This window comes from Thamnophis sirtalis, unplaced genomic scaffold, assembly GCF_051295495.1.
Source record: "Thamnophis sirtalis isolate CommonGarterSnake01/CBP01778 unplaced genomic scaffold, rThaSir2_p1.2 scaffold_6, whole genome shotgun sequence".
NCBI classification, from domain to species: domain Eukaryota; kingdom Metazoa; phylum Chordata; class Lepidosauria; order Squamata; family Natricidae; genus Thamnophis; species Thamnophis sirtalis.
Genome location: NW_028261386.1, coordinates 100,736,127 through 100,880,305, shown reverse-complemented (window position 1 = coordinate 100,880,305; position 144,179 = coordinate 100,736,127). Strand labels below are relative to the sequence as shown.

Below are 144,179 nucleotides of genomic sequence, written 5' to 3'. Positions count from 1 at the left end.
CCGGTTGGTCGGCGAACCCGGAAGTAAGTAACTTCCGGGAATGGCGAAGGGCCCACCCGCCCGCCTGCATTCCTTACCCGGTTTTGACGAGTTCTGCGCTTCCACGCATGCGCAGGACGCATACAGCGCCTGTGCGATCCTCCAGGAGCAGCTGGAGCATCGCACAGACACTAGTACGCATGCATGCGCTGCGCGCGTGCACGAGGACACCGCCGGCCCTGTTCCAACCGAACCGGTTGGAACGGGGCGAGAAACCCACCCCTGGCTTGCATCTAGAAGTTGTGGTTGCTCCATTAATGGAGGTTTTTAAGAAGAGATTGGACAGCCATTTGTCTGGAATGGTATAGCCTGCTTGAGCAAAGGGTTGGACTAGAAGACCTCTAAAGTGCCTTCCAACACTGTTATTCTGTACTGTTACCATAAAAAGATGATTGACTGACGGAACCCTAGAATTATATTCATATCTTCAGAGAAATGAGACATATATTTACAGACAAGAAAGAATGAATACAAAGTGGTAAATGAGAATAGAAAAACAGTAGAAAATTGTATCGATTTTTATTTCAGATTTTTTTTTTTGATAAATAACAGTATTCTTTTCCAGGAAAACATTTAAAAACCCTCTTATCTAGACCACGGCAACTGAAATATTCATATACAGGTAGTCCTCGACTTACAACAGTTCATTTAATGACTGTTTAAAGTTACAATGGTACTGAAAAAGTGACTTATGACTGTTTTTCACACTTAGGACTGTTGCAACATCCCCACAGTCAGGTAACCAACATTTGGATGCTTGGCAACTGGTTCATATATATCAGTTGCAGTGTCCCAGGGTCATATCATAGTTACTAACTGAACAACTGCAACAATTCACTTAACTGTGGCAAGAAAAGTCGTAAAATGGGACAAAACTCACTTAACTAATGTCTCATTTAGCAACCTACATTTTGGGCTCAATTGTGGTCATAAGTCAAGGAGTACCTGTATTGTATAAAGAAAATTAGAATAGAATTATGAACATTTAAATACATGAAAAGACATGCAAATGATCCAGGAGAAGTGATACCGAAATGATAAAAGCATTAAATCTATTACTTCAGAGATGAAACTATTAGTAAACAAATACATTTCTACTGTAATATTTCACTGGGTAGTTAAAAAGTATTCTTTTAAACTTGCAAATTATTCTGAATTCAAAATTCCTTTCACATACTTAATCTATTCCCTCTTCTAATCTTTCCTTGTCATTTTGAAAGCATATTCTTTAAAAAGTATATTTCTTTCCATACACAGTGTCTGCACGCAAGAAGATAAAAAATGGAATAAGCTATAAGTTGATTTGACGTAACTGTTCGAAGTAACTGTCAGTTGATACAGTTATAAAAGATTGTATTCAGAGTCTCAGCTCAAGACTTCATTGTACTGAAACAGGAAACATCATTACTTGTCAAATCAATTAAAGAGAGGGATTTTTTTTAAAATACTGTAGATCCATCTGACATTTTAATATCTGTCAATTATTTTTGTCTCAGTGCTGAAAGATTTCTGAAATACTGCTGGTGGGGCAAAGGTATTTCTTCATTGCACGAAATGAGCACTGTTATTGCTGAAAAAAAAAAGCAACCCATCTCAACAAATGTTATAGCAATTGCTACCAAAATAAGGTCTTTGCTAGCTAAGTGTCTCTAGGGCAGTAAGTACCATGTTTCCCTGAAAATAAGACAAGGTCTTATTTTCTTTTGACCCCTGAAATAAGTGTTTGGCCTTATTTTTGTGGAAGTCTTATTATTTTTGAGGTGTAGGAGATGGCGAGCATGGTCACCCCATGCCTGCTGCTGTGTCGCAATATTTGGGGGGGGGTATTTTCAGGGGAGGTCTTATTTTAGCGCATGCACTCAAAAGCCCGATTGGACTTATTATCCAGGGAGGTTTTATTTTCAGGGAAATGGAATTAAATTGGGGCACAACAGGAACTTTTCTCTCTCTCCTGTTCTGTCTGCAATAAAGTCATTTATTTATCCATGTATCCATTCCAAATTCTTAAATTTCTGCTATAAGCTACTTAACAGAATATGTAATAACGTTTCTGGAGAGCTGAGATTTATTGCTGTGCCCTGAAGAATAGTATGATAGCAAGTGTTCTCTTGTGGCAACATAAAGAGTAATAATTTTTAGCCCTCAGCACCATTGGTTTGAATGCTAGAAAAGCAATGCAATCAAGTAAAATAGTTGGACATTATATATATAAAAGCATATTGAAACAGGGCAAGATTTAAAATGCTACATGAACTCAGCTGTTCTATAAGTAGCCTGAAAACTTGGTAGGCCAAATCTTTAATGAATACATTAAGCAAAAAGACCTGGAAGTGATCAGGATTTTTAAGATGTCATTTTTAGGTGTCTTCAAGGAGGCTGTAGATCAGTTTATATTTCTGCAAAGATCCTGTTTTTTCAATGCTACATTAGCCATTTAATTTTGGAAATGTTGTGAAACAAATATTCCTATGAAGTGCAATGAATGACTTGGTTTAAGGATTCTGGTAATTTGTGAGTATTTGCTGCCCCCTGCAGATTAAAGTGATTATTAAACCATTAACCCATTGAAATACACTTTTCTCATAGCAGCTTGACAACCAGCTTGTAAAAAGTAAGTAGACTTTCAGTTAATCTACCAGCCTAGATGAAAGCCAACCGCTTCTTGATAAAGTAATAGCCATGGAACGAAGGAAACTGAATGGAACGAAGGACACTGCATAGGAATATAAGCACAATGAATTAGAAAAGGTTCTCAAATGGGCTGTAAATGCTTTCCCTATATTGATAAAGATGGGTGCTGCATTCAGGTGATGCAGGAAATGTCAGCCAGCCATGGATTGTTAGTTGCATTCAGTACTATCTGATATTCTGGGCACCCTTGCTGTAACTACTTGATTGACACTTCCTTTTACCTTTGTGTTCTGCAAGGGTCTAATAAACAGCCTTTACATATGGAGTGAGAAGAGTTAAGTTTTTTCATACTACCTAATTCCCCCATTTCACTCACTGAAGGGGTAGAGGGTATATATAAGAGACTTCTGCCTCTGAAGTAGAACTCAGGAGGGGGAACTTAATCATAGGTTATCATCACTCCATCAGAAGAAACATTAATCCATGTTTCATATAAGATGACTATTAACAAACCATAAGTGTTCTCGAGTTTGGGTACCATGTTTGGCTTAACCTACCTTGGTTCCCGCCAGTTTTTTTTTTTAAAAAACCTAGGCCTCTGAATCTCCTCTGAGTGTACTGCTAAATGGTGAGATTTGGCCATTTTGAGATGAGAAATACAATACTAGATATAAACTTCACTAAACAAAAGTAACAAAAACAGCAACAAAAAAAGCCTTCCACTAAGGAGACATAAAAATGATAACAAATTACTGGATCTATCCCAGTGGTGGGTTGCGGTTGGTACGCCCCGGTATGGGCGTACCGGAGTCTGCCTGGAACACTGGGTATCGTTCTGATACGGTGCTCTGGAGGGCCCCACCCACCCACCCAAGCTTCTTACCTGTCTTTTAAAGCCTTTGGTGCTTCTGTGCACACGCATGGTGCATACAGTGCCTGCACAATGCTCTGACGAGCAGCTGGAGCGTCGCTGGCAGCTACAATGCATGTGTGCGCCGTGCGCTTGTGTGTGCACTACTGATCTATCCATATATACACCCACCCCTTACTACCATACTCTATAACTACTGTAGTGTTTTGTTAGTTAGCAATTCCTGATAGCACGTTCATTTAAGTTGGTTGCTTCCATAACATTTGAATCTTAATTATATGCCACAGAAGCATCTCACATTCGTTTTGCAGCTCTTGTGAAACTTTGATGATTCTGAAAGTTAGTTTCATTAAACATTCATATTTTAATAGGATTGCTTTCTGGATTTACAATAAAACAAAGATTCTAAGAGCATCCAAGACTGGAGTCTATATGTTCACTGAGGTAACAGTCTGAACAATGGTTAGTTATATTTGAACATACTTCATTCGCTATTTTGATACATAAATCTGTAGTTCTAAATGCAAATCTAGTAAGACTGTTTACCACATTATACTGAGAATAGTAACCAAAATTAACCCTACTGCATACAGACCAAAGGAGTGAATCTCCTATATCTTACTGAGATTTGGAGCACTGCTATGACAGCTTCTATATGACATTTATTCCTGGGATATCTGAACTCATCAGAAAGCTCATATAAAAGCACAGGTTAGGAGTGAGAAGGACATTCTTTAAAGAAAGAGTCATCTCTTTGTACTCCAGTAACCTTATGGTTCTATTATGAGAGTGAACTGATGAAAGATTCATCCAATTCCAGCCTAAGGGAAAGACAACCTTTTTCGTCATTCTTCCCTTGGAGAATTGTTCTGTTTTTGATATATGACAAGAGTCACACAGTCTGCCAAAAAAGCTTCACAGCAGAGAAAAAGAGAATCTAAAACAGAAAATCTTTTAGACTTTACCATATTTTTCAGTTCAGATCATCTGGTTCTGCCAAGGGGTTAATTGCAGTTTTGAAAAGTCATAATAACTAACTACCCTGCTTTCCTGTTTAAATGAAAATGCTTAAGATGGGTTAGAACAAACTAGTTTATTTAAAAATTGTCTTCAGCTTTGGTAAATTAGGTGACAAATGTGCTCATCCTAGTTCCTTGAGCAAACAAAGTGAAACTGAATCTGCTAAGAACTAGGAAGGGAGACCATCAGGCAGGGGTGGGTTTCAACCGATTCGCGGCGGTCCCTGCAAACCGGTTGGTCACCGAACCTGGAAGTAAGTAACTTCCGGGAACGGCGAAGGCCCCCCCCCACGCCCGCGCCCGCCCCTTACCCGGTTTTGATGAATTCTGCGCTTCCACGCATGCGCAGGACGCATACAGCGCCTGCGCGATCCTCCAGGAGCAGCTGGAGCATCGCACAGATGCTAGTACGCATGCGTGCGCCGTGCGTGTGCACGTGCATGCCGCACGCGTGCGTGAGGACGCTGCACGCGTGCGCGAGGACGCTGCCGGCCTCGTTCCAACCGAACCGGTTGGAACGGGGCGAGAAACCCACCCCTGCCATCAGGGAACACTATGGTTGTAGGCCAGGCTGAAAAGTTATAAACATCCCTGTAGTGAAAAGCCACTTCCATGTTTTTGTTATGAAAACTATGCAAATGGATCCAGTCTGCATCCAGTCTGATTGGGTTTTTCCCTCCCCCCCTTCTTATATCCCAGTGAATCAGAGGAGAGTCTCTTCCTAATGCACTGCTACCTTCTTATCCAGAGTTCAAGGAATGCTTCTATCCTTTAGGTGACAGCTTCTGCATGTTTCCCTCAAGGCCATCCCCATGGCACTCTGCTCATGCTGAAGTTTTTTTCTTCAATTTGAGGAAAGGGTACCTTCTGGCCACTCAATAAATCTCTAATTGGTTAATATCCATGAAAAATACACTAACATGTATTGAATATACGCCAAATAAAATTAAAGTGTTTTGAAGTTTTCTACATTTTCCATTGCAGGATCAATAATGAATAAGGCTCTTATTCCTTTTTTTAGAAGACTTTCATAAGTACTCTTGAATCTCTCTGGCAGGGGCACACCCTGCATGTGAATTATCTACTAATCCTAACACTGTAGTGACATTCAATGTATGAACCTCATAGATGACTAAGACATATCCCTTTTTTTTTTTGAAAAACAACATGACTACTGAAAAGAAACACTAGGGCTTGAATTGTTTTGTTTCACATTCAGAATAAACTGTAAATGTCAAATACTTCAGCCTGGTTAGAAGAAAAGGCTAAATAAAGCAGCCTACTACCTGAGTTATTGTCCTTTCTCAAAACCTCTAGGGAGGCTTTGAAGAGCATCACAGGTGTCCTTGTGGCATTTGACCTTTCTAGAAATGTAGTAGATTTATCAACAGGTAAATGAGGGCAACATGATGAAACAACTTAAGACAGGATGAACATAAGGAAGCCAGACTGCCGCCAAGAGCAAGACAAAACAAGATTTCTATAAACAATTCAGTTTGGAGAACAACGACTGGAGCAAGTCATCCAGATATGTGGCCTCAGGTGAAATCTGAATGAGGCATGTATTAACTCCAGAGACCTGGAAGCATAATCTTTAAGTAATTAAAGGAGAAGCCCAGTGACACTTCTGGGATTTGCTGTGGGAGAATGGACAGGCAGAATCCTTGCTTCCTAAGGGTTCTTTTCAGGAATACAATTTCCCCTACTAATAACCAAGAGAAATATTAATCCTGGTGAGGATTACTGGAGAAGAGATGCTGTAACTCCCCATTCCATGATCCCAATCTAGATAACTTTCCTTAAGATTCAGGAGAAAGGACCAGGTTGAAATATCACTTCAGCAAGCAATTCAGAAGTAGTCAAAGATTAGCAATAGCACTTAGACTTTTATATACTGTTTCCTAGTGGCTTACAGCCCTCTCTATGGGGTTTACAGGTTCAGGACATTGCCCCCAAAGATCTGGGTCATCATTTTACCCACCTTGGAAAGATGGAAGGCTGAGTCAATCTTGAACCGGTGAGAATTGAACTACTGGCAATTGACAGAATTAGCTTGCAGTACTGCATTCTAACCACTGCCCCATCATGACTCTTACTAATTTACGACTATTACTATCAGTTGATTACTGATCCCTCAGACTCACACTGGTGGCCATTTTGATATAGAGAAACAATTCATCCCTACTTTGTGCAAGTAAAACTTAGCACATAGCTACTATGAGAAGGACCTTTTAAATAATAGCACAGAGTTCATGGAAAACCTGTCAACTTCCAAATGTACCTTCTTTTAGATACCATGAAAATATATATTCCTTTCCAAACAGCACCAATGTTCAATAGTGCTTATTGTTGATTGATAATGGGAAGAGTTTTGTCATTACGATCTTTGTTGTGGCTGCTTTTATTTCCTATATTTTATCTCCTTCTTAAAGCATATACAAATTTATGTCCTTATAGTTAGAAGAATGCTGACTCTGGATGATAATCTAAGCAACAAAACAGTTACTTTTACAAATGTAATCTCATTTGCACACAACAACACTGGATTCCAATGGAAGCACATTGCCATTTAGAAGGAAAAACCTGTTTCTGGTTAGACAAAAAATAAACATTTTCTATTCCTCTACAATTTTATTTTTGTTTTAAAAAATCATCTCTGCTAAATGCATATTTTGGTGTCTAGATTTAGCATACATTTGGGTAAATTATATATATTTTAAAATTGAATATTCAGGGTAATTGCATATTTAAAGAAATATACGATATATGTTTTTTTAAAAAAACTTATGTTAGAGAAATTTGCATCTAAAATTCTATATATTAAAAAAGGCTACATAGCAAACTCTATACATTGCAAACAATAACAAATGCCAATTTTCTAAAAGTTTTGTTTACAAAGGAAGAAACAGAATACTATTTAAAAATATATACCACTATCAACTACTAGTAGATTATCTTCATAGAGTTCCTGTAAACACTCCTTGGTGATAGATTTTTTTTAAGTATCACTTTCTTATATTCACACTGACTGCCTTTGAGAACAAATACGTAAGGAATGGAATGGGCTTTGGAAAGATTCTAGCCCAACTCCCTATTTAGTACAGGAATCCATTACTAGTGTATCCTTGACAGATGGCCATCTGACTTCTCTAAATATCTCCAAGAAAGAAGAGTTCTCCACTTCCAAGGATGGTGTTTGGAATCTAAATGACACAAAGCACTTCTTGATAAACTTTATTTGTACGTAACCAGAGCTATAAACAAGCAGCAAAAAGCAATATTTGTCAGGCTTACAAGGAGAATCAGACCCAGAAGATGACTGCACAGGAAGATTAGAGCTGTACCAGAGGTGGCTTACTAATTTTTTTACTACCGGTTTGGGCATGGTCCTGCGTGCGACGCTTCTGTGCATGTGCAGAAGCGTCTGAGCGGGTGGGCGGAGCTTCCCACTGCCACTACTACCAATTCGTCCGATCCGGGCCGAACCGGCAGCAACCCACCTCTTAGCTGTATTATATTGAGAAAATCTATAGCAGAATCTTATAAACTTGGCTGAGCTTTACCCCTCTTTCCTTTCATAGCCAGTGCATCAGGGAGGAACATGCCTGAATCTATTCTAAACATTATCTTGCTTCCCATTAAGAAATGTTTCAACTTTTATATACTGATTCTTGTCTATTTCCCTTACATCATCCCCCTGTTTCATTGCTTGAGAGTTTTAGAACTTATTCAGATTGGACAATAGAGGAGAAGTTTTAGCCATGGTTATGCTAGAGATAGAGAATTGGAATCGAGCAAACTACAATGTCCATAAGCTACAGGCCAATTTTTAGACCTACATAGAACTCTTAGATAAAACTCTTTGGTGTTTTTGATAGATTCATTGTTCTGCATTTTATGACTAACAACTAAATGTTTGAAGAGGAAAAAAGCATCATATCTAGGAAAGAGGATATTTCTGTCACTGGATTTCATCTGAAATCCGTTCTGTGCAAATCTCCACATCATGTTCTAATCAGCCATCAAGTGAGATATGCGCAAAGCACTTCCAATGAACAGCTAAGTACTTGGAGCTAATCCAGTTTAAAATTTATTCACAATGGCGCAACTCCAAGGGGCTTACTTCATTAAGCGACTTGAAGGAAAGAAAACGTTCAGCGGTAAGAATGATTGGTAACAACATCTGGAAAACTGCAAAAATATTGTGTTTCTAAGGAGCTGAGTGTTGCTGTGCTCCTGAAACTTTATGTATAGCTAGCAATTTTGTGTGATGGTGGAAGGGGCTGCTAGAGAGATTTTTTCTACCAAATTTCAAAGGTATTAAAGTGTTCCTTGCATCTTAAAAAAATATTGTGCAGTACAGTATCTGGAATTTCACAAAAATATAGTTTGCAGTTGGTGCTCTGGTATCCCATGTGTCCTGTAATTTTTATACCACTGCAGGTAGTCCTCAATTTACAACCATTTGTTTAGTGACCATTTGAAATTCCAGCAGCACCAAAATACGTGGCTTATGATTATGATTTGTGTTTAATGATGGTGAAGGAGAAAGGCTGTAAAATCAGGCACAACTGTGTCAGAATGGTCACACAATTGGCATCTCCAAATCCCAACTAACAAATGCTCTGTCCTACACATTGGCAATAAAAATCAGAAGACCAAATACAAGTTGGGTGCAAACAACCTCGTAGATGACCCTTGCTCTGTAAAGGACCTAGGACAGTGATGGCTAACCTTTTTGTAAAGGTGTACCAAAATTGTGTGTGCATGTGCTATCGTGTGCGCACACATGCCCACCCACATGCGTATGCATGCATAACCCCCCCTACATGTGCTTGACCCCCCCACATGGGGGGAGTTTTTGCCCTCCCCAGGTTTCGGAGGCTTTCCTGAAGCCTGGCGAGGGCAAAAATGGCCTCCCCCTGCCTTCCGGAAGGCCGAAAATCAGCCGAGGGCTGCCGTCCCAACAAATATGGCTCCTCGTGCCACCTGTGACACACATGCCATAGGTTTGCCATCACGGACCTAGGAGTACTCATCCCAAACTATCTAAGCCCCAGAGCTCACTGTAACAGCATTGCCAAAAAGGCACTAAAAGTTGTTAACTTAATTTTGCGAAGCTTGTTGTCCAATAACATTGTACTGCTAACTAGGGCATACAAAACCTTTACCAGACCAATTCTTGAATACAGCTTGTCTGCCTGGAATCCACACTGTATATTGGTCATTAATACGATTGAGTGGGTCCAGAGGTATTTCACAAGAAGAGCACTCCAGTCCTCTGCTCACAATAGAATCCCTTATGCCACCAGGCTCGAAATTCTGGGCTTGGACAATCTGGAACTGCGCTGCCGTACTATACCTAAGCATAGTATGCAAAATTGTCTGCTACAACGTCCTACCTGTCAATGGCTACTTCAGCTTCAACCACAATAATACACAGGCACACAATTGATACGAACTCAAGGTAAACCGCTCCAAACTCGATTGCAGAAAATACGACTTCAGCAACAGAGTGGTCAATGCCTGGAATGCTCTACCCAATTCTGTTGTTACATCCTCAAACCCTCACAGCTTCAACCTTAAACTGTCTACCGTGGACCTCATCCCATTCCTAAGAGGTCCTTAAAGAGGGTGGGCATAAGCGTACCAGCTAGCCTACTGTCCTCATTTATTTGTATTCATTTCCTCTGTTCATGTCCATGTTCATACTTATACCTGCTATCCTGTACATGTACGACAAACTAATAAATAAATAAATAAACTAACAACTGTATGGCTTAATAATGGAAGTTCTAGTCCCAATTGCAGACATATGGTAAGTGGAAGATTCCCTGTGCTCCTTGATGGGTTTAAATACAAAGAAAAATAGATTTTTTGTCTGATTTTGTCAAATTAACACTTTTACATTCTTCTATGTTAGTGAACGTTTGCCTTTGAATCATATAAAAATGCATAGGGCTATACTTGTGGATGCTCTCAGATAAAGATAAGAGTTTTTCTCAATAGGATTTTGGGGAGAGGGCTTTGGGTGGTAGGGATTCAGTGTAATTTTGTAAGAGATACTAAGTTTTACTATGATTCTCACAGATGAAAATTCTTTGGGTTAGAGACATTTTTGTTTCATTGTCATAATGATTTGGTGACAATTAGAACAAAAAACTCTCTTTTTTAAAAAAAATGCTGTCCTGGTAAAATGTAAAAGAACCTAATTGCTCAGCAAAATTATGTAAAGCCAGCCACGTTCAGGTTAGAACTAAAAAGTGCAGATAAAATTACAGGCTGACAATCTCTATCTCATGTACAAGAAACGACAAAGGCATTCATGAATTTTCCATCAAATTGCTAACAAGATGAAACAGTTTGAAGACGATACTTACTATATTTAATCACCTCCAGTAATCTCAGATGAAATTGTGTTAATCTAGTTGCCAGGGGAAGCAAGATTTTATTTAAGAGGCTGCTTATTAGCCACTAAATGACGTTTTTTTTGAATATGCAAAATAAAATTACTAGTCATTAGTCATCATTTCCTGCTGGTTCTGTCATCTTTTCGGGAGGCAGTCTTTTAACTTTAAAAGCATTGACAAATGGCCTGTTACTAATAGGGAGGTCTCCTTGAATGGCTAACTCCTCTCGAGGCGCAGTAAACAGACAAATTATGAGGTTAAAGTTCAGATCTGTTTTTTGTGATGAGAAATTTAAATGATTTCCTCTAAAAATAATTGCTGCCACCATCTGACACTTCTTTTGCCAAATGTTCTCATACACAAGCTGTATGCTATACATACTGTACATGTTAGATTTAATAAATCACATTCTCAAAGAATCTGTATTTCAAATATATTTTTTAAACAAATATCTTTAATGGAATTTGGTGAGCCACAAACAAGGAGAACAAAAAAAAAACACCCAGTTTTTTATTTCCTTGGCTCTTGTTTTTTTTGTGGGTTCTAACAAACCTTGTCCTATATCAAAATTGATACATTTCATATTTGAACCTGGTGAAAAATTAATATTTGCTATTCCATGCAGCAAGCCAGTTTGGTCTGTGGTGACCCCTCTGCCAGCGAAAATGGGCTCCTGAGCTCTGTTTCAACTGCGACTCCTTCCTGCAACCCTCTGTCAACAAAAACAGAGTTTGGGAGAGCTGCCCATGGCCCTCACAAGCTCTGTTTTCGGCTGCGACAGCCTTCTGCAACCCTTTACCAGTGAAAATGGAGCTCAGGTGGGCCGCAGCCTTCCCGAGCTCTGCTTTCGCTGGCAGAAGCACTGCAGGCCAGTCCTTCATTGTTTGCAGGGCAGATCTAAGCACCTGAACCAACTGGCTCATAATGATGATGGTTGCAGTATCTTGGAGTCGTCTTTTGTGAACTTTTGACAAGCAAAGTCAACAAGGAAGCCAGATTCATTTAACAACCGTGTTACTAACTTAACAACTGCAGAGATTCATTTAACAACTGTGGCAAGAAAGGTTGTAGCATGGGGCAAAACTCAACACTTGTCTTGCTTAGCAACAGAAATTTTGGATTTGTAGGAAGAAATGTCCATCTTATCAGGCTTGGAAGCCATCGGGGGATAGGGCCTCAAGCCTGCCACATATTCAAACATAGTTACTATGGGAAACTGGGAAGGGGGATGGTATGGAGTTTGGGAGATGTGTAGTCATAATAACATCCCTTCTCAGAAAGTGAAGGTCACATTATCTCTGCACCTGAATGGATGTGGGTGGGAGGAATCTTCATCCACGGCAGTAACTGATTGGACCATTTGATGGACTTGTGAGTATTGGGACAGAGTCTTAAACTTTCAACTGGGAAGGGAAAACCTGGAAGCTTTCAGATTTGTATTTTCCCAGATGTGCCAACATGGCTCTTCTAATAAATTGGTGTTTTGAGGAACTTCCTGCCTTGAGCTATTATTTCATAGAGGATGCTATTTGGAACCTTGACACATCTGGGTTCAGTTCCAAGTGGAGAGAAAGACACTGGAAACATGAAGGTTGCTTTGAAAGCTGGTTTAATGGAGTAGAACCATTAAGCACATGGTCCTGGTGCAGCTGAACACATGGAGTGGAGAGTGAATGTTATTTATACCCTCCCTTGGGCTTTGAACTTGAGCTTTCTGTTCCTGTGAAAAGGGCAGGTATTCTATTGGTTTCTGTAGGGGTCATGTGCAAATCCTGGGAGTTTGTCTGAGATAAGTCTGGTTGAACTGTGCTGGGTGATGTAGTGAAGGGGCTTGGTTGTGCCATGTGGTGACTTCTGTTGCTAAATGAGTAGAGGGCTACTCCTATTATGTCTTAAGGGTCATGTCTTAATTCCATTAGCTTGGAGCTGAGGTCTTTTGTTTTGTACATAGGCTGGCCCAGTCTTAATGTGCACCAAATATCTGCTGGGAGCATGGAGCTGCTCTTTGTCTTTAAAAACCCGTTTCTCCTTTTCTCATCCAGGGAAATATAATATTCTGCCTTTTTAAATATTTCCTAAAATATTTCATTCTTCTAGGAGGAGTGGGTGCTAACTTTCTTCAGGTTCATGGGAGGTTGTAAGTCAAGGACTATCTATATTTCAATTCCTCCCTCTTTCTCTCTCCCACCAGCTCTCTCTATAGTGCAGCCTGAACTTGTGATTTTGAAAACAGGCATGTGATCTATCATTCTTGTGAAGTTGTAAGCCTCTCTTGTTCCATTAACATCAGCAGATCTAAAGCCACAGACACACATTATTTAATAAAGAGAAAGTATCTGCTGAGATTCTCAGAACAAGGCTAAAAGGCTGAAACGTTGTAATAAACCATAAACTCTGATAACTGTACTTCTCTCCTTTAAAGTATAGAATATTCATCTCATAAATCAATTTACCATAATATTCTTTTTTCTTTAGACATTCTAATTTCTTCATTTCTCTAGAATGTTGGTGTGAATTATGTCAGGCAAATGTTAGTGAAATCAAAGAACAGAGTCTGGGCTTGCCTTTTTGCTGCCTGCTTGTAACTTGCTGCAGAACATCAGTGATCATTAATGCTAAAATTTATCTGTTTGGAAACAATGGCAGGCTGTTTCCTATGCAATTTACCTGGGATGAAGTTCAGGTGGGCTTATTCCAGCTAAATATTCCAGGTCCCCTCTTTGACTGAGATGGGCAGTTTAGAAATATGAAATCTAAATACATAGGTACTGTATATGATACAACTTTTTGCCCTATGGTGCTTGGAGTTGATTTCCCCTTAGAGTTTTCTTAGCAGGTTCTCTTTCAGCTTCTATAGAATTTAGTTTACAACATCCTGTTGGTAAATCTTCCATTAGCTCAAAGGTGTGATTTCCCTCTATGGGATCTTCCATAATAAACACCAAATCATCTGCAAATGCTTGTAGCTTATATTCTTCTTTCTTAACCCTCATCCCTTTTACCGTGGTCCTGTCCACCATTAAAAAACCTTCTTTCTAAATAGCCATCATGTTTCCAGTGTCTTCTTCCCCACTTTGAGCTGAACCCAGAAGGACATTTCTTCCAACAGTAGAATGCCAACTGCAAAGAGCTTGAGAGAGAAATGCTTTCTCCCTTTATTTCTTGCTTCCTCACAAGTAGTCCTTCAGTGAGTCAGGCAAAGGAGAAGCAAGTCTCTGATTTACTGGTCTCAATACCCCCGTTTGTCCTTTTTTTTCTATCTCTGGTCTTAATTGCTGCATCTAAAATTTGTTTTCAACAACTCTGAGCTGGTTCTCTGCTTAATTCCAGAACCAGATCCCCGCTCCCCTACCTCCATTATTTTCTGTCATCTCATTCCTGACATTTAGGGGGTAATTAAACTGTAATCTGTGTTTATCACATTCTTTAACAGCAAAGACAATCTGTTTCTCTTTCATGTACCCTGCAATCTTATTAGCCTTACGTTCTAAAAATTTCCTAGCATGCAACCACTGGGTTGCACAACAATACTATACACACCAGTGGTGGGATTCATTTTTTTTTTACTACCGGTTCTGTGGCCGTGGCTTGGTGGGCATGGCAGGGGAAGGATACTATAAAATCTCCATTCCCTCCTAGTCAGCTAGGACTCGGGAGGCAGAGAATAGATGGGGGCAAGGCCAGTCAGAGGTGGTATTTACTGGTTCTCTGAACTACTCAAAATTTCCACTACCGGTTCTCCAGAACAGTTCAGAACCTGCTGAATATCACCTTTGATACACACCAGCATCTTGCTGTCCATTGACAGCGGTAGCTGTGGTGCACTAGGTCAGGTTGAAGATTATGACCCACAGTGAGGTATGCTGGGAACTGTAGTTCAACAACAGCTGAAAGACCCCAGAGGCTTCTTGCTTCTGCATCGTGCTTTGTTTTAGTTACAGAGCTTGAGGAATGATCCTCTTTTAAAGCGTCTTTCAGTTTAGAGTTGAAGAGAATTTTGTATTAACCTGTTGTGGGAACCTGTGGCCTACTTATTAACTCTCCAGCCCTGTGAAGGGAGAGCTGGCATTTAACAGTCCCCTCACTATTTCCTTCCACTTCTGCGAGGTTTTCGTCTCCCGCACCAGACACTTTGGCAAAATGAGTCATTTAATACTTACAGCAATTTTCTGCTGAGAGCTGAATGAGTACAAGAGGCCACATTAGTCTTACAAATATCATAAGGTAAGGTAAAATGCTCCGTGAAAACCAGGCAAATTAAAACCAAGATTGAAGATAAAATCAGATCACAACTGAGGAGAGTAAGTAAAATTAAAGACAAACACATTTTGGATGACTTGCAAGACTCTCTTGATGCCGTTTATTACTGAAATGTGTTTTTAAATGATGCTTTATGAAACTGCTCTTAAGGTATGTGTGCTGGTGACATAATGAAACATTCTATTGCTTTGACTCATGTAGCCTGAATCATTTCCAAACACATTTCCTGCTCCTCTGTAGGAAAGGCCTAACATCCTGAAAGCTCATGAAAAAACCCTCCATTTGGTTTTTTTGATGTCTTCATTGTTTTTCTGCATAAATATGTGGAGGAAAAGAACAAAAAAAAGATACAAACTCCTCTATTTTGTACTACAGGTAGTCCTTGACTTGCAACAGTTTCCAGTTACGATACTGAAGAAAATAGCTTATGACCTTTTTCACACTTTTGACTATTGTGGCATCCTCATGGTCATGTGATCAAAATTCAGATGATCAACAACTGACTCATATTGATGATAGTCTTGGGACCATGTGATCCCTTTTTTCCATGGGTGACATCAACTTACCTTTGCTACTGGTTCGGTAGCAATGTGAGCACACGCACTTGTGCACGTGCTTGCTCGCTTTGCTCGTGTGCACCACCTCTTCACATGCACAGGACCAGATTCTGCGCATGCGCAGAGCATCAAGAACGGATGTGATGACGTCTGGGCAGATGGACAGAGCCTATTACCAAGCGCACCTGCAAAGGTAAGTGAACAGCAAGGGGGGCGGAATCTGCTGTGCCAGGTGATTTAGATTAGCTAGAAAGCAGAAAATCCTGCTTTCTAGCTAATATAAATCACGTGTCACAGCTGATCATCAGAAATACCAGTTCGGGTGGACCGGAAGCATTTTTTTTATTACCGGTTCGGGTGAACCAGTAGCATATTTTACTACCGGTTTGGGCGAACTGGTCCACACCGGTAGCATTTCACCCCTGCTTTTTTGCATCATTCTGACAAGCAAAATGAATGGGGAAGCCAGATTCACTTAACAACCATGTTACTAACTTAACAACTGCAATGATTCACAACTGTGGCAAGAAATGTCATAAAGTGAGTCAAAACTCACTTAACAAATGTGTCACTGTGGAACATAAATTTTGGGCTCAGTTGTGGTCGTACGTTGAGGACTACCTGTATTAGTCTTTTGCTGCCTTCCGTGGCAAAGGAAGTCACTGCAGCTTTCTAAAGCTCAAAAGTTAAATACATGTGGTTAGATCTCTGTATTAAACAGCCTGGCACATAGTTTCATTAACTGGATTGCATTAATAAAATAGCCTTTGTTTTGGAAAGAGGGGCAGCATTGGTGCCCCATAGGTTTTGGCACCCTAGGCCAATGCCTACTCAGCCTTAGCCTAAAGCCAGCTCCACTCTCAACAGAGAAAAGAGAATCATGATCTGTTAAAAAAGTCCCAATCAAGAATTAATTGTAATTTCAGTCAGACCTCTATGTTAATGTTCATTCCAACATAACACATTATTTCAGAGAAATCCCAAGCAACTGATTTCATAAGAATGGACTTTCCCAAATTGAAATGAGTAAGTAGAGATTGATTACGCAGATGAATAAAATGACATGATTAGGAAAATAAAAACAAAGTATGAAAATCATTAATTATTTGTATTCAATGGGTCCAAAATAGCAGCTGTTGAGAAGGAGGTACGTTGGCATGAGCTAATTCATCACTCAAACGAAGAAGGAAACCTCCAAAAGAAGATAGTTTTGTAGGCTACAAGAATTATAATCACATAGACCTCATGACTCTAATATTATAATCCTTCCCCCTCATCTGCCTTTTGAATCATCTGGTTTGCTGAGACATCTTAAAATCTTACACTTTTGATGATCTCTGCAGAGGCTTCATCAAGATGTTCTAACATGGATACTGAAAGTATTTTACAGTATTTTATAGAATAAAAGCCTTGAATAACTTCACAAAGTCAGATGATGGCAGCAAAGTGCTACCCATTTCAATAATTTAGTGAATTCTAAACTACAAGAAAATGTGTGTGGTTATTCATTCCTCCACCCTTTTCTAGTGATGTAGGCATGACTCAAAAGGGAAATGTATCCATTTCAGTTTTTTATTTTTCTTATCTTCAGTTTGACGGTTTCAGTTTCCACATTAATGAGCAGTTTGTGAGAATGTGTGGAGGTAAGTCTATATGAAAATATGTACCCTGTTTTCCCGAAAATAAGCCCTCCCCCCAAAAAATTGCAACACAGCAGCAGCCATGAGGTGACTACGCTTGCTACCTCCTGCACCTCAAAAATAATAAGACCTCCCTGAAAATAAGGCCAAATGATTATTTTGGGAGGCAAAAGAAAATAAGACCCTGTCTTATTTTCTGGGAAACACGGTATACATGTTCATCTTTTAGTACATACATTTCCCAAACTGCCAGCAACTTTGCCCAATATGCTACTTTCACCAATATATATGCAGTATTGTGAGCAATTTTGGGGGGAAAACAGCATAATTATATTTGGAGAAGGGCACATTTAAAAGATAACTATTGTTTCAGTTTTGCTTGGTTTAAAACTGTACAATTGGGTAGGTTGCAGTAAAAAATGCAAACTGAATAAAAAATGTCCCTTATTCTCATCAATGTCCATTTATTTCTCAACCAAAGAAATCCCAGTTTTCTGATTTAATTTTGATGATCACATCACTACCAACTATAATGAAAAGCAGAGGTTTTCCAACTCTATGGTGCCATGACATAGTCTTCTGTTTCTTGAGGAAAATAATGCCTCATGACCATATCAAATATGCTCAAGCTGTCTAGAATTGGTAGCCATGCTCAGCATCAGGATCTGCCATGGTGACTTTCAAGGAAAAAGCCTCATTGAAAAATTTGTTTTTAAATTTTTATGGGTATGGTTTAGAACAAGAAAAGCAGTTTTAGTAAGAGAGAGAGAAGTCAAGCCTATTGTCTGATGATAATTGGAAATATAGACTGCTATTAGAGCGGTGGCTATTAGAGTTGTGGATGATGAAATTAGATGAAGAGTTATTCTTGAAAGAGGGAGAAAGATGACAGAAGCCAAGAATGACATGATCCTGGCTGGTGCCTTGGGTGACAGTGCAAAGAGGAAACATGCCAGCAGTTTGGGGAGTCGCTTCAAGCTAGCCACACCCACCCAGTCAGCCATGCCCCCCAGCCCTCCCCCCGAGATCAACCACAGCTCTGATACAGCCCTCAATGAAATTGAGTTTGATGCCCCTGCCTATTGTGTCTTACATTTGGAAAATTGATGATGCATGGAGTGAGTCACCCTAGTAAATCTGGACAAATACTTGAATTGGCCAACTATCTTCCTTCACATCTGGTTCCTTGATAAGATAAATATATCACTTTAAATGGTAGTTGGGTGAGAAATCATTTCATAGCAATGCTTTTGTTAAACGTTTAACTGCATCCAACCCAATAACGCAAGAACCTTACATCATTTCATTTACATATTTCTTGTGACTATACATATACTCCATTGGAGCTTGAACCACACAGTACCACTGTCAGTGGCATCAGTGGGTGCCAGCTAGCTTGTCTGCTTGTATCTGAGCCCTGATTAAGCTGGTTGGGTGGGGAACCGTGTAGGCTACGCCCACTGCCATGTGATCAGGCTTTTGGTCCTATGTAAAAGAGTTGTTGCACTGAGGAGACAGGCTTTGATCTGCCAGCTGTCTACCCACTTGTGTATACATTTGCATGCATTAAATATTCATTTTCATTATAGAGTCATTTCACACAACTATGTCTGACTTTTGTGCATGCTGCTAGCAGAAGCCTCTGATATGGATTGTTTTTAGCCCCCAATCAGGGTTAATCAGATCCCTCCAGGTTTATATACAATATTTTGCGTATCTCCATTCTTTTCAGTGTCAACATTTTCAACATACTGATTTTTAACCACAACATAAATCAAGTCTTATGTAACACATCTCTTAATGTTTTGGCTTCTTACAGAATATTGCTGCTTTTTTTTTTTTTTTAACCAAATGGGCTAACCTAGGATTTTGCTGCTTCTACTGTAAATTAGATATTTCTTGAGATAACTCTCTGTTGTGACTCAGCAGAAGCTTGCTGTGAATTGCGTCGGGATGCAGGAATAATGAGCGGCTGTTGTTCGTTAGGGTCGTCTTCTGCAGATAAAAGACGGATGGTGCCATGCCTTTGTGGCAGAAGTCAAAGTCTTTCGTTGTGTGTGTTTCATCGTTTCGAGATTCAAAGAGGCACTTAGATAAGTGATTTGCTTTCTGTAAACCTGGTTTTCTGTAGGAGCTTTTTGTTTTCGCTTTTGCTGTGTAACTTTTTGCCAGAGACTTTATCTACGTTTATTTTGGGCTCGCAGCCAGCTTGAGCCAGGACTGATAAAGATATTTCCTTTGAAGTTCTGTCTGACTGTCATTTGTGAACGAGCGAAGAGGGGGGGTCTGAACAACTCTCTATAACTAAATAAAAGAAACATCATTAAGGCTAAGTCAGGTCAGTTCTCTTAACCCTCAAAATTTTGGAGGAAAATCTTCTATTATACAGTAACAATAGTGATGAATATTATTACTACCCCAAAGAAACTGAACTGTTTAAATTCTTTTTGGGGTTTGAAACAAAAACTCAATAGTTATTTCATGTTTCAGTTAATTCTTGGAAACTAGATTGGATCAATATTTTCCTCCAGTTGTTGGGAAATCTGCTTCATTGAAAATACTCATTTTTTTTTTTTAAAAAAAGAAATTTGGTTAAAGGTAAAAGATCTGTTCTTTTAAAAGAAAAATAGCGATTTTGTTTTAGGCAATAGTCTACCTATAGGAATGGCTGGTCTTCTAAAGATGAAGCTTTACTGTATGAGAAGCATTAAGTTTAGGTAATGGGATTTGTTCATTTGTGTGTGAGGACATGTTAGGCCCATTGACCTCTGGGTCTGGCAAGAAATGTCACACTGACAGCTGAGAAACCAAAGCAGTAAAAATAGCCAAATTATTAATAACTTAGCACATGGAGAAAAGCTTAGATTTCTGCACAAATTGTTCATTGCGTATTTTATATCTATTTTTTGGGCGGGCTAATATTCTAGCTCAGATATCCAGGTCAATATTTTCCTTACCTTTTACATCTGGGCTACAAAAATCTTTCAAAAGTTCTTGTATTTCTTTGCTGGTACTTAATAAGTCCTCCAGATATTTGAAGCTCAAATTTGGTAACCCTACTTTACACCTTATACAAACCTTTGGAGAAATGTCACAGTATGCATCACTCAGTGGTATTAAAAATATCAAGGGTTAAGCATGATATTGGCTCTGTCCAAACAAACTTATCTTAATTTAATAAACTAATATGGACAAACTGATTGGATAATGATTGTGTTTAATATCTAGCCTTCTTCCTAGGTTGCTACCCATAGATTCTTAATTTCTCAATACTCATTAATTTCTATATTTTCACAAAAGCTGTTATTTGGGGAAATGCTTATTTATACCCTGGTATATTAAAATGATACAGTATTTTATTTGATTGAAATAAGTATAAAAAGAAAGATGAATTTCTTCATATATCAGAAGATAGTGGGAAAGGGAAAATAATTGTTTTAACTTTACACAAGAGTGGTGGCCGGGGGTGGGGCTTGACGTTGCAATAACATGACATGCAATCTTGGGGCTTCAGGATTGCTGTCAAATTTCTGTCACAAAGTCCCTGACGGATCCAGGAGAAAGCTCTTTTTGCCGGCTACAAGAGAAACAGTCAAAATGGCTGCAGAAGGTTGGGACAAGGCCCTGAAACAGAAGCAGTGCAGGAGAGACAGTGTGTTGAAATGGTGAGAAAATTTTTTATTATTAGAGAAGAGAAAACCCAAAAGACTTGAAGTTAAAATAAAATTGAAGACAGAATAAAGTAAGTGGCGAATTAGTCCTGGTTTAAAGCTATTGTTTTATCTTTTCTTCTCTAATTTTGTTTGTTTTCTATGGATAATCTTTTTACAAATGCCTCTTACTTTTAAACTGGACTGGTCTTTTTTTTCCCCCTCTATACTTTTCCCATTTTTTGTATTCATGGATTAAAAATTTCTTTCCTCGTAAGGCTCGGCCAGATTGTAATTTTTAAACATTTTTTTTCCTTCTCTTCCGGAGTTTGAAGTTTACACAGAGAGGCAAAAACAGAGGGAAAAGGTGTAACACTGCTATCTAGAGGCTTGGCAACATCTGATATTACAAAGTTTAGGCTTTGTTTTCTGAAAGGGTTAGTGGAAAATGCTTTGTTTATACAGGTGTTCCTTTGAAGGAAGGAGAAAGCTTTGATCTGAAAAATTCCACTGAATTTGTTTGAAACCTAGCAAAAGCCTTGGATGTTTGGCAGTGTTTATAACCTGGAAAAATGGCGCGGTATGAAGAAGAAAAGGAAGTAACTTTGCAAAGAATTTTATTAGAAATTCAAAAAGTTTTAATAATCACACAGAGAATTGAAAAGAGACTTGAAGTTATATATCAAAATACAGAAAGTACGGAGACAATGAAGAAGTTTGAGGAGAGAGCTCAAAAAACCACAGAGACATATGAAAGTGGTAAGAAAATTGTTGACACTGATAGCAAACTGAGAGTGGAGGGAAATGTAAGTGAGAAATATGGAAAGGAGAGAGCGATGAACTGGAACTTTATTTCAGTTATCAAAACATAGATGAAGAAAGGGGAGAACATTTGGCAGAAATAATGAGAGTAATCTCAGCAGAAGCACTAATGAAACAAAAGTTAAGCTGATAAAAGAAGCAAATGGAGAGTTTCAAATCCTTATAATACATGCAATGAACAACAAGTTCTTAAGAGAAGTCTACATAAGACTTACCAAGAAAACATTTAGAATACAGACTTTACAAATGGCAAGAGATATTGGACTACACTATTTCTGGAAGGATACAGGATGATGAAAAGAAATGTCACAATAAAATTTAGTTAAATGTAGTTAAATTTTGAGTACTATGTACAAAGTAATAATAGCTATAGTTAAACAAATGATTAATAATGATAATAAAGCATTTATATATACTAGATTGATAATATGAAATTTTATACAAACTGTAAGTGAGGATTATGGAGATGATGTTGAAAAGCCTTTTTATAAAAGATAAATAATTCTATATAGAATAGAATATAAAGATGTAATATCATTGGATGATTTCAGGATGATGTAATGAAATGCCATAATGTAAACTTACTTCAAATTTAATATGCTTTATGTTCAAAGACTGTAACAATAGCTATACTCAATGGATGTTTAATAATTATAACAATTTGTATACATGTATAGTAGTTTAATGATACTAATAATGGAAAAAAACATGGAATTGAAAATTACTATAGAATGTTATCAATGCTAAAATAATAGAATGATTTAGAATAGGATATTAAAAATTATTTATTGTTGGATATATTGAAGATGATATAATACATCACTATAATATAAATGGTTATATATTTAGAATACCTTGTTTAAAATGGAGAAACAATAGTGATAGGGGGTTGGACTAGATGACCTGCAAGATCCCTTCCAACTCTGTTAATCTGTTACTGTGTCTTGGGGCCTGATCTTCATAGTTATTTCTTCTACCATAACTGCAGCAAAATTAAGATTAGAAGTAGAAAAAAAAGTTAAATCTATGTCTCTTGACAGAACTACAGTGGTTATTCTGTATCAGGTTGAGAAAAAAATATTTCCATTTTCTCCTTTATCCAAATAATTGCTATAAACCAGTTGGCTGATCAGATGTAGGAGAATCCATAAACAGTGCTCCATTGTGTTAATATGAAGCACCACATCAACACCCTCCTGCATTCTTCTTCCAGAAAAACTCCAGCCCCACAAAATGAACAATTCAATAACCCTCTTCTGGTCAGATGTTCAACTTTGTGAAGTGTTGAAGCACACTACTAGGATTGATAGGGCCTGGGCTGTAATTGTTTTAGTTCTTCCAGATCTTGTGCAGGAACTGGCAAGCTGTCACTTTTTCTTTTTTTAAAATTAAAGCACCAATCCCCTCTCCCCCAATCAATGGTTGTGCAGTTGAAGCCCCAAGTAGAGAACTTTTAGAGAGGAATGTTAATAAAACTAAAGGTTCCCCCGCACATGCGTGCTAGTCGTTTCCGGCTCTAGGGGCGGTGCTCATCTCAGTTTCTAAGCTGAAGAGCCAGCGCTGTCTGAAGATGTCATCGTGGTCATGTGGCCAGCATGACTCAATTCCGAAGGTGCAGTGATGCTGTTACCTTCCCACCAAAGTGATCCCTGTTTTTCTACTTGCATTTTTTACATGCTTTAGAACTGCTGGGTTGGCAGAAGCCGGGACAAGTAACAGGAGCTCACCCCGTTACATGGTGCTAGGGATTTGAATTGCTGAACTGCCAAACCTCTGATCGACAGACTCAGGGTCTTAGCCACTGAGTTACTCATATCTTAATTCCCAGTGTTTTTCTTTTCGCAGACAGTTTGCATGATCACAGGACAGATGGAAACTAGTGAACCCTCATGGCTGATGTGTAGTAGTTTAACCCTATGTATGCTTTGGTCTGTTTATCTAACCTCCTGAGGGTACAATGATTGAATTAATTGACCTTTTTGTGGTCTCATTTCCTCCCCGATTGACCTAGTTTATTGTGTTCTGAAAACTCTCTTTCTTTCTAGTTTAGCTTCTTTGAACTAGAAAGCACTGTTTCTTAAGATTAAACTGAATTTCCACCAAAAAAGAGGAAGGGCTATATTAAAAATGTAAGTCTTCTCATTGTGCATTATCCGTGTATCGTCTCTAACCGCAGCATTGCTCAGTACATAAATTTTGTGTTATATAAACAAAATTGCCTTTGAAACTAAATGTTTGGAGATATAACCTAAAATGGAGCTCTAACTCCCGTCCCATCTGCTCCTCTATTTGCTCCATTTACATTTTCCAATTAATTCCTTATTCTTGTAAAGCCCCATTCTTCCCTTCTGTCCTGCCAGCATCTGTCCTCCTGACACCTTTGTTGATTCCATGTACAGAAATATAAAAGCAACCTTGAGGACCGGCTGGTGGGAGAGAATTTAGAGATTACCAAAAAGAGCTTTGTTCTTTTTCCTGACAGCCCCCGTGAGCAATGTGATTTTGAAATGTTGAGTCTATCCTGCAATTTGTTCCAAATTCTTGATTAAGTTCAGCCTTTTTGGGCAATAGCTGAAAGGGACCTCATCCTTTATATTTTCTTTAATTCATTCTAGGCCAGGAAATGTAAAATCAAAGTTTGCCAAGTCAACATCCCCTTGGGAGAACTTAAGCTTTTGAGTGCTCAGTGATGTGAAAGCAATGATGGGATTGTAGTTGTTTTTAGAAATCAGTAACAGTTGTCTAAAGGTTAAGACTTTCAAAGAGTGGGATTTAATACAGGGAAATGACAAGTAAAAGGATATCAATATCCAAAATGACTGATGAAAGTGGGATTGATGCAATCGTCCGAGCTGCTGTTATTTCGGCATTTTTTTTTAAAAAAAATCCTATCTTTAGTGCATTTTTTTTCAAAGCAGTTCTTTTGTCTCTTTAACATCTGTGTAAAATGGAATAAAATGAAAAATGGTGACTGGCCCAAGTTCATCTGCAGAGTTTCATGGGTGAGGATTTCATCCCAGCCATAGCCACACATTCATATAGCATAGGAGCTAATAGGAGCTATGGTGATGGAGTGCTTAGAATGCAGTATTGCAGGCTAATGCACTATGGAGCATTATATGTCTAAGTGCTATTGCTATTGCTATAATACAAATCCTAGAAACCAGGAGTCCCCTTTCACAAAAAAAGGAAAAAGGGATATGGGAACCATGCCTTGCTAGGGAGTTTACTATGTGTGTCTGTGGCTATAGCTTTCAAAATATTGCATATAATGTATCTATATTTTGGAAAAGATTTGGAAAGGAGTTTTATGATAGCATTCACATGTACAGACCTCTTATTATTTATTCATGCTTTATGTGGAGATCCATTTCCATCCATATAAAAAAAAGATGAAAGTTTCCCCTATCCAGTCATGTCTGTCTCTGGGGGATGGTGCTCATCTCCATTCCCTAGCCAAGGGAACCAGCATTGTCTGAAGATGCTTCTGTAATCATGTGGCTGGTATGATTATACATTGAGATCCACAGAATACTGTTATCTTCCCACTGAAGTGGGAATTATCCAGGGGTGAAATGCCACTGATTCAGACAGGTTCACCTGAACCAGTAGTAAAAAAAAGCTACCAGTTTGCTCGAACCAGTAGTAAAAAAAATGCTATTTTTTAACCTGTATTTCCGATGAACAATTGTGACGTGTGATTTATATTAGCTACAAAGCATGATAAATTGTGTGGCACAGCAGATTCGTTCCCCTTGCTCTTCTACTTACCTTTGCAGGTGCACTCGTTAGCAGGCTCCACCCTCCCACCCGGACATCACCATGTCCGTTTTTTATACTCCGTGCATGCGCGGCAGGTCTTGAGCATGCACAGAGGGGGTACACTCACATTAGTGAACCAGTAGTGAAGGTAAGTAGATTGCACCCCTGGAATTATCTACTTGTAATTTGAATGCTTTCAGACTGCTAGATTAGCAGGAGTTGGGCATTAATGGAAACTCACCACATCATATGGGACCTGGGTCTCAAACTGCCTACCTTCTTCTAGACAATCCCAGTGTCTTAACCGCTAGGCCACTGCATCCCCTACATCCAACCAATTCCATGGGTCATGAACAAGTCTTGAACATTTAGATCTGCATCACAGTTTGTAAAGGGCTCTTTTTATTTGAAGTTAATCTTATTGCTTTTGAATTTAATAAGCAGTTCTCTACTGAAGCAAGCTTGTTGAAATAGCTGGCAGGCTTGTAAATAGCACTCTCATATTTGTAATGATTTTATGGGTCAGAGAAAATGTTGACTGATTTATGTTAATTAGTAACCTAGCTTATGACTTTACTCGGTGATTTGGGAGAGCAGTTGTCTTGGCTAGAATATTTGAGTGCTGCATTTATCAAACAGGCAGATTTTAATTGTTTCATTTTATTACTAATTATGATAATGATCATTCTTTTTTCAGCTTTTTTGGAAGGTAAATCTATTGGCTGATATTATTTAACACAGAAATGCAAAATGTAAGGCTGCAAGGCCACATACGGCCCCCACCCTCACATTACAATTTTTTTTAATTGAATAGCAGGGGACAATGATTAAACATGCATAACTAGTCATATTAACTGTGTTTAATTGCAGTTACATTTCATTTAAATGAAATGAGACAAAACTGAATTTTGATTCCACCCCCTCCCCTTCCCTGGCTTTATTTACAGCTTCCCTGTATGCCACAGGCCAAGCTTCACCATTAACGAGGGAGAAATTGCACATTTCTGACTTCTATTAATGCATCTGCAAGAGGTGGAGGAAAGTTGTGAATTTTGTTATATGTTGGAGGTTCACAATCTTTCTTATCTTAAGTTCCACTAATCACTATGTTGAAGGCCACTACATGCTAGAAACAAAACTTTACTTTTCTCAAGGATTTTAATATTACAGTATTGTATTCATCATTTATAATGAAGACATTAACTTTCAGTGATTGATTTTTAGCTACTTAGATTGGCTACTACTCAGCTCCATCCATTAGTATATGACCTGTAAAGATAGTATGACATTGTCCCTTCTTTACTAAAAAATCCTTCTGTAATCTCTGCTTAAGATTTTAGGCAAAACACTTTTCAGTATAGGACTTCCTGATAAGTCAAGACCTTCAAATATCTGAGGATTGTCTTCCAAGCTACAGGTAAATGCAAATATGTTGACTACCTCACTCTATATGCAATGCATCCTTACAATCCTTTTACTTCTCCAATGGGTGTTCAGCATATACCTGCAGCAATTAAAGTCTTCTCAACTAAGACTCGAGTCCAGCTCCTTTTTGAAGCTCAGTTGGGCCCCTTCAAGTCATTTCTTCTCTTGGAAAGACTTCAGTCCAAATTTCTGAGAACTAGTTTTCAACTACATCCCTGTGTTTGAGCACAGACCTTTGCTGTGAAGTTGGCCTTCTTAAAATTGAAACGTCTGCCTGGATTCACATCTCCCATTGGCTTAACATCCGTTTCTTTCCAGTTAATCTGATCTTTCTAATGATGGCTGACAGCTTCCTGTGCTCCTGGAGCCAGGCAATATAATTTAAACTGCAACTCTATGGCTATTCATAGCCAACAATCACCTTGATGATCTATGAACATGCTCTAACTAATTTCAGACAGTGGGGCCACTGATTTAGAGCTGCAAGTTGACTTCTTAAGTCTTCCCAGAAATACCTTCTTAAGCCACTCTGCACATTCTCTCCAACCAGCCAGATATTTCAGTTGCATGATGATTCCAAAATTCAGAAATGCCCTTTCTTTAGTCAGATTTGATGCTTTCCAACAGCTATTACCAAAGGAAGATACAAAAAAAAATCCCCTCCAAAAAAGGCTATGCCCGTGCGATGGGAAAATTATTGAACCAATGGAACATGTTATGTTCTATTGTCCCTTCTACACAGGAGCACACCAAGAGCTATTATTTCTACTTTTTATTAAATATCATGGTCTTTCCAGTTTATCTTAAAATGCTATTATCTGATCAATCTAACTCCATCTTTCTGTAGTACTGCTCAGTAGTCTGCATTCTACACAATAGGATTAACTCTAACCCCTCTTACATATTTTAGGTAAAAATGTATTGGTCACCCATCTTACCATATGGTAACTCTGGGTGGCTTATAGTTTACATGTTCAGGTAAAACATAAAAAGTTAATTAAAACTTAATTTGTGTTTCTACAATCTGATTATTGGAAATAAATATATTGAAGAAGCTTTCTGAACTTCAAGAATGTCACTATTAAGTGAATTTCTAAGTTGCAAATACTTTGCTTCAGCAGCTCACTTCCTTCCCTACTAGAAGTAATGAAGATAGCTTTCTGTCTCCTACAAAAACCAACAAGAGTGACTGTTAATTTTGTTTGTGTACTGATGAAGGAACAAATTTTTCTACTTTTGGAACAGAGGCCTAATGTGGTGAGGAGAGAAGGTAAGTTATGTTTGGCACAGCTCACTCTTCCACTACTTTACCATATTTAATGGTAGAACTGATTCTGGGTCTGAGATAAGCAAATAACTACTTGCAAGTACTTGATTTGATGGGAGGAAAAATTAATGTAGGAACACTTTAAAAATTGGTATATATTATGTTGGTATTTATTTCCCATAGCTTCAGAATTTTTGAGAAAATAAATCTGATTCCTGTCTGCAACATTTTTCAAATTCCTTTTCATTTCCACGGTTAATTCCACAGAACCATCACAAATATTTAAACAACAAACAAAGCATCAGCTAATAAATGTACAATTGTTGGAAACAGAATGCTGGATTGTCACTCTATACTGAACAACCCAATGGACTTGTTGCATGGAGCATCTTCAGGAGGCCTCCATCTTTTGGCTCTTTTAATTATATATTTACTTTAAATATTTCAAGTAAACACACACACACCCAAGCTAGTAGGCTGAAAATCAAAGCAGCTTTGCCAAGCACCATATTAGATTAGCATCTTTGAGCCAGAGCAAAAAACATCCATTGGGGTAGAGGGATAATACCTACGCACCAATATTTATTGTGCCAATTCTATGATTTACGTAGTTGAACCACACAAATATATAGTTTGTGTGCAGATATTTTGGAGTCATTGAGCTGTGTTGTGGATTCTGTTGTCTAGCGGGGTTATTAGAAAAATTAAAAAGCAAATGGCTCCACCATTGTTTTGTTTAGAAACAATGCCCCCAAAAAAGGAGGTGGAGAAGAAAAAGAAAATTGAGGTGCTTGGATAGCTAGATGTGAATGTCATGAATTTACCTTCTGGTAGTTTTCATTATAATAATCATAATTTCCATTCCATTTTGTGAACGCATCCATAGCTTGTTCACAAAATTTTAAATGTCACTGAACCAAGTCATCCGTCATAAGCAATATAAGGCAATTTAATCCCAGAGCGATTAAATAGTTCAACAATACAATATATATTCTGGATGTAAATTGTGAAATGAAATTTTTCAGGTAGTATACTTGAGAAAACCTATTCTTAGATTCTGGACGAATGCAGTGAAATATATTTATTTACATTATTTATTGTACATTGTGGACTGCCTGACATGGATTAGGAAGTTTATATGTTCATTTTTATGTGTTCTAGTAAAACAATCAACCAGCAAACCTAGTTTTGGGTAGGAGCAGTGGGGTGGAGTCAAACGAGGAATCAGCCTAGCCTCTCTATGTAACCACAAAACTAAGTCCAACCTCTCTTGAATTCACTAGATCCTTATCTAGTGCCAAAATAGATCTTTCATACCAGGCATATTATCTTCCATGTAATCAGCTCAAATCTTCCTCCATTTATTGCAGATTTGTTATTTGTGCCTCTTCAATAACCATACATACATGAACACACTTTGCCAAACAAAAGCATTTACTAAAAGACTTTATTCACAATTGATTTTTTTTACAAATATAGTTCTTAAAAATTAAGCATTTTGATCTCTTGTAACCAGATATTTCTATAAAGGTGGAAAAAGACTAAGTGGAATATGCACAAACAAAAACATTATAACAAAATGACTGCATGATCAGTTCACTTTACCAACAGTGTCATTTGGGATTATAAAGCTGTCATACAACACACATGGCACTTAAATTAAGAATTTCCAGGGTTTTGTAAATTAAGTATTTGAATAGCCACATTGTGCATATCAATGTGGTTGATTTAGCTTTTTTGCTAAAAAGCAATGGAAATTTAAATGCTATCTACTTTGGAAAAGACACTTAAAAAAAATAGAGTTACTTTATTGTTAAACTATATACACAGTGATCAGCATTAATTCAGTCATTTCTGGAAGGATAAAAGGGAATCCCAAAGTTGCTTATGTGACGTTGCTAGTAAATTCTAAAAAAGATAATCTGAAGGTATTCACACCATTGTAAATAATTTCAGGGTTTTAGCAATAATTTTTAAAATGGCAATCAATCTGAAACTTTATACTTTGGCAGTTTTCTGTAAAACTCGACTTTGCCGCTTTAAAGATATAAAACAATGTTTCTTTTATACTTAGCAATTCTAAGGGATATACAATCTTCTTGTCTACTTACATCACTTTACAAAAAAGATACATTAGTGCAGCTTGTACATACAACCTGATTACCTCTAAGTTATAGAACTATAGAAACGTTGTGCTCTTTTAAATAATAACCCCCATGAGAAAATTACAACTCTCTTTAAAAAAAATGAAATTGATAAAAATGAGTCACTGCGTTTGAGGAGATTATACACAATTAATTGCCTCTAAAGGATGGAAAGGGGTGGGCATAATTTTTTAAATGTTCATTTTTCATTCAATTTATAGAAGCAGACAAAGATGACTATAGGAAAATATTAACTTCACAGACATTAAATTAAGCCATGGATCACTGGCCTATGATTTATTAAATAAATCACAATGGTTAAGTACACACAATATGGGAACTCAAAATTAGACTATTATAGCTTAAGGTTACATGTGAGCAGCTCAGAGTCCAATTTACCCCAAATGGCACCTTGATGCAGTATACACTGGAGGGCTGGCAGTGAAAAGAGGAGGGGAAATGCCACATATGAGCCCATATAAGCTTCACAAACTAAATATAATGATTAGAAAGAATAAGTGAAATAATTCCCTTGTATTTTTTTTAAAGACTGGCACATTTTTGGGAACAAGCTGGTATATTATTGAAATTGGATTGCTGAATGCCCAACACAGCATTTCTGGAAAGGATATTTGAGCCCAATGACATACAGTCTTGGAATACTTGTTATATTAACCAAAAAAAAACCACAAAAAACCCCCAAACACAAAACAAAAGAACAACAACAAAAAAAGCACACCCTTTTAAAGCAAACAAATTATTTGCTATTCCAAATATCTTCATGTAAACATAATAGTGAGAAAATGATTCATGGTATGTTCATGATATACTGTATGTGGAAGATATAAGGTGGGCTGGGACAATAAAGGACTGATAGTCCTACCAAACAACTGACAAAACAAACAAATATGAAGTACTGCATTAGAGATAGTCATACCAGGTAACCACTTTTAGTTTTATGAGTTTACTCTTAGGAAATTAAAAAGTTTCACAAAATGCACTCTTCAAAAGGTCTTGAACAGGGCTAAGAATTTAACTATCATCTGTTGGATGATGCAAGGCAAGTCATGGCAGTGCACAGCGTCATAAAGAGGAATAATAACTTACAGTGTGTTTTGGGAAAGGATTTCAGGGTTAGATGACATTACAGACTTTTACCATCAATGGTGGCTCCCAAAAAAAGTAAAAATGGCACTTTAGTTGGAACAATAAAGCTTAAGAAGTGGAAATCAACTGTACGTTTTTACATTAAAACTGCTACATATTTTTTAAAAAAAATAATGTGATGGCTTTGAACCGATAATATTGCACATTATTATCCACACAAATGATTGCTGCCCTATTACACTTACTTTCAGAAAGTGCATTGACTTTAAAAGTATTTTGGTCAATCAATACCAGTAGATTTGTAACAGGATGAATAATATTAATAATAAATCCTGTACAGCAGTATATAGTTTGATTCTCACACTACATAATTATATACCGCATATATGTCTTACTAGTTAACATGCTGAGCAGCTACAGAAGCTATCTTTCTTTGCTGATTAAAGAGGTTAATGTTATTTGGTAATTAATTTTATGTTATATCTGCATTATAATACTTACTGCAACTGAAAAGAAACTTTACTACTTATTCCATTATTATGGCAAGAAAATCAACTGTCCCTATGTAAAATTGGGCTGTGATATAATTTTTAATATTTTTTTCCCCAAGTCACACCTATTGGCATTAAATATGGAAATAAAGTAGAAATTAATTTCCCTCAATGTTCCATGATAGAAATTGTATTTGCTTTTCTGTAAATCAGAATTTGAAAAACTTAATGTGAAGGTACTTCAGGATGCAAAGAACCAAACAGAAAATACATGAGCCCAACAAATGAGAAGCATTTTTTTCAGTTTGATACTCAAAGTTATATGCATGTTAGTCTTCTATGTAATCAAGAAATGACATCATTTGTACAAAAATGTCTTAATATAATAAATTGCTAGCTGCAACAGTCCTGTTCCAAATATACATGAATGTCCTTGTTCCTCCAATAATTTTACTTGCTGATTTTTCAGTTGCCATGTTTAATTTTCAGAATAGTTTTTAAGTCTTGGAGGGTGTGTGAAACTTAATATGCAAACTGGCAGAGAGAGTCAGAGAAAAAGATTCAGGTAAAATTGGGAGGGTAGGGGCATGAAAGGGAATTATTGCTTGTGGTTCTCCCTAGTCAGACTACCAGATCATCATTATGGCCAAACCTAAAACCTAAAACCCAGCACAATATGATCATCCATAGGGTTCACAAATAGAGTTGTGATGTTGCAGCAGCACTGTAGCATGACTAAGCCATGGTGCAGAGGAAACTAATTGCATTGAGGTGTAGCAAGTTTTGAAAAGCCTCACATCAGTGCAGATACTCACAACATTATGTATCATCAGGTTGTCTGGGGAACAGGGAGTAAGTTTATGCAATTTTTATAATTAGTCCTCTTACTTTGGCTCAAAACGTAGATAGCTAAATTTGCAGTAACAGTGTAAACTGATTTGAGTGTCCAGGTAGGGGGATGTATCACTGTATAGTAAATACAATATTAGGACTGCAGTGAAACTTTTAGGACTAGAGGTTAGCCAAAATTCAGTTTTAAAAGCTACATAATGAATGAAGGCTACCACAACAGGTTCCCTTCTCTTGTACATCAATCCCCAGGTTTTTTTTCAACAAAAATTTGCTTTGTTACATGAAAACATGACGTATCATATAAAATCCATCCCTACTCACATTGTTTAATGTTGCTTATTAAAACTATAATATTTACAGAAGCATCCCAAATGTAAACAGGAAAAAGAACCATTCCGTAACAAAACTAAAAAAAAAAGTCAGTCAACATTTGATAAAGTAGGGAACAGTTTAGGTTCCCCTCCCCCCTGCAGTAAAGCATTAAAGTACTGTGGTCAATTCTTTCAAAAGAGAATTAGAACCACAGTGTGAACTTCTAAAACATGGTACCTCTGAGGTATATTATCCCCCCCCCCCTTTCCACATTATTGTGCCCAATATCTGTCAAGTGGAAGAAGAAGCTAATGGAATGTTGGAAATAATAACTAGAGACTTATAGAATTGGACTAACCAATCTCTAAATAGGATAAATTTCAAAGCACAAAAAGGATATCGCACATTAGATTAGTTCATTTTGCATAACAACTAAAGTTTTACAGGAAACAGATTTTTCCTTTCAGTGAAAATACTGCTGAACTTCTATTTTCACCAAGACAGGCTTTGAGAACTGTGCAGTCTCAAAGGGTATCTGTGAAGCCATGTCCAAATGTCAACCCAATTTCACAGTTGTTTATGAAACAAATTCAGAGATAAAGAAATAGATGGGCACCAAAGTTATCTGTGGTTAGGCTTGATATGTAAATATGTGAAAAAGATTTCATAATCCAGGCTTCTAAGACAAGCCACAGTTCAATGTAATTGTATATACAGATAAGATAAAACTATATCTGGTTAATATGAATAGTACATCTTTCTAAGTATTCTGATTACCAATTAATGATAGACCCGCATAAGAAGAGGCTGTCACAGTTAGATTTGTCTCCACTGATCAGACAAATCCCACTGGAGCAGATTTAAAAAGAAAAAAGCTCTTCGTACTTAATTCTTTATGGCTTTTTGCAACACAGCAAAGTATTACAGCTTAAAGCAGACATCTCCTCACAGAGGAGGAAACAATTTTGCAGTCTAAACATAAAGTAAAAAGTAAGTAACATGATGAATTCTGTATTCTGTTTGACCAAGTACTCATTATACTGATGGTACAAAAACTAGAGATGACACGTTCTGGGAAAACATAAAAATTAATAATTAAAATTAATAATATTAGGTTCCTTGAGAAAAATTGCCAGGTTGATAGCAGACTGCAAAAACAAACAAAGAAACGAAACAAGAAAGAAACAAAACATGAAACAGAACCTGGTTTAAAACTAAAAAATGCCAACTAGAACATTAACAGCCATATAATATGCCCAAATAAAATTCAAAACAGCTTTATTTGCTGTCTTTTTCCTCTTTTCCTCTTTTAATAATTGGGAAAGGATGTGCCTCCGTGTTAAAGACCCAATGTTCAAATGGAAGAATATCATCTTCAGAGAATAATAAATATAAGTACCTAGTAAAGAACAATAAAATGCATTATTAATACATTACAAAACTATAAATATATGTACGTAGCAAATTTATTTTATTTATAATGAAAATGTATTATATTAAGAATTTGCTTAGTATTTCATTGTGAAATATCAAACTTCCACTAGAAATATATCAGCTATTCCACTTAAAAACAATCTGGTTATATTTCATAAATTGTATTCTTACATATTGAATTTGTTCAGTAACATAGTCTTCGACTTGTGATTGCAATTGGGGCCAAAATTTCAGTAATAATTCATAACAGTTGTAATTTGAGGCACCCATATGATAGGACCTAATTTAAATTTTTTAAGGCGGGTGTTAAGTGAATCATGCAGCCATAAGTCTGAATCATATGGTCATTAAGCAAATCACATAGTGTAAGTCTGAGTCCATTCTCCTGAATGGGTGTTTTTTTTTTGCTGGAAACTGGCAAAAAGTACCAGCACATAGAAAAAATATATATTGTAAATTGCAAACATGTGACTGAAGGATGCTGTAATCAGATTTAAATGGGAGCCAAGTGTTTGAAACATAGTCATTTAACTGCAGGGTATGTGTGCAACATTTTATGTAGCTGGAAGTGCTCTATGGGTTGTAAAGCACCTTTCCAAGGTTGTTGTAATTTCGAATGGTCACTAAACAACTAGTCATAAATCAGGGATTATCTATTTGTTCTTATATTTTCCTATTTCCCCCCAAGAGACAGTATTATAATTCAAAAAGACAAGCTTTTGAAAGTTATTAAAACATTTGTGGCTGAAAAGGCAGATCTCATTTCTTCTCAATTACACCAACATCTGACATCTGCTCAGATTAGACATGGGTAATAGTGCTTAAGACATTTTCTTGCTTCCAGGACCACAGAGCTTATCTGCTGTCCTGCTTCTTTCTCTTAGTTTAGGATTTGATGGCTGTTTCTCCTGATTCCCCAGTCCCCATCTCCAACTCTTCAATATTCTCTTTGTTTCTGGGGATAGTTTCAGATACATCTTCTGTAGCTTCAAACAGGTCTTCAGGTCAAATATTTTCCAGGCTGGGTAGCTTAAAAAAACACCACAGATAATCCAAAACCACCTAGTCTAGAAGCAATTCAGGTAGTGCTAGGCAAGAAGGTTGGCAGAAGCTTCCTGCCACAGCACTGGTTGCCCAGTGATTCAAGATAATCTGACATATTTCTCATCAAGGAGATTCAGCTGACCTCTGCTGCTTTGAAGTAAATCAGATTCCCTCTTCAACCTACCTTACTTTGTTAAAGCAAATGTATGTTTGCTTTCCACAGGGCTAGTTTCAGCTACTTATTGCTTCAATCCAGTAAAATATTAATTCATAACTCATTTAAAAATCCGTTCAATTGCTTACTTGAGCGTTTCTGAAAGGAAGAAACTTTGTTGCACATCATCATGGCTTTTACGACTGCTGTAAACATCCCTAAGGCCAGAATAACCACCATCTACTCTGCAATATTTTTCCAATGCCTGAATTAAAAAAAGAAAAAGAAAAATAGGATATTTTATAAGTATCTTTCTCAAAGCAAAACATTGTAGGGTAATTTGCACTATAATACCACTTTATAATTTTAAATCTAAAGCAATTATCAGAACAATAGTATATTCTGCATGAAACACAGTCATGCTGAACTGAAAATTGGAGTCAAATTAATTTAAGAATCATATTACAACTTGCATTATTTTTATTGCAACAAAAGATTTGCAGGATCTTTTGCAAGAGGGGTCTTTCCCGCAACCATTGAAGGAAGCAGTGGTAAGACCCCTCCTCAAGAAGCCTTCCCTGGACCCAGCTATCCTGAAAAACTACCATCCTGTCTCCAACATTCCTTTTCTGGGGAAGGTTGTTGAGAAGGTGGTGGCGCTTCAACTCCGACGGACCTTGAATGAAGAGGATTATCTAGACTCCTTTCAGTCTGGTTTCAGGCCTGGGTACAGCACGGAAACTGCTTTGGTCGCACTGATCGATGATCTCTGGGGGGCTAGGGATAGAGGACATTCCTCTATCCTGGTGCTTCTTGACCTCTCAGCGGCCTTTGATACCATCGACCATGGTATCCTTCTGTGACACCTGGAGGAGGTGGGAGTGAGAGGCACCGTTTTACGGTGGTTCTCCTCTTACCTCTCTGACAGGTCGCAGTCGGTGTTGGTCGGGGGCAAAGGTCGACCCTTGGCACCTCGAATGTGGTGCGCCACAGGGTTCGGTCTTGTCCCCCCTCCTATTTAACATCCAGATGAAGCCGCTGGGTGAGATCATACGACAGCACGGGATAAAGTACCATCAATATGCAGATGATACACAACTGTATCTATCTGCCCCGTGCCAGCTCAGTGTAGCGGCGGACGTGATGTGCCGAGGCCTGGAAGCTGTCAGGATCTGGATGGGGATGAACAAACTTGTACTCAATCCCGATAAGACTGAGTGGCTTTGGATGCTGCCCCCGACGGACAGCCTAGACAATCCGTCCTTAATCCTGGAGGGCGAACATTTATACCCCTCAGAGAGGGGCCGCAATTTGGGGGTCCTCCTGGATTTGCAGCTGACACTGGAACACCATCTGTCGGCCTTAACCGGGGGTCCTTTACCCAGGTTTGCCTGGTGCACCAATTGCGGCCCTATTTGGATCGGGAGGCACTTCAAACGGTTACTCACGCCCTTGTCACCTCAAGTCTGGATTATTGCAACGCGCTCTACATGGGGCTACGCTTGAAAAGCGTTCGGAGACTGCAGCTAGTCCAGAATGCGGCCATGCGAGCGATATTGGGTGTACCAAGGTACCCATGTTACACCTGTCCTCCGTGAGCTGCACTGGCTACCAATTGGTTCCGGACGCAATTCAAGGTGTTGGTTATTACCTTTAAAGCCCTACATGGCTTAGGGCCAACGTACCTGCGAGACCGCCTACTGCCACATACCTCCCAGCGGCCGGTAAGATCCCACAGATTGGGCCTCCTTCAGATGCCTTCAGCCAGACAGTGTCGGCTGGCGGGCCCCCGGAGGAGAGCCTTCTCTGTGGCTGCTCCAACCCTTTGGAATGAGCTACCCCCAGAGATCCGGACCTTACCTACTCTCATGGCCTTCAGGAAAGCTGTTAAAACCTGGCTATTCCGGCAGGCCTGGGGCTGTTCACCTCATTGTTGAGGTCCAGCCCCGATTAGAACGAATGTGATTTTAAATTCTGTCCTTTTCTTATTTTTTTCTTCCTCTTCTTCTTTTTTGTAAGCCACCCGGAGTCCTTCGGGATTGGGCAGCATATAAAATTTAATAATAAATAAATAAATAATAAATCTGTTTTATCCTTTTAAATTGGTAATTTTATTCCATTTTTGACCAAGCATACATTTTAGTAGAACAAGTTGTAGCATTAATTTAAGTGAAAATACAAACATACATAAATAATTAAGGTAATAATGGGTACAATTCTAACTGGAATTGGAATGAGCAAACTGACAGATGGCTAGGAGGAGCTATTTTTTCATAGCACACTCCATTGCAACAACTGGAAAAAGAAATTATAGCCCCAAATCCCACACTGATGCTGATCAAGAAAGTGACCATAATCTCTCTTGGGGAACTGTGAAGTTTTAAATCCTGGTTATATTTCAAGATGAAAAAGGTTTCTGATAATAGAAAAGGGTTAAGATTCATTTGATATTTTAATTCTGTTAGATATGAAGGATTCTGTAAAGTTTTCTTGATCATCGTGTCTAGACATCTTATATCAATAATAATTGAAACTGTTTGGAGTATTGAAATGTCTCCAGATTACAACTACTAAGGGGGAAACCATTGCATTAATCAAATGTTTCTTTTCCTATCTTGTTCCTTTGAATTTATTGGATTTTAAAGATAAAAACAGAAAAAATGAAATTAAAAATGAAAATTTTATTAACTATGACTAATTATGTTTTAAATATAATAAATTAAGTATCATTTTCTTTCTTTTTTCTTAAACATTAGATATAAAAAATGGAAATGGTTGAAATCTCTCAAATGACTTTATCTGCATGAGATAAATCGCAGCCTACCAATTTCCAGTCCATTTAAACAGTACATTGCTCTATGCACTAAATTCAAATAATTCTTTTAAATGGCAAACATATAAATTATAAGATACCTCAAAGAAATAATTTAAATGTCTCACCTCTACAGCTTCCCAACCCCACTGCCGGTACTTGGGGTCATGAGTGAATCGCCACATATACATATAAGTTTCTATAACTTCAGGTCTTAAGATGTAATATTTTTCATTTTGTCTGGTAGCAATTGCCTCAACTCCGCCATCAAATCGAAAAGCTTCTGGCCCCAATTTCATGCCTACACACAATATTAAAATATTCAGTGCTAGAATGAAGCCCTTTTAAAAGTTTTAGTAAAGAACCATGATCTTAATATATGTGAATTACTTTATTACATATAACATGTTGTATAACATGTTATAATTTTGAACTCCACATTGTAAGGATTCTCCTGCTGTATAAGGAGGTTGGTAAACATTTGTTTGCCACTCAACAGTGTTGGAATCTGAAGGACCACAGCAGGCAGAAAAATGATGAAAAGTGGGTAGAATGGTTCTACTTAGTTTGAAGAGGAAGAACCCTGTTAAGTGTTACATTATGCAGTAGCTTTAATGGATTCTTGCCTCAATATGATAGGAAATTGTGTGATGTTTGTGCACATAATGGCACTTTGATAGCTGAGAAATATCCAAATATATATATATAAAATAATGCCTGAAGCGATCTTGAATACTTTTTCTAGTGGTAGAGTTTTATCCAGCAAAATGTTTACCTGGAAAAACTTCACAAAATTGTGTAAGAGTGTCTAAAGCCATGAGGTGTTCCTAAATATTGTCTTATTGTATTCAAAACATATTTTGTTGAATCAACTTCTTTTAAGTTTTACACAACTATTCAAACAAAAATGAGGAAAATTAAACTCAAATATAAAAACATAACCAAAAGTTCTGGGGAATACATTGCATTACTTCTGGGGAATACATTGCATTACTTTATTTTTTTTAAAAAAAGAAAGTATTTGACAGCTGTAGGGCCGGAGCTGGTAATATGTAATTTATAACAACTCAACATGGCATTTGCAGACCCCCAAATTAAACAAATCAAAATGCTTAAATATGTGGAATTGAAATATATCATGCATGCCTATTGTCATGAATGTTTGCATGTTCATGCACATGGACTTGGAGATGTGTTTATTTTAATGATGATTGTGAAATTGCCTAACATCTGTTATATTTCAACAGTGGCAAACTTAGGTTTCATATTGCACATGTTTTAGCATTTCAGAATGAGTGAAGGAACTTGATAGCTTTTCCCTTACTTCTGAAATTAGTTTATGCAATCAGTGTATTGAAGCTATTATTAAGTTTGCTATTATTACTTAAAATTCTGGTTGGAAAAGATTAGGAAGATATGGGTATGTTGCACCATTGATGGAGAACAGCTTTGTGACAATACATACAATAAAGTAGTTGGGTTCACCTTGATAGCTTTTTCCTTACTTCTGAAATTAGTTTATGCAATCAGTATATTGAAGCTATTGTTAAGTTTGCTATTATTACTTACATTAAGTTCTATGGACTGATATCTAAACTGGCAGATGTCTGGTGATAGGCCCCCAAATTCTTAATCTGATATTTTCTTGCCCATTAATTCCCATGGAAGAAGAACTTAAAAAGAAAAACAATCAGAATGGGAAGGGCAAAAAAATTCCTCCACCTCTTACTCTGGCTATTCTGACCTACCAAGATTCTTATATTCTGTTGAGTGTCTCCCCTTAAATTTCAATGTATAGGATTAGCTATTTAAGAAAATTATTCCATTTTCCTGCTGCATAGTATTACTCTCTTTCTGAATATATTAACGAAGTATTTCTAGGCAGAATCCTGGAAGATCTTTTAATATTAATTTTTACATCAGACTGTTAATGCCAAAGGCAAACACTGTTAAAGGCAAGAGAGGATAACATTTGGATGTCTAGATGTTATCCAATTAAAGCTCTCTCAACATTGCTCATGCTAGCTGAGATTACTGGAGCTGTAACTCAGCAAATCTATAGGGCCATATATTTTCATTTCTGTTATAAGCAATCCAACTACTTCCCCTACAAACATAAACTATGTTACAGTTGGAAAACTGTCTACAGACATTTCTAACTCTATAATATGTAGAGGTAGAAACTACATGTAATAAAAATGTCTTATACAATTGATATCAGTTTGATTGGAAAAAGCCCCAAATGCATTGCCCTACATTCAAGTACAAAGCAATAAGCAACATTTTAAAGTCAGACCAAGAGCACTCAACAATTTATAATTACCTGTACGATCATAAGATTCATGACATGTGCGGGCAATTTCAGCTCCAAGTTCAATGTGATGTCCAGTTTGATCATCTGGTGCTCCATCTGCACCCAAAACAAACATCCCTCCAGCAAAACAAGTGAGATGACCCATTTTGTGTTCAAGGAGGCCACCTTTCCACTCAGCAATGTACATTAAACCATTGCTGGATTTCCTGATTAGATGGGTTTCTATGGACTAGAATTGTTAAAAAAAACTGTTATTAATCTACCATAAATAATTTCAATAATATAGGTATCTAAATATTTTTCACATACTTAAAAGCATTGAATATAACAATACCGTGTTTCCCCAAAGAGCCAGGCACAGCCTCATGGGCAAATGGCTGTGTTGCACTGTCGCAGCAGTGCAGCACAGCAGCCATGAAGTGACCACACACATGCACAGCCACCCGGCAAACCCCCTTTCCAGCTGGGCACAGTGCCATTCACTGACCTAGGGGTATCGCCAAGCCGTGTGAGCGCCTGTTCGCCACCACCTGGCTCCTGCACCTTGGCCCCTTCGAAATGGCAGTAAATGGTGCTCTGCACGGCTGGAGGGGGGTTGCGCGAGTGGCTGTTCCGCTCTCACTCACGCGCCTGTCAGCCTCTCTGCAGAGCCAGGGCACCTCCGCCGCTGCATGGCTTTTTTTGCAGCTTCCAAACCGAGTCTTCTGGGAGTGGCCGCTCTGGGCGTACACTCTATGGTTGTAGGCCAGCTGCTGGCAGAGCTGGAGGACTTATATTTTTGCCCACCAGAAAAATGTGGCATGGCCTTATTATCAGGACATGTCATAATTTTGGGGAAATATGGTATTCAAAATGAGTTGAGGGGTTGACCATTTTGTTATAAGCTGCTCAGTTTATCTCTACTCCAGCCAAAGTATGGAAAAATACAGAATGCAATTGTTGTTGTAGAAGAATTAATACAACTTGGACAAAGGGAATCAGTGTCTCAAAAACCTTTGACTTAACTTTGTATGCATTAACAAGTATTTAGACAGGGAAGGTTTGGTAGGTAATAGTTTAGTCATACATTATAGTAAGCCATGATGTGGCCTGCTTGGCATAGTGGTGTGAATTTATTCAATTATAATTCATTCAAGGAATATGGCTAAAATAACATGGCGTTCTATGATATGTGAACCCAGTCAAGGAAATTTGAACTTTCAAAACTTTACCTACCCAAACCAGCCCAAAATGTATGACAAAGCCCTTAAGCAAAGGTTTCTGAGTAAATTTAGTTGTGAAATAGGAAAACAGATCTCATGGATTTCTCAATTATAGATTTACTTAAAAAAAGCAAACAGAATCAGTGGGCTTTGTTGAAGTTGAAGTTTTCAAGGAAGTGTTTGATCTTATTAGTTGAACAAGGAACTTGTTAAACAAATGATTTGGAGTACAGAATGATGCAAATAGAATGGCAAATAAAAGGAAATGTGTGGTAAATGTAAACTATTGGCACATTAGGACAAAAAAAAATATCCCAATTCATTTTCACTGCATAATGGGTGATCAAGAAACCCTCTTCTCACACCTCCCCTTCCTCATTTCTAAAGCCTGAGACACCACACTAGATTGAATGGAGTAGCAGCCACAGTAAAGGAAGATTGATCAGAACTGCTTTGTCAACACACTATTCCTTTGGAGACTGGCTTTAGGTGATTTGATTCAACTCTTTAATAAGCAATAGCCCAACTGATTAAATTGATTTATTTAAAGATATGAACTAAACCTAAATATCTTCCAACAACCCACAACTATCTTCACTATAAAAATAAAATTGTTTTAATTTGCTTGCTATTTGTTTTTACAGTTACATATAATAATGTCTCAAGTTCTGTATAATATTTACCTGAACAGCATTATAATACATTTCCCTGGCTTCTTCATCTGTTTTATCAGACATCAACCATGCTTTCAGCAAATATTCATAAAAACTATCCCCAAGTCCTCCAACGGAGACATGATCTGGGTGAGGGGGAGAGCAATCTGGTGATGTTATGTACACACAATCCCAAAGGCAAAAAAATAATGGCAAAATACTATAGAAAAGCCACATTAACCCACTTTCAGCATGGTGCTTTATTCAAGCTATATCTTCTTTGATATATTGTATCTATCCCATTAGACTACGCTATTTTAAAACATGATGCTCTGTAGGCATAACAAGGGTTTAAATATGTAGCCCAATTCCCCCCATGTTGAAACAAGCAACTCTTAATCCCCAACAAACCTATTTTGCTTGGATCCATTCTTTTTCTACTTGTGAATAATTTAAGCTTCTGGTGTAGTGGGGTGTTTTCTTCCTTTTCTGCATCCCCCTTTTTTAAATAACAAGTTGACTTGTTAAGAATTCTGGAAAACTCAAACACTTACTTTTATGCTACTTTAGTGAGCCCTAAAAATGGTATGATTCAAAACTGAATATATATATATATGCCAACTGAATATAGCTTTGAATTAAAAAGAATTATATGCATGCTATTGAGGAGAGGGGAGAAAGAACAACTTACATTAGAAGTTCTCAAATTGTGGCCATTAAAAATGAAGACAAATAGGTTGTTTTATAAAAAAAGGTTAAGAAACCAGACATGCAGAGAATTTGTTTTCCTTATTAAAAGTTTCCTCTTTAAAGAAAGTTTTCTTGTCTATCAGCCTGTGACTTGGCATTTTGTTTTTAAAAACGCTACTTTTGCTTTCCCTCCCAAAGAAACTTTATGTGATAAGAAGATAGAAGTATGAAGAGTGGTTTTTCCATTATAAAGAACATTTCATGAATTCCATTAATAGAAAAATGAGAGCTCCAATAAACAAATAATAAAAAAATTCATTTTTTCTGGGGCAGGGGGAAGGGTGATCTCTGAATAGCACCATATAAAAGACCTTTACAGTTTCCTAAATGAATTACCTCTGAAAATCCTGACATTTGCAAATTAAATAGCATACACAGAGACTCATCAATAATAAGTCCTGTTATTATAGCCATTGTTGCTTGAAACAAATCTAATTGACCTGTGGTGCTGCAAATCACTTTCAATTTACTTCTAAAGTGAAAAAGAAAGCCAAGCTCAAAAGACAGAAAAAATAACAATAAAACCAGAAGAGACTCTCAAAGATATAGCTTGCTGGTTTCACAATAACATGCTCCTAAAGGCCTCATTAAATATGTTTCTCTCTCCTAGTTCAATATTTATAAGTTGCTGTGATGATGTTTGGAGATTTTAATAATTCTCAAAATGTTCTATCAAAGCTGGTGCAAAATGCAGCAACATGGCTAGTAAATGATGCCAGTTATTTTGTGGGTAAAACACCATTATTCCATGGTACAATTCTGGGTACAATTCAAGGTGCTGGTTGACACCTTCAAACTCCTTCCTGACCTAGAACGGGGCTACCCGAGGGCTCATCCAGTCAGGCAGGATGGGTGTACTTCAGATTCTGCTAGCTAAAGAATATGTGTCTTTTCTGCTTGTGGAACATTCTCTGTCCAGAGATCAGGATGGTCCTGACCTCGCTGGCCTTTCTTATGGCCCTGAAAACCTGATTCTCTGCTAGGTTATGCAAGTGTTTGTGGTTGATGTTACTTGGTTGCTGTGCATTTTAACTTTTGTAAAGTTTATAATTGTTTTTATTGTATTTTAATTCTATTCATTGTCCAGAGCCATTAGTTGTTATAGGCAACCATATGACTTGAATAAATAAAAATAAACAAAAAGGAAAACTTTGTTTTAGAAAGGTTTTATTTATTAGTGCGGAGAGTTTCAATAAGAACTTGAGTTTAAAAATGTGAATCAATAAAAAAGCATATTTACTCATACTAATATAGTATATACCAGTGATAGCGAAACTTTTAGACACCGAGTGCCAAAACTGCGTGAGCACTCATGCCCAAACTGAAAGGCACACGTGGACATGCACAAATGTGCACATCCGTGGACATGCACATGCATGCACATGTGCACATGCATGCACATGTGCACACGCATGCACAGACATGCACGTGCACATGTGCAGACATGCACACATGCACAGCAGAGACCCGAAGACCAGCTGGCCAGTGGGAGGCGGGGCATCCCAACACAGACAGCGCAGCAAGAGGTAAGATCTTTTTCTTTCGTGAGCTTCTGCTTCAACGTTTGCAGGGAAACATAAGCTCACAAAAGAAACGCTACAGAGATCTGACCTAGGGCGATGGTGTGATTGCCAGCAGAGAGGGCTGTGTGTGTCACCTCTGTCATGCGTGCCATAGGTTCGCCATCACTGGTATACACTAACACAGTATTATTACACTTATACCATAGTACATCTCCTTTATGGTATCTCTTATGTATCATTTTTTAAGAATGGTAATTTTTACTACTGTGCCAATCTGTACCTGTTACTGACTAACTGGCTATAAAGTTCACACCGCCAAGAAAGCATTCTGCGGTATCTCCTTAACTCTCTTCCTGCAGTAAAGTACCGTACAACTTGCTAGAATAACAAGAGAATTGCTACAACTCTTGTAACAAATCAATTATTTCCTTTCAAAGAAGTTATATGTAGTTTCCATACCATGAAGAATAAAGTACCCATGTCTTCTTTTCTGTTACCTTGTATCCTTATGAGTTACACAATAATTCTTTCTCAACTGGGGTTTCTTATTAATGCATATGCATGCACAAGCTGTTGTTGATCAACATTTTATACAAAACTGATGTAATTCTGTAGCCTTTGCTCTTAGATCTTCAGGGTATAACAGATCAATGATTCATTGCAATCTGCTAGCTTAATGAAATAAACAATAATTTGGAATCCTCTTCAATTGGCTTTATTGGGCAAGTTTTTTACCACAATTAGCACAAGAAAATGCATAACTTTAAGATGCTACGATACCCAATATAATGTACAAACAATAAATACCTCATGTTCAGAAAACAAAATACTAAGCTCGGTGGCAATCATTCAAGGAGAAATACCCAAACTGACTGCATAATTCAACTAACTTAGAAAAGATATTTTTCTTTTGTGCATACTATATTAAACAGAAGTACTTACGCTGTCCCCATTGACCACTGTTGGGGTTTAAATAATTAGGATAGAGTCCTTCTGGTTTATCTAATCTGTTTAATACTTTTCGAATGTTCATAACCTATTTCAAAACAAAAATATGTTTTTTTACATAAATATATCTATATAATACATTTACATAAAATGCATTGGTCATAATATTATTCTAACTTTAAAGTAAATATTCATTTAAGGTACTAAAGGTACTAATTAACAACTCAAACAACAGCTTCCTTCATGATACATGTTCTACAGAAATGGATCTAAAGCACATGTGCAATGAATCTTTATCAACAATATTTTTTAAAGGAAACCTATCCCCCATGGATGGAAACGTAAAATACTGAACACATAGCTTAGTTCCATTTGGGGAAGTAATCTAATTTTACTGTCTTTTATTGAGGCTGATGGCTCATCAGCCACATCTATGATCATATACAGAGTATATTTAAAGTGATAATACAGTTTGATTTGATAAACACAAATGTTAGAAAGTATCCTTCTGGCTCAGTGATTGGAATAGATGAGACTATTGTTCATAACAAGGATTCTGAAAGCAAAAACAAGATGCTACTTATGAATATAAAGTTCTAATGTATAAATGTGGAATGAGCCTAAGAGAAACCTTGGCTGCCTTTTATCTTTTTCCAGTGCTTTCTAATGCCATAGGATAGCCTTTTGTAGAGCAAGATTTGAGCATCTATATACTAGGGTCAAATATGGATGATTCTCTCAAGTGCCATGTCTTGAGAACATGTGTTTGTGGAGTGTCAGAAATAGAAGCTATTGCACATGTTCTATTCAATTGCAGCAACAGTCCTACACTTGCATACATTATTTGACTGAACCATACACTGTGACTTTTGTTAAATATTATCTTATTTCCTTCAGGGCATAAACATATATGTAGTCACTATTACGTGTACAAACTATTACATTTATAATCAGAACTTTCCATCAAAGAACATGGTTTATAGGACACATTGGAGTTGCGTACAAATGTAATGAATTCACTTAACCACACACTGTTTTTGAACTTTAGGAGTCATTTTATATCTCTGAATTCTATTTTACTTTATACTATTTCAATATTATTTTACCTTATTTTTTATTTTAATTTTATCGACTATATTTTAATATATTTTATCCTATTATAGGCTATTTTATCACATTTCATTGTATTTTATCTTATCTCATTTAACTGTGTCTTATTGTGGTTGATGGCTATGGGCAATTGACTAATCAATATATTATACTGTACTATACCCTACCCTACGCTATCATACCAAACTTTACTATTCCTGTGCTTTCTTTTCATGTAGCTAATAGGACAGCTCTTGATTTAGTTTCATTCTCAACAAACATTCAAACCAACCAACTGAACACACCACCCCCCTCAAATTCTTTTTCTGATTTATTTTATTTTAGTACTATTTATTTACTTCCACTATGAAATAAGATGAAGGACAGCTAAAAATAAAACATATAATAGAAAAACATATTTCTATGCTTGAAACATAAAGGCAAGTAAATAAAACATCAATTGATGTGTGATGAATCAATGAAATTATTGTACTAAACTTTTTATTTAGCTAATCAATATTTGAATTAAACTAGTCTCTTGCTGAATAAGAGGATCTCCAAGAAAGGCAAAGAGTTATTCTTTTAGTTGTATGGGTAGAAGAGAGAAATATGAGAATCTGAGATTTTATTTTAATGCTAAATCTTGTTTTAGTGTTACATGAATACTTTCTCAAAGTTTCATTTGTTAGCAGTACAAGGTCACTATAGGTAATTTCAAGAAAGTTCTTGAACCTCATTGAAAGTGACAAGAAAGGTTTTTGCACTTTGAATCTAATATGTCCAGAGGATTTATAATTAAATTTAAAATGTATAATTGATCAGCAATTGATAGGCCATTTAAAGTAGAAATCTAACCTTTTCAGCAAACAGCGGATTTCCAGATAAGTAGCTTAAATGTATGAACTCCAAATGGAGTGTTCCAAATTCTGCCAAAATACTGCTTCCACCTGAAGCCCAGGGCCAGTTGTGACCAATGCCACTAAAAAAGAAAGGTAGGGTAAAATTAACTGAGCTGGAGAAATAGAACAATTTGATTTAAAGTAATGTGAAATTGAACAGTCTAATTTCTCCTGACTTAGAACTCCCAGCTCTCTTCATCCTCAAATCAAATGAGATTGAAGGAAACCAGAGTCCAACATTTATGTGTCACTATTTGCTGAAACAAGATATCTGTCAGGAGCTCAAAAGCACAAGATATGCTAGGAATGTCTCTTTTGAACATTTCAGCAATATCTTTTAAGCATACACATTTTACTTTTCCCTCCCTATCAGAGTTGTTAGGGATACTGATCATTAGAAATGATCATTACTTAAGAATCTAGTTTCATCAATACTCTCAGGGCAGCCTTACTGTTACATCATTTTTGTGATGAATACGCTCATAAATGAAATCCCTATATAAAAATAGAATAAAACAAAGAATTTTGATAACAATAACCATCCTGCCATCTTCACCACTCCTTGCACAGCCTTCCTGTCTGAAACACTAATACTTCCAAACCACACAATATGGCAGGATGCTTTCAGTCATCCCTCTAAAGAAAGTTGTACGGGCAGGGGATGAAGATGTGCTCTTCTCATACCATGTAGAGAATACAAGTGCTGTTTTGCCCACTGTTAGTATCTCACTGTTGAGCAACTAACCTAATCTGCTCGTCAGCTGTACACCCAGAAACTTTGCACTGCTAACCACCTCCACAGCTGAATCATTAATAGACAGAGGTGTATAGCTGAGGCTGCTTTTTCTGAAATAGACAATGATCTCTCTTGTTTTTCCTACATTTAAAACCAGGCTGTTTTTATTACACCAGTTCATCAAACCCTCAACCTCCTTCCGGTAATCACCCCCATTATCATCCTGAAGAAGGCCCACTATTGTTAGATCATCTGCATATTTAGGAAATTAGGGAGCCAGAAATATTTGGGTTTTTTGCTTCAAGGCCACACACTTCTGATGAGATTTCCATGAATGTTATTTTGAAAAATAACTCTATATTTAAGAAATTTAACATCCAATTAATGGAAGAAAGGTGCACAGGCTATTAAATGTATGAATGCTACCAACCAAAACTGACACATCAATTAAACATTTCAGAATTAAGAAATATAGGTGCAAACTCATATAATAAAATTTGAGAAGATAGTTAAAATCAGAGTATGCCAAGAAATTGTATAGAAATAGTCAATCCAACGAAGAGTAAGGAAGGAGTGAATCCTCTTCTCTTAGTAAGGAGCTGTATAATTAGACAGCTATTTTGAAAGGGGTAGTCTTATGAATCCATCAATTCAAAACCTCTGAATGATCTCCCAAAGTTGCATAGGAACTCTACCAAAACTATAGGGAGTTGTGCAGGAAATACTATCACACACCATGCAGCTCCTATTCCAGGCCTCGTTTACTAATTACTGTATGTAGGTTACAAAAACTCTCCACATTAATTAAGAAAGCAACATCTTTCTCATTTTAATTCACATTATTTGATGTGAAAAAATTGTATATGTTGACTTTTTAAAACTTTCTTGATGTGACTTGTTTTTTCTGTGGTAGTTAATATACCTGAGTTATAGAGCAAAGTGCTGATTTTAGTATTTTGTTAATTGAACTACATTGATTCTGAGAAAATATAGCTGATCGGTATGAAAAAAATGGTTGACTCAAAATTTTAAGTAAGAAGGTTTAGAAGCAGCTTTTATTTGAGATGATTCTGCAATTATGAGTTATGTTTCGGGAACAGTGATTTGGAAAAGAAAAGGTCCCAGTTCATATACTTAATTGTGACCTTTACAGCACATGTTCATGGTTTGTTTTCAGAACCAAAAGCTATTAATGCTTCCAGTCCTACATCTTAACTTCAGTGTGGCAACAAGACCTGGGTCAGAAATTGACCACTTAGTATCATGGACGACTGGGATACCTACCGTTGCTTTCAATTCACCATTACAATCACGGATTCAGACATATGCAAGATTTTCTAACTATTTATCTCATTGATTCCTGATTTCAAAGCAAGAAACACTAAGCTTAATAGTTTGACTGAAAAATGATCAAGTCCCCAGGTTAAACCTGATTTTGCTAGCAATGGAAAACCTCTGCCTTGCTCCCTGCTGCTCCTATGTCTTGTACTGAAAATTAGCTATGTTTGCAATCTGCAACAAAAACACAGGAGAAATGACTACCTGGTAGCAATTCAAGGGATCAAAGAATTTAACTGGCAAGGAATACAGGAAAGTTGGTCTGCTTTTACCTTTTGATATTTAATAATGCCCAAGGAATTCCTGTGGGGGTATTAAAAGCTGGAAGCAACTTCTCCCCTAGTTCTACTGCTTTTTTTCGGAATATCTAAAAATGGAAATAAGCAAGGGTTAGGCAATACAGGAGAAAATGAAAAGAAGGTTTCTATATTTTAACCTGAAATTTCAGATAAAATTCAGAATATTTTTCCCAAACTCTTTAGAAATATTTGGCAATTTGACTAAATCAAATTCTGTTAATACAAAGAGTATTAATTACAGTTTTAAAAAAATGATAGGAATAAGGATGAACATGAGATGACGCTTCAAATTGTTATGAATTAAACCTGTCAGCTGCCTGCCTGCCAGCTAACAGAAGGCCAACTCAAAACACAGAGAAAAACAGGATTATTGTAACAAAACAGAAGAAACAAGAGTTGAGGCAAGAAATTGGGAGATTGTGAGTTCCAGTCCTGCCTTAGGCACAAAGTCAGCTGGGCAACCTTGGAACACTCACTCTTTTTCAGCCATAGGAACAAGGCAAGAACAAATCTAGGGGCAAAAAACCTAAAGGGACTAATCCAGGCAAATGCCAGGAGTCAACACTGATGCAAAGGCACCGCACAAACAAACAAATGCCACATCCAATATTACCTCTTCTCCAGAAAGATAGTATGCTGAAAGTAATCCCCCAACAAAACGGATGTTTACTTCAAAAACTGAGATTTCTGCATTCTGGAAATATAAATATATTTTAAGCTATACATTAATTTGAACACAAGAAATGTAATAACTTTCTCCTATTATTCTTAATACTGTTAGTATCTGTATTTTGCATAATGCTGAGGGAAATTATGCTTCATTCCTCTAATGTCTTGTTCCATAAATAAGTTCAAACTTATTTATGGAATACTAGTCTATGATAATAAGATTAAAAGAATATTTCATCTAAAGGGAATTCAATCAAGTAATTTGAGATTTACTGCTATGTGTGTTTATAGTTTCCTGCACCAGAGTTATTCTCTCACGTCTCTCCTACTTACTTCCAGTTCTATATATTATAGTATGTGCATCTGAGTTTGAACCAAAGACTATTACGACCCACCTATACTGACCCACCTTATGATCTCCTTCCCCTACCTTTCTGAGCTTGTGCTGCACTGCAGCACAAACACACAACCCCCACTCATGTGTGGCCTGTGGTCCCAGGGCTTCCCCCATCCCCTGTGGCACCCATACATTCTTTACCTAGGACTTCCTCTGTCTCCTGCTTAATGACCCATGTGTCTTGGGTTGATGATAATAACTGGGATTGCCTGGATTGCTATCCCTAAGAGTTGTGGTCATGTGACACTGCACTCTGTGGCCACTTTTTTTTAGTGATGGCAATCCTGGTCCCAGTTGCAATAATAACTCAAAGATTATCTGAACTCTTTTTTTAAAAAAAAGAAAGACAAAGCAGACCTATGCAAAAAGAGGCTATGTGGAGTCTTGATTTAGAAACTTTTAGTTTACCAATTAGGCACCAGTAACCAGTGGTGGGAGTTAAATCATTTTATTACCGGTTCTATGGGCATGGCTTAGTGGGCATGGCATGGTGGGCATGGCAGGGGAAGGATACTGCAAAATCCCCATTTCCTCCCAATCAGCAGGCAGAGAATAGATGGGGGTGGGGCCAGTCAGAATTGGTCTTTACCGGTTCTCTGAACTACTCAAAATTAGTGTAACTTCAAAACTGATAAGAAGGAAAGATAGCACATGAATCCAGGAATTATAACAGAGTAACTAAAAAGTTGGATTATGTTGCTTGAAATATTTTACCTTTCCCCTTTTGCCAACTCTCCTTCAAATACTGACAAATACCCACACACATATTGACAATCCACTGTTGCAAATAAGATACAGAATTTTCTTTCTATTTTTGGCAACCCACATATTCAAGATGTTCAGTACATATTCTTGATATAATTGGGGTTCACCATCTGTTGCTCCAAGAATCCTACCATAGACTATCAGCTGTAAGATTATCAGTGGAAAACTGTCAGCTGTGCCCTTTGCTCCTATTCTCCTTCCCGTATTCTCATATGCCTTATTTTCCTTTAAAAAGAGAAACCACATTAAGATAACTTTTAAAATAATGTTTAATGTTTAATGTAAAATGTTAATTTTATAGGATCGCCAACATGATTGCCAGTGTCCGATAACGGATATGGCACAAGAAGAAGAAGAATATAAAATGTATAATTGTCCCATATTATTGGCTTCCAGAAGCACCCATACTTTTTACAAGATGGATTATCAATTACTCTTCCTCTCAGGAATCACTTCTGGTGAGGAATGACAAATTGTCGTTCATTGGATCATGGGAGAAATTGTGGCCAAAAAAGCTGCTGAATATAACATCCAGGCTAGGTCAAAAATTCTGGGTCAAGAAGACGTCCTAAGCTTACACTTACATACCCTGTGCATCTATTTTGTTTTGTTTTGTGAGTAGACAGCAGAAACTGATGTTTTTGCAGTCTCTTGCTATCAGTTAGGCATCATAGGAATTCATCATGCTGAAAGCTATTAATATAGCCTTTCATGGACTCAAAGTTCTCTCACACCTTATCTTTTTAATAACTTTGAAGGGGTTTTTTTTCAGAACTGCAACTCTAGAATTCGCTGGGTAGTTTCTCTTCAATCCATTTAGAAGAAAATTATGTCCTTCAAGTTTTATAAGAATTGTTTTCTTTGCAATTTACCACAGCAAAAGGTAAATAGTAAACAGTAACAGAGTTGGAAGGGACCTTGGAAGTCATCTAGTCCCACCCCCTGCTCACGCAAGAGACCTGTGCTAGGGATTCGATCCACCAAACTGTCAACTTTTCTGATCGACAAGCTCAGTGTCTTAGCCACTGCGCCACCTAGTCAGGTAAAGGTAATTACAGTGCTGATTTCAAAAAGTTTTAAAATTGATTAAAGGTTCAGATGAATTTGAATTAAAGAAGGACTTTGAAGTTAATTAAAAGAATTATCTCTTGTGGGAAGAGCTCTTTTGTTTATATTTTGAACTGACAAGATAACTTTGAAAGGTGGACAGTGGAGGGCACCAGATGGCTACCTTAAAGAAAATGTTTGATGTTTGGGTCCAAGAGGTTTTGAGTTATTTAACTCTAAAAAGAAATCAAAAGGTATTATTGAAGAGGAACAAATCCCATTGAATAAAACTGAAATGGATTTTAGGGTGGATTCAAAATGTAAACATTACAAGAAAGAAATGGAAATATTAAATTAACAAATGGAATTGGATGATTTAAAAATTAAAAAAAGATCTACAAATAAAAAAAACTCAATATGGATTATTTTTTTATATTGGAATATTTTATACACTTAATTGTGGTTAAAATAATGGGTTGCTATCTCTGGTGATATATATACATATATATATAAACACACACATACATACATACACACACATATTAATTGGGACTGGAAATGATGGTTACTTTAGGTAATGTTTAATTTGTTGCTGTGGATTTATTTATAATATGTTATTTTTGTACATAAATAATGATTTACTATTTCATGATGTTTAATGCTGTTTTGATTGGGACTGGATGTTTGTTGTGTTTGTTTTTAATTAGGACTGGACTTTACCTATTTGCAGAGAGGGATTAGGGAGAATTTGCTTAAATGGAAATTGAGATATAAATATTTGTTATTTCTGATAATCCTTGCTTTTCTTGACTAATAATGAGAGCTGAATATGTAGAGACGGGCTTATAGAAAAAGGGGTGAAGTATAGAAATATTTGGTTATATTTTAAGGGACGGTGAAATTGTTAACGTTGATTATTCTTGCTGATAATTTGTTCTGTTTGTCTCCTTTACTTCTTTTGTTTTGATTTTTCTCTGCACTTTGAAAATGTTTATATACTATATAATTTAATATAATCCTCAAGAAAATTATGGAAAAAAATTCCTCCTCCTGTAAAAGTTAATTAGATGTTTCTACTCTTTATCATCAGTTAAATGATTATGAGTATTGAAATGAATTACAGAACCATGTGAAGATACTACCATTTTAAATTTTACTTCCAAATCAACATTTTAGCAGATTTCCTGAAGCTAATAATAATTGTACAAATCTCAACTCTGGCACAATATATTCTACAGTTTGCTGAAACCTATAGAAAAAAGACAGCATCCAGCATCTGATATGAAAACTTTTGTCTTTAGCAGTGTTAAAGAGCCAAGGTGGCGCAGTGGTTAAATGCAGCACTGCAGGCTACTGCTAGATCAGCAGGTCAGCGGTTCAAATCTCACCGGCTCAGGGTTGACTCAGCCTTCCATCCTTCCGAGGTGGGTAAAATGAGGACCCAGATTGTTGGGGGCAATATGCTGACTCTCTGTAAACCGCTTAGAGAGGCCTGAAAGGCCTATGAAGCGGTATATAAGTCTACTGCTATTGCTGCTATTGTTATCCTAAAACTCATCAGAAGGGCCATGGGAAATAATGTGGATGAAAAAAATGTTTTAGACTGAGGTGGCTGTCAAAGAGAAGAGGGCAGCACATGCCACATGGGCTTGTCCAACATCCGAAGAAGGAACAGGAGGTGAGGATTCGGCTGTTGCACAAGCCGATGGGTGCATGCTGCTCTCTTCTCTGACAGCCACCTCGTTTCCAATTGGGGGGGGGATCCATGCAGAGGGAGGAAAAACATGGATTTCTCCCCCCATTGGAAACTCATGGCTTATTCAAACAGCCAAACTCCCTTCCTGTTCCTTCTTCGCCTGTTTGAAGAAGCCACACGGGGAGGGCTCCCTTCTTTTGACAGCAGCCTCATTTCCAAATGGGGATGGGGGAAAGAAATCTATGTTTTTCCTCCCTCTGCATGGATCTCCTCCAATTAGAAACGAGGTGGCTGTCAAAGAGAAGGAGCGCACGTCACATGGACTTCTCCCAATCCTCTGATCCGACAAAGTAACTGGGTAGGCGGGACAAGCCTGGTGTGGGCAGGCGGGGTGAGCAAGCTAGCGGTGACTGGGCAGGCAGGGGGAGTGAGCAAGGGGGCAGGCCATGGGAGGGAGTGTTCTGGTACACGGCCTCCAGAGGAACAGGTATGGGAAAACACGCTAAATTTCATGAACAGGTATGGGCGTACCGGTGTGTACCTGCTGAAACCCACCCCTGATGTATATATAAAAATCATGATATAAAACTTTAGGTAATAGAATTTAATATTAATTGTGATAAAATAATTGTGTTCACTGCCAGCTCCCTATTCTTGATTCCAGGATAACATATGAGCACACAGTCTCTGTACTTAAAGCAACTCCAGAAGCGGGAGTGTCCAGAGTACCACTCTTTTCTGTTTTATTGCAAGAGTCTCAATTGTTGAGGTGAAGTGCCTGAAATTCCACCAGGTACTCAATCCTTGCCCTCTCATCTTATTTAATTTAATAAGGGGGGGGGGTTGTTGGGTGAGCGCCAAAATGTTATAAATGCCTCAGCAAAGCAGGAAGTAGTTGCAGCCTCTTCAAAAGAGGAAATTCTCAGGCCATTTCTGAAGAAACTAAATGTGGTCCTAGAGGATGAAAACAACTCTAGGTCAGTGGCTAATTTGCTCTTCCTTCTTCTTTCCTTATTGGTGAATAAGGAAGAAAAGGTCTCTTGGATGAGACACATTGTCTAGATCTTTTTTCAATGTGGTTTTAAGTCTGGTTATGGCACATAAACTATTTTGGTTGCTCTGTAGGAGACTTGGGCATTTTATGGTCCATGGGCCATATCTGGCCCTTTGACTGTCCCTGTCTGGTGGAGGGAGGCAGTGGTGGTGGGAACCTCCCAGTCCCAGTTTCTCAAGTGGTGCCTTGGGAAAATTAATTGCCCATTCCTACTGTGCGATCACCTGTGCCATAAAAGACCCAACCTAACTTAACCCAAACTAGAGGAAGTGAATCCCTGTTAGTTCTGCTGGATTTATTAGCAGCTTTTGATGGTATCAATGTTGATATCCTTCTGAGTAGGCTGTTGGAATTAGGATGAGGGGGTCATTGTATTAGAGTGCTATTTAGATGGCTGTTTCCTCATAGCAGTTGAATTATTGAGTCCCTCAGGATTCCTTTGAACTGAATGATTGTTCTGAGATTAATGATTACACTGGCTGCTGTTTTAACTGTTTCTGTTGTTTTGTTTTTGCATTGTGAATGCTCTAGGTTGGAATCTTAGAATATAAATCAAAATAATATATAAATATAATGTGTAATACCAGACATGAAGCTGCCAACAGCAATTTTAAGAAATCAATGTGTACTTAATTGAAAATTATGCTGTTTATACCCATATCAGATTTTGAAAACAATTATCACTATGCTTTAGAATAGCACACATTTAATGAAAATTGTTCTTAGAGTTGCCAACTTCTGCTTCTCAAATAGATCCTCACTTATATTTGTAGGAAACTATTCCAAACAAAAATTTTGACATATTGTTCACAATAAGTTATATGTCAGTGTCACGTCTTGTTTAACTCTAATCTCACAGCTTGAATATTGCATGCTGGTTTATTTCTGACATATACATACGAACAGCTCTTAGTCAGGTCAAGGTCACTTTATTTCTATTTTTATTTCTCACAGTGACCAACAAGATCCTTCTGGGCTGTTTCTCAAGCAGTAGACATACCCACCTCCCATCACTTTCCCAGGAACCAGTAACTGGGGGTATCTGCTGAGAATTGACACTATACCTTCTGGCTAGACCTATTCTTTATGTACTTATCCAAAGCCTTTTAAAAAACATTTAAAACCATGCAATGGGAATAACATGATAATCACCAACTTTCTCATAATGAATTCCATAGGTTTGGTATGTACTGTATGAATAACTCTCCCCTCGTCAATTCTAAAGCTTTTCTGAATCAGCTTCATTATCCTGTTCAGTTGGCATTTTTTTCAAGCTAAAGATTCCCAGACATACAGAAGATTTTGAACCCCTGATGATTTTCGTTGCCCTTTCTTTGTATGTTTTCTTATATCGTTTTCTCCAACTGTTGCAACCAGGCTGTATAAAGTACTTCAGATACAGACATACAACACATATTTGTATAAGGGTATTACAGTGTTAACAATACAGTTTTATTGTTGGTCTCTTTTTTAAGGAACTCCTAGCATGAAATTTGTTTTTCCCCCCACAGTAGCCATGTACAATGAGTTGACATGACCAATGAACTATCCAGAATAATTTGAAGACATCTTCCATGATAAGTTGCAGACAGTTCAAACCTGTCCCGTGCCAGTAATTACAAGTACAAGAGGTCAGACCTAACAGATTAGAGTACTTTATGGCAGCTGTGCACTTTATTGCACTGCAGGAATGTAAGAGAAAACAAACAAGCTGACTTCAGTTGCTAAAGTTCCATGCAGGTTAGATCTAAGACCAGAAAGCTGTCTAGCAACAGAAGTCAAAACTCTGTTTTTATAGCTCTGATTAAGACTTGCCCATTTTCTTGAGTCATGTCCTTTTCTTTGAGGGGCTTCATTGAATGACTTTTTTCTTCCCTTTGTATGAGGACAATGGATCATCGTTATCAATCAATCAACCAATCAATCAATCAGAAAAGGGCTGGAAGGCACCTTGGAGATCTTCTAGTCCAACTTCTTGCTCAAGCAAGAGATCTTATACCATTTCAGATCATTTTACAATAGGTAATTATAATTTCTACATTTATAATGGGAAAAATATCTTCGCATAAAAATCATGTAGGAAATAAATTAGGCAAGTCAGCACTTCTGAGAGAAGTATTTTCTGCCATTTTAAGTGTTCTGAAATATGTGGGCAACCCTGATTCTTTAAAACATATGCGACATTAGAAATTTTGAACTGGCCATAGCTGCTGCCAGGTCTCATGTCAACACAATTATTTTTTCCTATTCTGCTTTCCCATTTACATACTGTTTCCAGAACAGTAGCTGTTTAATATGACACTACTTAAAGCGGTTTGTAGCTTTTCATTTAAAAATGATCCAATCACCTATCTATGTATTATATTTCAAGCAGCAGAAAGGAATTGACATTCTAAATAAACAAATATCCACAGAGGCAGAAGAGAAGCTAAGGGTGTGGCTCCCACTGGAGGTGAGATCGGCTTCCATTCATCTGGCCTTCTGGAAAAGCCTTAAACCTGACTCTTCTGCCTGCCTGGTGTTCTGATAGGGGTGTTCTAAGCTCGAAGTAGCTGACAGGATAGGAGAAAATCCCCACATTGTCTATTATCTTGTTTTTTAGTTTCTTATTTGATCTTTTTAATTTTAATCAATTACATTTTTTTACCCTTTTCTCAGTTTTATCAGAAGTTGCCTGTACCTCTTGAGAGGAATGATTAAAAAATGTACATAAATGAACATTCTTTCAGTCATATCGGCAAACTGTGTGTACAAAAAAGCAGCATTTCATGTTAATACTCACCACATTAAAATTAAGGTTTTTTTCTACCCATTCTTTGGCTTCTTTGAATTCTTCTTTCATTTCCATGATATACAGTGTATCTAAGGCATCAACAATAGTTGCTCCTTGAATATTACCTGGAAAAAAGTCAGCAACTTTATTGATAAGTTTCTTTTATTCTTCCATATTTGTGAAGAGAGACGTTATAGCAATATTCATGTTTAAATTTCTGGACCATTAATTAACCGCTCTAGTCCATTGTATAATTTTTATTGATACTTTTAAGAACAATGAGAACTAAGAATAAAAAAGAGAAAAAGAAAGAAAAAAAAGGAAAAGCTAAAAGTGCAGATAAGAAAAAAATAAAAATAAAATGAAGCTTCTGATTTTCATAGTAGTAATAATTACAATGATATTTGACTCCCTTTTTTCTATAATGTATTCTATTTGATATAAAAACCATAAATTATAGATTTATTTAATTCTTTTAGACAAAAAGTCCACAGTGGGTTTCCAGTTATCAATAAATGTAGCTATTATCTTTTCCTTAATCAAACATCTGTTTAAACATTTTAGCAAGTTGTCTCAGGTGCTTTTTCAAAAGAAAAGAAAAGAAAAACGATTTGAAAAAGCATCATTGAGACAACTATGACTTGGATGACTGAGAATTTCCACAGACATTTTGCAAGTTTTATTATCTTCAAGTATTGCCATTTTTTCATGCTTATGCATTCATCACACACACTCACACACACACACACACACACACACACACACACACACACACTTTCATAGATTTTCACGGGTGTAGGTATGCTTGTCTTGTTGTATTCGGATCTTTTCCCGTGTAAGATTGAGATTGTGTTGGCGACGTTTCGACGAGGTCCCACTCGCCATCTTCGCCAACCAGGTTGCAGCACAGGACTCAGATATCACTAAAATAGAGCTCAGGATGTCATCACATAGACCATTACCCAGGTCGTTACAACACAAAAGAACAATAGGCACACAGCCAGTACCTCAGCCACACAGGATGTTACGAAACAGCCGACTAATCTGCAAACATCAACTCCATCAACTAATCAAGATGTTGAAACACAGCCAACCAATCCACTTACAGCAACGAAGTCAGCACTCCACACACCCCCACCAATACCCATAGAAAGATGGCAGCTCTGATCACGCTTTGCTCGCACAAGCACGAAGCCGTGTTTGTGCGAGCAAAGCGTGATCGGAGCTGCCGTGTGGCTGAGGTATTGGCTGTGTGCCTATTGTTCTTTTGTGTTGTAATGACCTGGTTAATGGGCTGTGTGATGACAATCCTGAACTCTATTGTAGTGATATCCTGAGTCCTGTGCTGCAACTTCTTGGGTGGTTGGCTGCGTTGTAACATCCTGAGCCTTTGCATTGTAACCTCCTGAGTTCTGTGATGTAATGTCCTGAGCAGATGGCTGTGGTGTAACATCCCGGGCTTTGGTTTGGCTCTGAGTTTGCAGTCTGGCCATGTGTTCATGGCGTGTGTTTTTTGCTCGTACAAGCACGAAGCCGAAGGCACCAGCCTGAAGATGGCGAGTGGGACCTCATCGAAACGTCACCAAGACAATCTCAATCTTACAACAAGACAATAAAACTTTGTTTATATATAAACAAAGTTCCGTGGCTGTTTTCTATTTGTTTATTCATCAGTTCCAGGAAAAAAGTTCTAGTTAATTTTGATTAACAGATTCTGTTATCACATTAAACTATCAAAGGTTCTCAGTGGTTGATGATAAAACATTCAGTGGTTGATGAAATACATCTAAAATACTTTTGTGACAGTGCAGGCACATTAAAATGCCTAGAAATGATAAGTATTATTTCTCTGGCAGTATTATCCAAGTTAACTGGGCTACCCCTGGCAACAATAACATTATGAAAATATCTTACACCAATACCTTAAAAATAAATAATACTACACTATTCCAGACATGTTGTGTATGTGAACTTTTCAATTTCTCCACAATACATTAAATTTGAATAAGGGAAAACCTGAATGAGTTGTCAAGGATTCAAGTTAAAAGCTTCCCCTGTCTAGTCATGTCCAGCTCTCGGGGGATGTTTTCATCTCCATTTCTCTGCAAATGGAGCCAGCATTGTCACCTTCCCACCGAAGTGGTACCTATTTATCTGCTTCAAGGTGCTAGTCGTAACTTATAAAGCCCTTCATGGTATTGGATCTGGGTACTTGAGAGACCGCCTGCTGCCAATTACCTCCCACAGACCCATTAGATCTCACAGGGTTGGCCTCCTCCGGGTGCCATCTACCAGCCAATGCCACCTGGCTATTACCCGGGGGAGGGCCTTCTCTGTGGCAGCTCCGGCCCTCTGGAATGAACTCCCCGCAGGGATTCGGACCCTCACCTCTCTCCAGGCCTTCCGAAAAGCTGTCAAAACCTGGCTTTGCCGACAGGCCTGGGGGTGATGAGTTCCCTCCCCTCTCGACATGTATGGTTGTGCGACTGTTGTTTACTTTTATTATTTGTGTTTTGTTTTTTATGTTCCCCTTTTTTCCCCCTTGAATTGTTCGCCGCCCTGAGTCCTCCTGGAGAAGGGCGGCATACAAATAATAATATTCTATTCTATTCTACTTGCATTTGCATACTTTCAAACTGGTAAGTGGGAAGAAGCTGGGGCATTAATGGGAGCTCGACCCGTTGCACAGCACTCAGATCTCGAATCTGGATTGTCAGCTGGAAGCTCAGCATCTTTAACTGCTGAGCCATCATACCCTCTCTTCAGCTAGAAAGCATGACTAATATTTATGAGAAAGCAGTTGTGTTGTTAGTTGAGCAATGTTATATTAAATAAAGCAGGAAGTAAATATTGAAATTAGCACATACTGAGCAAAGAGAACATTGCAATTCATGTAAAAACAAATGTAGGCTATTTTGTATATCATGCATTTTTTTATTTTTATGTTCGGTTTAAATCTTTTGCATGTTTACATGGAAGTAACTCCTACTGATTAATCCATAGGCATTTTATTCTATTCTTTATTCTGGGTATAAGCCCAGAATTGCTTCACATCAAATTAGTTTCTCTCTATTGTACTCAGAAAAATAGTTTGTTAACAATTTGGAGTGAAAACTGGGGAAAGTATCATCATGTAGTTATTTTATTTTATTCACAAATATGTAATACTTTTTAAACAAGATACTATATTGGGAAGTTAGATTCTGTCTTCTTCTACTCTTCAAAAACATCTTACATCATAGTTCAAACAAATTAAAAAACAAAATTTTGTAAGAAACGTATTTCCAACCTGACAAAGCTCTATTTAAAATGAGCATGGCTCATATAGAATAACATTATTTGATTTACCAATGAATCCTAGTATCTATCTAAACTGCCAGAAGGAAATTTTCCTGGATTTGAAGTAGTTTAAAGGTTATAAATACAAACTCCAGTTAATGGCTCCAGTAAACAATTCAATTTACTGACCATTCCTTAATCATTTAACAATCTTAATGTCATCTGACTTTTAGCTGTGGCGTGCTGAACAGAAATCACACATCTTTGCGCCCTGACTTCTGCTTTTCAAACAGATGCTGTGTAAGTGGACAATTTTTCATTATTCCTATTTCACTATATCTGTTGGATGCATAACTGCTTGTAACCCCCCCCCCCCAAAAAAAAAAATCACCTCCATAGTATTCTGGAAGTAGAAAACTTGCATGGTCCTGATGCACTGGGATCAAAGTTGAAAGGTCAGAGGGAAGAGATGTAACAGAAGAAGGCACAACTGAGCACAGCGAAGAAAGATTAGCAGGACAAACCAAGCTAGCAAGCTGACATCATTATACTAAACATATGGAAAGACCAGAAGTGCTTATCTATGAAAGACATTTCTTATATTATACCGCCATATGTGGATAAGGAATTATAGGCTTTCCAATGGTAAAATGACAAGAGAAAGCTTATGCAGAGCAATATTATGTCCCCAAAAAAAATCAGTACAGTACTGTACTTTTTACACTGAATGGTTTTCAGACATTAGAAACTCATAGTCCTGAAAATAGAAATTTAATTATACTAGCTAATTGTTCATTACAATGATTGAACATTACATAAGATAAATTGAGTAACTGGAAAGGAACCAATATCAACGAAATCTAATTTTTTCCCCAGGCACCTACTGCTAGGAAGCGTATATGTAGGCCAACAGCTGGCATGATATATGAGCATATTAATATTTAATGTCTTAATTTTAAGTATTTCTAGTCCTTCTCCTCAGGCTGGATCCAGATCATACTCACTAGGTAATGAATTCCACTTCATTCTGTAAGACTTACTATTAAATAAACATACATAATATTTATATTATAAATATCTAAATATAGTAAATTACTAAAAATGTGAGGGAGGGCCATTTATGCTGTTTTGAGCTCTTGAATGCAAAGGATATTGACTTCTCAATAAAAATTTACAAATATTTCAATTAAATAAATGCTAAAAAGCTCTCAATTTGTTTGAGTAAGATATTTAAACCATGTTAAGCGATCTTTCACCCATGTCCTGAAACCCAGTGAGAGTAAGCATACTCAGTAGGCTTAGAGTGCAGCCTTTTTAATGACACACAGAAGATAATAGAATGGTAGTAGAACTGACAATTTTGCAGGAATGCATAGAAAAGGGTCAATTATGTACTTAAATCTAGATACCTACAGTGTAGAGGAACACAAACTAAAGCATCTCCAACAGGATACTGCTTTCTTCTATGTAATAATAAAGAAAAGTGAAGCAATTCTTGAAATCACAAGGAACAGCTAACAACTCTTCTGCATTATCAAATATGGGAGACATTGATTTTAATCAAATGCAATTTAGCACAATCTTATGAAGAGAAAGAGTAACTAGAATAATTTATATCTTTCATCTTTTATTTGAGTCTCATTTCAGGATTATTATGCAAGTACAACTTTAGAATACCACCAAAATGTATTATGAAATCTGGAAGAAGCATTCGGAGATAAATGTTGAACTGATGTTCCATGGTTTAGCAGGAGGTATTATGGTCGAAGACAGCTAGATGCTGGATCCATACTGCCAAACATTTTCTGTGGATCAAGGAGAGGTCTTGAGAATACTATATGTATTTCAAACAGTCATGTCATGTAACTCCCTTGCTCAATGATCACAATCCCTGCATTCCCAGTTGTACTTGTTAAGTGATCTCCGAGGTTATTAAGAAAATAGAGCAAAAGAACTGCCTACCAAAGGATTCCCGCTCTTCATAGAGCTGAATTTCTCTGGCAGGCATTCCTTTCATTCACTCAGCTAGCCAAGGTTTGATTTCCAAGGAAGTCAACAGAGAAAATTACGAGTAGCGATCATATGATTGTGGAGCACTTGATGTATGTGCGAACAAATTGCCAAGCATCCAGATTCTGACTACATGACCAAATAGTCATAAGTCAAGGGTTACCTGAATGAGAAAGCATTAAGTTAGAAATTTCTTTTTGAAGTTTGAAGATTACTGGAAATAAGAAAAAAAAAGTAAAATTGATTTATTTTATCATGGTTAAAATAATGGTTTGCTTTTTTTGATTAGGTTCAATATTTTTTGGATGGAGGGGATTTGTTTAAATAGAAATGAACATAAATATAAAAAGAATGATTCAAATTGAATGAAAGGATACAATATGTAAAACTATCTTTTTAGTTTTTGTATACATATAATAAGTTGCTATTTCTGGTGATATTTATTAGTTTCTTTGATTGGGACTGGATTATAATGGCTATTTTTTGTAATGTTTCATTTTTTCCTCTTTTTTTTAAAACTGGGATTAGCCTTTGAAGAGACGAAAGGGGGATTGTTTAAATGGAAATCTAGACCTAAATATAAATAGGAGACAAATTGGGTATAAGAAATATAGTTTGTAATACTTATGTTCTTACTTCACTGGACTTTTTTGACTAATATGGAGAGGTGAAGATCTAGAGATGGACTTATAGAGAATGAATGTTTGGTTGTATTTTAACAGTGATATATTGTTAATGTTGATTATGCTTGCTGAGGCTAAAGGTAGAAGTAACTTTTTATCTGCACTTTTTCAAATTTTTAATTCTTTAAAAAAATAGTATGCAGTTGTATTAGTTTTATTTGTTGAAAGCAATTTTCATTTAAATGATTAAAAAATTATTTTAAAAAATCAAATATATTGTGGAATCAGAAAATACAATGATTTCGTGTTATTTTATTACGTTTAGTAGCTATATAGCATATACTGGTTGCATATGCCAGTATTTAGCAAAAGAAAAATAAGGAGTTCCACAGTTTTATGGATAAAATAATTACATTTGGAAGCAATTATTTTGATGAACTAAAGCCAAATAAAGTAGTCCGAGTTGCTACTTGGAATACTAGTAAAAGGCAGGTTCCTTTATTTCTAGGAATTAAGAAGGAAATAAGAACACTATTTTCCACTGTATTTTTCTATAATGTTATATACTCTGTGTCCACTTTCATCCTTCTCTTACATCTCAACACACTCGTCTCAAGTTATGGGTAGTGGGACTCTGAAAATGAGCACTTCACACTAAGATTTTGTTCTAATTCTAAAGTCTAGTTAACACTACACCAATACAAGAATGATTTTATCTTCATTAGAGCACAGCTGGGGAGAGCAATGACATAAATGTTCTATGGTTTCCTCTCTTTCCACTCCCTTTTATTCTTTCTTAATTTGGTTCAGAGTTCTGCTCTCTCTGGAAAACATGCAAACAGATATATCTAGGGCAGGGGTCAGCAACCTGCACCTCTGGAGCTGAATGTGGCTCTTTTATCCTTCTGCTGCGGCTCCCAGTCGGCTCCACAATTGATAGGGCTTTTGGTTAGGACTGGTAGAGGAAAAAGGATGCCGTGATAGGAGGAGACTCTATAATGGGGGAACCAGACTTCTGTTTGGCTCTGGAACTGAACTGGGGTTTCTGGTTAAGATCTTTGTGGCTCTTTGAGTGTTTAAGGTTGCCGAGCCCTGATCTAGGGGCAGCTATACTTCAAGGAGTTGTCTGGAGGAGGCCGTTCAGCTGGGCCAGAGGTCTCCAACCTTGGCAACTTTAAGACTTGTGGATTTCTGAGGAATTCTGGGAATTGAAGTCCATAAGTCTTAAAGTTGCCAAGGTAATGGCCGAGGAAACACATATTCAATTACAATTATTTGTATTGCATTTAATTATTAGTCATCTTGAAAGGTGTGGTGTCCTGATGATAAACAAATAACCTACAAAGCATTTCTGGTCCAGCATTATGGAAACTTTAGGTTTCCATTCCTTTTACTAACTCAATTATCTTTTTAATTTTTTACACACACAAAGAATTAAGAATAGGTAACTAACTCCAGTCTGATTATCTACTTATTAAGTGTTGCAGCAAAGTGCATTGTGCAGCGAAGTTTACTGCCCAGCTAATATTTTGGCAGTGTTTGCTGGATAAAGAAGAAATAATTAGCTACATCAATTCAGTTAATTTGATCAACCAGTGAGTAATACTATCAGGAAATGTTCTATAACATTCAAATGGAATTTCCCTGCTTGTGAACTTGAGACCGTTGTTCTGTGTCCCATAAATTGAGGTGGTAGAGAAGTTGCTTAACAGTAAGAGTAGATAGTTGTTTGAAAGTAAAGTGATTTCCCTGCTGCTGGATGTGTTCCAGCAGAGGCTGGAGAGACATCTGTCAGAGATGTCTTAATCTGGATTTCGGAACTGAGCTTGGTCTCAATACTTAAAAGGCTCTTTCCAATGCGATGATTCTGTGATTAATGTTGGCACTTCTCCAATGGGGCTGTGGCAATTTTGCTCTTAAAATGTTTCTTTATAAAATTAAAAGCTGGCAAATTTGGAAATACTTATTTTGCTAACATTTGTTTCTAACTAGTATGAGCAGGCTCCTTCCATAAAGCCAAAAAGTAACAGAGATACTGAAATTAATAGTAAATAATAGAAAATAATCTAACATTTACTACTAGGTACAACGAGTGATCTGGTACTATTTCACATGATACACTCAGGCAAATATATTCCTCCAATTACACAAGGATAAGCTTTGAGTTAGCAAGAATATGGTACGGCATCTGCTTTTCTGCGGTATTGAACCTTATTTGTTTTGTTTGTTCATTGTGTTGCCAAAAATGAAGAACATGTACGAAGGTCATTTTATGGAAGGCCTGACAGAAAAGAGTCTGACATTTAATTTTCAACCCTGACATTTCAGACTGTAGTTCTAAAGTAAGAGGTAAAGCAGCAATTCTGAATGGCTAATCAAAACAGTCATCCACTAAAATTAATTTGCAGTAATTATGATATTTAATAGTTCCAGCAGGGGCAAGGGTTAATGGCAATATGGTTGGTAATAGGAGAACTCTATGAAGCCTTAGACAATACATATTTGAAACACTAAGCTTTCTAAGATTCAGATCCCCATCTTTTCTCATATAGTATGATAGTACACAGTTGTATAAAAATGCTTTAAATTCGGGGGCTATTGTTAAAAGATTTGAAAAAACCTGAAACATATGACTCTCATTCAGTGATATTCTTTTCCCTTAAATAATATTGTATCATTGGTTTAGTGACGGAAGCACCAGGTAGAGACCAAGAGACTTGTGAGGCATGAAAACTTTAGGCATGATAATCGGCTGAGTGACTAATCACTCTCTCAGCCCAATAGTGCTGGTTTTTGTAGGGAAAATAGAAGGAGGAAGGAATATTAGCTATGTTTGCTGGCTTGAGTTTATTAAAAAAGTGAGATTAAAAAAATCTAAATTCTTTGTTATATAACTGAACTATATGTCTAACTTGTGATTTATCATTTCAAACTTTAAAACAATTTGGTTTCAAGTAATCATAGATAAAACAATCAGCTTCAGTGCTATAGTTTATGATGTGACTGAAAGACAATATAGACAATATTAGACAGGAAAAAGGTCTGGCTGATTGAAGACCAAAACAATTAAAAATGACATATATTCCAGCTAATTCTAGCAAATTATGGAAGTGAAATGAAATCTGGAATTAGTTGGCTGAAATACAGGCTTCTGCTAAAAAATGCAGCCAAGCAAATGTATACAGTACTTTAGAGAAGATAATACAATTACCACATTTTACTCCAGTTTCCTTCTACACTCAAAACTAATAAAATGAGATAAAAGTGAGGAAATTTACAGTATGGCAAACACAGCATCAACATCACATTAGAAAACCAGAGCTCTAATTTTGACAGCAGACAATTCAGATGTATCATTGTTATTACTATTTTATTATTATACTTTTCCTAATCTGTGAGTCAAGTGTAAATGTTTTCTTGATATTTATGTTCTTCACAAATTTCCTGCAACATGTTGGATTGAACGAGCAAACTTTAATTTCCTCTTGCAGAAAAGTAGCTATTTCCAAAAATGGGCAACACACAAAATTATGGGTTTTTTTAAAAACTGGATGAAGAAACAAATAAAGTGATATAAAAGTTAGGATGTCACTAAGAAATAAAGATAAATGACTACAGTTTTTAAAATCTACAATATAAGAGTCTTAATATGTTGCTGTCCATAATATTTTCTTTTTAAATTTTTTTTTACCTCAAATTAAAAAGCATTGCTACCTGAAACAATCAGTTACTAGGAAATTACAAACATAAAGCATATATTTATGAATTCTAATTTTAGAAGTGTTATATATATTAGAAATAGTATACAAAATTATTACAAATTAATATAAAGTATAAATATATTTCTAATCAGATAAGAATTAAACAGCCTGATTCTCATATAATACTGACTCATAATGTCATCTATGGAGCACAATAATTATGTGTTTGCATTAGGAATGGACTACACCACAGTAAAAAATCTTTTGCTAATGGTTTTTGTACACGAGCCAATGAAATCAATTGTTAGAATTATACCTAAGGTGACCAGACGTCCCGCTTTTGGCGGGACAGTCACGATTTTTAATAATTTGTCCCATGTCCCGCAGCATGTTCAAAAAGTCCCGATTTTCCAAAAGAAAGAAAACAATTTTTAAAAGGACGCCGTTAAAAAAAAAGTTTTTATTTCTCTGAAGTGTCGTTCCCGATGTGGCCTTTAGAGGGCAGTGGTTTCCCTCTCTCCGCTCAGCTCTCTCCCCTCCTGTGCGTGCGTGTGCTGACGCACACTGTTTTTCTGCAGGCAGCGCGGCGAGGAGGAGGCTTGGTCCCAGGCCAAGAGGCTCAGCCATCGGAAGGTTTTTTTTTGCCCGCTTCTCTCGGGCGCCGCTCTCCCTGCAGCCATTTCTCCCTCTTTCTCCCTTTTGTCCTTTCTCCTCCTTCCCCCCAAAAAGAGAACGAGAGGGAGAAAGAGGAGATGTGGGAGATAGTGGGATCGCTGGTTTCTGAGCTTAGTGGGCAAGGATCCCCACCCCACCTCTTCTTAAGGAAAGAGGAGGTGTGGGGCAGATCGTGGGATCACTGGTTTCTGAGCTTGGTGGGCAAGGATCCCCCACCCCACCTCCTCTTAATGAAAGAGGAGGTGTGGGGCAGATCGTGGGATCGCTGGTTTCTGAACTTGGTGGGCAAGGATCCCCCACCCCACCTCCTCTTAAGGAAAGAGGAGGTGTGGAGCAGATCGTGGGATCACTGGTTTCTGAGCTTGGTGGGCAAGGATCCCCCATCCCACCTCCTCTTTCGGAAAGAGGAGGTGTGGGGGAGATTGTGGGAGCGCTGCTTTCTGAGCTTGGTGCAGCAAGGATCCCACTATCTTACTATTTTATTTTTCTTTATGTACACTGAGAGCATATTCACCAAAGACAAATTCCTTGTGTGTCCAATCACACTTGGCTAATAAACTATTCTATTTTATTTTATTCTATTCTACTCTATTCATTTCTATTTCAATTCTAACAAGGAGTTTAGCTTCTCTCTCTTGAAAATGTAAGCCAGCATAAGGCATTATAATGCAAGCTAGCCTTAACTTTCAAACAGTTCATTTAGTGACCAAAGTTACAATGGCATTGAAAAAAGTGTCTGATGACCATTTTCACATTTAGCGACCATTTTCACACTTAGTGACCGTTGGTCACGTGATCAAAATTTTGATGTTTGGCAACAGATTCGTATTTATGATGGTTTCAGTGTCCTGGGGTCATGTTTGACAAAATATAAAATTTTTAATCAAGCCCCTCCCCGGTCAATGATGTCCTTCTTTACCAATCTAAAAATCTGGTCACCTTAATTATACCTCACACAGAAATCCTCTCAGATGTACAATAATCTTCGCAGACTAAATGCACAAGAAATACACAAAACCTGTACCAAAATACTGTAAGAGGGATGTGGGATATAGGATGGTGAAGAGAAATATGTTCTTCCCAGTTCCAGAATTAAAACATAGGTACTCCTTGACTTACAACCATTCATTCAATGATCACTTGAAGTTACTACGGTACTGGAAAAAAATGACTTATGACTCATGCTGACAGTTACAGTTGCTGCAGTGCCCCTGTGTGGTCACAGTTTGGGTTCTTGGCAGCCTGCCTGCACTTACAGCTGCAGGGGACACATCAACCTGCCAGTTATGCTTATACCATCTTTGGTTCTGTGGTGGGGGTTGCACTGTCCCAGACAGACCCAGTAAACAATCTGGAAGGCCTCTGGACTCATGACTCCTGCTCAAAAAGCAGGTGTGCCTCAGAAGGCCTTTGTATGGCTCCATGTTGTGTGCCATTTGCAAACTGGGGGACTCACTTGGCGAGTGCCAAGAAGTGGGCCTTTTCTGCTGTGGTGCTTGCCTTATGAAACACCTTCCTCCCCCAAAGGTTCCCTCCTGAACACAGGAAAAAACACTTTAGATTTTGATCATCTGTCCCCCTAATAAAGATTGGCACAAAATACAGAGCATAGGCAGGGAAAAGGGGAAGACTCAGCTGATTACCTGGATTGCTTAAGAACCATGATCCAACAGCACTCTGGACTCTCTGACTTAAAGAAATTTGCCCAAATTTTAGTAACACTTTTGTAGAGGTGGCACTTAAAATCTATCTTACTGGGCTGGAAGGAGAAAACATCAATGAGATTATTACAACGACCACTCATCCTTAAAAGGTTCTAGGTGAGGAAAGGAAAAGCTGAAGACACTGTTTATGGCTATTCAATTGAATCAGCTGCAGGTTACCCTCTTTCCAAACTCATAGACAAAGAAAAGGAAGAACACCTCTAAATATAGCAACAGGCAACAAAATCTGGAACAAGTCTTCAACTTATCATTACAGGGTCAAACCCCGCTCAGGATCACATTACTCTCATGGAAATCCTGGGCTTTCGAGACAAAATGTCCTAAAATAGCACAAGGATGTTTTCAGGTGAAAGTAATAGCATCTCAACTTCTTTTATCTCTTTCTGTCTCTGAACCATTTGCTGATTGCACCATAGGAGGAAAAACTATCCCTTGCCTTCTACATACTGCTCTTTATTCTACTCTCAGGATATCAGATTTCTCAATATTTCTCTGTAGCAAATGGTCTCAGAATTGGGTCTGGCTATGCAAATTAACAGCCATTACATATTATATACCAAATGGAACTTATTTAGATATACTTTCGCAGCATGAAGAAGCAACAATAGTTCTATTTGCAATGCTTCTTCGGGAGGTAAGCCAGCCTTACATTTTAGATTACTACAAGTTGAAGCAAGTTGTTATATTTTGTGGACAAAACATTATAATAATGAAATGGAATGCATACTTTCAGTTCTGTCTGTTAAACTTCAAATTGCAATTGATTAAAAAAACACACCAATTAATCAGGAAAATGTAATATCCCTTAAACCCAGAAGCTAAAGAAGAAATTAAACCAGTAACTGAAGTATTCTTGAAGCAGGGTATAATTGTAATCACTAGAAGCAACGCTTTAATATTCCTCATTCAAAAATGGTGATAGAGTAGTAAATGGCACTTTGTGTATGTAGCATCTAAGAATGACAAATAGACTTATTATCACCACCTTTCCTGTGGTTCCAAACTCCCACACTGTTCTGGTCAGCATTTTTCTATATGCTCCTAACTTTTCAGTCATGAGTCTTTGTAAACTTTTTCTTTTTCATTCCTATTACCCCAATAATCAGCTTTGTTTTGTATGTACAGTACCAGTATAATCGGTTTGATCTTGTTCTGCATCTTCTGCTCTAATTCAGTATGTTGATGATCTCCCAGGACTCCGCCCTGAGTCCCTCCCGGAGAAGGGCGGCATACAAATAAAATAAATCTAAATCTAAATTTTATGGCTTTCTTTCTTCTGGAAACTAGCCAGACTGACACAGACAGTCTGTTACAGCTGAGAAAGGATACAAGGTCTCTAACACCAAGCTACAGTTCTGAAAAACCTCCATGCCTTATCTAGGTCATGCTTTTTCCCAAAGTAGGCTCTCTTTCTCACTTTGATTCCATGTTAAATTTCCTTTGCATACTCCTGTGGCAGAGGTGTACACTTTTGAGAGAATGGGCTATTGTTGCCAGTGGATTTTGAACTTAGCAAAGTTAACTAACTCCTCTAAAAACTTCTGCTACTTCCTTTTATTGCCTAAATTTCCAAAATCCTCTTTTCTGGCTTTAACACTTGTGTTTGTTTCAATTTTTGCTGTAGAAATTCCCGACTGCTCTAAGCCTTTCGTCGTCTTTGGCCATGAACTCTATACCTTTGGTCAATCTATCAACACCATAGCACAGGGAACAAAACAGACCACTGGCCTGCTTCAACAAAATCTCATTGCTTTTTCTTTTCCTCCATGATTGGGCACAGTAGCTGCTGCTCTTTAGTCTGTAAATCTCTGCCTTGGGCCATCAGCTTTGTGTTATCACATGCTATGTCTTCTCTCTTGCTTAAATGCCAGACTCAAGTAGCTAAATGTGCTAACATGTTCCTTTAAATTAGCCAAAGGGAAATCTGCTAATATTTATGTAGATTCTTGATATGTCTTTGCAGTTATGCATAATTTGAGCTTTATGGAAACTGAGACGGTTTCTAACTAATTCAGGTTTGCCTATTAAGCACGTCTCCTTGGTAAAAAGTCTCCTAGAGGCCTTGCTCTTCTCCTCTACCATTCTGTCTCATCAGAGTATTTCTGATGCTATTAGAAATGCATTGGCAGATGTCTCTGCCAAATACGCAGTCCCTCCCAAACTTACATAAATGTTTCTCAGGCTCGGCAGAGGCCGTCCCAGATGTCTCTTCAGAACTCCAAAAGGAAAAAAAGGAAAGAAAAAAACCCCATGCTTGGAGCTCTCACAGATGCTTATTAATACTCTGAGTCAATGGGCTTCTTCCGATGAATACTCAGTGGCTCCCAAGGTACTGCTTCCATATTTTGTTCATTTAGCCCATGGAATTGAACATATCAGCAGAGGGAGAATGAAATCTTTGATGAAAATTGTGGTTTGCACCAGGATTTACTATTGCAAAGAAGCAACATTGTAGAAGCTTCCCAGTTCACCTAGCCTATAACCCAGGAAACCCAATAGAAACTAGGAAAGCCCTTCATCCACCACCATTTTGACCTTTTGTGTATTTCTATATATATTTTGTTCAAGTGCGTAGTACATGGTAACATTTTGCTGGCAAATGGTTTTTTTAATATATGTCTGATTTGAACATATAATTTCTCTACCACTGAAGTGATTAAGTCTTTCAGATGGAGCTCAGCTAAGACTGATATTTAGCTGATCCCAAACATGCATTGCAAAAAAATATTCCTTTTTACACTCAAGACATTTGTTAAGTGCCTATATCTTAACAAATAGCATGGATCATTGTATTTGTTAGTCCTGTCCTTGAATGCGGTTAAGAGTTCAACCTCTTGACCACTAAACTTATCAGGATCTCACAGTTTCTATGAATTCCTTTGTTTGCATTATCTTACTGATTTGTGTATAGGGAATATATTAAAACTTGTAGCAAAAAATGTAAGAGGAAAGCTGTAGCAAGTTAGAGATTCTTCTGCCAACTTTGGAATATGAAGCAACATTGCCTCTCACCCTAACTGCAAATGCTGCTAATTTTCTTAACAACAGACAAGATATAACCAGAGAATTAAATTTTGATAAAGAAACACAGACATTTTCAATAACATGTCACTGCAGCTAGTCAAAAACTCTGTTTGATTCTAATGTAATCTTTAACTTCAGAATAGGAAATCAGCTGATGTCATTAAATAGAAAGCACATATTACTTACCAAATAAATCGCTTGAGTGTCCTTGTTTTGATATGGGTTTCAATTCATTTAATCCCCAGGCATAATGTTTGTAATTATCCCAGGCATGTTTCATCATCTGGTGGGAAATGTAAGCAGGATTGTAATTTGGATTTGGCAAGAAAACTAGCAGAAAATATACTGTAACCAAAGATTAATGCACCTCATTCAATGGTAAATTAAACGCCTGTTAAATTATAGATATATTTTAATGTTAAATATTATTAGCAGCAACATCATATTGATATTCACTGTTTTAGTTACTCATATACAGGGAAACTGCTTTAATTCCATTCTAATCCCATTTCTTACTTAGAAATATATAATAGAAACTCATATATTCCCAGTACAGCAAACATTTATGTTTAAGTCTGTTGGCTAAAACTAATAAACAATAACATTCTTATATTTTATTCACCTATAGCATATAATGACATAAAGCAAATCCAAACTCTAGCAGACATTGCAGAATTTACTAAAATAATTTTGCAATGGAAAAGAAAAATTAATGGACATCCCCAGCAAATGCAAAGCTGTTTATTCACAACACAGGCAGAGAGTTGGATGTCATCCTTTTATAAGCAGAAATAGTTATTTTACATCACGAATCAGTGGTTCCCAATCGATTATATAAGTTCCTACATCATTGTCATAAACTTTTGAGTACTATTATGTAAAATAGGAATCAGCAAAATGTTGGCACAAAGATGTATACCTTCAGCAGATTGATACTAAATGAATGTATTTTTTTAAAAAAAATAATTTAAATATCTGCAATCTACTGAGGTGCTTAAATCCCAAGATTTTGGAAAGAACGCTTAATAAATTTTACATCTTCTATCTGTATTACCCTAGCATACTGCTAACTTTTTTCTGGACGATAGGACAGGAAAAGTGTCTTCCTTACTATTCCAAATTGTTTCCTGGCATTAAAAACAAAATATAATCTGTTCCTATTCACTTTAGTATAACTCTGAGATGATTCTTTTTAAAAAAATGATGCAATCAAATTAATGCCTGTTCTATAGCAAACAGCACTTTCTTCACAAAGATGTGATTTCCAATGCACGGGCCAGATACAGACACCAGAATGTTTGCAAATTCCCATCAACCCTCTTATTGCATCCCCTAAATATTTATTTTTGATATATAGGTTAGAATTCATACTACTGCCTTTGTAACGTGTTGAATAACAGATATGAATATGCACATTTAAATATAGTCACCATTCTCTTTTCCTCTCACAAACGAGAGTAGAAGTACGTGTTTCCTATGCAAAAGAGCATTCCTTTCCATAAAGGAATATATTTAAGAGTCTTATCATGATACACCACAGTTTGGTATAAATGTATCACTTGCCCTTTGAAAGATCTCTCTTCTTGAAGAGAGTTCTCTGCCATCAATTCCCATTTTCCCAAGATTAATTTTGTTTTTTTTTCCTTAGCAGGGTAAGGTGCGTTGATAGGATATGAAGCAACAGCATCCTAGCACTTGGGAAAACTGGAATGGCCTTAATCCTAAACTCTTAAAACCTAAACTCTCTCACTAAAATTGTGTCCTCATTTCAAGCATAAGCTTTCCATTTCTAAACTTCATATGGTTTTCCTGCATGTACCTCACAGCACAGATGCACATACATGTTCTATTTAAAAGGTATGCTTGTTTAAGCATTATATATCAGTTGGACAAAGCTATATCATTTGGGTTAAACTGTCCCAAACGACATATAAAGCTAAAGCTAAAACAGCTCAGTAGTACAGAGATTGTCTCACTCAGGTTAATTTTTAAATAACCAAGGCAAACTTTCTCATTCTGGTGTCCTTTTATTATTGTGGGAATTCTGTAAATTAAAGTTATATGCTAGAGGGCAACAAGCCAAGGAAGACTGAATTAAGAAAATAATCTGAGAAGTGAATCAGCTAAGTGATCAGGTACTGTTCTCCAAAACACATTGACATTCTAATCTAAGCTTATTAAATTGATTTCCAAGTTAGCAGAAAGCAAGTTTAATGGAGTACTAAAATAGTTTTCTTTAAAAAGGCTTTCTCAAAAATATGCTAGATGAGATTACTTCCCTAAGTCAAATCTAATCTTCTTGTTTATATATTCTTTAAAGTCTATTAACATTCTGCATTTGAGAGAAAGTTTGGCAAAATTCAACTCATATACATCATTTCCTGCTTTTACTTAAGTTTGGATGGAAAATGGTATTCATATTATATTTAAAACTGGCAATGAATGCACTCCATTAAGTCATTCTGCAGTAAAAGTTTGGATTCAGATAAAATATTCCAGTACGAAATCTGCTAGTCAGAAATATTGTACTGTGGCTGGATTTCAAGAATACTTAGCATAGTCTCATTTGAGAAATGTATTTGAATGAAACATTTAAGTGAAGTATTTGACTGAAGAACTAATTATCTAGAGTGACAGAATCAGAAATATTCAGCTAGATTATTAAACTCAACTGCCCTGCTGAGTACAGAAATTCAAATTAAACAAATCCAAACATCTGATTCTCTAGATCAAATGTCTGCTTAGCCTCTACATGAATATACCCATGTACTAATGAAAGGCAGTCAGTCATCTTGGTGTATAATGGATCCTTCCTGTCAAACGGCTCTTACGATTTGGAGGTTTTTTTCAATGATAGAAATTGCAATCATATAATGGGGATCCATTTTTTTCTGTCTTGTATTCTGAGATGATACAGAACAGTATACCTATTTGCATACGTATTTAACTGTGTCAGCATATGGCCTTTTAGTTTTCTTTTTTTTCCAATGGTAGATAGACTCAATTTCTTCCAACCTGGTTTAAGTTTCACTGAATCCTTAAAGTGTAGAGCCCATAACTAGACATCATAACTAACATCGGGTCTGAGAAGTGCAGAATATATTGGAACTCTTCCAACCTGAGATTTGGGAATTATGCTTCTGTTCATGCAATTTAGAATTGCATGTCATTTTGTTATTTTGTACATATTTTGTACATATTTTGTTCAATTTAGAAACAACTGTTAATTCCAAGATCTTTTTTATGTCATACTAGCTATCGTTTATCTGATGCTTGTATATTTAGGTTTATTGAGTGAAGAACTATATCTGCCCCAATACATCTCATTGTGTTACTGTCAATCCTTCAAAGTAGCAGGTCAGGGCAAACTTTACTACTGGACCTAGTGTTGCAGGGTATTGTTTTCATTTTCCCTTTACAGTGAAGCACAGAACTTTGATCAGATCTCCTTAATCAAAGCTCAGATATTTCTACGATGAAAACTCCATCCTAAGCATATCCTAGTTGAACACGGCTGCCAATTTTTATAGATTATTCTTTCCAATCCTTTTAACCTTCACATGTCATTTCTATCTATTTCCATCTCACCTTCAAGTCAGTCTTGGTGACTACCTGGGTGAGTCCACACACTTCTCTTGGCAACAATAAACAAATAAACATTTCAGAAGTGGTTTGCCATTGTCTTCTTCCTAGGGTTGAGAGAATGGGCTGGCCCAAAGTCACCCACTTGACTTTGTGCCTAAAGCAGCACTAAAAACCACTGTATTCCATTTTTAGTCTGGTATTTTATTAAATTACCTCTCACTTGTCTTTTATGATTATACTTCTAGTTCTTATATGCAGAACTTATTAAACTTTGCATGCTACACTATATTTTTCCAACTAGTGGTATTTTTTATATTTTATTCAAGATCTGGACGTGGACGTGATGAACCGGGGTCTTGAGGCCGTTAAAGACTGGATGAGAGCAAACAAGCTGATACTCAACCCAGACAAGACCGAGTGGCTGTTGTGTTTTCCTCCCAAAAATTTGACCAACATACCATCACTCAGGCTGGGGGGACAAAACTTACACCCCTCAGAAAGGGCCCGCAACTTGGGAGTCCTCCTGGACCCACAGCTGACTTTTGACCACCATCTCTCAGCTGTGACCAGGGGGGCATTTGCCCAGGTTCACCTGGTGCGCCAGTTGCGGCCCTACCTGAATCGGGAGGCCCTCACAAGTCACTCTAGCCCTTGTGATCTCCAGGCTGGAATACTGCAATGTGCTCTACATGGGGCTGCCCTTGAAGAGCATCCGGAGACTTCAGCTAGTCCAGAATGCGGCCGCGCGAGTGATCGTGGGCGCACCACGGTTCGCCCACATAACACCGATCCTCCGTGAGCTGCACTGGCTACCTGTCGATCTCCGGGTGCACTTCAAGGTCCTACTCACCACCTATAAAGCGCTCCATGGTAGTGGATCTGGCTATTTGAGAGACCGCCTTCTGCCAATTACCTCCCTGTGTCCCATCAGATCGCATAGAGTTGGCCTCCTCCGTATTCCATCCGCCAGTCAGTGCCGACTGGCGACTACTCGGAGGAGAGCCTTCTCTGTTGCGGCTCCGACACTATGGAACAATCTCCTCGTGGAGATTCGTACCCTCACCACCGTCCAGGCCTTCCGCACAGCCCTCAAGAACTGGCTAGCCCGTCAGGCCTGGGGATAAGTCTACTTTCGCCCCCCCCCCCCCCCCCCGAATGCTGAATGAATGTTGAGTTTTACTGTTTAATTTACTTTTGTTCACATTTCTTTTTGTATTGTCCTACACTCCCTTTCCTCTTTGATTGTAAGCCGCCCTGAGTCCCCTCAGGGAAAAGGGCGGCCTATAAATGTCCAATAAATACTAAAATACTAAAAATACTAAATCTTTTTATATGCTTTAGTAATCTTTCCTGGCAGCTTGCACTGTAAGAATCTACCTGTGCTTCTCTGTTTGCTTTTCCTTTAAAATGCTAACAATTATCTTGAGGTGGGGGAACAAAGCAAAACTTCCAGTATCCTCTTTGACCAACAGAATCATTTCACCAGAAAGAAGAATCACCTTCTTTTGTATTGATGGCAGGCTGCAGGTCCATGGACCATGTATCTTCCTTTTTCTCTCTTTACAAAGTAAAGACAAACCATCTGGGAACAGCTTTTAGAGCACATTCGCTTCTAAAAGAGACATGGCTGTTTTAGCAATCTGATAAGAGATGCTTTGTTCGTGTTCCCATGCCCTGTGAAACACTTTTTTCCCTTAATGCTGCACATTTGAAGAATAAGCAGTGGCTTTGGCATGTGTTGGGAGGAACTCGGACATCCCTGATCCTTGGTCCTTTTTTAATGCCTTCCAGTAAATGCTTATTTGTTTTGCATAAGCAATGTTATATTAGCCAGGAGACTACAATGCTAATACAGAGTAGTTATTGGCCAAGGTCAAAAGTCAATGCTGACTTCTTGCAACTGACTGGACATATCTCTGCAGTTTTCTTGGCAAGGTTTTCATAAATATTTCAGCATTCCTCCTTCCTGGGGCTGAAAGAGAGTGGCCCAAGGTCACCCAGTTGGCTTCATACCTTGGTCTCCTGGTTTCTAGCTTGATGCCTTGACCACTGCATTAAACTACTATATAACCTTTGCTCCTACCTGAGAATATATGTTAAGTCTCTGGGTTCATTTTGAACACATTTGTTTTGTGCTAGTGAGTCACCATCTCCCACACCTATTTGCCTACCCATTTTGCAAGGAACAATTCCATCCTTTCTGCCATTTATGGATTCACTAATTTGTCTCCTATACTGCAGTGTATTTTTTTCCTTTTTCTTCCAAAGGTTTAGGACTGGGAGGGAGTGGGGTTGGGATTGCTGCCTATGCTTTGGAAAAGCAGCTACTATCAGGCAGAAACATTTCCCCTGCACTTCCTTCATCCATTCAGACATGCACTTGTACATGTATACCCTGGTGTTTCCAAGGATGTGCAGACCTCCAGAGGCAGTTTTACACCACTCAGAGTTTTGAAGTTACCAATGTAAATGCTAAGACAGAGTGGAGAGAGGGGTGTGTGTAGCAGGAAAGGTAAAAGCACACCGCCTAGAGTCAAGGAAGTGGAAGTGGTGTCTATAGATTGGCAAGAGGCAAGCAGGTCCCACCTGCTGGGACCATAAGCTATGCTGAGCAGCCTATCCTAGTAAGACTCCTGCCTGGAGCTTGGAACCTTGCCTGGAGCTTAGCAGCAATTAGAAAAGGAGCAAACATGCTGAAACAGCACCTCATCCCAACTAGTGCAAGAGTGTTTGGAGAAAGGCAAAAGCTGTGTGTTACTTTAAAGATTTTGAGACTTTAGTCTGAACCGAATATTAAAAGAATAAGTATTAAAGGACTGAGTATTTAAGACATATTCATGTGACAACATCACCTTGTAAAGTCTAGAAATGTGGATGTAACCCAGAGCAATAGTTATTTGGGAAGATGTGTTTGTAATAGGAGACAAATATATATAATTCTATATATATTTACTACACTAACACTACAGCCTGTCCAGGTCCTTGGACAGCAAAGAACCATCACAAGGACTTACAGTATTTTCATCTGTTTCTGGGTTGCTATATGGCAGAATATCTTCTACATCTCTTGTATCCATTACTGTATTATCCTTGTTCACTGGGCTTGCTTCTATGACTTACTGTTTTTTTCACTGTTGGTTTCTTGTGATGCTCTTCTTCTGTGATCTAATCTTTCTGTTAAAGTATGGTTGCTTGCTGCTTTTTTGAATGAGAGTTACAATCATATAATTGTTGTGTATATATGCCAGGATGTTCTCAGGTGGAAACCCAAACATACTGCCTTTCAGGTGTGACCAAAGGTTCCGTTCCTTTTCTTCTTTAAGCAATCAAGAGCAGCCAGCTTTTATTTTGTCTTGTTTCCAACTCCAATTCATGTTTTCGAGAGTCCACAGCAACTAGAACTAGAAATTCTGGGTATAAGCAGCAATTATCAAAATTTAGTTGAATTATAAGCCAAAAATGTGTTGAGAGTCAAAGATTTGTGCCACAATAGGCAGTCTGCTTAAGATTTTCCAATTCTGCAGGGCTTTTAAAAGAGGCTGACCAGCCATTTTTTGTCGATATTTTAATTGCCCTGCATGCAAACTACTGGAGGCTGGTTTGAGGTGATCCTTCTGGTCACTTTCAATTCTACATTTGTACTATTCCCTTTAAACTTGCCTGTTGAAGTTGACTTGCAATTCCCATTTACTCTCCCTGTTTATAGCTTCAGTGGGCTCATTTCCTAGAACCTAGCTTATATTTCTTTACAATCTCTGCTTACACAGTCTGCCAAAAACAATTTGAAGCTGTCTGGTCACACCCCAGCAATTATTCTGGAGATGACCTTTGAGGAGATACTCCATTTAAAATTGTGAACTATAAGCTAATTTTCTCCTTTCCACTTGATTTAAAAATGCAAATTGATTCAATCTTAATTAACTGTTCAGAAAATAAGAACCAAAACCTCTCTTTTGTACTGTTTTTATAGCTGGTTATTTACTGTGCATTTTTTTAGTCTGTTGAATTATTCTGCCTTTCACTGAGTTTTATGCATAACATTATTTGTGATTTTAGTCTATTGACTGACTACATGCCATCAAGTAGCTTTCAAGAGAACCAAAAAGTTATTTTATTACTTTTATTAAGGCAATGATTCTCAACCTTTTCTTCACCACTGATCCCTTTAAATACTTTTTGTGGCCATGGAGCCCCAAGACTTAACTCAATATTTAAATCATAACATTTCTTCAAGCCTTCACAGACCCCATGTGACAACAGACCCCCGGTCTCCAGATCACAGGCTGAAAACCACTGTCATAAGGGATTGGTATTGGTAATGGTATTTGGTATTTATTCGATTTGTAAGCCGCCCTATTCCCCAAAGGGACTCAGGGCGGCTGAACAAAAACTAGGGGAAGGGGAAAAACAAATACAGAAAATAAGACAAACAGGACAGTGATACAACAGTTTAAAAAAGCACAGCAAGCACAGCAAATTCAAGTAGGGTGGGGGAACTCAACCCCAGGCTTGCTGGGACAGCCAGGCCTTAACGACTGCCCGGAAGGCCTGAAGGGTGGCGAGGGTCTGAATCTCCACGGGGAGCTCGTTCCAAAGGGCTGGAGCAGTCACAGAGAAGGCCCTCCTCCGGGTGGTCGACAGCCGGCATTGGCCGGCAGATGGAATTCGGAGGAGGCCTAATCTGTGGGATCTAATGGGTCTATGGGAGTTAATTGGCAGGAGGCGGTCTCTCAAGTACCCAGGTCCAATACCATGTAGGGCTTTATAAGTAATAACTAGCACCTTGGAGCGTATCCGGAGACCAATAGGCAACCAGTGCAGCTCGTGGAGGATAGATGTGACGTGGGTGTACCGTGGCGCACCCACAATCGCTCTCGCGGCTGCATTCTGGACCAGCGGAAGTCTCCGAACACTCTTCAAGGGCTGCCCCATTGCAGTAGTCCAGTCTTGAGGTCACAAGGGCATGAGTGACTGTTGTAAGATCCTCCCGGTTCAGGTAGGGACGCAATTGGTGCACCAGGCGAACCTGGGCAAATGCTCCCCTGGTCACAGCCGACAAATGGTGATCTAAGGTCATCTGTGGGTCCAGGAGGACTCCCAAATTGCGAACCCAGTCTGAGGGGCGCATAATTTCACCCCCCAGCCTGAGAGATGGAATACCTTGCCAATTTGTGGGAGGAAAAAACACAAGCCACTCGGTCTTGTCAGGATTGAGAGCCAGCTTGTTAACCCCCATCCAGACCCTCACATCCTCCAGGCACTGACACATCACGTCAACTGCTTCACTGAGCTGGCACGGGGCGGACAGATACAATTGAGTATCGTCCGCATACTGGTGGTATTTTATCCCGTGCCGTCGGATGATCTCTCCCAGCGGCTTCATGTAAATGTTGAACAGGAGGGGGGACAGGACCGACCCCTGTGGCACCCCATAGTTAAGGGGCCTAGGGGTCCACCTCTGTCCTCCAACCAACACCGACTGCGACCTGCCCGAGAGGTAGGAGGAGAACCACCAAAAAACGGTGCCTCCCACCCCCACCTCTCGCAACTGCCGCAGGATACCATGGTCGATGGTATCGAAGGCCGCTGAGAGGTCCAGGAGCACCAGAACGGAGGCCTGGCTCCCGTCTCTGGCTCGCCAGAGATCATCGGTCAGTGCGACCAAAGCAGTTTCCATGGTGTAGCCAGGCCTGAAACCAGATTGGAAGGCGTCTAGATAATCGGCTTCTTCCAAGGACCGCCGGAGCTGAGAGGCCACCACTTTCTCAACAACCTTCCCAACAAAGGGGAGGTTGGAGACTGGACAGTAGTTATTTAAAATGGTTGGATCCAAGGACGGTCTCTTCAGTAGGGGTCTCACCACTGCCTCCTTTAATGGGGGGGAAAGGACCCTTCCTGGAGAGACGCGGTCACTATCGCCTGGATCCAGCCCCGTGTCACCTCCCTGCTGTTCGCGACCAGCCAGGAGGGACACTGGTCCAGTACACATGTGGAGGCACTCACTGCTCTGATGGCCTTGTCCACATCCTCAGGAGTAAAAGACTGGAAATCAATCCAACGATGTCGCTCAAGACCCTCCCCCAGTACCTCGGCTGGCTCTGCGCAATTGGAGTGCAGGTTTGCCCAAATCCGAGCCACTTTATCCACGAGACATTGGACGAACTCCTCAGCCTTACCTTGTAAAGGAGTGCCCGAATCCCTCCCTTTAAGGAGGGAACGGACTATCCTAAACAAGGTGGCTGGGCGTGACTCAGCGGAAGCTATCAGAGCGGCAATATGAGTTCTTTTTGATGTCCGAATTGCCCGGAGGTAGGCTCTGATGCAGGATTTTAATAGTGCTCAGTCTGACTCGGACTTACTGGATCTCCAGCAGCGCTCTAGATGTCTCTTTTGGCGCTTCATCTCCCGGAGTTCCTCAGTAAACCAAGGAGCCCTCCTGGATCCACTGCCTCGGATTGGCCGTAAAGGCGCAATCCGGTTAAGGGCCCCTGCCGCTGCTGAGTTCCAAGCAGCGACCAGTGTCCCAACCGAATCGCGGGCAAGAGTATCAGGTATAACACCAAGCGCCGTCTGAAAGCCCATAGGGTCCATAAGGCGCCTGGGGTGGAACCACTTAATCGGTTCCTCCTCCCTACAATGGGGGATCGGCTCTGAAAGTCAAGCCTCAGTAGGCAGTGGTCCGACCACGACAGGGCAAGATCTCAATACCCCTCAGATCAAGATCGCAATTCCACTGCTCCAAGAGGAATACGAGGTCAAATGTGTGACCCGCCGAGTGAGTCGGATCCTGAATTACTTGGGTCAAGCCATGGCTGTCATGGAAGCCATGAACTCCTGCGCCCCATCAGAATGCTCACCGAGCGAAGGCAAGTTGAAATCCCCCAGCACCATAAGCCTGGGGAACTCAACTGCCAGCTCGGCTACTGACTCGAGGAGCGAGGGGAGAGCTGCTGCAATGCTGTTGGGAGGCAGGTACGTTAGCAGCAGGCCCACTTGACCCCTAGGGTCCAACCTCACCAGCAAGGACTCACACCCGGCAAGCTCCGGAGCAGGGATCCTACAAGGAACTAAAGACTCTCGGATAACCACGGCCACTCCCCCACCCCTTCACTGGGGTCACGGCTGGTGAAGCACCTGAAAACCCTCTGGGCACATCTCGGTGAGGGGGACTCCTCCCACCGGGCCCAGCCAGGTTTCAGTAATACATGCCAGGTCTGTCCCCTCGTCTAAAATTAAATCCCGGACGAGGGGAGCCTTGTGAACCACAGACCTGACATTTAGCAACAGCAGCCTGAGACCAGGGCCCTGACTACTCGTGCCATCTGGCCTTGGAGTGGGGCTAATAGGGCCAGAAGGAGGGATCTCTGTAACATAGCGAACCCTCCTTCCCCGGTAATGGCTTTCCCTAAAGTCCCCGCCATATCTGCCCCTCCCAGTTAAGACCGTAATGCTCTGGCCCACTCCTGTGTCCATAGGCCTCTCACACATTACAGCAACTTTCCCCAATGGGGAGATCACCAGGTTAGCTACAGCTTCCATTTTTTTTCTCAAAGAAGAGATAGTACAAGGTAGGGCACGCTGGTAGCTTGTATGTTATTAAAATTTTGTCTTAAAATTTAATCAACATAAGTGAGAGACCTGAGGCAGCAAGAGGTTGAAGTTTTGGTCATGATATCAGACCTAATTTTGTCAGAGTTCACTATATTGTAACAGAAGAAAAAACAATTATAGAGTATTTTAGATGGCCTCCAGTGTTGGATTCTGTCTAACTACAGCTATAAAAGTATTTCTCATTTAGTGACCACATTTGGGACTGGCAACCTGGTCATTAAGTGAAACAGTTAAATAAAAGTTGTGCTTATGATCTCCTGATTTCTTTTGCTTCGGAGACCTGCGAAGGTTGTAAATGCTAGGATTGTTCACAAAATTACTTTTCCATCATTGTCATAACTGCAAGCAGTTGTTAAATGGTAAAGTTGATAAGTAAAGACTATTTTTGATGGGATGCTTTTTCCCTCTACAATCACTATCCGGCGGACTATTAAAATCCTATCAAAGAGGTTGGAATTTATTTAGAACAGGATTTGAGTAATGGGGAGGGAGAGTTGCCTTTATTTTGTTCTGCTGATTAAAAGCAATATATTACTGAATTCCACCTATACTTCTATTTCAATAAGAATGAATAACCAATTTTGTTGCATTTAAGTACAATGGCAATAAAGATTATACTTATAATGTCTTTCACAGAATGTATAAATTTTTTAGAAGAGGTATATTACTCTTCCTTTCATGACTGATTATGGAATAAGGGAAAGTGAAATTTCTTAAGTATATACTATCCAGGTGACTGCAGATACTATTTCTGTGATGCTTTTTGACTTCCAGTCTAACCTTTACCAACCTGAGATTCCCTGATAGTCTCCCAAGTAAGTACTAAACCTGCTCAGTTATTTTAGAACAAGATGCCACATCATTAAAGGCACTGCACCAAAAAATAAGTATGGTAAATGTATATATCTGAAATGCTATCACTGAAATTCATTATTGTTAGTCATAAGACTAAATTTTAAAATAAGTTTGCAATAAAGCAGAAAAAACAAACAAAGGGACACCTACACTACATATTTAAAGATAAATATTACTGCTATTAAAAAAGAATTAGCCTAAATCTGAAAAACTTTGTAATAAAGACACACTAAAATTACAGCATCACTAATGTCAGCAAAGTATCATACCAATTGTGGCTGTATGATGACCTCACAGAAGTTAATTCAGAGGTGGCCAGAATACTTTTTAAATCAAAATAGAAAACATTGCTCTTATCTTTGAACTATCTTTACTTGTGGTTAATGACATTAGCCCGTATCTCTTCTTCAAGGAAGGCACTTTTTAATAATAATGTTACAGTAGCAACAGTCAATCCTACCCATGAATGCAAGCACCATGGATTGTTACTACCACCTGAAAGCTCTGTGAGAGGTAGAAACGTTTGTGTGAGCAGGTAGAGGAACAGCATTCTGCCAAACTTTCTGTGTCTTTTTGAATAATTGTCAGGCTCCCTTTCACAGGTGAACTAGCTATAAAGGAGGGACATTTCAGCTTAGCTCTAATAACACAAACAGAGCTTTTGTCTTTTCACAATAAAGAATACAACACAGCTAAATGGAGATTAGAAAAAGGAGGGATTTGCCAACATTAAACAAGCTGCAGGCATATTATCACTGCTCATTCTTCATGCAGGCAGTAATCTCCAGAACACTTAAATATATTGCAGATGTGTGCCTTTGTTGCTTTGCCAGATGTTAGAATTATGAAGTATTTGTGTGGATGTGAATGTGTGGTTGTTTACTCCACTTTTTCCTAAGTTTTGTTAGTTGCTCTAATAAATAACACTGTTTAAGTTATTAATGGCATCCTCCTGGGATCCAAATTAAATTTGTCTGAAATAAACTTTAAAAAAAAACATGAAAACAAGAGAATACAAATTAACTCCCTTGAGGGATTCTTAGTACTAGTAGTACTTAGTACTACTTAGAAGTAGCAGCTTGGCAGGCATTTTATCACCCATCTTCCAAGGGGACACTCCCTAGTGTCTTCTCTGTTAATCAGCCCCTTTCTGATTATTTGGAGGATAAAAAGAAAATAATGAAATAGTTGCTATCGCATTGCCTCTTTATCATATAGTATTGAGAAGTGTAAAGTAGAGATATCAGCTTTTCTCCCACTCCCAATCGGGCAAGAAAGATCAAACTTTACTAGGAAAAAAAAAGAGAAATGCAAACACACTTCTCAGCTTTTAAATCTTACAGTTGTAAATGTGTAGGACCGAAAATGTAGAGTCAACCAATTTACAATGTACAGTAGCTAATAAATTGGTTTAAGAACAAGAAAAAAAATCCCAAGATCATAAGGTAGCACTGGATTGTTACAATTCCATCAGGTTCTGTCAGGCCTAGGCTCAAATCCAATTGAGCCCCATTCAAACACGCGGCCCACGGGCCAGATGCGGCCTGCAGTAGGCCCAGAGTTGTCTAGCAGGGCTGTCCTGGAGACTATGAGGGATTATCCAGTGCACCCTGGCCCACCCTGGCTACGCACACCCAATCAGCCACATCCAGGCCATGCCCACCCCAACCGCCAAAGGCCAAACAAAATCTTGATACGGCCCGCAATGGGATTGACTTTGACATCCCTGATTTACACTAATAGAATCTAAGGCTAAGACCTGGCTAAAGCTATAGACTTCTAACTTTAATAAATATATCCTGGGAGATTCTAGGGTGTAGCTATCCTGAACCTTTTCCTCCTCTCCCCCATCCAGTTCCGGACTGCACAGTCTCTTATTTTGGGTTGCTCTCTTGAATGTGTGTTGCCCCTTCCCTGGACAACCACAGTGTGATTGCTGAGATTCCCCCAACTCTGCACTTTCCACCCCAGGTTCTGACTTTTACTAACCTCTAAGAATTTCTCAAGAAAAGTTATTACAAGTAATTTGGAAGCAATGAAGTATTTTCAGGCAAACCTCATCTGTGTAATAAAAGACTAAAATATACACAATACTGTTGACCTGCTTATCATTTACTTGCGGTTTATATGTTGCTCTAATCAGGACACTGAATAGATTGTTAGAAGCACAAGGGCATACAGTGCAAGAGCATGTACAGACCAAAGAAATTAAAATGTAATGCTGTTTCTGCCTAAAACATTTCCTTATTACTTAAAGATAGAGATGGGTTCCTAGTGGTATGGCCCGGTTTGTTCGAATAGATAGTAACTCAGCTGGACATGTGACTATACTGGGTCTATCCTGGGCACTACCATCTTTATTTTCTGTTTGGCACATGCACAGAACAATCTTCATTGAAAAAAATGTAATTTTTCCTCTTTTTTAATGGTGTGCACGGCACAGCATTGCCATGGCACAGACCTTTTTAAGTGCAAATGTGCACGAGTGCAGAGCATGCGTCTGGCATGTGAGTGAAGTGAGCACGCACGCACAAGATTTTTTGGGCACTGAACCTGTAGTAATGCCAGCAGGAACCCACCCCTGCTTAAAGACAACCTGAAGCAAAGTCTTCTACTTCTTTTTCCTGGATCGCCTCTTGCCTCAGGGATTAAATTTCAGCCACTGAGGGATAGAAGATGACGAGAAAGAAATCAGGAACATTCAACCAGTCCTGGCAAAAAACCCTAATCCCAATAGGCTCCTCTCTCAATTGCCAGCCAACCTCAGCTATTTCATCTGATGGAAGTTTTAAAGGAGGATAAAATGGGAAGCCAATCTATTGAACTCGATGAAAGTTCAGAAAATTCCCAGGAAATCTACCCCGTGATATCAGCACTGTTATACTGTGGCCGTTGTTGCATAAAGATCAATGGAGACAAGTTATACTTTTATTTACAAGTTACTATTTTTTATCAAGTACTCAATGTACACTGTAATCAAACTGCGTACATATGTGCATATTAGATATGTGCCATAAGAAAAAATGGATCAAATGATTTTCTAACATTATTGTCCTCAGAGATCCAAAGATGTAATGCTAATGTAATTCAACAGCTGTTAAATAACACAAATGCAAATAGTTTGAGGAAATTAAAGGAGGAATACTTTATCTGGTTATCCATACCTGATCTTTTCCTGGCAACTGGCAAAAAATCCCATCTAGTAACAATCCAATCCAAACAATCCAACAATCCAAATGAACACTGTTCATTTGTGCCGCAGGTCATGGCCTAATCAATATAGCAATAAAAGGATTAACTCTTTTTTAATGCACACAGCAAAAATGCGCTGAAGGACCTTTGCCTTATAATTGGTATAGAGCAGAAGGACAGCATGGGCTCACATATTTATTTATTATTCAAATTTATACAGTCGCCTATCTCATCAAAAGCAACTTGGGGCAATGCACAATGAGACGAAATGACAATATTAAAAAAACATGGATATAGAATGTAAAAATCCATATGAATAAATATCATAAACAGCCAAAGATACTTTTTTTGTTATTTTTTTCTTGTCCAATTCTTATAGCAGACAGCTGTGTATGTACCATCAAAAATACAAGGCCAAACTATACATGTGTAGTTGGGACTCCTGAGTCTGGGCACCAAAAAAATACCTCAGCAACATGCACTGCATGAAATAAAAGATTTGAAGATGTTGATCAGTTTAACACATTTACACTATTTTAACACATTTACAATAAAGTTCATTTATATATTTATAGTAGAGCATTAACTAAAACTGATTTACAAGCATACTAATAAAATCCTATTAAGATTCTTAATTTTATACAATGTATTTGAGAACAAGGGAAACAATTCAGTGTGAAGCAAGGAGATAAATTTTAATCCACATTAAGGTTTGCATTTTCCTATAGGAGAATGCAATTAACCCAAGTACTCCAAAACTGGTGCTATAATAGAAAACATTTTGGGTTAAAAATGTATATATACAACCATATAATATTATTTCATGTTTATTAACAAGGGAGTGGTAATGGAAGTGTTTCCACAAATAGTTGAACAGGATTCTAGATTACCCAGGAAGAAAAAGCATGCTGTTATATACTACTCAATCACTTTCACTGGACTCCTGCTTCCTAGTGGGTGATGAGTAATTAATCCAGATGGGTCTGCTCATGATTTGTTTATTATCACTACTGTGATTTCCTTTCTTTAACAAGTTGGGACTGAAGTTGAGAACCAAAAACAGAGGTTCAGAATTATTTACAGAGAAACGAAAGAGATTGTGGCTGCAGAATAACAACAACAAAAGTGACAACATCTGCATGGCGCTATTTAGTTTTCTTAGCTTTCCTCCTGGGTGGAAGAGCCAAGAGAAGAAATATGTCAAAATCTTGGCTGACCAGAGGAATGACGGATAGTGGAGGTTAATATTCATAGGGCCGTCTGTTGATGAACAATGGCATATAAAGAATGAGGGAATGTATACGGAGTGCATAGCAAAAACATGGATTTATAAAATGAGATAGAAAAATAGAGAGAAAGATATACAGAAAAATATAGCTATAGATAAAGAGAGTAAGAAATAGTTAAAATTAAGAGATAAAAACTCAGAATTTGATTGCGGGGGGGGGGAGGATTTTGGAAGTGGTTAAGTGGGCAAAGTGAAGAGAATTAAAACAAAAATGGCTAAATTATTTGAAATTATGCTTAAGTAAGGTATAAAGGTAAAGGTTCCCCTTGCACAGGTGTGCTAGTCATTCCCGACTCAAGGGGGCGGTGCTCATCTCTGTTTCGAAGCCGAAGAACCAGCACTGTCTGAAAAGTCTCTGTAGTCATGTGGCTGGCATGACTAAACGGCAAAGGCACACAGAAAACTGTTACCTTCCCACCAAAGGTGGTTCCTATTTTTCTACTTGCATTTTTAAAGCCGTACATGGTATTGGACCTGGGTATTTGAGAGACCGCCTCCTGCCAATTACCTCCCTACGACCAATTAGATCCCACAGATTAGGCCTCCTCCGAATACCATCTGCTAGCCAATGTCGACTGTCGACCCCTCGGGGGAGGGCCTTCTCTGTGACTGCTCCGGCCCTCTGGAACGATCTCCCCGTGGAGATCCGGACCCTCACCACCCTTCAGGCTTTCCGCAAAGCCATTAAGACCTGGCTGTTCCGACAGGCCTGGGGCTGATGAGTTCCCAGCCCCACTTGAATTGTTGCAACTGTTGCTTTGTTTTTAACTTGTTTTTGTCTTTTTGTTTTGTTGCTTGTATTCCCCCCCCCCCCCCACACCTTTGTTTGTTAGCTGCCCTGAGTCCCTCGGGAATAGGGCGGCATACAAATGGAATAAACATTTCCAAACATTTCCAAACATTTTTACATGCTCTCAAACTGCTAAGTTGGCAGAAGCTGGGACAAGTAACGGGAACTCATTCTGTTACGTGGCACTAGGGATTCAAACCGCCAAACTGCTGACCTTTCTCGACAAACTCAGCATCTTAGCCACTGAGCCACCATTTACTGGAGGTATATTTCAGAGATCTGTTGAAGAGTGGAAATGAAACACATTCCATAAATGAAAATATCCAAGGAAAAAAAAACCTGAACTCATGAATGTAGAAAAAGTTCCAAGTATAGATGGCATCTCAGCAGAAATGCTAAAATACAAATATGGGTTCCTTATACTTATGATGTTAAATATAAGTACATGTTTATGAATACTGCGTCTCTCCCAACAATGCCATTATTGTTACAGAAAGAGATTAAATACAAAAAGTTTAGGGGTTTCATCTGGAACGGTATACTAGCAGTTGGCTGAAACATGACAGGTAGCAAAGAGCAAAATTTGGAAATATGATGCCAAATAAGTACACTGAATAATGCTGCCCTCCTAATTTTATTCTTTTTCTATGCTGTGTATTGTGTTGCTTATCTCAGAAAAGAATAGTATTACGAGTACATTCAGTTATGACTGATAGGTCTCCAAAGTCAATACCAATTCAATGATGATTTGCATTTGAATATTTTGTGAAACAAATATGTGTAAACTGTGAATTGTTGCTGATTTGGATACATTAGCTGTTGCATTGTCAAGAAAAGGAAGGAAGGAAGTATAAGATCGTTTCTTCTCAAAGTACAAAGATATTAATACATTGGCAAGAGATAGTCAGAAGGAACACTGAAACTCTTTACGGCAGGAAAAATATAATGCAACAATGAACTAAAGTTCTCATTTCTGAATGAAAACTAAGGTTCTTGGGCTTGGTAAAGAAATATATTATGAATTTGATATTGGATTATTCTGTTTTAGTTTTAATCTTTCCTGTAAACGTTTATAATTAAGCAAGACTTTAAAGTTAGTCAATTATTTTAGCAATTTGCATCTGAATATTATACAAAATGTTACATAAATTTCATAGATAAACCACCACTATAAATATATTAATGAACAATGTTAACAATGTTGACATTTTACTTTTAATCCTGTAAACTTTTACATGCACTGCATTTCTCAAAGCTGCAGATGGGTGGAGAACAAGAACCATGTAAGCAAGCCTAACTCTTCTTTTTATACAGCAGCTCCCGGGAAAACTGTATTTTAATAATTATTCAGCAGTTAGCTATGCCAGAGCTAATGAAATATATTATAAAATACTTAAACATATGTCTGAAGATGAAGTTTAATCGATGAAATATTATGTCATTGTCAATAACCTTGTGATATTTATTTCTAATAATTAAGTGGTTTACTTGATTAAATATAGAGTAAAACTCATATGTTTAGAAGTAATTTTACCTAGCTCCTAAAAAGCATCATCCTAAACTATATTATGAGATTCAGTCTGATACAGTAGTTAAGGCGCCAGACTAGAAAAAGGGGGACTATGAATTCTAGTCCTGCTTTAGGCAAGAAGCCAGCTGGGTGACTTTAGGCCATTACTACTCTCTCTGCCCTAGAAAGAAGGCAATGGCGCACCATTTTTAAAAATTTGGCCAAGAAAACTGCAGGCATAAGTCCAGGCAGTCAATAGGAGTAAACAATAACTTGAAAACAAAGGCAACATCAGCAACCCTGTATTCAGTTCTAGACCATTATACAATATGTTCTAGCACAGGTGAAGAAGTAGAGGTGGAGAGAAGTGAAAAGTCAATCCTACTTGGACATATGCAAAAACAAACATCAATCACTCTAGTGGTCTTTAGTTTTATCCAATTATGCATATGAATACACACACACACACACACACACACACACACACACACATACTGGGAGAACAAAGAACCACTGGAGTGATGAAGTATCTCATGCCATGCTACTGCACTTTTCCTGACAAATGTGTTTCTAGAGATTCACATAGTTAAAAAGGAGGGTCAAGTGTCTACATTATTTTAATGGATTTTGGAGGGACGGCTTAGCCAAATGGAAATGTAATTAAATTATCACATGGCAATATCAAATCAGGTCAAAACATATAAAATCCATTTTGCTCTGATGATAAAACATCCTATTTTGAAATTTAAATTACGGTGTTACTAGAGTTTAAATTCTTTTTTGCTATTATTTCATCAGGATTAAATTAGCTTCTTTTTAAAGATTCTAAATGCTATGGCATTTATGCTATGCCTGTACAAATTATTGGGAGAATTGGCTGGGACTGCGATGAGGTAAGCAGCTTCACTTCAGGGACAAACTGGCGGCTTCAGCAACAACATTCATTGCGCTTGCCAACACAGATTTATTTATTTGGTAAACTGATGCATAAACAGATAACTTGGGCTAGAAGGCTATCATCAAATCAAAATCAAGCCTTGATTTTCATTGCACCACATGTGTACAATGAAATTGAATAAGGCTGCTCTGAATTTTCAAGCAGAGATTGGCGACAAAGTTTTGAAAAGTAACCCTTTCACTTGCAGTCTTGCCATGACTTAAATGCCCCTCGTTGTTCTGCACAACTCTATTAATTTAATAGCCTTAGCAACCTTTTAAACTATAGCCCAAACTATAGAGTTTTGTTTTGTTTTTATGTTTTAAAAAGAAGAACTATCCGCTTTAATAAGTTAACAATTTTGGAGCAACTACACATCAAAATAACATGTTTACTTTCTTGAATAAATGCCCAAGAATATTTTTTGTCTCCGCTAGCACAACTAATCTATGCTTCAAGAAGTGTACTCTAAAGTATTCTTCAATTACTGTATATTCAATGCATCCTTTCTAAAAAGCTTTGTTGAACAAGTGAGTTTTTTAAAGTTTACATGAACAGAATAAGACTGTATCATATAGCTTTATTATGATTGGGCTCAAGATTATAAGATGCTTGTATTATATATTTCAAAGAGACATGACCAAAACTTAAACAAAAAAACAGCAGACACTAATGAAATGTACTCAAGATCTAGAAAAAAGTTACTTTTACCCCTGAATCATTAAAAAAAACCCACAATAAAAAGCTGAAAAGTTAAAGGACACTATATTGATGGAATATCCTCCCTTTAGATGGATAATGTCCTAAAGCTAAATACTTAGTTTTAGATTTCAATATATGATATTTTTGTCTGCATGATATGAAACTGATCCCAGAGTTCAGCCAACTCTTAAATAAACTAGTAGTTTACATAGGAAGAAAAACTTTTGTCAGATACAATGACAAATAGAGAAGCCCTTTTATAACCTGAATACTTTATTTTTAGTCTAGCTGTTGCAAAATCACTTATCCAATTATGCTACTAAATCTATAGATGAACTACATATAGGATAATCTGGCAAGACAAAATCACTGCAATGTCAATTTTCCAGATGTCAATGCAGTGAATTAAATTCTGCAGCAGTTTACATCATTTTATGCAATAGCATTAGGGAAATGATATTCTTGACATAATGTGATGTTATACGCAAACAACATTACCATGCAGATATAGGTAATACAAATGAAGTTATCTGGATTGCTGTAATGACATGTTTTTCAATTTACCAGCCATGTGGAAAATAATGGACAAACTCTCTTTCCAATTAGTTCACTAAAATAAATTTTCACTTATTCATGTAGCAATCATATTGTAACAAAGTGACTTTAGATTGATGAAGGATATTTAAAAGTATTTTTTTCTCTGGTTTGAAAATTGTATAGACCTTTCCAGTCTAGGGGGAATACCTGAGATTTCTACAACAGTCAACTCTGCAGTATAAAACCCCCTGCCAAAGAAAGCAATGCAAATTACTTCCCTAAAACTGACAAGGAAGTAAAGGAAACCTCAGGGTCACAAACATCAAAAATGTTTAAGTTGAGGATATCTTTATGTTCACTTATTCAGGATTTTGCACGAGATTACACTTAAAGAGAACCCAAGCTAGACAACTACCTAAATACAGTTTACATTTTTCCAGTGGAAAGTATGCTGACGACAATAAAATGAAAGCCTTCATGACAACATTTTGAAAATGTTCATCAAGCAAAATGTTCTGCAGTAGATGAAACGCATGGATCAAGATCTACACTGGTGTTCTTCTATTGCAATGAACAGTAGAAGGATCACAAGAACCACCTTATTTGATTCATAAATGATTTTATTCCTCATTTACTTTACAAATATTTTTATTCCTCCAACAGTCTCTACAGATTTTCTTCAGGTTCTTTCTCCCCTGTCCCTAGAGCAACAATAAAAATTTACTTCTGACAAGTCACCTAATATTTTCTTCCAGCTTCATTAAGAGACCATGAAATTCAATGAGGACTCAAATTACACATACTTCCGTTTATAAATTTATAAATTTAGTTGTTACTAGATAACAACTAAAGCAAATGAACTGTTTTCTTAAGCTTGGAGAATGCCCTGCTACTGTAATTTTGCAGATAGATGCACATCTATAGAAGAGCTGCTTTTTAAATGTTTTTTTAAAACTTTTTGTAAACTTCACAGGAACCACATGTCGACAGAGTATAATAGTAGCATTTTAGAATGCACAATGTAGTATTGGGACATTGCATATTCCTGAGATAGAGAGCGAAGTGAAGTAGTCTGAACTACTCAAAAAATCTGTTCTAAAAAATAAAAAATTCTAGGCAGAAATTCATGAACACAACATATAAAATGTCATCAACTTCTTTGATAATGACTCTAAGACAGCTTTGAAGATAGCTTTAATATATTTCACTAATGCTGACAGAAATGCCTGAAAAAAGCTGTTTCATATAAATATGCAGCATAGGTATAGTATTACAATTCCATAATATCAGATTCATGGAATTAAAAGCCAGATATGCCACTGAATAGTCACTGATAGCAGTAGCAGTTTTAATTTGAAACTTTGTTGATTTAATGAATAGTTTAATCTCTTAAAGATAAACCAACTGTAGGGATTAACTATCTTGAATTTCCCAAATAAAAAAATTGAAAACTTGAGCAGGCATGCATGTAATCTATCACTAATGTTACATACAAACTTTAGAACATTTTATCAGTTCTATTTACTATTCCAAAGTTCAGAAAACAGTTATTTTATAAATGAGAAATCAAATGCCCTGTAATGTACCCTGAATTGTCACATGTGACATAGCTTTATAGATAGCACAAGCCAGACTGCATAGCAATTTGTTCTAGAGATTAGATGTACCTTCCCAGGAGTTCATCTAATTCTTCTATTTCAGCACCTATGACTCCTATAGCACTATAACATGAATAAAATGGTACTTAATTTCACGAACATTTTATGGAATATATTGCTTAATATGTCATGCTAAATAGATCTTTTTGCACTAAATAGATCTTATTGCAAGTGCAGCCAGTTACTTACATTCCATAGGATAGTCTTTTTGTGGGCTATATGACACACTAAATAATTTCTACAGTATTTATCATTCTTACCTATAAACACCTACCTGTTCATATTTATTGCTACATAATTTGCTTTACTTGCAGGTGTTTTATTCCACATAAAGGCTTCTTTTAAACTCTTTATAGTTTTAAGACATTTAATACCCCCTCAATGAACAAACATGAGATCTACCTGTATAGAATAATTCTTAATAACAGTTTAAAAGACTATTCTGTCGTTGTTTCCCCACCATGCTAATTCACTCAAGGTGGCAGGAAAACAGTATCACACTCCTTCTTTACTTCAGATAGGAACATATTAGTCATGGGAAAGACATCCAAGAATTCCAAGATATGATGAGGACTGTGCTCTAAACTTTACAGCATTAGAAAATGGACACTATCATCTGTAAAATAGTACTGTATTTTAAACAATTTTTATATTCTTAACTAATGATATCCACCAGTTAACATTTTAGGGATGAGTCCATTAATTTAAAATATGTAGTTAAGGTTTAAGTTCTTCAATTTTTGTCTTGAAATATTAAATGATTTCAGAGACTGGTATGCAAATGTAATCAGTTTATAAAGCTGCTATTTTTTTCAGTAATCCCCTCCTCCCTCCCCCATTATCCATTAATTTTTACAATTGTGGATTGAAATCTAAAGTGACAATTGATCACAGAAGTAAACATCTTCTGGCAAACCATACCATATTGTATTGTTCCCCCCTCCAAAAAAACCCCACCCCTTTCTGACAGTAATTGTTTGTGATAGCAAAATTAAAGCAAAAAACATTTTCTTTCTTTCCCTTCTTCTGGCTTTGACACCATTCTCCTCATCCCACCTTCTCTAGCTGTGGCTTCCCAATTGTAGCGATTAAAACTAAATCACTATAATTTGTTCTCCATGTTTCAATTTTGGACTAAGGGCTTCAGAAATATGGGTTGGTACAATTTGCTTTCTCCGAAGACTGTCCACGTTGTCAGTTTTACAAGAGTGACACGTGTCATATCTATCCCCCATTAGAAGTTCCTGCTCACGTCAAAAGACGTGCCCATCACAGGACCGCACCCAAGCACAATAGCTCTTAAATCACTTGCAAACAAGCGGCGGAAGCAGGTCTTGAAGGTGACGAATTACCAAGAAATGGTATTAAGAAGAGTGCAAATAAACAAATCAACTTACACTCGAAGAAATGGAAAAATGAACGGCTGCTCCCAGAGGTTCGTAGGGAGGAGGAAAAAAAGCCACAAGGGCTGTATATTTGAGCGCCTGCAGTAATTACTCACCTCTTTGATCTTTTCTCTTTTCTGCTGGACGGCGAGGTCGCTGGGTTCTGTTCCGACGGCCCCGATAGGTTTGCGGAAAGGTAGATCGGGCAATCCGGGAGCCCCCGGCTCTCCCCGGCCCAACTTGTCCTGCATGAGAAGCTTCACCTTGTCCTGGTGGATTTCCCTGCGGATCTCGTCGGGCAGTTTTTGCAGAGTCTCTTTCGCCTCTCGCAAAGCGCGCTCGTGATCCTCACGGATCTTGGCTAAGTTCTCCGCCGCTTCCTCCGCCGCCGCCGAGCCGGCCCCGAAACTGCTGCTACTCCCCGCACCGGCCGGTGGCGGGACGTGCGGATCGCTCTGGGCGGGCGGCCCCGCCGGCGGCGGCGGCGGCTGTTGGAGGGTGGTCGAGTGGAAGAAGACGCCGCTGAGCAATTTGGGGGAGTCCGGCAGGAAGAAGATGGCCCCGAAGCAAAGCGTGATGAAAGCGCTGAAGACCAGCAACAGCACGAACTTTTCCGTCAGTCGGAACGCACCGCTGGGGCCGGGCCCTTTTCGGCTCCCGGGCCCTCCCAAGGCACCCCCGCCTAAGGAGCCACCCAAAGTGCCCGGGTTGGCGGGGCTGCCGAAAAGCGGCAGCAAACTGACGGCTGGCATCGCAGCCCCACTGATAAAGTCCGGCTGCTAGAGGATGGCGACGGCCGCCTTGGGACAACCGCGGGGCGGCCCGTTTGCAAGGCTCCCGTGCGGCAGCAGCAGCCGCTGCCTCCCCAGCCCCACTCAGAGCGGGCGAGCAGCGGGACTAGCCCGCGCCCGTCGCCTCGGGCCGCCGCTGCCGGGGACAACTTCGCCGTCCTCCCCAGCGACAGGAAGTTTTCTCGAGTCCCTGCCGCCGCCACGGCCGCCGCCTCTTCTTTGCAAAAAACACGATTCCCGCTCGGTTGGAGCCCTGGGCTGAAGGCAGGCAGGCGGTGGCGACCCGTGGTTAAGCGGCCGACGGGGGATGAAGGGCGGACTCTTGTCAGCTCCTGGGGCGGCTGCTCTCTCTAGAACTGCCCATGCCGGCGCCTCCAACGCTGGCTGTCAGGTAACCAACGAGCGGAAGGGCAGGCGGGTCCCGGAGCCCCTGCGTTGCCCGAGAGGCGCCCCGCTCGTCCGTAGCAAGGGACAACCTTTGCTCCCCGCCGAGGCGCCGCCGGACCCCGCGTGCTACGCAGAACAATCGATTTGTCCGGTCACGAAGTGCGGAACTGAGAGAGGCTCGCCCAACCAAGAGAGCTAAAGAGGAAAAAAAGGGGAGGCCCCCTTTGGCGGGGAAGGAGCGAGACGGGCCAATCACAGAGTAGGCGGAGCAGGAAAACGTTACGGGGGGAAAAAAGCGGGGCGGAGTTTAGAAGGCGAGGCGAAGCGGGCGATTGACGTGGGCGTGGAAGACGTTCCGTTAGAAATAACGGAGGAGGCTCCGGGCCGCTTTCCCCGGATCCGAACGTGCGAACTGTGGGTGCCGCTACAGTCCTCGTGTTTCCCCGTCGATGAGGCTCGCCCGTCACGCCGGAGGCAGTGCCCGATAGCCCCAGATTCGTTAGGTTCCCTCACTCTGTCCTGTTAATTCGGGGGAATTGGATCGGTGCTCCACGGAAGGATATTAAATCGCAAATGCCGTTTAACCGCTCAAAACTCGGGTGTGTGTGTCGAGTTTTTGTAAGCGCGGGCTCATGGTTTTTTCGTATCTGTCTCATGCACGGAGTGGGAGCGTCACGCAGTTTATCTCTTCATTTTTGCAACACTTATTAAAAAAGGGTTACTAATTAAAAAAGGGTTACTAACGCTGGACGTGTAGTTAACAGGGAGATTGTCTGCCATGGAGTGAAATATTGAGTTACTTCTTTTGGTTCTGTGTAAATCTGCATAGAATCTGCATCTCCTTGTGCTGTACAGAATGGGATGAATTCTCAATGAAGCGCGTTAGAACTACTTTATAAAATTGGGTTTTTTTTTTACCTTATTGTAAGGCAGGGTTCTTCAAAGTCTTCCATTGATTGACTCCCAAACATTTATTATACCGAAATAATAGAATGAACTAACAACACTACAAAGAATGTGAATCACTTGGGTAGCAAATAGCACTTGGACTTATATACCGCTTCATAGTATTTTACAGCCCCTCTCTAAGCAGTTTTACAGAGTCAGCATATTGACTCCAACAATCTGGTCCTCATTTTACAGACCTCGGAAAAATGGAAGGCTGAGTCAACAATTAGCTGGTCAGGATTGAACTCCTGGCAGTTGGTCTTTACCAATTAGCCTGCAATACTACAACATAACCACTGTGCCACCACGGATCTATAGTCCCATCAATATATTGAGCACTTTGGGGAATCTTGCTATAAGGGTTGGTGGTTAAAGTACTGGATTAGGAATGTGAAATCTTGCCACTTTAGACAATCACTTTTTTCAGTTCAATTTATCTCATCAAATTAATAGGATAAAATGGAGCCTACATTGTGTCGTGAATTCTTGAAAGGTAAAATATAAATCTAGCAAATCTCAAACTTTCTCTACTCTCCTTTTATCTTATAGTTGGTCCTTGAATTATGACCACAATTGAACCCTAAATTTATGTGACTAAGAGAGACATTTGTTAAGTGGGTTTTGCCCCATTTTGTGACCTTTCTTGCCACAGTTATTAAGTGAATCATTGCAGTTGTTAAGTTGTTAACATGGTTGTTAAGTGAATCTGGTTTCCTCATTGACTTTGCTTATCAAAAAGTTTCAAAAGCAGATCACATGAGTCCAGGACCCTGCAACATAAACGGAACCAGTGTTCTTGGAGATGCTGCAACAGACACAACTGAAAAAAAGGTCATTAGTCACTTTTTCAGTGCTGTTGTACTTTAAACGGTCACTAAATGAACATTTGTAAATTGGAGACTATCTGTACTGCATTTCATCTTACTTACATGGAATAAGCATTGTACTATGCAAGCTTTCAGTCTTATCCAGATCTGTAAATTGATAAATCTGATATGCAGCCTTCCACTAACTTTCATTGCCAATCATTGAGGTCTACCACAGAAGAATTAGACTCATGTCTGGTTAAGCACATGCTCCTATCAATCATGCAGCACTAGATGGACGCTGGTATGATAATTTGAATGCAACATACACTTAAAACTACCAGTTACTCTATAGTTTTGGGAAACCCTGCTTTCTCCCCCTTCCTTCTATGCTCTTGCATTGGTGGAAAATACATTTGTAGATATCTGTCTTGGTACTTTCTTTTTTCATTGGAAAGACTGACTGTTCATTGTGCTCCCTGCTTACCTTTGCACATACTCAATGAGGTTATGGAAGTATTTGTGATCTATCAGTAACAATACAGCAAACATAGAATGAGTTTGCAATGCATTGGGAACAGCAATCAACCAGGATGTTATGTATAAGCGTTCATTTATAGATGATGTCAAAGAATAGCAAAATGAAGTCTGGAAGATAAGGGTGAGACTCAAGGTTTATTTCAATTACATTGACTATCAGGAAGTAGTTTGTGATTAATTTTTGTTTTGCATAGGGGCTCTTCAGATATGAGTAGCATGTGTCATTCTGGAAGATTCAACCCCTGTACCAGAAATTGAACTCAGACTTTTGTACTTTAGATGGTTTAGAGAGGGGGACCTCTATTTTACATGGTGGTGATCTAAGAGCTGATGATGGAAATTATGTAAAACCTTGTATGTGGAGGCATAATAATATATGGTAATACTTGCCTTGAAATTTAAGGAAAGGAGCAATAGCAGTAATAGCAATAGCAGTAGACTTATATACCGCTTCATAGGGCTTTCAGCCCTCTCTAAGCGGTTTACAGAGAGTCAGCATATTGCCCCCAACAATCTGGGTCCTCATTTTACCCACCTCGGAAGGATGGAAGGCTGAGTCAACCCTGAGCCGGTGAGATTTGAACCGCTGAACTGCTGATCTAGCAGTAGCCTGCAGTGCTGCATTTAACCACTGCGCCACCTTGGCTCTGTATATACCAGTGTTTCCCACCCTTTAAGGTCTATGGACGTCAACTCCCAGAATTCCCCAAGAGAGCTGAGGCTTTATTACATACTAGTAATAGACAGGATGCATGCAAATAGTTTTTCCTATCACTGTCCATCATTGGACAATTTGTGAATTGTCCATCACTGACAATTTGGATTGCCCAAATCTTTTCATTAATATAGCAGAATTTAAATTTCTCTTTATTTTTAATCTGATCTATTTCAAAAATTTGAGGCAGGTAAAAATATGCTAATTCTTTATTATCCTCCTTTGCACCATAATGATTTTCATTTGCTAAAATAGGAAGTACTCCATTTCTCAGAAACTCAATAGTTTAAGTGACTCTTCAGAGAAAGATTTCCAAAGTTCTTAGGTAGCTACTCAAAACACTTCTGTTTTGGTGAATATTTCAAGAGCTTTAAATGCTTGTGATACAACATAGAAATAGCTATACAGCTTTGTAGTTAAAACATAAATTGAAACCAGACTATGTTCTTTCTTTCTGTGCACAAGTATTCTTGCTGCTTGGGCTGATCTAAAGTATTACTAAATTTGCCTTTCCAGCAATAGTAGAAAATGAGGCAGTGCTATAGAGTAGCATCTGTATGAGCAAATTTACGGATGTTCAGAGCAAGTGCTCCTTAATGTGTTACCTAGTCAGGCATTTTTCCTAACTTAAAGGCGGTGATCGGAAGGGCATTGGTAAGCAGATAAAGATGCTGATTTTTGAAATTAGAAATCTTACTAGTTTTGATTTTTGTGAACCAAGAAATAGGAACAAAAGGAGAAAACTTTCTGTTGTATTATAAGGAATTAAATTGTTCAGGGACATCAATTTTTCTCTATTTTCTAGGAAACCTCAGTTCCACTTTACCCTCCTTAGCTGGCAACAGATGTAACAAGTGATTACTAGTGAATGGGGATTTTCCCCACAGGCTTTTAAATTATAAACTTTTTAATTTGGTGAATTTTATTTCTAATTCATCCTTTCTATGAGCATTTCTTTGTGTTCTTTTGCTTTACTACTGAACTGTTTATCCAACAATTTGTAACTTGTGAAATCTTTGACACTAAACCACATTCATGGTACAATAACTTCAGACAAGGTGCAACTTCCTGCTGGTTCCTTCTCATGATCAAAATAGTATGTAAAGAGAAGGGCAAAGCAAATCACAACTCAATAATAACCCTATCTTTCCCCCCATTTTAAAGAGAGATCAAGATTTCTGAGGTGTTGCTTTGTAGGTAGAATTTTACTGAAACAATAAAAAGCACCCTTAACATAACTTTCAAATTAATAACAATCATATTCCCTTTGATAATTGTTTTGTGGTGTTTTTTTTAGCACCAGCTTCTTATGTTGAGGTTAAAAAGGAACAGTTTCTTCTATGTTTTCAGTTTCTGGTGTTTTGATATGCACAGCTGTCCTCTCTGAGATACTGTTTTTCGTTAAGCACTTAAAAGTTCATACAAAGCCCAGGTTTGTTTCATTGTTTAATACTTGTTTATTGAATAAAATTTAACAGCTGAATTTGTACAGCACACTAAATATTAAAATACTATTGACAAACCCACAGTGGCTAGGTTTACACAAAGTCCAAATTCAGAAAAAAAGTATATTCTGGTATAATTTGTTTTAATTCAATATTCATAGTTATGTTTTGTTTTGTTAAACCTTTAGCATTTTCTAGTATTATTTATTTGGAGTTTTCTATAAATATTCTGGTAATTGTAAGTGATCATCAGAACAAATTAAGACTACACTACACTGTAGTCTTAAGAATTCTAAATCTCTTCATGTTACTTCATGCTTTCTGAAAAATTGTATTTACATAATTTTATATCCATGTCTCCCAAATTTTTCAGTTTTTTCATTTATTATTATGGTCCATTTCTCTCTTTCATTTAGCCAAAAAATTCCTTGAACATATAATTCTCAGCTACTATTCTTTCCAGATAGTTTCCAGAATGTCTTCTTAATTAAATTCTGTGGTTATTATATTTCTCCCAACACAGGGTTTTAATATATTATATTAAATTAAATTAATTAAATAAGGATAGAATTTTTAGATTAAGATAGAAAGTTTTCTATTCCTAATCATTCATATTATACTGACTGCTTTAGTCAATTACTAAGTATTGATATTAATAATAATAGTTCTAAAATCTTAATTTGACACAAAATACTTTAATATACATCATTAAATTAATATCACTTTAAAACGTTTATTCAATCTTCTACTGTATATATTTTTTCTTGCCTTTTTTCTTGCCTTTTTTCTTGATTGTGGTTTAAAATACTAAGTTGAGTAAGCATATAGATAAATATTGCTTCATCAATGAGAGATTCTTTTCTACCTGTCTATGTAGTTAGTCACTATATTTGAGAGATCCTTCCCAGTGGATCCATATAAACTACAAAACTCTTCTAAAAGAAATTCATTATATTCTATTTTTTGCTTCTGTTCTGCCATGTATTAATGCTTAAAAATTATTATTCAAGCATCCTTTTAGTTGAATTGTTAGATTTGGAAATTATCCTTATATGGAGTGGGGGGAAAGCTTTTTTCTTGTTGTTTTTATTATACATTGTTATTTTGTGTTTAAATGCTATAAACCCCTGGGCATTGGAATATATATTTTTTGAAATGAATATGATATATAGTTAGTGGAATAGGTATGAGAAATGAATTCCAGTCCTACTGTTTTATCTTAATAGTGCTGCAACTTCCTAACAAGGTTATTTTCTGAAAACATATAAATCCTTTATTTAAATATGTGGCCTACATATTTAAACTATTGTTTAACCATGACTTGTTGATTAAAATGTAATACATAATTTCATATAATATATTAATAAAATCAAAACAACCTCAGTATGACTTAACATAATATGGGAACCCAAACTCTGCTGGTTTCTATTCTGTATTTGAGCCAAATTTGAAATGCTTTTGATGTTTTCATGATTTGGCATCAGCATGCCTGAAAGACAGTTTTCAACCAAAGCTGTCCCATATGTGTTAACACTCTATCTCAGATAGGCTGTAACTGCATACTTGGGAGTATTTTTTTATTGAATTTAAGCTTTCATCACATTAGCGTTGGGCATATTATAACTCACTGTCTGATTTTGCATTATGCACTGAGTCATAATGTGGTTTACTGGGTTTGGCTCAACCTGTTTTTTAACCCAATCTACTGTGTTTTTTTTCCAAATCATGCTTCGTAGATCAATATGTCACGCACATTCTGCCAACTTTAGTTAACTATTCTCTAGCACAGGGGTGTCAAACTCGCGGCATCATGGCAGCATCATATTGATGTATTGGGACCTTTTTTCCTCTTTCCTAAATGGGTGTGGCCAGTGTGTGACACAGCCAGACTGCAGGCCACGAGTTTGACAGCCCTGCTCTAGCACAACGTCAGACTAAGCCAATCTTTTCTTAGCTGTATGAAAATGAAAGCTACCTAATCTATCTCTATAATGAAGTATGATTTTTTCTTTTCATTACCGGCTAGTATATTCTATTCGCCAAGTTAAGGAAATGTAAGTGCAAGTACAAGTACATGAATCAAATAATACTCAAGAATAAGTTAAGTTTAGTTAAGTTGCGTTAAGTTTATTTTAAGTATTTTTTCGTGGAGGAAAAAACATCTCTATTTAATCAACATCTCTCCCCCGCCCCTACTTTTATCTGATGTACTTTACTCACAGAGAACAAGAACAATAATAGAGAAAAGATCCATGTACTTTTGAAGAACTTATACTATATGCAAGCTATTGCTGCCAAGGTGATCATTTGTATGTCTTTAACTTTTTCTTTTGGAAAGTAAGAACATTATTTTGAAAGTAATTTTGAACAGTGATCTAGTGACTTCTGATGCTCAAATTGGTACTGCCATTTTCAATCTAGAAGCCCTAAAACGTTTAGGTAGTGCAATCACTCATGATATGGTATTTCTCAGGGGGTAAAACTGCCACTGGTTGATTAATGCAACTTAGATATAGGTGATTAGACATTATGAATACTTGTCTCTTTCCAAACGAAATCAACAAAAATGCAGCCTCATATATTATTGCTTTTTGTGAATCCAAAGGTTTTTTTTTTACAAGAACAATAGACTAGACTAGACTAGAATAAAATAGAATAGAATAGAATTCTTTATTGGCCAAGTGTGATTGGACACACAAGGAATTTGTCTTTGGTGCATATGCTCTCAGTGTACATAAAAAGAAAAAGAAAAAAATACATTCATCAAAAATCATAAGATACAACACTTAGTTATAATCATAGGTTACTAATAAGCAATGAAATCATATTAGGAACAAATAAAAATAATATAAATTATAAAGATACAAGCAACGGTTATAGTCATAAATGAAGTGTGATGCTAGGTCTCCTCCTCATGGTGCGCACTGGATAGCCTGATAGTTTGAACCAAACAACTAGCAACAAGTGGCAGCCAGACTATATTGAAGAGTTGGCAGTTAACCACAGTTGGCAGCCAGACATTTGTAGAACTACTGGCTCTCTAATCCCATGGCCCAAAGGTCAAGACAGATTGGGGACATTGTCATTGTCAGAATATGCCAAATTAATGTTGAAGGGCTCAGGAAATCTAAGAGCCAATACATTTCCAAACTTTTATTTGAAAGGAATATAGACATGGCCATCCTTTAAGAAACACATATAGAGAACGATGATGTTAAAGACATGTTAATCTTCAGCAGTAAAACCAAGGAATCTTCTCTGCAAAGTTAGGAAAAACAAATAAGGTTAATTTACAGGGATGCAATTTTTTTGAGATAGAAAAGATTATCAAGAAACAATTGGCTTTTGTGTTCAACAACTACACTGTATAGCAAAATTCTTAGATGTGTACAGTCTGAAAGAGAACTGTAGCCTGATTCATGCATTTATTTGAGAAGTGCAAATTAGATTGCACTTTCCTCCATCTGTACCCAGAAACCAATTATGAGGTGCATGATCATATGAATGTGAATGTAAGTGGAGTACAGAGGGATTTAAAAAAAAATGGAGGGGGAGAATGCAATAGACTATAAGATATAAAGAGCACATATTTTCTTCCTTTGGATAATTTGAATCAGAAAACTTCAACATAAATATCTCTTTAATATTTTTGAGGCAGAGGACATGTCTGGATGTTTGAAAAAATGCTATGGCAGCCATTGCAAAATGGCTGTTTTTCCGTGACCAGATTGGAATTATTTTATTTCGGACCTTGCTCTTTGAAGAAGTCTCTAATGCTGTGAAAGGCAAAAGGAAAGAGAAGAAGATAATGTTTACTATTAAAGTAGATGGACTCAATTCTAGTGGTGAAAGGTGCTCTATTGTAAGCACTGATTGATGACAGAGCCACCTGGAGAAAACCTATCTTTGTGACACTAAGAGTTGACACTGACAATTTAACAACAACAACAACAACAATAATAATCCTTTTTAGGTATAATAAATAATAAAGTTGTTGAAAATAAGGTGAAGATCTTGTGGGATTTTTGAATATAGACTGATCGTCATTTGGAACACAACATGCCAGATATCACAGATGTTGAAAACTGAATCGTATAATTGATATCGTTGTACCAGGAGACACCAGAGACGAAGAAAAAGAACTGGAAAAAAATCATGAAATATCGCAATCTGGCCATTGAAACTACATGATTATGGATGAAACATGTGACAGTGATAACTATTGTCATCGGGGGAGTTGGCACCATGTCCAAGAATTTTACAAAGTACATCAAGAAATTGCAGCTTCCTGCTGCAAAAGACTGTGCTATTCCTTAGAACATACATTTTAAGAAGATAATTGGTTGATACCTAGGATGCTGGCAGCAATCCGTATCAACTATCAGAGCCAGTCAATGATATTTGTGATACATTTTTAAATGTTCAGTTGACTGAGTTTCATGTTTAATGAATAAAGTATATACAAGTTGTTATTGAATATAGTACTTTGTAGAAAATTGAATTATGAGTTTGTGCTCTTAAATTTTAAAAATCTGAATATTATATAAAATGTATGCTGTTTTTTGTTTTTGAAGTGGACCGGAGGCATTAAAAAGTGGCTGGAAAACTTGTTGCCAATTGCTAACTTAGAACTAGCCATGAGACTAGAATTGTAGTCCAACCACACAAGGGCAGTAGATCTCAAGTCCTGCCTTAAAAACCATATATGGGATTTATTTGAATCATAGATATGTTAGGTGCTTAGCTATTATAATATAAAGCACCATTAGCACTTGGTAGTGACAGGATGGGAGCAGTAATCATTTGTGTTAAAATATCCTACTGTTGGAATATTCTGAATGAAGGTACTCATTAAATCCTAAATCTCTCTGTCATTTGTGTTACATGGATTCAGTTTCTCTGTGGAGGAAGTGTCCCATGAGTATAAAGGGAACCTGCATACTTTATACTCTTGTGAAGTTTCTCTTTTGCAGTTTCTTTATTAGTGAGTGGCCATATGGTATTTATTATCTTTCTTGCTCTCTGACTGGAATAATACATCCATTTTTATGGTGCATTTGAATAGGAATCTGTCAGATTTTCCTGTTTTATCATTTGGCTGAAGGCTGGATGCTGTGTTTGGGAGAGTTTATAAAGATAAAGGTTTTATGAAAATGCTTATTTCTAGCTCTCACAAGAGAGTGGGATGAAGTCTTCATAGTTTGTCCTAAATATTTCTTTTTTTAATTGAAAATTTTAAAAGCTTTTACAAATATTTTCCTCCCCTTCCCCACCCTCCCCACCTGAACCCATCTCCCCCACAACCTCCCCCCCCCGACTTCCCAGAGCAAATACAGGGTATAAATCTTTAACAATCATATTCTAAAGTAAACTAAAAAAACTTTAGCATCATCCTCACTTTACTTTAACTCCTCCTTTATTAGGCTAACCCGAAACAAATTATGTCATTCCTTGTTTCTTCAATCATAGGCTATCTGGAGTATCTTAGTCCCATATATATTTTGAATATAATCCATCTTCTCCACTCCAGTTTACATTTCTCGTCTCAGTGATCCTTGAGATATGCTGATATTTTAGCCATCTCTGCTAAGTTTGTTACTTTTAATGTCCATTCTTAAATAGTAGGCAAATCTTCCTTCTGCCAGTATTGCATCACCAACAGTCTTGCTGCCGTTGTTAGGTTCAAAATCAATTTAGTCTCTATAACATTACAATCAGTAGTTATACCTAACAAGAATAACTGACTTGTGATCTTGGTCTGAGGGGTAATAAGATCATACCCCTGTCGTGGTCAGACCACTGCCTACTGAGGCTTGACTTCCGAAGACCAAACCCCCACTGTAGGGAGGAGGAACCGACCAAGTGGTTCCGCCCCAGGCGACTTATGGACCCTCTGAGGTTCCAGACGGAGCTTGGGGTTATTCCTGATACTCTCGCCCACAGTCCGGTAGAGACTCTGGCTGCCGCCTGGCATTCGGCAGCATCGGAGACCCTCGACCGGATTGCGCCACTACAGCCCCTCCGAGGCGGCGGATCCCGGAGGCCTCCTTGGTTCACTGAGGAGCTCCGGGAGAGGAAGCGCCGGAGGAGACGCCTAGAGCACCTGTGGAGGTCCGATAAATCCGAACCGAACCGAGCACTTTTAACAACCTGCACCAAGGATTACATCAGGGCACTTAGGGCAGCAAAGAGATCTTATATTGCCACCTTGGTTGCGTCCGCCGAGTCTCGTCCAGCCGCCCTGTTTAGGATAACCCGCTCCCTCTTAAATAAGAGGGATACGAGGGACCCCTTGCAGGGTAGGGCTGAGGATTATGCCCAGTTCTTGGCGGACAAAGTTGCTCGGTTTCGGTCGGATTTGGACTCCACCTTTGCAGAGCCAGCCGAGGCACGAGAGGACGATTTGGTAGACCATCGCTGGGTTGAGTTTCAGGATGTTACCCCCGGGGACGTGGACAAGGCCATGAGGGCTGTGAGTGCCTCCACCTGTGTACTGGACCCGTGTCCCTCCTGGCTGGTTGCTAACAGCAGGGAGGTGACACGGGGCTGGATCCAAGCGGTTATTACCGCCTCGCTTCGGGAGGGGCACTTCCCCGCCGCACTTAAAACGGCGGTGGTGAGACCCCTCCTGAAGAAACCATCTTTGGATCCAGCCGTACTTAACAACTATCGTCCAGTCTCCAACCTCCCCTTTATTGGGAAGGTTGTTGAGAAGGTGGTGGCCTACCAGCTCCAGCGGTCCTTGGAGGAAGCCGATTACCTGGACCCCTTCCAGTCCGGCTTCAGACCTGGTTACAGCACAGAAACCGCTTTGGTCGCATTGACCGATGATCTCTGGAGAGCCAGGGATGGAGGCTATGCCTCCATCTTGGTTCTCCTCGACCTCTCGGCGGCTTTCGATACCATCGACCATGGTATCCTTCTGCGACGACTGCGGGAGGTGGGGGTGGGAGGCACTGTTTTACAGTGGTTCTCCTCCTACCTCTCGGACAGGTCGCAGTCGGTGTTGGTCGGGGGTCAGAGATCGACCACGAGGCCCCTATCATATGGGGTGCCGCAGGGGTCGGTCCTGTCCCCCGTACTATTTAACATCTACATGAAACCGCTGGGCGAGATCATTCGGAGGCACGGGATAAGATACCACCAATATGCGGACGATACGCAGCTGTATCTGTCCTCCCCGTGCCAACTCAATGAAGCGGTGGACGTGATGAACCGGGGTCTTGAAGCCGTTAGAGACTGGATGCGGGCTAACAAGCTTGTACTCAACCCAGAAAAGACCGAGTGGCTGTTGTGTTTCCCTCCCAAAAATTTGGTTAGTGTTCCAACGCTCAGGCTGGGGGGTCAAAATTTACACCCCTCAGACAGGGTTCGCAACTTGGGAGTCCTCCTGGATCCACAGCTGACCTTTGATCACCACCTGTCGGCTGTGACCAGGGGGGCATTTGCCCAGGTTTGCCTGGTGCGCCAGTTGCGACCCTACCTGAATCGGGAGGCTCTCACAACAGTCACTCGCGCCCTCGTGACCTCTAGGCTGGAATACTGCAACGTGCTCTACATGGGGCTGCCCTTGAAGAGCATCCGGCGGCTTCAGCTAGTCCAGAATGCGGCCGCGCGAGTGATCGTGGGTGCACCTCGGTTCGCCCACATAACACCTATCCTCCGCGAGCTGCGCTGGCTACCTGTTGACCTCCGTGTGCGCTTCAAGGTGCTTCTTACTACCTATAAAGCCCTTCATGGTAGTGGATCTGTGTACTTGGGAGACCGCCTTCTTCCAATTACCTCCTCTCGACCCATAAGATCCCACAGATTAGGCCTCCTCCGAGTGCCATCTGCCAGCCAGTGCCGGCTGGCAACTACGCGGAGGAGAGCCTTTTCTGTAGCAGCTCCGACCCTCTGGAACGATCTCCCCGTGGAGATTCGTACCCTCACCACCCTTCAGACCTTCCGCACAGCCCTCAAGATCTGGCTATCCCGCCAGGCCTGGGGGTAAAGACTATAGTTTGCCCCCGCCCGAATGTTGAATGAATGTTGTTTGATCTTAACTACATATTGTATTTTTATGTTATTGTACGTCTTCCCCTCCCATAAGTTGTTAGCCGCCCTGAGTCCCCTCAGGGAAAAGGGCGGCCTATAAATAAACGCAACTACAACTACAACTACAACTGAGGGGTAAGCTTTATCCTCTTTTTAAAAATATTTTGCATAATCCACCATATTTTTATCCAAAATGCTTTAACCTTTTTGCAAGTCCACCATATATGGTAATATGTAGCATCAACACAATCACATTTCCAGCATTCAGGCTGTAAATTTGGATACATGCAAGCCAATTTTTTAGGATCTAAGTGCCATCTATAAAACATATTGTAAAAGTTCTCTCTCAGGTTTTGGGCTTGCGTGAATTTTACATTTCTTACCCATATCTTTTCCCACATGGCCCCTGCACATGCACGGCAGAGACCTGAAAACCAGCTGGCCAGCGGGAGGTGCACACACATGCAACCACAAGCTCTGTGTGCCACCTCTGGCATGCGTGCCATAGGTTTGCCATCATGGCCCTATACCAGTGTTTCTCAACCTTGGTGACTTTAAGTCCTGTGGACTTCAACTCCCAGAATTCCCCAGCCAGCTCTGCTGGGGAATTCTGGGAGTTGAAGTCCACAGCTCTGCTGGCTGGGGAATTCTGGGAGTTGAAGTCCACAGGACTTAAAGTCACCAAGGTTGAGAAACACTGCCCTATACCATTTCACACAAATAGTTGTCTGATCTCTTCTTAAAAACTTCCATTGTTGGAGTATTCACTTGTGGAGAACATTAATCCACTGATTAATTGTTCTCTCAGGAACTTCTCCTTGGTTCTGGGTTGCTTCTCTCCTTGATTAGTTTCCAATTATAGGCCCTGCCCTGGTTTCTAGTTCTGCTCTAAGAACAATTTAAAATGCTGGTAACAAGCTATAAAGCCCTTGATGGCATTTCAATATGCCAAGAACTGCCTCATCTAACTGGATTCAATCTAGCCTATTATCATCATGTAAGGGACTCCTTGTTCTCTCATATTTCTGGGATGACAGCAGAACCACATCTAGATGGCACTGCTTCTGTGCAGCAGTGCCAACACTATGGAATAGCTCTAAGTGAGATCAGACTGCTTCCCTCTCTAATAATTAACTATGCCTAATAATTAAGGAAGTATTAAAATGATATCTCAAAAAACCTTTCTCCTACAACTATTGTTATTACTTTGCTCTCTTTTTTCTACTGGTTCTACTGTCACTATCCAGATTGTACCCTGTTCCAATTCTATTGTTGTTTTGATTAATATGGGAACAGGATAAAAATCAAATCAATAAATAAATGGAAAGCATAATTAAAGTGAGTAAAGGAGGAGATCAACAACCAGTAATAATTTGTTTAAATTGGTGTACTTTCCTACAGAATTCAGATCTAAGAGCCTCCTTCAGGATCACCACTAGTCATCTTAAGAAAACTTGTTTTGAAAGTTGGCATAGAAAGTCTCAAGTAAAACTTCTATTGTCTGAGTTTCTATCTGTTCCAAAGTGAAGCTCTTTTTTTCAGTCATTTGATGGATTTAAATGTGTCTGATGGCAACAGATTGATAAGGTGCCAGCGTTCTTTTCCTGAAGTGGAAATATAAAGAAAAGGAAAATGTAGAAAACAGAAAATATTTGAAAATGGAATAAGAAATATTTAGGACAATTTTAGAAGCTTTTAAATGCTTATCTGGCTATGTATCTGTATTGGAGGAAAAAGTGGAAGAAGTTAATGAGTCCAATATTAATTTGGTAACTAAAATGGATGCAGTCCAAGGCAAGGTTTACGATGCAGAAAATGAAATCACAATGCTGCAGTACAGACAGAGGGAATTTGCTCTGAGAATAAGGGACCTTAAAGAGAAAAATCAAGAAAACCTGAAGGAGATTCTTTCAGAAGCCTTTGATCAATTGGTGGGCCGGTCAAGAGGGGACTTTGACTGGCAAATAGACAAGATATATCGTTTTAATTCATGGATTGCTAGACATAAACAACTCCCAACAGACATTGTAGTGTATTTTGCCACAAGGGACATGAGGAATTTGATACCTGTATAGGGGGTTGGACTAGAAGACCTCCAAGGTCCCTTCCAACTGTTATTTTATATACTGTATACAGATGTAACTTCAGCAGACTGATCTAATTAACACATGATCCACCACATTCTGGATTAATTGTACTTTCTGGGTAATTTAAAGGCAGCCCTATAGAAACAGATGCAGAAGTCTATCTGGGCGATGATGAGGGCATTACAATCACTAGCTCTTCCTGCATCAGATAAGGATGCAATAGGTGCAACTGCTGAAGCTGCCCTCCCCCCTCCATGGTTCAAGCAGGAGCTCCCTAGGATCCTCCTCCTACTGTGGTAGTGCTTGTCTGTCTAAGGATAATACTGACTAAAAGAGGACCCCAATGTATTAACAGCAATTCCATCTTGCTTGGTTTTAATTTGAGCTTGTTCTCTTCCTGTACAGACCTTCACTCTAATGTCCCTGCTGCACTTGCTCCAAAGATGTTTTTTAAAAAGGCAGATGGACTTTGTTTTTCCTTGAAGACATTTCACATCTCATCCAGCGAATAAATTACAAAGTCCAGCTGCCTTTTGGAAATGGCACCTTTGGGACAACCATGAGCTGCATGGTTGAGAATCTCCATAGACCCTACTGGATTGTATTTTGTGAGGAAAAGGAGGAGGAAATAGAGGCAACTGTATTTAGGAATAATAGTCCTGGGGGATGATTCCAGTAGTGTTTAATCCAATGACTTCACTTTGGCTGAGGCAGATCCAGCAAGACTCCAGGATTCCTTACCTGCACCGCCCTCCCCAAACAATCCATCCAGTTCCAAACAGAGACGTTCCTTAAAAATCTTAACAGCAGAGGCTGAGTTCTGCAGGTCAGATAGACCAACCAAAAAGCAGGACAGCACTACAGTAGTGGCTTATTTATTAGGTTGAAAGAAAATGCTGAGAAAACAACCTTTCAAACTTCAGCCTGTCATGTTTACCTGGCAACTTTGAAATTTGGATTCCATCCCACTGTGATTCTTGTGTTTTTCCTTGGATATGTCACTTGTTTTATTGGATTACTGGTCTTTGTCTTGGCCAACCTGTTCTTAGACATAGGCAAACAAGAACATTCCTTCAGAGTTTGCATATGACTGGACTATGACAGGCATCCAACTTACTCTCTTGTTGGCTGGCAGTCAGCAGTGCCAAGACAGAAAACTCTCAGCCTCCAGCATTGACATGGTATATAACAGCTTTTTCCCACTAGAAAGGGGTACCAATGAATAGTTGGTTATTATCAGCATAAAAGAATTGTATGTCTTTGAGTGGTTTCTTGTAGACATTAAAAAGCAGAGGGTTGAGGAATGTCCCCTGTAATAGCCCATAGGTTAATGTTATCTGGCTTAACTTCTCCCACTACAACAGGCCAAAATTGTCTATAGAGAAAAGAATGACATCATTGTAAAATAGTTCCCCTTATTCTCAATCTCTACAGGTGATTTCATAGGATACATTGAGTATACATGATCGATACTAGCAAAAGCTGCTGAGAGGTCTGAAAGGACAAAAAGAAATGCACTACTCCAATCCAAGTCCAATATCATAAAACATATATTGAAGTAGAATCCTATCATATCATATACAGATAATGAAAATTATATTACCACCATGAAAAGCAGCCAGAAATAATGGAAAATAAAGATCATTATTTCAGTAGAAAAAAGGCATTGAAATGAATACATACAATAACAAATAATAATGAACCACAAGGTTTTCTCTTAGTAATATAATTTATCATAATAGAAAGTGTGTATCTACATACACACTTGTAGAATCTACATGTATGTAGATTCACTTATGTTATGTGCGCACATGTAAGCATGCTCTTTCAAGTCAGTGTTGACTTCCTGGGATTGAGAAACCTTAACTAGCCCAAGATCACTCAGCTGGCTTTGAGTCTAAAGCAGGATTAGAACACAAGGTCTTCTGATTTTTAGTCTGATGTTTTAACCACTACACTGTACAGGGTCTTTAGCTGAATTTAACACCTGAGTAGATTCTTACGGCTATACATAATCTTTTTGATAATCTGATCTCATCCTTGATGCTTTCAAAGTCAGTATCAATTCTTTCTACTGAAAATAATGTGATTTATACAGAACAGATCCCTAAGAGGTATCCAGACTGATATGTTTTATGTTGATGGAAACTTTTGAGATGTCTTTAAAAGGCAGCTTTTACATGGAGTACCTGAAATGCAGAAGTATAGTTTAGATGCATGAATAAGTGGAGCCAGATCCATTGATTTCATAGTGCATTACTCTCTGATTTTAACAAGCTGGACATGATAAATAGGATCTGAAAAAGAAAGAGCAAGTGAAATAACTGTCAGAATAATGTTTATAATGTGGAAGAACTTTTTTTTCTTTCACAGTAGCACCCAGATCAAAAATTAGATCAAAATTAACAAGCAATCCAGGGATACTTTCAAACTATGGACTGATTAACTTGAGATGTTTACTTCAGTTTTATTTTTGGGAAAATGAGAATGAAGTGAAAATGACCAGAAAGCCAAGGAGCAAAATGCATTATTACTAGACATGAAATAAAACACTGGTTATTCCAGTATCCTATTTAATATATGACAGCTATAGATATGCGTTGATGAGTGGAAATTGAGAGGCTATATGTTTTAATACCCCAGAGGGAATATTAATGTTACATATTCTATATTCATTCAGCTAAATTTTCTGCAGAAGAAGCTCTAGATAATTTCCATTGAAATGGATGGAAACCTTTGGCAAATACACTCTTATGCCAGTTAATTTTTTTTCCAGGAGAAAGATATTTAGAATTCAGCAATATATATTTGGTTGGCACTAGTATATAGTGTATAGAATCTTTAAAAAAGACATTAGGGAATTTGAGACAGTTCTTCAACATGAATGAAAAGCCTGCAGAAACTTGTGCATATCACTTAAAGGCTTATGACATTGTTTTGAAACATACTGTTATTTCTTCTGTATGAAGATTACTGTAAAATTACAAATTAATTGCAAAAATGATCTCTTCACATTGAAGCTGCCCAGTAAGTCCAGCTGTGTTTGTTGTAATGTCTGCACAGCCTGAAATGATGAGATTTGCTAGCTATTTCCCATAAAGAAGAAATTACAGCAAACTTTTATTGAATAATGTGTTTATCCACCATGCTTTCCCTGAATATATATTGATTAACCTGACACTATTTGTTAGAATTTATCAGATTTATTATATTTGCATTATGGGTGGAAAGCCACGCTAGTCTTTGGTGGCCAAAAACCAGAATTTTTTAAATAACATATAATTTTTATTGAATTTTTTTTACATGAAATTAAAAGATTGCAGAAATGTAAAGTAAGAATAGAAAAACTTCTTTTTAAAAAAATACACATTTTAAAAAAATAAAAAACAGTTGAATACAAACAACCCCACCCCCACTCCAATATTTGAAGAAGCAGTTACTGATCTCTGGAGCATTTAACAACAACAACAACAATAACAATAATAAAATCTCTCAAGTTCCACATCTTGGTTCCATCTCATTCATTCATTCATTCATTCATTGAATTTAAATTGCTGCCTATTTGCATATAGTGACTCAAGGCGGCTTACAGAACATAAAACCATTAAAACAAAACTAATAAAAAGAATCAAATAAATTAATATAGTATAATATAATAAAATCCCCTCCTCCCCTCCCTGGTGACAGCAGATCACACAAGCTATTTAATGGGCTCTATCCCTCTCTGGGTTCTCCAGGCCCACTGGCAGAACCAGGTCTTCAGCACCTTCCAGAAGAGTATTAGAGTGAAGGGCGTTCTAATCTCTGGGGGAATGATGTTCCAGAGAGAGGGAGCCATCAAGGAGAAGGCCCTTCTTCTGAGTCCCACCAGATGTATCTCCCTTGGGGAAGGAATCTGGAACATTCCCTGCCTCCCCGCTCTGATGGGTTGAGTACACGTGACCAGCAAGAGATGGTCCTTCAGCTAACCTGGTCCCAAGCCATGAAGGGTTTTAAAAGTGACAACCAGCACCTTGAATTGCACCCGTAAGCAAGGGTAGCCCCATGTAGAATGTGTTGCAATAGTCAAGACGGGAAGTAATTAGGGCATGAGTAACTGTGAATATGGATTGTTGGTTCAGGAAAGGGCATAACTAGCACACAACTCACAGTTGCGCAAAGGCCCTCCTGTCCATGACCACCACTTACTCTTTGAGCAGGAGTTGTGAGTCCAGGAGAACCCCCAGATTACGCACAGGGTCTGTATGGGGTAGTGCCACCCCATCCAAGACCAAAGGTGACAATTCTCCCTTAGCCAATGAACCTCAAACCCAGAACCATTCAGTCTTGCCAGGGTTTAGTTTCAACCTTATCTTCCTATAACAATCTTTCAAAACTGTTTTGAATCAGTAAATCCTGGGATCACCAATTCATTTTTAACAAAACTCCATAATTATTTTTCAGCTTTTTATAAAACTAAATGCTGCTCCTTCCCTAATCAGACAAATCATTTTACTCTTTTAAGAAGTTCTACCGATTTTACAGGGCGGGGCATAACCTTTTCCTAGGGGGTCACAGCAACACTTGTAATAACAACACAAATAATTCATACACCATTCGAAAGCCCATCAAAAACTGAGTTTATTGACACGATTTAATAGTCAGTATGACCACCATTAGCCCTTCGAACAGCATTCAAACAAGGTGGATAAGAACACAACAAATCTTCAAACAGTTCCGTTCGATTTTCAGGGCGGGGCATAACCTTTTCCTAGGGGGTCACAGCAAGATCGACAGCAGTTTACAACTTCCGCGACACCTCATTTTAAAGCCCATAAAAAACTGAATTGAATGAGCTATTAAATGTTAAATTTGTTTCGGTTGAAACTTTGAGAATGAATTTGGAAACTGTGTTGAAAAATCTGGAAAATCGAACGGAACTGTTTGAAGATTTGTTGTGTTCTTATCCACCTCGTTTGAATGCTGTTCGAAGGGCTAATGGTGGTCATACTGACTATTAAATCGTGTCAATAAACTCAGTTTTTGATGGGCTTTCAAATGGTGTATGAATTATTTGTGTTGTTATTACAAGTGTTGCTGTGACCCCCTAGGAAAAGGTTATGCCCCGCCCTGTACAATCCACTCCTCCATTGGGTATTCAGTAATTTCCCTTTCTTCGTGCATATACTGTAGTAGTCTTCTTGCAGTTGATATATATAAAAACAATCCATACATTTTTTTCTAGTTGATTGTACATAGACTGTACATAGTAAAAAAAAAGTAGGTCTGGTTTAAACTGAATATTTTCAGAATCTCTTTGTCATCTTACTTTATATATTTGTATTCAGTATCACCACCCCACCCCTGGGTTTTTCACAAGTCCACCATGTATGGCAAATGTCCCTCCATGTTTTTCATATTTCCAACAGTAGTTAGAAGAACCTTTATACAATTCCTTTGGTCCAAAAAAAAGTCTTGCTGCACCTTTTCAGACTAATAAATGTTATCAAAAGGTATAGATTCATGATTTCATAAGAGTGCATTGGATGAAATGAGCTGTAGCTTACAAAAGCTGTGCCTTAAAATGACATTTGTTAGTCTGAAAAGGTGCTAGCAGAAAACTCCTGATATCTGTCATATTTGTAAATTACATTGGTACCCTTTCTAGAATGGTTCCTTTTCTAACCTTCTCCTGAAGTTTGTTCTAACAAGAACAACAAAGGAAACTAAAATAGGTAATGTTAGGATATGTGAAGGGCTCAGTCAAAAATATAATCTATCACAAGTGATTACAACTAATTCTAAGTAAGTTGTCTATGATTTATTTGTCCTGAATAAGTCACTCAAGCTGACATCCTCTGCAGATTTCTCACTTAACCCCACCTGACAACACTTTTTTGTATTTAAAATTGAGAGCCCAGACCTATTTTTATGGGAGAACAATTCAATCTCTCCCCCGCTCTCAGTGGCAGAAATCTAGTGCTAACCACAAAATTTTTGCTATCTAGTAAAGTTCCTTTAGTGGTTAAAATGACAGCATAGTACATTTTCCTGATGTGTTTTGTCACAGTAGCAATTCTATAATAACACGAGACAAAAAGAAGAAAACACGAAATATCTGTGTTTTCTATTGTTCGTTAAAATGACCCTAGTTCTTTTCAACATAAATGACTGACAATTACTTGGTAGATAGCCCATTTAGATACTGACCTTGAAAAAAATAAAGGTAATCTGTTCCATAAATAAATGTTCTTAAATATTTTTTTTCTGAAGAACGACAAGCAGAAATGTTTTTCTCTGCTGTTGTTCACGAACATTCACTTATTTTAATCTAGATGTGGGAGAGATAAGATGCTTGCCTCCATAGAAGGAAGAAAAATTAGTTTACACCTCTATTCCTTTGCCTCCTTCTATAGGATAAAGGTAAAGGTTTCCCTCGCACATATGTGCTAGTCGTTCCCGACTCTAAGAGACGGTGCTCATCTCCGTTTCAAAGTCGAAGAGTCAGCGCTGTCTGAAGACGTGTCTGTGGTCATGTGGCCGGCATGACTAAACACCAAAGGAGCATGGAATGCTGTTACCTTCCTACCAAAGGTGGTTCCTATTTTTTTACTTGCATTTTTACATGCTTTCGAACTGCTAGGTTGGCAGAAGCTGGGACAAGTAATGGGAGCTCACTCCTTTACACGGCACTAGGGATTCGAACTGCCAAACTGCTGACCTTTCTGATCAACAAGCTCAGCATCTTAGCCACTGAGCCACTGTGTCCTTTTTCTATGGGATGCACATATAATTAATAATAATCAACTTCAGGTTAGCATCAAGGTGCATGCACCATCCCAATTACATATTTTGTGGCCCCAAACTAATTCAGCTTCCACAGAGCCAGCATTTATAAATATTATTTGAAATAAATAACATTTGAAAGGTTACATGTTAGGTTACTTTGCTTTGTATCGACACAAGTATTAGTACTGGTACTTTCTGACCCAAAAGGCTATAATTTCTTCAGTATTTAAAGTGAAACATTTTCTCAAACTGCTCCTTTTTTCAATTGCTTAAGAGTGCCAAGACTAGCCAAGATAGACTAAGGAACAAAACATTCATCTTTCATTTTTGTAGCTGATGACTGGCCAGACAGTAGGTAACATGACAATCTCTGGCTATTGCCAAAGATTTGTACTTACAGAGAAGGCCGTGAGAGAGAGAGAGTGAAGGTTATATCAGCCTGTTATGAAACAAATTATTTCACATTTGAGGGCCTAGCATTTGAAAAACCTATCTTGGATTATTCAATAAAACATGATTAAACAGTGGTATAATGTTACATCCAGACAAGTCTAGTATATAATAACCCTGAATGTGGATTAAACCAGATATACAAACTAAACAAATACATTTATCAAGACCAACCTGACAATACTACTTTTCTGGTGGCATTTTCCAGCCATTTTCATTTATTTTCAACACTTGTCTCCTCAGTGTTAAACCAATGAGCAATAACAAGAAGCATTTTAAAGCATTATTTACAAAGCATGAGTTTCAGCTGTGCAGTGGATGACAATATTTTATAAGTGATTTTAGCCTTAAGGCTTGAGAGCATAGCATAGGTATTTTTTTCCAAGCTAAAACAGTTTTTTTTCCAAACAATGTAAGAATGGAAATACAATTATTATATTCCCAGACATTGGCATACACAAGTTATTAAAAATAGTAAACTGAAACAGAAATCATTTATTTTTGGTAGATGAAATGTTAGCATTCTTGTTATTTATTGTTATGAAAATGATTGTAGGCGTTAGCTCTTTGATTGTGTGTGGTATTTTTCTTTTGCCATGCAGTTGACTTAATAATATGATCTACTACAGGCCCATGTAGCTTTCAGGAATGATTATACAAAAAAGCAATGAATTCAAAAAGATAAAATATAAGGGTACAGTAACGGTAATTCAGCAATATGTGAAATATACTTCAAATCTTTAACTTTGTGTTTCCTTCGCTAAATTTAGAATTTGTGTTCTTATAGAGAATATCACCTTAAATTATATGATAGACTATGATGCATCATTTTTATCAACACAGCAAAATATATATTTTAATTGCAATGCTATTTTGAAAAAATATATAAAAGTATTTCAAGCAAAAAAATGATGTGACAATAGTAGAATCTATTTAGTGTAACCAGCATTTTTTAAAACATGGAATACCAGTTTTTAAAATCATTTTAAAAATAAAGGTATCCTCAAATCAAGCTTGAGTACTGGGGCTGTATTTATGTATATTTTCTTATCACTGTTAGGCTATTGTTTTCTGCTAAGATTTCTTTCTTACTTTATAATATAGTCCAGTGGTGGGTTGCAGGCGGTATGCCCTGGTATGGGTGTACCGGAGCCTGCCCGGAGTACTGGGTACCATTCCGGTATGGTGCTCCGCCCGCCCGAGCTCCTTACCTGTTCTTTAAGCCTTTGGCACTTCTGCACACACACATGGCACGTATGGCATCTGCGTGATGCTCCACCGAGCAGCTGGAGCATCGTGGAGGCTTGTGGAAGCGTCGCAAGCAAGTATCACGCATGTGCGTGCTACGTGTATGTGAGTGCGGGCTGAACGCATCCATGTGGGTGACGCCGGTTGGAACAGAATCTGAAACCCACCACTGATATAGTTTACACACTCTGGAATTCCCAAGTGGTTCCCACATTCAAGTACTAAACAGCAAAGCCTGATTAAGTTTTCAGTTCAGGAGCAGTCAAAGTTGGCTAGGTATAACCACTGATAATTTTAATTTTATTATTATTAATAGTCTGGGATGTTAAACTTTCTAACATGCAGTGAGAGCTGGTTTGGTGTAGTGATGAAGGCATCTGGCTAGAAGAAAATGGAAGACCATGAATTCTAGTCTCACCTTAGGCATAAAGCCAATTGGATGACCTTGAGCAAGTCACTCTTTCTCTGTCTTGGGAATCAGGCAAGGATAAACCACTTCCAAAATCTTGCCAAGAAAACTGTAGGAACTTGTCCAGGCAGTTGCCAAGAGTCAACATTGATTTGGAGGCAAAAAACGAAAGGAAAGAAAAAATAATAAAGAATACATTGCTTTCAAATTCAACTCATAGTTAGAGAAATCAAATTATTTCAATCCCAGTTTAAAATTAGGACTGTGCCCAAACAAACTTTAGATTGTTTAACCAATCAGTTGTTAAAGTTGGATGCAATTGAATTAGAATTAATATAATTTGAGCCCAGTGGCTTGTTTTTTTATTGAGCTTTCAACATCCACAACCAAATTCATGATATATTTTTCCAAGGGACAGAGAACTTCAACAACTTCTCCAGGATAGCTTAGAAAACAGTATCATTACTGGAGGTGGTGTGTGTGTGTGTGTGTCTGTGTCTGTGTGTGAAAACACAGTGGGCATGGTATCATCTTATGTTTTCATTTAGGTATGCTTAAAGTGTTGCAAGACAGGGAAGGTACAGTTTATTGGAAAATTATTTGATTTACAAAACATTTTTTATACTGATTGGCTAGCTAATAGCTACAAACCTACAGGAACTCCGTGTATAAGTATTTCTTCAAAATTATTTTCTCTTTTGAATTAATTTCTATAGTACATTATATTCATTCAATAAAATAAGAACACGTAGGAAATAAAGTGCAGAATGCAGTTCTACAGAAATTTTAATTGCTACAAGCTTTCTTCAGGGCATATATTTAGAAAGTATTAATTTTGCCTTTGCTAATGTTAAACAATTGGGAGTGAGACATCCTTGTTGATGTGCTTCAAATCACTAAGACTGTTTCCTGACTTGTGATTTATAGCGTCACCTCTCCATCGCTATGGTGATATAAAGCCTGTCTGCATTAGTGATTTGTTATCATGGAGATGCTTGGATGACATTATAAATCGCTAGTGTGGAAATCCTTCCAAATTTCTATCAGTTGATTTTCATCTGCTTTCTCTCCATCTTTAATCATGAGCTCTGATTAGTTAGTAGGACTACCAAATACAGTGTTTAACCCTAGACATGCCGGTTAAAACATAATGTTTCAGAGAACATTTAATTTCTAGGTAATTCAAGAAATATAGCCATCTTATGCTATTATATAGAGTGGAATCATTTACCATGCTAACCCAAGAGTGAATGAAGTACATTATAGTTCGGTGTTATGTGTGAAGTCTGCCAATAGCAAATAGCCTGGCAAGCAATTAAAATTCCTGCCTGCCTGCCTGCCTGCCTGCCTGCCTGCCTGCCTGCCTGCCTGGAATTCTTTTAATTGTGGAAAGCCTTCAGGGAGAAAGGGAGAAAGGCAGTGGGGAAGCTGGCAGGAATTTTCCCAGTTACATCTACCTGATTCACTGGGCTCTTCTCTTAAGGAGATCCATCTAGTGGAACCAAGAAGAAGGGCCTTTTCCGTGGTGACTCCTTCCCTGTGGAAAATAATCTCTTCATAAAAAAGATTGGCTCCCACTTGACACTCTTTAGAAAGGCCTTCAAGGCCTGGTTTTGGCAAATTACATTCCCTTGGAAGTGATGGGTCCCAGATATTCCCTTGGGAGTGATGGGTCTCGTATTCTGCAAGTTAGTCCATTTGAGTTAGTTCATTCAAAAATTATTGTCGTGTCATGCAACGTTTTGCCTAGTTAAGAAGAATAGAATTCTTTATTGGCCAAGTATGATTGAACACACAAGAAATTTGTCTTTGGTGCATATGCTCTCAGTGTACATAAAAAGAAAAAATACATTCATCAAGAATCATAAGATACAACGCTTAGTGATAGTCATAGGTTACTAATGAGCAATCAAATCATACTAGGAAACAAATAAAACAATATAAATCATAAAGATACTAGCAAAATGGTAATAAAGGTCATGATGAGAATTTTAATTTTATATAGATAAATTGCGTAAATATGAGACGCAAGCAAAACAATCTATTCAGCCGTATCCGCTATCTTAGTATTGTATTACAGCTTGCATTAGTCACACAGAAATAGCATCTTGTTAAGTATACACACACACACACACACACACACACACACACACACACACACACAAATGAAAGGGGAGAGGCAAAGAAAAAAGCCTACCTTAGTTTTCAACAAATTTAAGGCTGAATGTCTATGGAGATTCTCAGTCATTCAGGTCAAGGTTATCCCAAAGGTGTTTTTTCAAGAGGCAATTGAACTTCCTTGTTTTTCTTGGAAGATGTTTCACTTCTCATCCAACAAGCTTAGCTCTGACTGGATGGTGGGCAAAGGAAGGATTTATATTCCTTGCAGACAGCTGGTCATTTGCATCCTTTTAGAGAGGTCTATTCCAGGCTGATTTCTAGTACCTTATACTAGAAATCCACTCTGGGCAAACCCTTCTATTTGATGAATATATGTATATATTAAAGAATACAGATAGTCCCTGAGTTTTGACGGTAGTGGAGCCTGCCCATCATAGTTGTAACTTGTGGCATCAACTTCCTGTCAGTTTTGATGACCTTCCTTGCAGTGTTTGTTAAGCAAATCTGCAGTTGTTAAATGAGTCAATAGTTTGTGGGACACTTCAAATGGTTGTATATGTGGCCTGGTTGCCAAGCATATGAAGTGTAGCCATGAGAGTGATTGTTGCAACTTTAAATGCAGGTTGTAAGTACCTCCCTGTAAGTAGCTCTAGTGGAAGTTTAAATGGTCATTAAGTGACCAATTATAAATTGAGATTATCTCTACATATCAGAAGTCTTGGCAACAAGGAGTAGAGGGGAACGTTTCACTCCTTTTTTAAAATAAATAAATAATAGCTTATAATTTTGCCTGAAGCCAAACTATAATCAAACATAACATAGGCTTTTTTTAATTTGAAATTTTTTTAAAATTGGCTTGTTTGAAGCTATCAAAATTTTGTGTTTGTATGAGATGTTGATTTTAGCTAGTTAACATGACCATGCAACTTTCTGTATAATAGAGAAGTGTATTTGAAAAACTATAAAATGAAAACTGAAAAATTTGAGGGGCTACCACAAAGAAGAGAGGGTCAAATTCTTGTCCAAAGCACTGGAGGGCAGGACAAGAAACAATGCTTGCAAATTAATCCAAGAGAGAAGCAACCTGGAATTAAGGAGAAGCTTCCTAACAGTGAGGACAATTAACCAGTGGAACCAGCTTGCCTCCAGAAATCGTGGGAACTCCATCACTGGATGTTTTTAAAAAGAGTCTAGACAGTCACCTTTCTGAAATGGTTTAGGTTCTCTTGCTTGAGCAGAGAGTTGGACTAGAAGACCTCCAAGGTCCCTTCCAGCTCATTCATTGTATTATATTCTCCAAACCATCTGAAGGCAGACAAGAAGCAATGGATGGAAACTAATCAAGGAGATAAGCAACCTAGAACGAAGAAGAAATTTCCTGACAGAACAATTAACCAGTGGAATGATTTGCCTTCAGAAGTTGTGAATGCTCCAACAGTGGGGAAATTCTTTAAGAAGACATTGGACAGCCATTTGTTTGCAATAGTATAGAGCAGTGATGGGGAATCTTTTCGGCACTTAGTGTCCAAACTGGAATGCGTACCTGCCCCGGACTGCCGGAAACCCAAAGACCAGCTGGCCGGTGCGCATAGTAGGAGCACCAGAGCACCAGAAACCTGAAGACCAGACGAGCAGCTGGTGACGGCGCATGTGCTCACAGAGAGGGTTCTGTATGCCACCTCTGGCACTTGGGCCATAGGTTCGCCATCACAGGTGGCGAGCCTCCTGCCTGAACAAGGGTTTGGACTTGACTTGAAGACCTCCAAGGTCTCTACCAACTCTGTTATTCTAACTATAATTTGCCAGCATTTAATGTTTGCACTTAAAACTAAAATGTGCTGTTGATTTTTTTAAATGGAATTTTCTGCTTTTTTTTCTGGTTGCACTGGAGGAGGAGAGAACATAATATGAGCTTACAGTTTATCTTGATGATTGAACTGTCCCAAGGGGAAACCAATATTTGATCTGATTTATGACCTTTTTTTAGAATTGCAGGTTGTGTGGTACAGTGAACATTGAATCTATGCCAGAGTAATTATTGGGTGGCCTTAGTTCATTGATCACTATGCAACTTCCCTTTTTGGAAGGTTTGCATAGAAATGTGCAAAAGCTGGAGGATAAATCTTACTTTCAGAGCTGATTTCTTCATGTCGGAGGTGAATTTCTATGAAGGGAAAATGGGTTTTCAGGTTTCAGCTTCATTTTTTTGTCCAAAAAAATAAAGGGAGTAAGTTTGTACATCTCCCACAAGTTTGGGCCTTCTTTGGCACGTAGGAAAAAAATTATTAGGATCAAATTAAAAGTCTATGGAGATTCTCAGTCATCCAGGTCATGGTTGTCCAGAGGTGGGATCCTACCAGTTTAACAATTGGTGCGTGTGTGCACAGTTTAGAGAAAACTTACCTTACACATTACTGCTGGGCAGGAAAACAGCTGAGGCGAGGCAACCCACTCTGCCATGTGACTCAGCTGAGAAGACAAAGATCAGTAAAGTGCAGGGGCAGGTGGGTGGGCCCATTTGATTGTCGGAATGAATCGGTTCACTCCCAGCTGATCTTTGGAGCTACCGGTTCACCTGGACCGCTCTGAACCAGTAGAATCCCACCCCTGTGGTTGTCCCAAAGGTGCTTTTTCTAGAGGCAACTGGGCTTTCTGGTTTTTGTTTGAAGATGTTTCGCTTCTTATCCAAGCTTCTTCAGCTCAAAGTTGGTTGGATGAGAAGTGAAACATCTTCAAACAAAAACCAGAAAGTCCAATTGCCTCTAGAAAAAACACCTTTGGGACGATCAAATGAAAAGCTGTCTAATTTGTGCCTGCTATTGATTAGCATGGAAAACGTATAAAGGAGGGCAATGCTTTTATTGTTTTGATGGGTTGAAAACAGATCAAATTCAGAGGAAATGTTGAAGAAATATTAAGACAGGCTGATCCCTTTTCGATAGTATTTTGCTTTGGACAGAGTTGCATGGCATTTGCTTAACTAATTACCCCTTACATGAGGTTCAAGACTGCTGAATATCAGACTGATGTTCGTCTTAATTCTGTGCAGATCAGCCAATCGCCTAAAGAACTTCCACCTATTCACAAGCAATGTTTTGTTCTTTTTAAACAAACATGGAAAGGATCTTAATAGACAATTTCAGCTGAACAATTAATCAAAGTATGCTCATTATCACAAAATAAAACAATATATTTCCTGCTGTGTGATCCATATGCCTAGCACTTTGAGAACAAAATGATAGCCCATACTGAATTCTGAGGAGCTCAGAAAGGATATTTGTTTCTATCACTCTGCTTTAGGGATGTAATTGTGTTACAATTGTCTGGTTTTTTTTAAAAAATAGACTAAGATATTTGTAATGTAGTCGTTGTCGAAGAACATCTTGGGTTTTTCTATACTTATTTATTTATAGGGTTTGTATGCCACCCACTCTCGAGAGACTCAGGGCGGCTCAATCCTATTATTGTTTTTCCTTTTACCCTTATTTCAAAAACATTTATATATTATTTGACATGTTTCAAAGGGAATGTGTAAAGAACTAAATAAGAAGTTAAGCCAAGTTAAAAGCCCCTTCTCCATATTCAGCTTCTCAGGAAAGCTAATACTTTTAGCTTAGTCATAAAACATTTCGAAGGCCAAGGGATGCGGATGCAGGTAGGCCTCAACTTACGACCACAATGGAGCCCTACATTTCTTTTGCTAAGTGAGAAGTTTGTTAAGTGAATTTTTACTACCTTTCTTGTCACATTTGTTAAATGAATCACTGCAGTGGTTAAATTAGTTACATGGTTGTTAAGTGAATTTGGCTTCCCCATTTGACTTTTGCTGGTCAGACAGTCGCAAGGGATGATCACATGACCCCAGGACTCTGCAAACGTCATAAAGGTTACTCAGTTGCCAAGTGTCTGAATTCTGATCATGTGACCATGGGGATGCTGCAAGGATTATAAGTATGAAAAACAGTCATAAGTCAATTTGTTTCAGTGCCGTTTACCTTCAAACAGTCACTAAGTGAACTGTTGTAAGTCAAGAACTGCTTGTACTGTAAGCTGGGAAAATATACTGCAATGGTCCCCAACCTTTCTAGTTTTGCAGCCCGGCGGCATCAGTGGTGGGGCAGGGAGAGGAGATGGTTTTCCGTGAGCAGCGGGCACATGTGCTTGCTTGTCCAGCTCCATTTGTGGAAGTGGCAGGTGCATATGCCCACTGCTTGCATGAATAGAGCTTCACACATAAGTGCACACGCTCACTATTTGCACAAGTGGAGCTGCACCAGTGGTGGATTCCGGATTCCGTTCCAACCGGTATGCAAGCCTCCACGATGCTCCAGCTGCTTAGCGGAGCATTGCGCAGGCGCCATATATACCATGCATGTGTGCAGAAGTGCCAAAAGCTTAAAGCACAGGTAAGAAGCCTGGGCGGGCGGATGGGCCCTCTGGAGCACCTTACCGGAACGATGTTCCGGGCAGATCCGGTACGCTCATACTGGGGTGTACCGCCTGCAACCCACTACTGAGCTGCACATGAAAGTGCGCTCACCCTCTGCTTGAGCAACCTGGTTCCAAATGGGCTGCTGCCCAATATCAGTCCGTGACTCGGGGGGGGGGGGGGGCAACCCCTGATTTGCTGGAAACAAGCAGGGCTCTGGGAAAGTGGAAGAAAATTTCTCCCTAGAAAGACACAATATTCATGAAATCCTGTCCTTTTGTTCTTTCAAAGCCCTGTTATCTTTGAAGACCTGCCTCATTGTCTTATACAGGCAGACCACTGTGGCCATGTGATCACAACCTGAGTGCTTGGCGAGCAGCTCACCCTTACATTGGTGGAAGTGTCTCGCAATCCCCTGACTACCACTGGCATCCTTTGTGTGGCTTTTCACCAGCCATGTCATTAGGGAAGCCTGCAGAGAGGTTGCAAGTTGCTCCCACTACTTGTTCTTCCAAGGAATCCTGCTAAGGAGTATGTGATCTCTTCCTTAGATATCTCATCCTTAGAAGCATGGAATTGTACCGCATCATCTTTTCCTCAACCCACACACATTCATGCAGCTCCACAGCACACCCTCCCAAGCCTGCACACAGTTGTGTTGCTCTTCAACTCCTTCCCCAGCTTGCATGCGCTCGTCACAGCATCCCCCTTCCCACTGCATAGTATTTGCCATCCCTCTGGCCTACTTGCAAGTCATCCAGGATGTGCAAATGTCCTGCTGGCTTCCCAGGACACCCAAGTCTGCATCCATTCCTGTGACTCTGCACCACACCTTCCCCAGTCTACATGCACTCTTGTGATTACACAGCATTACTTTTCCAGCCTACCTGCACTCTCATGTTGTGGTGCAAAACCTTCTCTGCAGACACTTGCTGCAGCATCTCCCCTCCAACCTCACTGTTTAATATTCACTGACTGTCCAGCCTGCTTGCAAGTTGTCTGAGACTTGCAACTTCCTTCTGGCTTCCCCATTGATTATGCTTATGGGAAGCCAGCAGGAAGTCACAAATCAGGGTCACCTGAGGTGTTGCTTAACAACTCTAATCCTTGTTTAACGGTGGCAACGGGGACTACCAGGATTGCCATATTTAAGTGACATGATGATGTGATATCACAATTTATGATTTCATTGGTTAGCAACAAAAATTCCAGTCTCAATTACTGTCATTAAGCAGGTATTATCTGTAGTTACATCCTAATGGCCTCATTGATTTTACTAGACACATGATGTATTATAGCCAATGAAATGCCTACTTATGTAATCACATGCAAATTCTAATTTGTATAGGTCTATAAAGAGACTTTAACCAGGATGGTGAACCTATAGCACGCATGCCAGAGGTGGTACACAGAGCCCTCTCTGTGGGCATGTGCGCTGTTGCCCCAGCTCAGCCAGCTGGTCGTCGGGTTTCTGAAGTGCGCATGCATGCCGGCCAGCTGGTCATTGGGGTTCCGGCGCTCTGACATGCACATGTGTGCGCGCATGAACATGCACGCCTTCTGGTTTGGGCACTCTGTGCCTTAGAGGTTCGTCATCACTGGACTATAACATCACCCCTCTTTAGACCTATCTTTATCTCTAGCACGGCCAACAAAACCAATATGTATGTTCTGGTCTCCAGTTCATATGTGCTACTAAAATATTCTAGTACAATACAGGATATAAATATAATCACTAATTTCACAACTTAGCTCTGGTTTTAATGATTATTACCAGGCTAATTACTATTTGGCACTTTGGCTTCAGCATGTATCATGAATTCTGCTCACACAACTACACAGTCTGCTTCCTTCAGGATTCAGACATTAACTCCCCAATCTCCCAATAAGCCTCACTGGTTTGGATGGTTTGGCATCTTCATGTATTTATCTGTGGCATTTCTTATTTACTAAGTAATTTTTTGAATATAGGTGAGGGAAATCTAGTTTAGAAATCTGTACATCCTGCTGATCTTTTTCATTACTCTTAATCCTTTTCCAAGGTTAAGCTTTCTTGCCCAGTTATATTAATATGGGATATGCTTGGCAATTTCAAGGCATAGTGAACTGTAATTTGTTGATCCCAAGAGCTTTTTCAAAGGTGCACATTAAATTGTGTACTGGAGAACCATATAGCCTTGGCTATGATACAAAATTAGGCAGTAAATATTAGGAATACAGGTTGTAATCACACTGCATTCCTCAGATGTAAAATATTATTTTCTTCTATATACCCGCTAAAACATTTGTTTGTATGTCATGACTTCTGATATTTTTTAAAAAGAAACCAAGGTCTGACGACCAACTGATGTATATTTACAGGGCATCCTGGCATATTTGTGGAAGGGATTAGAAGTTACTGCAAGAACTGGAAAAGTTGGACTTCTGACCATTTCAAGCCAGCAACCCACATGCCTGATTGACATTGTGTCATTTGAAACTTGCACCCACAGGAACAAGAACTGCTTGGATTTTTTTGGAATGATCTTTATTGCTAGTGAGGTAGTGTAACAGGATCTGTCAAAACAGTTCTACAGATCAACTTATTCCTAGCATAATTAAGGTGGAATCTGAGTTTGTTTAACATGCCCCCTCCCCATCTCCTGGACCAAATACACTTTTCTGTAATGGCATGTGAAATTTAACAAATCTACCTGCTTTTCCCCTTATACAAAATATGGGAGATAGGGTCCTGGCACTCACCTGCAATAGATGGGCTATGTTCATCTGTTTTTCAAAGATAAAGCAGACTTCACCTTGATAACATGTCAGCTGTTGGAAACTTGGAAGACAATGAAAATAACTTCTTGTTTGCCTTTTCAGATAGACCAGATCAGGAAACAGATACCACAAGAACTACCAGTATTCTATTGTCACAGAGAATAATAATAGAATCTAGAAAGTTTGACAGAAATTCTCTTTTACATAAAATTCTCACCCCCTCCTATCTATCCAGATTAAGCTGATGTTTCCATAACCATTGTTGGATTCCTCCTTCAAGGTATTTACCATACTCCTCTACAAATCTTGAATAATAGGGTGAATTGAAGGATCATAATTTAGTGATCACAATTGGGACAGTTGCTAAATGATGCACCCTCTAAGTGGAAAATCATGTGACTGCAACTGTGGTTGCAATTTTATTTCAGATTTCTTTTTCCACTTTCCCCTGAACTTTGGAATGCTCCTGCTAGTGCTGGGATAATTAGCAGAAAGAGAATTAAAGTATGTATTCATATTTATTAGAGAGAAGGGGATTGCAAGAGAGTAAGCACTCACATAATAGTGAATATACATTGAAATAAATGCTACTGATTGTTTGCCTAGTGTAGGGGTGTCACTCGTGGCATCATGGCGTTACACAATGTATTGGGACTCCCCCCCCTTTGCTAAACCGGGCATGGGTGTGACCAGCGTGTGACACATCCGATCTGTGGGCCACAAGTTTGACAACCCTGGCCTAGTGCGCTCTTGATTCTGATCCTCAGTTGCTTAGGAGGCAAAAGTTATGAAAGTGATTAAAATCTTGTCACTTATAGGGAGCAGCTGCAAGCCAACTAATTAGACTCATAAAAGATATTTGTTAACTTGCAATCAGCATCTTTTGGGGAAAAAACTGCACTGTAGAGAATAGGAGCTCAGGAAGAGATAGTTTGTTAAAACAATCTCTATGTGGGGGAGAGAGAAAAGAATCAGACACAGGTTAATGTGTACTAAGTGTAATGAGGAACATGCATTCATCATTACACTTTCAGAGACATGCTGCAAAAGTCATAAATGGTACCTTGGTTGTAAAAAGAAAATTTCAGGACTGTTGTAACTTCTAACAGTTGCTGCTGGAAGTAGTAGTTCATGAAACCTGAACTACCTGAAGAAAACAGGTTTAATAAAAAGATAAGAATGATGATTCCCCTGGATTATGGCAACTGATTCCAACCATTAATATCTCAGGATTCTACAATCATGAGTGAGCTATAAAAGGGCATCAAGTAATGTCTGTAGGTAACTCCTCTTAAGAGGCAGAAAATCATCTATTTATCATCTTGATTTTTCATCTTGACATGCATGTTGTGTCCTTGGAAGCAAATGTAAGATGTGATAGAAAGACTGGCAAAGCTCAATCAAACCTGCTCACTTGTCAATGTGGAAACAAATGTAACTGCAAGACAAGACCGCTGTATATCAAGAGCAATTTCTTGGCTTTGGCGAGGAAGGATTTTGAGATGACGTTTTCATCAGGACTTCACATTGAAGGCAAAAGACTGCAAGACCAAACTATTTTTTTTTCAATAACAGATTACAAGATTGGTTTAAGTGAAAGAATTTGGATTTTTCAACAGTGGTGCAAACTTCAGGGATGAAGGGGTACTTAGAATTCATCACACTAAGGGGTAAAGTACATCTTTGAACAATAGCTAGTTCTTGATTTGGAGTGCTTTTGGCTAAAATGCAGGAAAGTGGGAGATCTAAGCCCATTAGTGAGGAATCAGTTTGCATCTAATGAATTAAATACAGCAGTAAAATAGTGTTTTGGAATATTAATAATTTAACAAAGAAATAATGGAACCAAAGGCATAAAGAAAAAGAGTGAATAGAGGAAATGTAACCCATTATCACATATAATTTATGAAGTATGGGCAAGATAATATGAATATTATAAAACACAAAGGCAACTATGTTCTAATACGTAATTCCCACTCACAGGACATTAGACTTAATAAGTGTCCACAGGGATTTGTGTGTCAAAATATGCAAGATGGTGGGAAAATTTGTAAATTTTGAAACAAGTTAAACTAACAGAATGGATAATATCTTGGAGCCTACTACATACTGACAAATCAGTCAGAAAAGATAAATGAAAACTTATTAAAGCTGATACTGAAGCTTCAAAAACAAAAATATACCATGAAGTGGTTGGAATGAAATGTTTCAACTACTTAGATATTTGGAAAACTATGGTAACTCTTCCAATTGCAAGATGTCACATAAATTGACAAGCTTATGACAGGCTTTTCTTTTTCAAAAGTTTGAGATAAGTATTAGGGTTCTGCTGAATTTATTGGTTTCTATTAATAGGAGTAATTGATTGAAGATATTAAAGTGGGCTTGAAGTCCTCAAGCCTTGATGAAATACACTCTGGAGTACTAAAAGAGCAGAATTATCAGGGCGATCTGCCAATTATCTATGATGGGTCATAGAGAACTGGAAAAGTGCCAGAAGACTAAGAGAAGTGCAAATACAGCCCCCACTTCTTTAAAAATGATGAAGATCCAGCAATCATCCATGAGTAAACTTAATGTCAATAGCTAGAAAGATGTTACAGTAGGTAATAAAACATGATTTGTGAGCACCTTGAGCAGAAATGCTGAGAGTCCTAAGTGTCAGCAATGTCAAAAGCAAGTCATGTGAGACAAATATCTTTTAATAAGGTATCTACTTTATTGGGTAAGGAAAATGCTAGGAATATTATCTATTTTAATTTAAGCCAAGTTTTTTGATGAGGTTCTTGATGACTTGCATGGCATTTCAGTAAGATGGATCCACACAGTTGGCTGGCTAAGCATGCTCAGACAATTAGAACAGATGTACAGTATTTTCTTATTGGATTGGAGTAACAGCCAAGTGTTAGTTGTCAGAATTTTAGATGAATCAAAAATTGGAAGTCTAACCAATATCTATGATGATAAAATAAATTGGAATCTAATTTGGATGAGTTGGAAGATGGTCTAAGGGGAACGAGATATCCTTCAAAAAGACATTACATATATGGAGGAAAAGTGCAGATCATATATATAAGTTTGGTTTTTATAGCTACATAGAAGGATCTGGATGTGTAGTTATTGAGCCTAGTGTAAGACAACCTATGCAAGGTTTAACACCATTCTGGGCTGCATTAGAATAAGCATTACATGTGAAATCTTTTTTCCCCTCTATGCTTCAGTGGTAGGAAAACCACATTTGGAGGTCTCTATAGTTTTGGGCACCACAAGGACATTGATGAGTTCAGAGGAGGATGACAAATGGTAAAGATTATTCAACAAAATGAGGATATGTATTTTGAAGATAGGTGGAAGCAGGGGTGGGTTTCAAAATTTGTTCGAACCTACTCAGTGGGCATGGCCTCCTTTGTGGGCGTGACTTGCCACCCATGTGACTGGATGGGAGTGGCTTGCTAATGCCGCTGCCGCTACCGCCGCCGCCAATACTGCCCCCGCCTTCGGCCGCATAGTGCACGCAAGCCTGCGGCTTTTGCAAGGGAAGGCCTGGAGGCGCCGCCAATGTGGCCAACGCGGCCAACGCCGCTGCCGCCAACGCCGCCGCCGCCAACGCCGCCGCCGCCAACGCTGCCGCCACCAACGCCGCCGCCGCCGCCAACACCAGAAGCCTCCCGAGTCCCGCTGCTTGGGCTTTGTTGCTTACCTGAGGGGGAAGCAGCAAGCGAAGGCTGAAGGGAATTTTCAAATGGAGGTCAAGCGCGAAAAAAGTTCAGCCAATCAGTGAGCGGCAGGCTGGGCTTAGTGCGGGTGGGCGGGGGAGCGAGGGAGCGAGCTGTGGATGGGCGAGGGAATGAGCAAGTGAGCTGTGACGTGCCGGCAAAAGGGGCCAGGACCGGTACCGGCATTCCCGGAAGTTAATTACTTCCGGGTTCACCGACGAACCGGTTCATGCGAACCGGTGCGAACCGGGAGGAACCCACCCCTGGGTGGAAGGAACATATGTTCAGTTTAGAAAAAAAGACTAAAGGGAAACATTATATTAGTATTTCAGTTCATAAAAGAGAACCATTGGAAATATGGTCAAGAATTATTTTCTATTCACAGGAAAACTAGGCCAGAAATAATAGGTGGTAGCAATTCTGTCTATTTCATTGAAACCTATGGGGGAAAACTCTTGATAGTAAAACCTCTACAACAATGGAATAGTTTACCTACATAAGTTCTCCATGGTACTCCATTTCTAACAAATAATTTAAGAATTTGGAGAGCCACATTTCAAGGATGGTTTACACTAATTGGATTCCCTGCATATTGCAGAGAGTTAGACTAGCTGAATCTTGTGATATCTTCTAATTCCACAGTTCAGTGGTAGTGACTAGATCAGGGATTATTTCATATATACAGTAAGTTACAGACCATTTGGATGAAGTGTGATTTATGCATTTTTTAAACACATCTTTACAAAACCTTTGACTCCTGGTATTTGTACCTTGTTAGAATCCTTCCTGTGCCAAAATCAGTTCATACCTATGATTTCACTTGTGTATCAGTAAAGAATCATTTTCATGTTTTTAACACTATTCACTTGACACAAGAAATTCAGCCGAACTTATAGAATCATTGTTTTGTTTTCTGTTGAAAAGTATAGGAGAAAATATTTTCCATTTAATATCAAGCTCATGCCTGTTATAAGTATGATGTACAATGTATATAATACTTTATGTTGCTAAATATTATAACACTTTCTGTCCAGAGTCAAAGACTGACTTAAAGTAATATTGGCTGGCATTTCTATCAAACAGATTGTCAACTGACCTTTCTTTGACAGGTGAACTTTTGATCTTCTTATTAGAGAAGTGATTTTGGTTTTGCTTGAATATTTGCATGGATATATGAAGAACCAGTAAGACTAAGGTAGAAAGCAGACTCATCTCACCATTGTCTTCAAGTAGCTGCCTGAATAAAAATGAAAATTCATTCCATATGAGATGTCCCTTGCTGTATTTATCAAAGCATTTTGGAAAAAGATTTTAGTGGTTGAGTGCCAGTTGATTATTTTATCATCATGAATGTTTAATTTAAAGTGTATTTCCCCCCTTTGGATGGCCCTGTAACTCCTTGCATTGGGGTGGTGTCGGTGTGACTGAATGAAGCTGAGCGTTTTCTGGCCAGATGCCCTTCCTGACACCTACATGGAGTTCACAGCAAATAATTACTCATTGCACCCAGAGAGAGAAATATCTGCTGCTTCCCAGAATCGAACTCACAGCCTCTTCATTGTGTGAAAACTCCACCACTAGGCTACCCCACCACTTGTAGTTTGTTCAAGTGTATAATCTTATATATTCTTTATATTTGGTTACCTTCTTTCATGTCATTTCCCCTTAGTCCATGAATAAAAGAAAATATGCCTAACAATTATCCTATACATTATATAGGAGCAAATACTTGTTTCATAATGTTCATCCAACAAAAAGTTAAAAGAAATCCTGGTTTCTAATTACATTTCATTGTATTCCAAAGAAAGTACAAACATAGGCTTACATGTGTACAGTATGTATATGTACTTTCCCATTTGAAATGTGTATGTATGTAAGAGATTACGATCCTTTTTCTTTTTGTTCTTGTGTTTGATGTTATGGGGTTCATTTTCTTTGAGTAATTTGCTGGAGCCATATGTTAATGATATATAGGTAAAAGTCATATAAAAATGAGTGTTTTCATTTTCTTTTGTTCCTGTTGTTATATCTCCCCCACGCACCTCCCACATGCAGGTCTGCATGACCCCCCCACTTATACCCCATACCCTGCACATGCACATGCCACCTCCCATGAGCCACGGCCCGACGCATGCAACCCTGCACCTGTGTGTGCCCCTTCCACCACATGTGCACATGACCCCCATTTATGCGCTCCACCTACCCCGCATGCAGCCTGCCCCCCGCACATGTGTGGCAGAGACCAGAAAACCAGCTGGCCAGCAGGAGGTGTACATGCATGCATGGTGGAGCTGAGCTAGGACAATGATTTGCGTGCCTGCAGAGAGGGCTCTGCGTGCCACCTGTGGCACGCGTGCCATAAGTTCGCCATCACAGCTATATCTTGTTCCTATCTTGCTCCTGTATCTCATGTACTGCACATCTTCTCTACACAGGGACCCCAGGAACTGCCCGCACCACTGAACTCTGCACAAGCTGTAGCTTCCATATGGTCTTCAAGCATAGCTGCATGTAGAGTGCATTACAGTAGTCCAGTCATAAGATAACTATACCCTGAATGACTGAGTGCAGGGACCCCTGACCAAGGAAAGGCCACAATAGGTTCACAACCCAAAGTTGTGCAAATGTTCTCCTAGTGTGACTGCAATCTTCTCTTTGAGCAGGAGTCATGAGTCCAGGAGAATTCCCAAGTTGCAGACTGGATCTGACTGACTGCAAGCCCATCCAGAATTTAAAAAGACAAAGATAAACCAATCCACACACTATTCAAAAGAGAACAAAAAAGCTAAAATAAAAAGATCAGAACATCTCCTTGCCAGCAATCAAGATAAACAGGAATTAATACCAGAAGCAACTCCAGACAAGCAATAAACAATGCCCTAATCAAGGAACTACCAACTCAGATGAACAAGCAATAAGCAACAGCTTAATCAAGGAACTACCAAGGAGAAAACAACATCCCTATTTACTCTCATAAGGCAAGCAACTGTATATTAACAGAGAGCAAACTCACTCCTTTGCAGCACAGAAGAAGTTACCTAGATTGGTAAAGAAAATAACCAAACTCATAGAGCACAAAGGACCCCACAATTCAATCCTGATGGAGATGTATCCTCTTCTATTGGTAGCCCAGATGGAATCTAATCCATCTCTTGTTTATTTTAAGTAGGATAAGTACTTTAGCTTAGGAATGGCAGGGGGAGAATCGGAAGGGGACTGTTGTGGCCTGCCAGCGACCAGCGGAGCTGGCAGCAGATTTGGACAGTGAGGAGGTTGGGAAGGAACATGGGCCAGTCCTGGAGTCTGGGGAAGGCTCAGATGAGGGCTCTGTGTCAGAGGCAGAGATGGGGCCAGGGCTGTCTGACAGTTATCAGCTGCCTTATGAATCAGACATCAGTGAGGCAGACAAATAGCTGGAGGCTGTTCCCAGTATGCGCATGTGCAGAGTTGCCAGATGAAGGGAACAACTAAGGGACAAAGGTTGACTTGGGAGTAAGGCCATAGGTGGACAGTGAACGGCCCTCCCATAGGAAACAAAAGAGGAGTGAAAGGGGAGGAGTGTTTGCAGGAGAGAATGAGTTCATTCCTGCATTCTTGCCAAGTATTGCGGCATCTGAAAGACATTGTCCTGACCCAGTGGTGCGTTTTAGATCCCGTCACAACCAGCAGCACGAAGCAACGGGGCCAGGTGTCCACCACGTGCATGCATGCTGCACAGGTATGCACACCCACCACCCTGCAACTCTCCAGCTGCTCAGAGGGGTGTTGTGCAGGTGCCGTATGCTGTGTGTGCGCGCGCAAATGGCCCGGTTGGCTCAAATACAGGTAAGGAACACGGGCGAGTAGGTGGGCCCTCCAAAGCACTGTTTCAGTACGGTGCCTGCTGCTCCCAGCAGGCACCGGTATGCCCGTACTAGGGCGTACTTGCCGAAACCCACCACTAGCCTGGCGAGTCTCCAAGCCTGATAAAGGTGGGTAATTGTGAACTATCTTGAAAGACTGCGGGAGAGGAAAGACTTTTCTGGAGAAGACTTCACTGTAAATTAAATAAAAGGGGTTTATTGGGATGAGGACTCGTACTTCGTGCTGCTGAGAAAGCCTAGGTCAGAACAGGGACACAATTATTAATGTTTCACATTTGCCCATATTACACCACTTATAAATATTAACAAACAAACAAACAAATAAATATGACTGTACTTTTTAACCTGAAAAATATCAATAATTATAACCCAATTGCATTGATTGCAATGGCTGCAAGGAAGATACTAAAGCACATCCTGACAAATAATGCTGTTAACATTGAAGGGGTTGTATTGAACTAATAAGGATTACAGCAATTTTATTTGTATTTTGCTAACATCTATGGTTAAAACCTACAAAGAAATACAACCCACACAAACAAAAGCTTTCCATAATTTTTTAAAATGAAAAGGGGTCCTTGGGAAAAAAGAATTTAAGAAACATAGACCTTGATAATATCAATGAGTAGTGTGAAATTTATAAAGTACATGTGGTCAAGGCTGGACCAATTGGATTGGTTTTTATAATGTAATTTTTCTGCATTGTATCATTTCATTTTTAAAGTCAGCAAACATAAACAAGGAATACCTTTTCACAGAGAATATTTGTTTAATTATTACATTGTATTTAAAAGGTAAAGGTTCTCCTCGCACATATGTGCTAGTTGTTCCCAACTCTAGGGAGCAGTGTTCATCTTGTTTCAAAGCCAAAGAGCTAGTGCTGTCTGAAAACGTCTCATTGATCATGTGGCTGGCATAACTAAATGCTAAAGGCACATGGAACGCTGTTACCTTCCCACCAAAGGTGGTTCCTATTTTTCTACTTGCATTTTTCACGTGCTTTTGAATTGCTAGGTTGGCAGAAGCTGGGACAAGTAATGCGAGCTCGCTGTGTTATCAGCACTAGGGATTTGAACCGCCAAACTGCCAACTTTTGTGATTGACAAACTTAGCATCATCATTCCTTGAATTGATAGAAAATGTAGAGCACTTTGGCATCCTTCTTTGTTCTGGTACATTGGGATAAACATAGAGTTTGCTTGTTACCGAGATAAAAATATGCTTTCGGCCAAAGAAAATGGCAAATCCATATGAAAGCAAGGCTTTGTGCAATAAACAGAGCAGATGCTCTCAATTACAGACAACAATTATAATAGATGATGAACAAGAAACTCCATACTACCTAACAAAGACCAAATAATCTCTGAAAACTCCATGGCCCTAATAGTGGTTTCTTATAAGCCTACAGAAAATATACTTATAAATATGTTTGTAATGACTAAAAGTACTTTAATAACGATAGCATTTGAAATTGAATAATAATAATAATAATAATAATAATAATAATAATAATAATAATAATAATAATAATTTGCAGACTTTGCAAAGAAGCTGATGAAACTGTTGATCACATACTCAGCTGCTGTAAAAAAATCGCGCAGACTGATTATAAATTGCGGCACAATTCAGTAGCACAAATGATCCATTGGAATTTGTGCAAAAATTATAATATTAAAACAGCAACAAACTGGTGGGAACATCAGCCTGAAAAAGTCACCGAAAATCAGATGGTCAAGATCTTGTGGGATTTCCGTATACAAACCGACAAAATACTGGCGCATAATACACCAGACATCACACTGGTTGAGAAAAATAAGGTCACAATCATAGACATCGCAATACCAGGTGATAGCAGGGTCGCCGAGAAGGAACATGAAAAAATCGCAAGATACCAGGACTTAAAAATCGAAATTCAACGACTATGGCACAAACCAGCAGTGGTAATTCCAGTGGTAATTGGCACACTGGGTGCTATTCCAAAAGCACTGGAATTACATTTAAAACAGTTAAAAATTGACAAAATCACCATCAGTCAAATGCAAAAAGCTGCACTGCTTGGATCTGCACGCATATTACGAAAATACGTTACGACGTCCTAGGCCCCTGGGTGGGGCCCGACTAGTAACCAATGCCAAATCCGGCGAAACAACTGGCCGCTGTGATACAATTGTACAATAATAATAATAATAATAATGTAATAATAATCAAAAACATCACAGTGATAAATCAGTCTATTACAGTCTTGATGCAGTTATTATATTTTGCAGAAGAGACAAGCTGACATCTGCAACCAAGGCTTATGCAGCCAAAAATAATAGCCATTATTGAGTGTGGGATATTGTGTTGCTAGAAATCTACCACTGCCTGTTTGTAGTGACATGATATTAAGAAAATCATTTGCTGTTTCCATTAATGTTTCCAGTTTCATAGTTGTGGTTCCAGAAAAACTGTGGTGGTGTTTTCATGCTCAAATATCAAATTGAAATGGCATAATTTGGAATTATTCATTTAAGTCAGTCACTGGGTCTCTTAAAATATCATTCCCAGTTTTTAATTATTTTAAGCTCTGCAGCACACTATTTTTCATTAAGGTATTGGGTTCAAAACACAAAAAGCGACAGAGAATATTACATGGACAATGATCTGTTATATACTATCATATTTCCCAATATTTGAAGGGTTGTCACAGAGAGGAGGGGGGGTCGAAGGCACCTGAAGGCCAGACAAAGAATACTGGATGGAAACTGACCAAGGAGAGATTCACCCTAGAAATAAGAAGAAATTTTCTGACAGTGAGAACAATCAACCAATGGAACAGCTTGCATTTGAAAGTTATGGGAGCTTCATCATTGGAAGCTTTCAAGAAGAGATTGGACTGCCATCTGTCATAAATGGTGTAGGGTCTCCTGCTTGGGCAAGGGATTGGGCTGGATGACCTACAAGGTCCCTTCCAACTCTGTTATTCTGTTAATCATGATTTTTTCCATTTGGCTTAGTATATGAATTCAATTACTATCATTTATAAATCATGTTTTATGGTTTAGTATGTTATGTGAATCTAGCTAATTATATTTATTCAAAACCTAATAAGCTCTGGTCCAATAATCTTTAGGACATTTTTTTAAAAAGTGGGAGTCAGTGTGACATAATGGTTAGTGTACAAGTAGGATTTGGCCTGGGAAGATGGAAGTGCCTGCTCAGCCATGGAGCTTTTGAAGCTGACTTTGGAGCAGTCACTGTCTATTAGTCTATTGGACCTCAGAGGTTAATGTTTTAGGGAAAAGTTGGAGGAGGATTAGAGAAATATGGTGCGCTGAGCTTCAGAAGGTAGAGCAGGATATGAACGTGATATAGAAATAGTAAACCAAAAACCACTTTGCCATGTTATCTTCAAAAATCCACCAGAAATTTGTGAGTTGGATCGAAACTTTCCCTTACTATCCTCAATCATCACAGCCCACCCCCAAAAGGCAGATGCAAAATAAAAGCAGGAAAAAGAAATCAGGGGAAAGGATGATCACGGATTATGATAAATGTTGCTGCCATTTGTAAACAAGACAGGTCATTTGGCAAACATGATTGTCGAGACAAGATGTCTTTGAGAAGAAACAAAAAAAAGTAGAAAAATTATGGGTGGTGATAAAGTGCCTCTTTGCTTTCTCCAAAGTATTCTAGAAGACAAAGAGAAGGACGCCTCTGAGACTGTTTGAAAAATTCCAGATGATGAGTCAGAAATCATGAATTTTACTGGTTGAAAGAAAGTGACAGCAATAGTCCTGTTCCTTTCATGTCTGTTCTCTCTCCCTCTCCCCCCCTCTCGCCTTCTGTTACCTGCATGTAGAACCATCTTCTTCCATGCAAGGTGATTAATGTGTGGGCTCTTTCAGTTTCAGCAATGAGAGAAAATAGCAGAATCAGGAATTTCTTTAGTTTTGTTCTTTATTTAAACATTTGCTCCTACATTCCTGTGCCCCCCCCCCCATTCCTCAACTGTGAGGGATGCTCATCCTCATAATGCATTTGAAAAGCTGCATAGCAAGGCAAAACTATTCTTGGCACCAAAGGATTTCAGGGTGACAAGGAACTACTCTAATTACTAATAGGAAAAAAATAACCCCTGAAAGTAATTCTTAAAATCTTAATGTCTTCACCTATACTTTTCTTCTTCTTTCTCCTTCCTCATTTCTCTAAATATACTGGAAAAAGTCTCATACCAATATGCAGGGGAATTAAGTATGGAGCTATGCGAAGGATAGAAAAGAAAGAAAGTGCATATCTGAATTAAATTAAAAAGTATTTTTCTTTATCTGGCTTACATGGACCCAATTCCCTGATCTTCACCAACAACATCTCTGGGTAGCCGTATTTGAAAGTATCTTCTTAAATTCATTTTCTAAATCTCATTACCTCACCTATTATTATCAATTTGTATAATAATGATAATTCCTAAACACTGTTGTAAGAATATTAACAATTTAGTAGCAAGTAGATAGAAGTTGGTCATTTCCCACAAAGAATGTAAATGTTTATTAATGTCTCACTAAGGGAGAAGAACAACAAGTAGATGTCAGAAATGAAATGAGGAGAAATTGGGAAGGGGAAATGCTGTGCCCCTCACCTTGGCAGTGGCTCACTATCCAAGGTTTTCATCCCCCCCCCAGATATATAGCTGTATCTTGATGATTCAAAAAACTGATGACATTCACTGCTATTAATTA

General features: G+C 38.5%; 1 protein-coding gene across 1 annotated transcript; it reads right to left on the bottom strand.

The window, feature by feature from the left end:
* Window positions 1-29,783: 29,783 nt before the first annotated feature.
* MAN1A1 (mannosidase alpha class 1A member 1) lies at window positions 29,784-99,282 on the bottom strand. Its single transcript, XM_014060825.2, has 12 exons — window positions 98,058-99,282; window positions 74,078-74,174; window positions 58,865-58,980; window positions 51,068-51,148; window positions 50,428-50,522; window positions 48,038-48,161; window positions 46,088-46,181; window positions 42,903-43,018; window positions 41,027-41,246; window positions 38,832-39,004; window positions 36,041-36,156; window positions 29,784-34,658 (listed from the first exon to the last, which is right to left on the bottom strand). The coding sequence occupies exons 1-12, from the start codon at window positions 98,691-98,693 to the stop codon at window positions 34,538-34,540; spliced, it is 1,989 nt and encodes a 662-aa protein (XP_013916300.2). The 5' UTR covers window positions 98,694-99,282; the 3' UTR covers window positions 29,784-34,537.
* Window positions 99,283-144,179: the final 44,897 nt, after the last annotated feature.

Coding starts and splice junctions, on each gene's coding strand:
- MAN1A1 (XM_014060825.2), bottom strand. CDS start 98,693: ATGCCAGCCGTCAGTTTGCTGCCGCTTTTCGGCAGCCCCGCCAACCCG. Junction 51,149..58,864: donor AAAACCTTAATTTTAATGTG/GTGAGTATTAAC, acceptor TTATATTTCCAG/AATGCAGAAATCTCAGTTTT. Junction 36,157..38,831: donor GGGGTTGGGAAGCTGTAGAG/GTGAGACATTTA, acceptor TTTTTAATTCAG/GCATTGGAAAAATATTGCAG.